The sequence below is a fragment of the Plecotus auritus genome (assembly GCF_963455305.1).
Source record: "Plecotus auritus genome assembly, chromosome: 12".
Taxonomy (NCBI): domain Eukaryota; kingdom Metazoa; phylum Chordata; class Mammalia; order Chiroptera; family Vespertilionidae; genus Plecotus; species Plecotus auritus.
In genome coordinates this window covers 36,549,185-36,693,363 of record NC_137778.1, presented here as the reverse complement: position 1 = coordinate 36,693,363, position 144,179 = coordinate 36,549,185, and the positions used below count along the sequence as shown (strand labels likewise).

The window sequence follows — 144,179 nt, the reverse complement described above, 5'->3', positions numbered from 1 at the left end:
CAGAAGAAAACAAGACAATTTGCAGGAGAGTAGGGGACAGGGAGGTACAGGCCAGTATAGAAGCCTTGGGACCAACAGAACATTAGTCTTTCCACTTATTTGTCCCCAACTGTCCCAAGGCACATGGGCAGGATTTCTCTTCCGTGGGCTGGGAAACAGGACAGCACTCAACCTCTTCTGGATCCTGGAGTGATGCTTCAAGTTTCATGCACCAGACTTTCCCCTTTAAGATGTCCTCGTCAGAAATCCCTCCTTCCACCTGACACCGCAGACACCGATCTTGGCTCTTCCGGCTGCTTGCCTCACGTCCCCACGGCTCAGCGCAGACAGATGAAACGCTGGATGGTGCACGGGGCAGGGACCTCGCCTGTGTGTGTCAGAAAATGCCGTGTACACCTGCAGCACTTTGTAAATAATAAATGGCCGCAATAAAGAAGCTGCCTCTTTGGGGTCAGGGGCACATGTTTGTAGAAAGACAGCCCCCACCCCCAGCCGGCCTGGCTCCACCCGGTGTACCTGTCACCAGGGTCTGAAGATGGAGATTTCCAAAGGGACCCGTGCCCTGAAGATTTATAGCTCCGGATAGAATAAAAATCCAGCATTTCTTGGCCAAGGGAGGTTAGAGAGCAGCATGCTGACACACTGTGTACTTGAAAAACAAATGCACCGTGGAAACATAAGATGTCATTCTATTGCTTCCAGCTTTATTGTTCTGCTCCATCTGGCATTTACAAATTACAACAGCATGGGCCTTTTTAGCCAAGTACATAGTAATAATTTACTCTGGAGAGACAGATTGACTGGGTATAGCAGGTATTTTTACCACAATAATGACTTGCCAATTTAGTATAAAGGAGAAGGAAGACCTCTTTCCAAATGGGTGAGCAAGCTGAAACAGACAAGGAGGGTCTCATTAGGGGGAACTCTGAGAAGGGCGGGGACCCGATCACCACGTTGACGCTCACTGTGATGATCTCATGCTGGGCACAGGTGGAGTTAAATATAGTACGTCCTGCTGGTCTGTCACAACAACTGACAAATGACACCTCACCTTTTTAAAACAAATGTTTTTATTGGTTTGTTTGATTTTTTTTTAGAGAAACATTGATTGGCTGCCTCCTGCACGCCCCTCCTGGGGATTGAGCCCACAACCTGGGCATGTGCCCTGACTGGGAATCAAACTGTGACCTTTTGGTGCACCGGAGGTTGCTCAACCAACTGGACAGGCTGCCCTCCTTATTTCCTGTTGCAGAGCGTTATCAGCCCAAGAAAAGCTCCATCACAGTGTGCCCACCTGTCAGATATGGTGGCTGCAGAAACCTGGCACGTTCCTAGCAGCAGCAGCTACCACCCACTGCTGCCTTGCTGTGTGCCCGGCTGTGTGTGTCCTCACCGAACCCCTCCGCCTGTCCTGGAGGTCAACCCTATTGTTATCCATTAGGCGTGGGCTCCAGGAGGCAGACCTCATGCTCAGAGTCTAGGGCCCAGTGGAGTTAGGACTCAAACAGTCGTACATTTGAACCCAGGGCCCAAGATCTCAGCGACTATGGTCTAACCAACACCTCTGCTGCCATTTGGGAAATTCTCGATGGTTGAAGTCATTTGCTCTGCATAAGTGACTCAACCTTGACAGCTCCAGTCAAGAGGGAATAATTTTCCATCATCCAAACCGATGTGCAGGCGGCCGAGGCACAGGTAATCCCGGAGCTCAGAGCGCGGGGCGTCGTCCGGCTGCGCTCAGGACACCTGGCTGGGGGAGCCGGAGCTGGTCTGCTCTCTGAATGATGTTTCTCCCAGGCGGGTGTTAAAAACAGCCCCTGGTCCCCAAGATACTCCGGGAAGGGAGTGCCTGCCGGGCGTGAACCTTTCCCACGGAAAACCATAAGGCTGATCACCAACGCTGATTCAATTTGCTCTTTCTAATTAACAGCTGTGTGGCTGTGACCCCTTCTACCTCTGAGGCTTGATTTCACTCATTTCCCATGTCATTTGGTAGTGTCCAAAACGGTGCTTTTAAAAATAGTGCTACAGCATTCCGTCATGTGGTTGCTCCACATTTATCTTAAAACATCCCTATTTGGGACATGGACATCGATACCAATTTTTCACATGTATCACTAACATTGCAATGGACATCTTTTGCAGAGAAATCTCCCTACTCCGGTGAGTTTTTAGGAGAAGTTCTTAGCAATTGGGTCAAAGGACAGGAATATTTTTAAGGCTCTTGACACCTATTGCCAATGGTCTTCTAGAAAGGGTACACTAATTTGCATTTCTGACAGCAGCCTAGGAGACCGCCCTGGCCCGACCATTTTTAAGACCTTTGTTAAGTCTTCAGGATTGATTATTTTAATCTGCATTCCCTTGATGACTTGGGACGTTAAAGTTCTTTTCATATGTTGACATCACTTGCATTTCTCTGGAATGCCTCTGTGCAGGGGAGTTTGGTTTGAGGAAAAACCTGTCAGTGGAAATCCTTCTTTTTAAAGTAAATCTATTGGGGTAATGTTGGTGAATACTATTATGTAACTGTCAGGTGTACAGCTTTCTAATACAACAGCTGCGTACTCCACTGTGTGCTCGGGAAATTAGTAAAACACAAGGTGAAGTGAAAAAAGCTGCAGGCAAAAATGTATCTATAATAATAAAAGTGTTATATGCTAATTAGACCGGATGTCCTTCCGGGCATCCTTCCGGACGACCTTCGGGACGAAGCCGGGGCTGAGAGGGAAGCCTGGGTGCCGGAGGGAAGCTGGTGGTGCTGGTAACCAGGGAAAGGAAGGCCTACACTTGCACGAATTTCGTGCATCAGGCCTCTAGTATAGACTATATAGTCCTAGAAAAGGTGGCTGGGAAGATGCTCACCCAACTATCATAGCTGTTTTCTTTGAGGAGAGATTAAAGGGATTTTTTTTCTTTATACTTTTCTGCGTTTTCTGTAATTTTTAATATTGAACATGAAGTATAATGATAATAATACGTACAATTTAAAAATCAAATTGTTATTGACAGCAATCACAAAGACAGTAGAGGAATTCCTTCCAGTTCCAGGGAAAAGCACTGACATTTTTAACCATCTCCTCCTTGCCAGGCCCCGTGGTCGAGGCTTCTCAGTTAATCCTCAGAGAGACCTAGGAGGGATGTCTCCTCTCACACCTCCAGCCCCTCGCCCTCCCCCACCATAGCCTGTGACCTCGCTTCCTATTTCACTGAGAAGGTGGGAGCGGGAATCACCCCCCAGCGCATCACCTCCTGCCCGCAGCCCAGCCCAAGATCCGCTCTCCTATTGACACAGGACTCACCTGTGCTCCCATCCGAGGCCCGCTCGCCTCTACACCTGCGCTCTGCACCCAGACTCCTTTCTCCCGCTCGAGGACTTCCCCAGCAATTCTTCCCCATCTCGAATCATCCATTTTCCCTCCGTGTTGGACCATCCTATAAGGATATAAATATGCTGCAGCAGCCCTCTCCACGACACTCTCTCTTCCCTTCCACACCCCTTTTCAATCCAACTCCCTCAGAGTTGTCTGGAGTCACCAAATACATTTCCTCCTGTTTCTCCTAAACCTCCAGCGTCAAGCTGTCAGTCACCCCATCCCATTCCTTTGGAACCGTTTGCATCAAGCTCACCGTTGCCACCCGTTAGGTCAATTCTCAGTCCTCGTCTTGCTCAGTGTCCCACGGCCTTTGGTGCAGTTGAAATCGCTGAGGCTTCTTGAAACGGGAAACGTGACTCCCAGTTGTCTGCGCTCTGCTGGTCTCCACCCACTCCCCAGGCCGCTCACTCCCAGCCGCTCACTCCGCTCTCTCCACAGTGGTTTTCCGCTGCTTCTAGCACACACCTGCCTGACGTGCTTCCTCCTGTCCTCATCCTCAGGCTTTGGCTCAGCCACCACCTTCTCCGGAGGCTTTCCTTCCTGATCATCCTGTTTAACATGGCAAGTTCCCTCCCTGTTCCCTTTTCCTGCCTCGTGGTCTCCGTAGCACGCCCTGCCATCTGGTAGACCACATCGTTTATTTTTAATGTCTTTGTTGTCTACAAGGCAAGCTGCATGAGGGCAGAGTCTTTTGTCCGTTTTGTTCACTGTTATATCCCCAACACCTAGATCAGTGCCTGGCATATAAGACACAGTGAGCATTTGTTGAATGAACGAACGAATGAATGATCAAACTCCTAGTGATCGAAAAGGACTTAACACCCGACGGGGTGCTTTAAAAATGTGTTACTCATTACAGAAAGGAAATTGGCCTCATTTCTTTTCTGTCCCTATTAGAACCTCTGATGAGACTGCATGGCTGTGCTATTCCAAAAACAACAGCTTTGCAGTGTTTACCAACGTGCTAAATGCTCTCGCTGTTTGTTTCCATTTCTTTTTCCCTAATAAGTGGGGGATGTGCTTGCCGATTCCCCACCCTAAACACCATCAGGGGGCTGGTTTTACCCTTAGCAATGGACTGCTCCTCTTCTCCGATTCGGCCAGGCACTCGGTCAGGTGACACAATTTCCTGAGCACCTACTATGCGCAGGGTTCTCTAATTCTCTATCTGGATTATAAATCCGTTGTGCACCACAAAACATACACCAAGCATTTGTGCCACAACCCTAGTCGTCTCCACTCCTGGGAACGGTTGTGCCCAGGGTCTCTGGTGCAAGGATGTCACTTCCCTGCCAGATGGTAGTGATACAGCTGGGTGACAAGGTGGTTCCCAGACTCTACATCAGTGTCCAAAACTCCAGGCCCTCGTCACAGGATGGTGGTTATAATCTACTGGTTGAGGCGACAGATGGCACATACTGTGCATTAGATTCACAAACCCCTTACAATAACTGAAATCGCCAGGGTCCACAGCCTGAAACGCTGATGTCGCTGGAAAGAGCATTGTTCTTGGAGCCAAAAGGCCAGGTCTCGCTCTGGGGTCTGCGCCTACCGGCTGTGCCGTCCTGAGCAAGTAACTCCATCTTCCAAAGGCAGTGTCCTCGCCTGGGCTAGGGAAACGGGAGACCCGCCTGGCTGGTGTGCGGAGGTGCCTCGAGGATCAGTGACAGACTGTGTGTGAAGGGATGCAGGATGAAATGTCAGGAAGTCCACAGCTCTCCTCTCCTCTCAACACTCCCCTACACTTGTGGCTGTCACCTAATCTCCCCGGGGACCCGTCTCTTTGGAAATATTAGCTGAGGTTATAGAGCGGTGGGTTTGTGTTTGCTCTTCATTTTCCAATTTCATTCAACATAGGCTGAAAATAATTTTACTATTAAGCTGAGAATTTCTTTAGGGCAGTGACAGGGTCTCCTCAGGCCCCGGCCCCAGACAGGCCCTGCAATAAGCACAGGTCCCAGAGCAGACCTGCTTCAAAGGGGCCCTGGGGTCAGAAGACCCCCCATCTGACCGAGTGCAGCCTTCCAGACAGGGCCGGGGCCGATTTCCTCTCCGATCACAGCCTGAGAGGAACTTTTCCTTGGCTGCTCCCAGCAGGCTCACTTCCTCGCTGAACATTTTTGCCAGCTGCTTTCCATCCTAATATTTTGGCAGCCAAACCGCATGCTATTCTGCAAAAGAGTTGAGAAACTGCTAACGATCTGATATGAACAGCCTCTCAGCTCTCTCATGATCCTGCTCAGAACCCAGGGCTGGCAACGGGACGTGCCTCTCTTTGCCCCTGTGCTGGGCTTCATGCAAACACCCCCCAATCTACCCTTCACGAAGGAAAATCCGGCCGCCTCTGTCACTTAGGATCTGCTGCTCGGCTCGGGTACAGCCTGACCCGTAACCTTACACACCCTCTTGGAGGTCACCATTCAGGCCCCAAGACAACGCTTCCCTATGTCTTATCTTCCAGCCTTGAAACCAAAGGTGGCTGTGTGTGAACGCCCACCGTGGGTGGTGCTGCTTCTGATGTTGGAAGCTGGACGTCATTTCAGAACATGTGTTAACTGGGGAAGGGGCGATTGATTGGCAGAAGCGCTCAGGTAAAAGAAAAGACAAATGATTAACATGTCCAACCTTCCTCTCACAGAGCAAGGACGTGGTAGATTCTTGCATAATGCATTATGTGTTGCATGTCCGATTTCTTGCTTCTCTTCAAGTTCCGATTGGTGATCCTGGAGTTACCTGTAATTAGGGTAGAATTCACAACAATTGCACATAGCAAGTAAGGAACACTCTGCAATATTAAACAGCTCCTATTCCTCCTGAGTGGGTGTGGATGCGTGTGGATGCGTGCATCACCAGGGTTTCTCAACCGTGGCACTGTTGACATCGTAGGCTGGTTCATTCTTGATTGTCAGGACTCTTCTCCACATTGTAGGATAGTCAGCTGCATCGCTGGCCTCTACCCACTGGACACCAGTAGCAAGTTGTATCAACCAAGGGGTCTCCAGACACTGTCGGGTGGAGAACCATCCATCTAGACATCATGTGTGTGAAGAGGGATACTGGTTTTGTTTACGCTGGCAACCATGTAGATATTGCAGAGTAGAATTGTGGGAATAGTTTTATTTCACTTGATTTAAATAATTTTGATTAAACATGTTTATATTCATTAATGATAATTTGTGTTTTGCCCTTAATTTAATATATTACAAGAAATACTTCTTTTTTGGGGGGGAAATACATGCTCAAAAAGCCTCCCTTTAGTTTGATCTGTGCTCTGTGATGGAAAATATGCTGAGATTTTTGGACACTTTGAATACAATCACATCTTGTTTTTTCAATCCAGATCATTATCACCAATGGAACACACACGATGTGGATATCTCGGTTGTATAACAACATAATTAGTGATTTGCTGAAATGAAAACATAAAAGATAAAATGAACGGAATAATAATTCCTTAATTAAGTATGCTTTTATTTCATTGCTTACCCCAATATCACTGGCCCATCAACTAAGACATACATAATAACTTGTCAGTCATCTTTGATATTAGGCTAAATTCAGTCATATAAGGAAAAAAGTCAATAAGGATGAGAGAATATATTTTATTGAATACTTGGTTAAACTATTTAGACATGTGGCCCTTGGCTTAAGTTGCAAGAAGGAGGGGAGGAAGGAAGGAGAGAGGGATAGGAGCAGGGGCTCATGAGGCCAACTTCTTCCCAACTTGTTCATTTTGCTGCGTTTCCTGTGATCTGAAAATTGATTAAATGACCTTAAAAGCCTCCTACCTCCAACCCTGAAAGTCTTTTACGAACCAGTCACCCGGAAAGCCAGCCTCCCACTGGTGCTTAATTCACTCACGGAAAGATTAGAAGAACCTGGTTACCAAGCCTTGAAAAGCTGCTCATAAAATTCAGCAGGAGCCCGAAATCCTCAGAGACTTCTATTTTTACCAAAAACGCACACAGGGAAGTGGAGAATTTTCAAATGAATTAGACATGAGATTGATCTTTTTATACAAAAAAAGAGAGAAAAGCAACGGTGATACTGAGTTTGAACTCCCCCCGCCCGCACTGCCCAATTTCCCTGAGCTGCCTCATCCAATGGCTTAGGTCGGGCCTGAGCCCTGGCCCTGGTCCTGGCCCTGGCCCTGGCCCTGGCCCTGACTTAGGCACAGACCACGGCAAGGGCTGGTGGCCAGAAACACCCTGTGGTTTCACCAAGCCATTGAGCATAGCACACACCTACCCAGACAGGCCCTACTTCCACCACGGAAGAGCTGGCTAAAATGATTCCTTCCTGCCCACATGTGGCTCTTTGGCCCCTTGAGTGTGGCTCTTCCACAGAATACCAGTGCAGGCGCACACGTACAGTGCGATTGACACTTCGTGGCCCATGCGCAGAAGTCGAGTTGGTGAAGCAGAACCCCGAAGTCAGTGATGATTTCCAGCCTTTGTTCCATATTCATCAAACCGTGGTCTTCCTCAACTGCGTGTTGTCCGCTCCCCAACACCCTTAGGCGTGGCTGGGCTTCCCCGAGGACTCCTGCATTTCCTCTTAGGAGCTTTGCCATCGCTGTGCGTCATCTGTGCTTGTCCAGTGGAACCTCAAGGGTTGTGTGAGGGGAGCCCAAGAGCCCCTGAGCAGGCAGTAGTCGGCCGGACTTAAGACAAAATCCTTTAATAAAATTTTATCAGGTGAGCTTATCTCTGTCTTCGTGGCCGTAGCTGGTTATTAAAAAACTAATTTGTTTATGGTTGCCAGGTAGGAGAAGATTAAACCTCCAAGCCTTTGTTCTTCAAAAAGCTGGGCAGAGATGACAAACTCGAATCTTAATGAAGTCAGGCAGATGAGTGGATGAGCAAAGAAGGCGAGGGACTGGGAGGGTCTTGGACAAAATCTTACCTTCAGCCAATTGCCACCGCGGGAAAATGCAGGCCTGAGGCTGCCAGACCCTCTGATGCTTCGAGAGAAGACAGATGTCACAATTGTTTGTGCATGTCTTGACTTTTAAATATTGACAACTAGTTCGAATTTTAAAGACGTGAAAGCATCTGCAGGCAAACTCATGCACAGTCCGGGGGCCATGGCCTTCTGGCTTCGGCCATTCAGTGCATCAGGCTGTTGGGGAAGAGGAGAGTTCTGAAGGCGTCAGGGGTGAAAGGGGAGACATGAGCCGTGCGGGTGGTTGGAAACACGGGAACTGGGGGGAAGGGAGAAGTTATAGGAACCGAGCCACACAAAACGCAGCACCTTGAGGAGGCAGGAGCTTGGGACAAGGGTCTCTGAGGACAGGGCACTGGGCACAGCGCGGGGAAGACTTCACCCCCACCCCCACCCCCCACCCCCGGCCTCAGGGGCAGGAGCTGCCAGCAGGGCCACCTGCCTCTGCACGGGCCTGGAGGGCCTGGGGCAGGAGCAGTAATCAACCCGCGTGAGCAAGGCCCTGGCCTGTTTTCTGTGCCTGAGTTGTTATCAAGCCCAAGAGAGAATTCCAGAAAATGAAGTGCGTTTCACTTAGAAAATAAAGAAATGTGCCGTTTCTATCCACCCCAAGCCCTAGGACAGTGCTTCTTCAAGTGTGGGTCACGGACCGCTGGAGGTCCCTGAGACCCTCTCGGGAAGCCCGTGAGGACAAAGCTCTCTTCCTGACAGTACCAAGTCCTTTGCCCGTGTCACTGTGCTGACCAGCTCCCTAATGGTGCAAAGCAGCAGACAGCGAAACTGGCCCCTGGACAGACTCAGGCCCCCGCTGCTGGCAGCCTGCAGCCCCCCGCTACGCACGTGGTGAACAGCGGCCCGTCTCCCTCGAGGATGTTCTCGTGGCAGCAGTAAAAATTCTTAGCTTGACTCATCTTGGCGCGCAAGCGCATGTATTTTAGTGTTCCATGTGACAATCTGGAAAGTATGCAGAAAGTCCTGCTGTGTGCTAAGGTGTGACTGCAGAGAGGCGCCGTGTGACGGGTTGGAGTCGTGAGCTGAACTAAACTTTAAAATAAAAACCACCGCGGAACACCATCTTCACTTAAAAGGATCACTCATACACAAACGTGGTTATTCAGACGGAGGTAGTTGGCAGCCGTTTTCCAAAATGAACAAAGTGCGCCTGTCACGTCAAAGAAATCAGCTGACAGTATTTGTTGCCAAGGATAGAATTTGAGATTTTTTTTGGTAAACTTATTTTTGGAAAACTGCACCCACCACTGTTAGCTTGACAGCTTCCCCATATCCCAAGGCTTTTCTGATGAAACTGGCAGTAAAATTAATGAATGGATTGTTTATATTATACACTGAGTGGCCAGATTATTATGATCTCTGGACACATAATAATCTGGCCACTCAGTGTATATCCTATATAATAAAAGGCTAACATGCAAATTGTCTCCTCAACCAGGAGTTCAACCAGCAGGCAGCCGGGCCAACTGCCCATGTCCCCTCCCCCTGGCCAGGCTGGCCGGACCCCACCCATGCATGAATTCATGCACCAGGCCTCTAATATATATATATATATATATACACACTGAGTGGCCAGATTATTATGCCTTCAGAGATCATAATAATCTGGTCACTCAGTGTATAAGGACACATTTAAAAGATCTGCAGAGCTCATCGAACCGGTATTTTCCAAGTGACCAATGCATGATGTTACAAAACCATGCCTGGGTGAAAGACCCACTCGAAGTGCAACGCGGAACCATGGCTTTTGCTATAACAGAGATTGACACATTGCATCGCTCTTGTGAGGGCGTGTCCTGGAGCTGAAGGCTCCCACAGGGGTTGAGGTGGCTACTTTTGGGCCACATGAGAGGTAACTCCACAGAGGAAACGGGGGGTCACGGGAAACGGAGGGTCACAGGGGAAACGGAGGGTGGGTGGAAAGAGAGAAAGACAAGAGGAAGAGGCCCCTGGGAGACAGAGGAGGCGGCTTAGGGCCCTGACCTTCCAATCCCCATGAGAAGCGACCACCTCCTTTCTGTCTTCCAACCTCCCTGAGGTGGCCTGCAGCTAGGCCTTCCCTCCCACCCACCCATCTTCTCGTGAATGTTTGTATTTTATTTCATTTTAATGAACTGAAATAGTCACAAGTGGTTAGTGGCTGCTGCATTGGACCGAGAGGTGGCAGACAGTGTGTTGCTAACTGTCAGTGTGGGAGCAATCGTAACAGTAGGTTCCCAGGCTGCCCTGTGGGGATCTGATTCGGGGGCTGGGGTGGGGCCGAGGAAGTCTCCAGTGAGCCAGCACCCCCCGGGCTTCTCATGCAGGTTGGCATCCGGACCGCAGGCAGAGACGTACTATCACATGGCATCAGGATGTCCTGGGGTTGTTGAACTTAGGCCCCTTTGGACTATGTATATGTTCGTGCCTCGGCTAGAACTCGCCATGGTAACGCTCACACTGTTGAAATTCTGGAGTAAGAGAAGGCCTTCCAGAGGCAGGCTTTCTGTCGTTGCTGAGTTCTCCTTGGAAGCTCTGCTCATGTCCGTCTGCTCTGCTGTTAAGAACATAAAAATCTGTCGGTGGCAACAGTTGTTCCTTTAAGTAACCACCAGAGACCATTCTTCTTCCGTCTTCCTTTCCTTCTGCCCAGACTGATCTCACCCCGGTGCCAACCTCTCTGCTCCTCCTCCTCCCCCCACCTCCCACCCCGGTTAAGAAATCCTCTTTTTAATGATTTGCGAAAATGCCTCCCGCTCTTCCAGAGCAGGTCCTGGACAGGCATAGCCGGGCAGCTGGAGCCAGAGAGGTGGCAGGAAAGGGTGGTGCTAACTGGGCCCACATTAATTCTCCCAAGTGACCCAGGGCCTCCTGGTTTGGGAATATAAGACAGGGTCACATGTATGCTTATGCCCCAGTGCAGTGATCTGAGCAAGCCCTTCACTTGGCCGGGCAGAACCTAGCCCCTCTCATGGGGCCCTTGGTAAATTCCAGACACTGCCATAGGAGCGCCGTATGGTGGGCCTCAGGCCTGGCTTCCAGTCACCCCTTCAGCTGCTTGAAGAAGCCTTCCGGGGCTGTGGGTCCTCAGCACGCACCGAGTGCTATGCAGCGGGACAAGAATGGCCCCATCCCACCCCCGAGCCACACCGTGTCACCTGGGTCCTAGGCATCCCAGCTGGTACCCAGAATCTCACCAACAATTCCATCAGTTTGGTCTAAACCAGTGGTCGGCAAACTCATTAGTCAACAGAGCCAAATATCAACAGTACAACGATTGAAATTTCTTTTGAGAGCCAAATTTTTAAAACTTAAACTATATAGGTAGGTACATTGTTATTAACTTAATTAGGGTACTCCTAAGCTGGCCTTTGCTAAAAACTCAAGGCGCCAAAGAGCTGCATGTGGCTCGCGAGCCGCAGTTTGCCGACCACTGGTCTAAACCCAGGCCAAGGGGGCAGGTGGAAGAAGCTCCATAAACCCCTGCCTCCTTCCTCCTCGACTACAAAACCTAAGCCCCGTGCACACGGATGGATACAACCTGATGGAAGGGGACAGTTCCACTTGCAATAACCGGGTTCCAGCTCAGCCGCAGCTGCCGGTGATACAGGCACTGGCCCATGATCCCGCCAAGAACAGTCGGCCAAGCTGCAGCCGGACTGGGGGTGGCGGGGAGGGCAGAGTGTTGAGGGGGGCCTGAGTCAGAGGCCTCTTTATAAATACAAACACTTTGCCCTTCCTAGTGGCATCGCCCGCGTGTTCCTTTCCGTCCTTTTCCTGCCTTGAAAGCACAGTCCATGGGTCCCGGCTTTGCTTTCGATAGACTCCGAGGAGGAGGAGGAGGAGGTAGGTGCTGCTGCGAGGCCTCGGCAGCTGGGCAGGGGAGCGTCTCAGGAGGCTGCTCCGGCCCCGGAACAGTCTACCTTCAGCTCACGGTCCTCTCCAGCCAGGACCTCGGGCTCCACCATTCCCTGGAGCCGGGGCTTAGCGGCCAGTGCGGCCCCGTGACGTTCCATCAGATGGAAAGTCCCTTTCAGTGATGAGCGACCTGGGCCAGCCAGGGAGCTGATGCTCCCGTCCTCCCATAATCTGGTCCTGCTGACCCGGGAGTCGCCCGCCAGCCGGCTGCCGTCCCCAAGCACAGGGCCCGGCGCCCTGCACCCTGGCTCCGGGCCCTGTCCAGCCACACTGCCGGCAGCGCTGCCACCCACGACTTGGTGAGCGATCCCTGGCTGCGGTTCAGGGGGACGGACGGCCCAGCGATGGTTTTTGGGAGTTTCCTGACCGGATTTCTCTCCTGCGTGTCATGAAGCAAAGCGTGGCTTTCGGATTCATCCCTGGAGGGGCAGGCAGCCACCGCCTCTGACTCAAATTCTGCTTGGGTGGGCACGCCTGGACACTACGGGACTGAGGTCAGGGCTTGTGTCTGAAGCAGCCCGTTTTCATTTTCTGGGACACAGGGAGGGCGGGCAGCTGGGTTTTCCCAGCTGGTATGAAATCAAAGAGAGAGGCCGCGAAGGGGAGAGGGGTAAGTCTGAGCAGGACGAGGCCGACCCTGGCACCACAGGGAGGTGAAGAGAAGGGCCTGCCATCGCCTGCCCCTGGGCATTTTGCCCATGGGAGCTGGCTTGTTTCTTGCATCCCTGACCTTGGCCATTTCATCGATACGGGCATTTCTGTCTTCACTGATGGAGTCTCTTCCTGGCGATCGCCTCTGCTCATGTGGCTCCGATGACCCTCAATGTGCTGGAGACTCACAGTCAAGCTTCACCTGCTCTGAGTCCCCAACGCCTGTGCAGTCACCCATGGGAGCTCTTCACAAACTCAGCACAGACTCGCCCTCCTCTCCTGCGCCGGCCGCTGTGACCAGCCTTTCTCTATGGATGGCAGCACCAGTCCACTGTCCACTGGAGGCCCAGGCAGGAGCCACGGAGTCACATCCCACAATCACCAAATCCGGTCGCGTTTACCTGTGAAATAGCTCTTGGTGGCCCCCACAGTGCGCCATCCCCGCCACAGCACAGTGGTTCAGGCACCTGGCCACCACCCTGCCTCCTAACCATTGCCCCTCCAGCCCATCTGCACTGCAGCCACAGCTCATCCTGCCCTCCACCACCCTGACCTCCTGCCTCGGACACTCTGCAAGTTTCCTAAATTGTCCTGAATCTGCCCCGGATGCCCCTCCAGCCCTGGCACACCTGCTACCCTCCACGACGTTCATCCTCAGAGTGTGCTTCTGAATTCTTTCCCCAACCCTGTGGATGCTATCCCCTCTCACTCACAAACCCGACCCTCACGCTGGCTGGCTGGCTCTCACTGGTTCTCCGAGTCCAGCTGAGATGCCACTTTCTCCAGGAAGACCTCTGGCCTCTTTCCTTTCCACTCCCTTGCCACCCTGCTCTTACCTTTATCACAGCATGGCCCTCCCCCCCCCCCCGGTGCCCTCCCCCCTCCACTGCAAACTCCATCAGAACAGAAACAATGCCTTGGTCACACCATGCACATCGGACACACAGCAAGGGCTCCAAACGTGTTTTGTCCAGTGAGTGCATGAATGAAGCAAATGAATGAGTAATTGGCCCAACGTTGCTCAGCCATCAGACGGCGGAACTGGGGTTCAGACCCAGTCCGGTTTGCCTCAGAGCCCGTGGCCTTCCCTGCACTCCGTCGGCACAGGTGTCGGCATGCAGAGCGTTTAAAGCAAGGAAGGCTACACGGCCTCTGGAGCTGAAACGCATCCTGGGAAGAAGTGCGGGGAGCGCCTGAGGGTGCTTTGCATCTGACATTTGGAAATCAGCTTGGAGTATTCGCGGCCGTCCACTTCCTATTCTGGTCTAGAAGACGGGTCTCATCTTGCTCTTTACCTGCAAGTTGGCTGACTTGCATCTCCAAGTCCCCTCTCCCTCCCCATCACGGCAAGGCCCCAGCAAGAGTGCAGTTTGCTTCCTGGTCCATATGCGCTATGCCCGGGAGCTGGGAAGAGAATGGGCCATGACGGTACTTTCTTATTAAAGGAAATTGCTTGTCTTCCTGCCCCAAGATTGCGCCGATCTGGTGTTGATGCCAGGTGACTGACTAGTATTACAAAATTCAATCAGCCTGGAAAATTTCAGCGGAGGCCAAAGAGGAGCCGCCTCCTCAGCAGCAATCGCTGTAAATACAAATCACGGTGCTTGCACTTCCCGCCAGCCCATGAATTCCATTATCTACCTCGGCTTCATTCAAATGAAGAGTGACTCGTGAGGCTGGGAGATGCAGAGACTCACTCAGAAGTGGGCTGGACGGGGCCTTTCCTGCAGGCACTGGCTCCACCGGGGCACAGTGAACGCGGAAATAGCACAGTGCACGCGGGCTTTCTCGGGCTGTGATCCCTGGAGAGTCCCACCAGGATACCCTCTGAAAAGGGAGACTTTGACTTGGCTTCTGAATCCTCAACTGCTCACGTCAAAGCACACCCTGACAATGCCCCCTTTGGATCTGATTCAAACACAGTCTCGCCAACCTGGGGAGCTGGAGAGGAAACAGGTTGGCCATAAAGGGATCGCTATGGAATCGGAGTGCTCAGTCTATGGGCGAAGCCATTGTGATAGTCTCTGTCCTTTTGTGTGTATTTGAAATTTTCCATAATAAAGTATTTTTGTAAAGGCCGCATCGGAGAATAATCTGGTGAAGTTATTTTTTGTGTGTGTGGAATAATTTGGTTTTCTATATTCAAAATCCTTTAAGATGTGTAAATCCTGTGACTCAGAAATTCTGCTTCCAGGAATGTGTCTTTAGGAAGTAACCATGAATGTGTGGAAAGAGTGATCTATTGGAATGTTCCCCACCGTCTTGTTTATAACAGGGAGCAAAAGGAAATAAGCGGAGTGTTCAGCAGTAAAGACTGGTGAGATAAATTATGCTCGACTAGTGCGCAGTCGTGAAAATAATATCAGGTCTGGTGGTGGCGAGGAGGAACAGTCACTCATTCACTGTTGGTGGAAACAAATTAACTAACTTTAGAAGGCAAATATGTATTACCCCCCCACCACCCCATCATTTAAAACAGGCATATCCTTTGACTCAGCAATTAAAATTTTAAGAATTCTCTTTTTCTAATAGCCAAAAATGTGTATATGAGGATGACTGTAGCATTCTTTATAGTAGAAAACAAAGTGATATAGATGTTCAACAAACGAGGACTTGAGGAAATAATGGGATAGCACACTAAGGAATCCTTGACAGGCATTCTTTGTATGTGGTCCTAATTACAGCTTACATTTTTTTAAACTCAGTGTGGACCAGGCACTGTTTTAAGTACTTTGTGCATGTTCATTTATTTCATCCATGGGCATGAAAACCTCTCTGTATCTGTTCGCTATTGCTGTGTAACAAACTGCTCCAAAACCCAGTGGCCTAAAGCAACAACATTTTTTGGGGGGCCTCTTTATTTTTTTAATTTAAATTCTTTATTGTTTAAAGTATTACACAAGTCTCCTTTTTCCCCCATTGACCTCTCCCCAGCCGCCCCCACCCTCCAGCACATGCCCTCACTGCCCCCTGCCCCACAACTGTCTGGGTTCGTTGGTTATGCTCATATGCATGCATACAAGTCCTTTGGTTGATCTCTTACCCCCTGACCCCCCGCCTTCCCTCATAGGTTGGGCGGTCTTTTCAATGCTTCTATGACTCTGGTTCAATTTTTGTTCATCATTTTGTGTTGTTCATTATAAGCAACAACATTTTTTAGTTGGATTGACCTTTGGTTGACTCAGTGGCCAGGCCTCCCAGGCAACACAGACCCCTTGATGTCTGCAGTGACCTCATGGCTAAGGACAGGCCGAGTCATGAGAGAAGCTATTGTTCTGCAGAGTAGACCCCAAAAGGACAAAGTCTGAGAATCGTGGCTGATGAGAGAAATGCACAAACTCTTTCCACGTTAAATTCCTCCTTTGATTGGCTTTCCTTCCATGGTATGATGTGGAAGGATCAGAAACATTCTGTCCTCAGCAGCCTGACACCCTGGTCAGGTTTTATAATAAGAGTATTTATTATCATGGCCCAGGCTACTGAGGTTCTTAAGACCCATTTATCCCGATTAAGATACATGTCTGCTTGGGAGTCTTGTCGTCAGAGGACCAATCTCTCTAGATGAGATGCTGAGTCCCGTCATGTTCTCGACGTCTGGTACTGATGTTGGCAGGAGATACCCACCTGTTAAGCTGTGTCTTCCTCTCACAATAACCCTTGTGCCGTGTGGGGTCCATCCTCCAGCTTCTCAGGATGGACCAGCCTCAACTTTGAGCAATTTCTAGGAGAACATACCATCTGATCCTCCTCAAATTAACCAATGAGCCCTAGCCGGTTTGGCCCAGTGGATAGAGCGTCAGCCTGCGGACTGAAGGGTCCCAGGTTCGATTCCAGTCAAGGGCACAAGCGTGGATTGTGGGCTGGGTCCCCAGTAGGGGACGTGCAGGAGGCAGCCGATCAATGATTCTCTCTCATCATTGATGTTTCTATCTCTCTCCCCACCTCCCTTCCTCTCTGAAATCAATAAAAATATTTTTTTTAAAAAAAAGAAATTAACCAGTGACTGCAAACAATGCATTTTTGAAGGGTGCACATTGTCTTATGTTCCTTCCCGTTTTCAACTAACAGAAAGGAAAAATGACAACTTCCAGAGGAAGAGTTGCCAAATTCCACACAACTCGTTCAATCGTTTGGGCAACAGAAGGAGAAAAATCTCATCCTCTAGCTGGGACGGTATGGGCTGGTTTCAGGGATTAAACCATTCTCTGCGAAACAGCTTTCCTCCCTGGAGAAGGAATAAACTCAATTGGGTGTGAGGTTTTTAAAGCTCCGCTGGAAATTTTAAAGGAAGTTATTTTTGCTGCACATATCCGATTTAAATTCCCTAAAATGAAACTTAGAATTTTTGAAAATTCCAGCCATCAAACCTTGCCCTCTTTCTTACTCGCCATGGCAGAACTCTCTTTGAAGTGCTCTATATTTTTCAAAACAGAGATTTGGAGTAAATGTTCCGAAGGCCACTCCTGAGTTAATAAGCAGATTAACTAAATTGAGCCCTTATTCAAACCCTTTCTTCCCAGGGAGCTCAGCTTTTCTGGACCCTGGCCATGTCTATATTTTCCCATTCTGATGTCATTTGCTAGCAAATGTCCTTCCCGCCCACCTGGGCACAAGGAAGTGGGTGTAATGAGTAAGAGTAAATGGTGGCGAAATAACCTTGTCTCTGAGCTCCACCAACCAATCCCAGGAGCTCCCCGCCCCGGCTCCCTCACCCCTCCACACAAGGTCCCACCACGTGCTGCCAGTTTCAGGGCTCAGCTCCTGCCTCGGTAGCAGCTCTTGCCATCCTGGTGCAGGCAGCCTGGGCACGCTGGCGGGCATCAACGTGCACATCCATCTTCTGTGCCCTGGCCACGCCTCTGGGCTCGCAGTCAGCACCCTGAGGTGACAGAGGCCTCCGTTTACCCAGGGGCACGATTCTTCTTATTTTTTTTTTAACCCCCATATTGGGAAAGTTCACATTCTGCTTTCCTCACTGCTGCCTAGTGTGATTTTCACTTCCAGGGTAATATTATGGGAAATGTTGATGAGAATCATCACCGCGTTGTCAGCCCCTTTTAGATGCCCAGACAACAGTGTGAAGACTCTCTTGTGGATCATCTCCATTGAGCATAGACAACGGGGTGGGGCATTCTTGCTTGATACGGTTGTGGCTAGGAGCAGGCGCTTTGGATTCCACCTGTCTGGGTTCTAATTTCAGCCCCGAGATCGTAGGTAAGTTACAACGCTTCTCTAAGCCTTTCTTTCCTTCACCTCCAAATGAGGATGATGACAGCCTCTACCTCGAAGGGCTATTAGTGAGTGAAATGGTTTGTGGGAAGCACCCTGCAGAGTGCCTGGCACACAGTAGGTGTTCAGTAATGGGAAGTGACCCACGTCTCTCCCGGGGGTGTCCCCAGATTCGGCAGTCTCCTGGTGCAGGGACCTCGACAGCCCTCAGCCTTTCCCGCACCCCAGCCCTCTCCCAGTTCCCAGGACTGAGCTGTAACACTCGGAGACTCTCCCACTTCAGTGTGAATTTCCTTCCTACCCTCTCTTCCGCTCTAGTCAAAATGCACTCGCTGCTGGAGCCCCTGGCAAGTTCAAAGCCCGGGCCGACATCTGAAATTACCCACGGTCCTTAGGAAATGCTTTTTAAATGAAGGCACTCAATTTCACCTGATACCATCTTTGTTCTTAAGAGAATGGAATTCTTTCTTTGTATTCTTGGTCTGGACCTGTTCCCACCCTGGGAGCTGTCCGCCCAGGAGGCCTCAGGATTAGGGTCCACTCGAGGCCCAGGCTGCCCAGAGACCACAGCCATAGATACACTACCCATTTTCCAACATATGCGGATGCCAGTGTAATTACTACTGTTCAAGATAACGTGTAAGCTTCCCTGAATCCGAGGTACCTTTTGTCAATACTGCATATCAACATTGTAATCAGTGGATACTAAAAGCACAGCTTTGATCATACGAGATGTTCAGCATGTTTGACATTAAAAAGGAGATCATTTTACTTGAAAAAGCTGGAAGTTGGGTAGGTTGTTGGGGAGTGGATCCTGCATAAACCGCGTCCCCTCCCTGCACCTCAGGCCCCTCCTCTATAAAACGATGGAGGTTGGAGGAGATGGCCTCAGAGCCCCACACTAACATCTTATGAGTCTAAAAGCACTCCCTCCCAGCGACGGGAAGATGAATCTGTATAGGCCTGGCTGACATTTTTAAAGGAAACTGCATAGATGTGCTCTGTAACCGCATAAAACAAATAGGTTCGTATCTGTTAGCTTTGCTGGCATACTTTACTTCTGCTGCTCCCACCGCTGCTCTAACATCTTCAGCTTTTCCCATCGTCACTGGCCGTCCCCTCCTCCGCCCGCAGCATCTTGTGTCTGTCTGTCAAGATGTCAATAATGTCAGCATTTTCCCAGCGACGACACGGCGGCTGTTACTGCTCTCTCCAACATTTACCCACGTCACTTGCTTGGTTTTATTTTTGTTTTCTACGCCCTCCAAGACCAAGACCTCGCCTTGGCCATACTGCTTTCCATCACCGCCGTCTCAGCACCGTGTTCTGAGCCACTGTCCCCTGTCACCCTCTCGCCACCTCAGATTCATCCGTGAGAGTTGTCATTGCAGACACTCGAGCTGTTGCTTAAATACTCACCCCTTTTCTACAACCGCTCACTTCAAACGCATGCCGTGCTCACTCCTGAGTCACGTGTCGATGGGCTCGCCATCCGTGAGCCTTTGTGTTCTGCTCTGAGCCGAGGGGGCTTTCTGGGCCTTTGCATCCCTTTTCCATTGCCCCCTCTCACCTCTGCACCAACCAATCAGAATGTCTCTTTATGTCTGAACAGCCAATCAGAAAGCGTCCTCGTTCCAAGCGGTTATTAAGCATCTGTGAGGGGGGAAAGCTTCTCTCATAAAACACAGAAGTTTCCAGGTTTCAGCTGAGGAAAGAGACTGTAGGTGCGGAGGACGGTGTATTGTAACATAGTCCTGGTGAAGGCATCCAGGGAAATCCAGCCCTCCAACGTGGCAAAGCGCTTAAAGCTCTCCTCTATTTGGAAAAGATTCCAGCTTCCCTCGCCAGGAGGGTCGTGGCTACCCTTTTAATACTCTATCTCTGTCGTGGACCCAAATTGATCCTCTTGGATTATTTAAAAACAGCTAACGCGGGCTGGAATTTTCCATGAGACCCTGTGTAATACTAAGGGATAATCTGCCAAAACCGGTTTGGCTCAGTGGATAGAGCGTCGGCCTGCGGACTGGGAGGTCCCGGGTTCGATTCCGGTCAAGGGCATGTAACTTGGTTGCGGGCACATCCCCAGTAGGAGGTGTGCAGGAGGCTGCTGATCGATGTTTCTCTCTCATCGATGTTTCTGACTATCTATCCCTCTTCCTTCCTCTCTGTAAAAAATCAATAAAATATATTTAAAAAAAAAAGAAAAAAAAAAAAAAAAAGAGCACAGTAAACCGTGACAACCACATATTAAAAAAAAAAAAAAAATACTAAGGGATAATCAAAAGGAAATGCGCAAAGAAACTATCAGAAACCTTCTTCAAACCGAGGGCAAAGTGGGCGCTTCTGTTGGTGCTGTTTATAGAGCCCGGCCTGTTAGAGAGTGGGAATTTGTGAGCACTCCGGAGAGGCTGGGGACCATGCCCCAGATAGGGTGGTCAGTGCTGACACCAGGCCAGGCCTTGAGATGAGGTCTCATGGCCCCTTCCCAGCTGCACCTCACAAAATAGCCTCGCAAGATAGAACACTGTCAGCTTTCTGAAGAACAGGATAACCCTGTAAATAACACGGTCGTCAATAGCATGGCCCTGACATTATTTGGGGGAAAAACTGTTTTGACTTGGGTTACTTACTCTGCAAAGACAGGATGTGGTTAATGTGCTTAAAAGTGGTCCTGCACAAAGGGTCGGGGCTGCTCTCTGACCTCCCTGCGTGGAGAGAGGGCAGTCGCCGGCCGGCAATAAAGGCTCCCTACATTTTAATTTGGTCTGGACTCCAGTGGTCTTTACTCGCATTCGCTCCGCAACAGGCCCATTCCCTGTCCTCTCTGAGTGGCTACTCTCTCACCCCCAGAAGTCTGCCTCTGAGTGTCCCTGTCCCGGTGTCCTGGCCCCGGCTCCCAGCCTGCCTCTCTCCCGGACAGAGCAGCCTCGGACCCCAGCAGAGCCCTCGCCTTCCTTAGGAACATCACGAATCCGCCAGACACTCGTGGCGCCCTCACTCCTGTGCTAAGCAGGGAGGGGTAAGTACAGTGCGGCTCCCTCCAGGTTTGTGTGCCCCCGTGGGGTCGGCAGACCAGCTCACAGCCAGTTCCGCCGCAGGACTGTGATGCTATGGTGGGTCAACACAGAAAAGTGCTCCCTGAATCGGACGGACCGGCCCAGGGAGATGTTCCGGAGTCCACCCTGTTTGAGATGAGACGTTGAAGATGAGTGTGATCTGCTAAAACCAGAGAGAGGAAGGGAGGGTCATCGCAGGCAGCAGGGGGCCGGGGGGTTGGGGAGAAGCTGACTCTTTGGGGACCAAGTGGCTCTGTTTGGTTGGAACAAAGAGTGTGAGGAAGACTCTCAGGAGCGGAGGCCAGAGAGGGGGTCAGAGGGCCGGATCAGGAGAGGATTTGCACTGAGCCGAGTGTCAGCTTGACCCTGAGAGTCCTGGGGAGCCACTGAAGAATTCTAAGCAGGGGATTGACACGATCAGATGGGTGATTTCAAAATTCCAGCAGCATCCTATAGAAAAAAAGGAGAATAGAAGGAGGGGGAGGGTAGAATTCAGTCTGGAGCCTGTAAGAATAATCCAGGGGGGAATGATGAGGGGTTGACTCCGGAGGAGCACGCTGGCTCTCTTGTGACAAGTTAATTTTGAGCCCTTACTAGGCATCCCAGTAGGGATGTAAAGAGAGCGATTGACTATATGATTCTGGAGTTCAGGAGAGAGGTCTGAACTGAAGCTGTAAATCTGAGTCATCAGCTTAGAGATGGCACTTAAAGCCATGAACTTGGATGAGCTCATCGGTGACTGCAGAGGGGACAGGGAAGGGGTCTCCGGGAGGGGGTGAGTCCTGGCGGAAATCAGCAGTCTCTTGCAAGTCACCCTTGTAGGAGAGATGGCTACGGGGTCCGAGACAAGGACAGACGAAGCTCAGAAAGGGGAGGAAGGGCTGCTTCTGACAAGGGAGACTTGGCAGACGTGAGAGTTGACGTCTTCAGTTCATTGGACACTGCCCGCATGACCCCATTCCTCTTCTTCCCAGTCAATGCCTTGACTTTCATATAAACCCTACATTTCTCTTTGGTAATAGCTTTTTAAAGATATAATTTACATACCGTACAATGCATCCACTTGAAGTGTGCGATTCAATGGTGTTTAATACATGCGCAGATGTGAATTATTTTTGCATCGTAACCCAGCCATCTTCCAGACTAGACCTCGGGTCTGGATTTCAGAGATCCTGGCCCTGCATCTACAGAAGACGAGGGTTTCTTTCAGGACATTTTCTTCTGATCTTATCACTTTGCCCTTGGTCTGGGCATGCAGGGCATCGAGCTCGTCCTTTTCTTTATCCAAGCTTTCCAGTGTCCTTAGAAGAAACCAAGTTCTTCATCTTTTTTTTTCTCACTAAAATCTTATGGGGCCACTTGGTAATCAATGCTTTCCCTAAGAACTTGATTGCAGGTGACCACGGGTGGTCATTGAAGTAAAGTTTGCCACTTAAGCGCCATGAACTACCAGTGTCCAATTTACTGTTAGCGACAGAGGCTTTTTTCCTTGGTGAACAAATTTTTATTCTAAAAATAGATCTTAGTAAAGCAACAGAATCTTTAACGCATTCAAACCCATCAGATCCGTGAACGAATCCCATATTCCCATCCTGGCAGCTCTGCTCCTGTAGAACCACCCTGTGTACCAACTGCTGGATCAGTCAGGGCTCAGTCAGGGAGGCAGAGTTATGGTGGCTGCTGCGGATGAAGGCCTTTCACGAGTGTGGGTGGAGCTGGGAAGCGAAGGTCTGAAAATGGCATTGGATGGTCAGGGGAGGAGCCACTCAATCAGTCTTAGAAGCCAGACATGTCCAACTACCTGTGAAAGTGACTCGTGGATTGGTCTGTGGGAAGCTTTGAACTTGATGTAGCTAATGCTTCTATGAATCTAGTCAACTGTCCGTTGGTGAGCCTGGGGCTGGGGTCACTATTGGTCAGTTGGGTCAGCAGTTGGAGAAAAGAGCTGGACATGGGAAGGAGGAGAGCGAGGGCATGCTAGAAACTCCTGATGACCTGCGCACCTGTCCTAACTGACTACGAACTACAGCGGCCCCTAGAGTGATCGCTGGCCATTCATTTCTGCCTTGATCAACAATTGGTTGTTTCCGTGTTTTGAATAATGCCGCTGTGAGCAATCACATATATATCTTTGTGTGGATATATGTTTGTTTCTCTTGGGTAGAATCCTGGGTTCTATAAGTTTATGTTTAACTTTTTAAGAACCTGTCAAACTATTTGCTGAAGTGATTATACCATTTTATATTCCCAACAGTATCCAACTTGGTATTGTCTATTGTTTTGATTATAGCTATTGTAGAGGGTGTGTAGCGGTATCTTATTGTGGTTTTAATTTGCATTTCCCGATGACCAGTGATGCTGAGCATATTTTTATGCACTTATTAGCCATTTACATATTTTCCTTAATGAAATGTATATTCAAATTGTTTGCCCATGTTGAAATTGGATTGTTTATCTTAATGAGTTTGGAGAGTTCTTTATATATTCTGGATACAAGTCCTTTATCAGATACATTATTTGCAAATATTTCCCCCCAGTCTGTGGCTTGTCTTTTCATTTCCTTAATCATGTCTTTGAAGTGTAAAAGTTTGTTTTTATATATATATTTTATTGATTTTTTACAGAGAGGAAGGGAGAGGGACAGAGAGTTAGAAACATTGATGAGAGAGAAACATCGATCAGCTGCCTCTTGCACACCCCCCACTGGGGATGTGCCCGCAACCAAGGTACATGCCCTTGACCGGAATCAAACCTGGGACCCTTTAGTCCACAGGCCGACGCGCTATCCACTGAGCCAAACCTGGTACGGCAGAAGTGTAAAAGTTTTTAATATCAATCAAGTCTAATTTATCTTTTTTTTAATTTGTGGATCATGCTCTGTGTTCTGTGTGTGTGTGTGTGTAGTGTGTATGTGTGTGTAGTCGGTGTGTGTAGTGTGTGTGTGTGTGTGTGTGTGTGTGTGTGTGTGTGTAGTGTGAGTGTGTGGTACCTAAGAAGCCTTCCCCAACCCAAGTCATACGATTTTCTCCTATAGTCTTAGGTTTTCCCATGTATGCCTATGACTCGTTTTGAGTTCATTTTTGTATGCTTCTCAAACATTAACGTACAGATCACCTAGGGATCTTGCTTAATTCATATCCTGAGAAAATACATTGTGGAGAGCGGCTACAGTGTTTGGACAGGTTCGCGCCTTGGCAGAACCCTCCCAGCACAATTATAGCCAACAGCTAGAGTTGTCAGCTTGAACCTATGGTCCGAACACGTGGCCCCACGTGCCTGAGTGACGTGGGCTTGATAGAGTTCAGGTGCATGTAACTGAGTAGGATTGAAACCCACGAGAATGTTGTAAACAGCTTGACCATGCCTTTACTTTGCCTCGTCAAATCTGGCTATAAAATAAAGACACGGCTTGTAGTCCGCGGCGCTGTCGCTAGCTCTCCATCAGAGAGGACAGCGTCCCACCCAGACCCAGCTTTCATTCTCTTGTCTGTCTTTTCTCAATCCTTCACCACCCCCACTCAGGCTCACCGAACCTGGCTGAGCTGGCGTGGCTGAATATGCCATGGCCGTGCCGGCTCGCCTCAATACATATTCTGGTTCAGTAAATCCTCTGTGTTACCTGAGAGTCTACATTTCCTAAAACCACACGCACACGCACACACCCCCACTACCCCTAAAAGACTTAGGGAAGTCCAGCTCAGCAAACTCACTCCTTCCTTCTCAGCTTTGAGGAGGCACCGCTCTTCAGTATGCAGATCCACTTGGCCACTGGGACCTCTACCTCCTCAGCCTCGTTACCCAGATCCCACACAGCATGGGAGACAAGGAAAGCCCTTTCCCTCTCAGAGGGAGGAGCAAAGGCTACGATGAGGAGGACAGAATTCTCACTAGAGGCTGGATTAGGGAAGAGCCTGTGGCTATTCCCTTGAGGCCATGTTTGCTCCTGTGCCATAAAACACCAACTGGAAATAAGGACAGGTCGTGGGATGAAAGGAATTTTTTGAGGAGAACAATTTGAACCTCTGTACCCACTGAGGAGCAGGGCCATCTAGAACAATGTGAAATTTAATAAAGAAATCTGCGATGATTGATGGAGATCATGGAGGCGATGGGGGCGGGGAGGGAGGCGTGAAGTCCATGGCAGAAATCTACCACAGTCCTGTGTCCCCTCTCCGCTCCCAACTTCTTGAAAAACATTTTCTCCTAAAGTCCTCCCGGGCAGGCCCTTGCGGGTTTTCCTGTGCCCTGGGAGAAACTTGGGCCACACCGCCTGCTAAACGGGCAGGGAAGGGAGAGTTGGAAGCACACGTGATGCCTTGTCACGAGGAGTGTGATCCCCGTTTTCTAGACAAGGAAACCGAGGCATGAAGCGGTTAACCTGCCGCTGGTCTAGGGAGGTCATCACTGAGCTCCACCTTGAACGTCCGGAGCAGAACCTTGACCTTCTGAAACCGACACCATGTGATTTCCTGTTGCGTTTAGCCTGCCCTGTGTTGTTCTTGTTTGGTCCTCGGCTGTTTTGCGTTCAAAGGGCGGAAGCTTTCCTTAGCCTTGGGTTGCGAGGGTAATTATTCCATCCCTGTCTCCCTGATTGCGTGGCCGTGGTCCTTCAACCCCATTGCCGTGTGTGTGCATCCTTGATTCCGAGCTTCCTCCAATCTCTCTGGGGGGAACGTGGAATCTGAAAGTCCAAGTAAATATCATGTGTGTTCAGGTCACATGCCCAGCTGCGTGGTGAGCACCGTGAAGGCAGGAATTGTCTGACTTCATTCGAAGTACCTGGCAGGCGCTCCACGAAGCCTGTTTTACGACACTTTGCGTTCATTAAGGGAGGGGGGAGCTGGCATTGACTGAATATTGACTCCCTGTCACATACGCTACAAACCGTCTTACATTTCATCCATGAAAAAAAAAATGAGCTGTTACTATTCCTGTTTTAGTGAGATGATCCACTCACCCTGGTTTGCCTGGGATGTGGGAGCCCTGCCCCCCCAGGCAAACCCAGGACAGTTGGTCACCCCACATTTTCGAGATGAGGATGCTGAATCTCAAAGAGATGAGTCACCTTCTCCAACTTGTCTTATAAATTCAAATCCAAGTGTGTCTGGAGTATGAAACTTAGTGTATTAACAGGACGGATTCGAGCTTTGGAGAAAAAGAAAGTGGGCTTGTCCAGGACACTCTGGTAATGGCCATGGCACCCTCCCCTCCCCGTCCCCCACCAGTGGCCCCTGGGGACAGTTGCCGGTGGGATGAGAAGTAGCTGTGAAGTCCTGCGACGAGGATGGGGTGGCTTACAGAGCTGCACGGAGCAGGAGCTGGTGTGAGGCTTAACCACAGGGGGCAGGGGATTGATTCTTCTCTTCCCACACAGGCCGCCTCGGACCTGCCGTTGGGGTCACTGAGGGTCTGTGCCCCGCTGACTGTATGAGACTTGATTTTAGCTGGCTGCATCAGCTGACACTAAATTTTCCACTTACGGAGTAACAAATGAGTAATTCGGACCCGATCATTATTCCCTGCTTACTACTCATGCGCCAAGTATTTATAGCAGCAAATACAGCGTTTCTTTTACAGCCCATAATAGGGAGCCCATTAGCTCCCCCTAGTCATCCTTCTTCCCTCAGGCGGGCGGAGAATCGCTCAGCCTTGAAGAGCAACTGAAGACTTGCGGCGGGAGGCAAGCACCCCATTTCTTCTCTGCAGTGAAGGCTCTCTAGGAACCTTCCCTCTGTTGCACCCCTTTGCCTGCATTCCGTTTCCCTCCTGCCAGATCTCCACCTCACCTCAAGTCACAAACCATCAGGCCCTTGTGCTCCTAAGGACCTGAACCCTGCAGATGCCACACTGTCCCCAGCACCGCGTCCGGTATTTCCCAGACAAGGGCATAGCCCCATCGGGTGCTTTCCTCGGGCTCCGGGGGGGCTAAGGGCCGAATGTGTGGGGTCCCATCATTCATGTGAACTGGTGTTTATGGAGCCCCCTGGGCCGCACACTGAGCCCGGAGCTGGGGACAGAGCAGAAGGGCACGGTCCCTCCGCAAGGAGCTCGCTGGCTGGGAAGGTACTCACAGTCTTAGGCGTTGGAGAAGGAAAAAAAAAAATGTCATTATGGTTTATGTTACTGATGTGATTAAAAAGCAGTTTAGGTCCTTTGGAAGGCCCAGGACGCTAATAAAATGGAGCGACACAGGACATGGTAACAAGCCACCCGTTGGGGAAAATATTTTCAGACCATCACAATGAAAGAACAGGTTTATTACGGCCTTGTGTGGATGATGCCGGGAAATTCAGCTCCTCGCTCTTGCTGGAGAACCAGTATTTTTCCACGTTCCTTTTCTTATTTATATATCACTGTGTCCAAACACAACAAATTTTAAATTATATGGCTCCCACACTCTGGGGCTTATTAGCTCAACGAGCCTGTGATTCTCTGTCTCCAGCTGGATCTGCGGCTGATTTGCAGAGACTGGGATTTCTTTGACAGATGTTCTTGGATCAGATGCATGCAGTTCAGAGTGCATCCGAACTCGCACTGTACGGGAGACTGAGCAAGCCCACGCTTCCCATTTTTAAAGCACTGGGCCCCCCGACTCAGGAAAAATGAACTCTCGCCTCAGATTGCTCTGATTTGCAATTCTTTCAGCGATCAGAACACTCAAAATCAATTGATGGGTCTGGAAGTGAGAGTTTGCTCCTTTTAATTAGGTGTGTAAATCCCCCTACCTCATTTCCCATTACAGTTATGTGTGTGCCGGCCTTGATCTATTGACGAGCAGCATACATCATGGATTTGACTAGTACCCTCCCCTGGAGACGTATCTAATGGCCGTGATCTAGCAGGCTGGTCAGAAGATCGATATTTCAAATACTCTTTAATGTGGATCAAAGAAACTTGGCTAATAATTTCTCCATGTTGGGTTAGCTTAACTTTGGGATACATGGTGTTATAATGAGCTTCCAGAAAGATTTAAAAAAATTTTAAAATGCCCTGGAGAGAGGGGAAAATATATCTAAGAAACGATACTATGGGTAGAGTAGGAGGAAAGAAGAGGAAGAAAATATTATTCCTTACCTAGAACCCAGCTGTGCGTTCCACCCAGCCTCTCTAAAGTGATGTGTTTGGTTCACGTCTGCAAGGCCAGGAAATTGTTTTTCAAAGTTTCAGTCTCTGAGGACAGTATCTTCAAGAAGTTCTGGGTCACCAGGACCACCTAGACCTTTCACAGACTAAGCCATTGGTCTGCTCTCTGAGCTTCTGTGGGAGCACCTGGATCTGCGGCAGACCCCTGCGGGAAGATAATGTTCATAAGAGGCAAGATTCCTTACGGAAAACGGATGGCTTTTATGCTCACCGAAAAGAAAACAGAATTTCCACAGTAAGAACGTCACTCTCCCAAAAAATCTCCTATTTGTCCCCTGGGCTTCTGTGGGGAGGGGCGAGGTGGCCTGTCCCAGGAGGAGAGCTTGACCTTCACATCTCCTCCCACGCGGCCAAGTCTCCCTCGAGGTCACGAGAAGGGGCTCCCAAACCAAGAAGTGATTCTTGCGGACTGAGCACCAGCAACTCTGAGGTTTAGAGGGACCGTTAATTGTGATGTAAAATGCAAAGGTGCCATTCATTGAATGACCCCAAATGTCCACGAAAGCTTCAAAGAGAACATTGCATGTAAGCCTCCCACCCAGCTTCTCAGGGTCATATGGAGGCCCCAAGTCTAAATGATTGACCCTTCAAAGTGTGTCCTATTGGTTTTAGTTTAGAGGGAGTCTGGTGTTAATGAGGCCAAGATTCTGGGTTCATGAAGAAGAACTCTGGCCAATGGCTGTCACATGCAATCTGGTGAGTTGAGTGGCTCTGCACACCCATCAGCATGGATGAGAACTTCATTTTGAGGAGATAGGAAGGGGAGGGCAATTGCCGTCATTAAAGACCAACTATATGGCAGGCGCTGTGCCAGGCACTGAACACAGGTGACCCCTTTGAATCTTAGCATAAATATGATCTCCAAGCAAGACTGAGAAGGGAAAAACGCTCTGTGCAGGCCGCTGGAGGCTTTAGAAGTGTTACATACAAACCTGAGTACTGATTCTCAGCCTGTCTTGTTTGTGGCTGGAGCCCCAAGGCCTAGCACAGAGGCTCACAGGTAGTAGGTGCTCAATAAATACTTCTTAATGAATACACGTTTCAGGTCCACTCCCCCTTCAGAAAAACAAAGCCCTTCATTTTGTTATATAATTTCAAAACAATGGAATATCTGTAAAAAAAAAAAAGTCAGAAGATGGAAAGCTTGAATAAGGCTTTTTGAATTACAGGCTCTTTGACATCCCCTCTGAGGGGTCATGCCCTGATGGTTAAAAATTACTGCCTTAGAAGTAGCCATGTCTGGCATTTGAAAAGGAGAGGAAGACTATAAGAAATAATGATAGATGTGCACAGTGACTATGTACAGAGCTATCTACTATGGGGTATGATGTTTATGTAGTCAAAAGTAGAAATAATGACTGAAGATGTCCATAATCACTTGTATGACATTCATACAAGAGAATATTCTACACCCACTAAAATCAAGATTGTAAGGATATTTAATGACATGGGGAAATGCTATATAATTTTAAGTGAAAAGGGCAGGATACAAAACTGTATTTTCACTGTTGTAATACCTCTGCCTTAGATATGAATGGGAAAATGCCAGAAGGAAATACACCAAAATGTTAGTTCTTTCTGGGTGATGGAATCTTTAGGGATATTTAATTCTTCTTCATATTTTTCCTCATTTTCTATTATGTTAGAATGCACATTTATTATTTACATCATTTTAAGTGTTGTGGGTTTTTTTAAGAAAGAGGATCTGAGCCCTGGCTGGTGTTTAGTTGATTCCAGGGGTCCTCAAACTTTTTAAACAGGGGGCCAGTTCACTGTCCCTCAGACCGTTGGAGGGCCAGACTATAGTTTAAAAAAAAAAAACTATGAACAAATTCCTATGCGCACTGCGGGCCCGGGACGGGTCAGCTGCTAAGCAGGACAGGCAGCGGCACCCGGCGGGCCGGATAAATGTCCTCGGCGGGCCGCATGTGGCCCTCGGCCCGTAGTTTGAGGACGCCTGGATTAGACCATCAGCCCGGGCACCAAAAGGTTGCCGGTTCAGTTCCCGAGGACCCAGGTTACGCCCTTGATCCTGGGACTGGGGCATGCAGAAGGCGGCTGATCTATGTTCCACTCCCACATCAATGTCTCTCTCTCACTCACTCTCACTCTCTCTCTCCCCCTCCCTCTCCTTTCCTCTCTAAAAATCAATAAAAATGTTTTTTAAAGAAAGCCGAATTTGATAATAAAACCATCATGATAAAGAATATGGAGTTCGCTTCTCCCTGGGGGCCACACTCTGCTCGAAGGAAGTGGCGCAAGTTTTTATACTAAAAAGAATAACTCTTTTTGCTAATTTTATTTTTTTTTAGGGATTGTCCCCTTAGTTAGGCCTATGGTCAGCACAGTCAGCCGCTTTGCAGATTTGAGTCCATAATCTTGTCTTTCGTTTTGCACAATAGCCCAGCCCATAGCTGCTCTGAAGCCCATCTCTGCATCCTGTGGGAAAGGCTGCCACCGTCAGAAAAGCACTTTGGTAAAGAGCGTCTGTTCCTCACTCAGAATCATTGTTCACCTGCTGGGCCCCAGGTGCTGTGGGCACTCGGAGAAGGTCCGTTTCATTTGGAGGTCTTTGTACCACCTGCAGGGGCGAGAAAGGCTGGCTATTTGTTTCTTTCTTCCCAGGTGCTCCCTCCCCCGCCCTTCCCGTCTGGGTAGTGCCCGAGGAACTGCAGTCTGAAAGGCAGGCTCAACAAAAAAGGGGGAAATCCTGCCATTTGCACAACATGGATGGCCCTGGAGAGCATTCTGCTGAGTGAAATGAGTCAGACACAGAAGACAAATACTGTGTGATCTCATTTCTGTTGAAATTTTTAAAAGACAAACTCATACAAACAGAGTAAATGGTAGTTGCCAGGGGTGGGAGGGTAGGAGAAATGGGAGAGGTTACAAGCTTCCAGTTATAATGTGAGTATGTTCTATAATGCAGAGCATAATGATTAGTCAACAGCACTGTGATATGTCCTTGAAAGTTGCTACGGGAGTAGATCTTAAATGTTCTTACCACACACACACACACACACACACACACACACACACACACGGAATGATGTAAAATGTGGGGGTGTTAACTAACTTTATTGTAGTAATCATTTCAAAATATATACATGCATCAAATCATCACGTTGCCTGCCTTAAATTTCCACAGTATATCAATTATATCACAACTAGAGGCCCAGTGCACGGAATGGTGCACCGGTGGGGTCCCTTGGTCTGGCTTGCGCCGTCTCACAATCTGGGACACCTCTGGGTATGTTGGAGGCCTGGTGCACAGTTTCAGCCTGATCCCCACAGGCCAGGCCAAGGGACCCCACCAGTGCATGAATCCGTGCACCAGGCCTCTAGTACGCATATAAGATCTTTGGTTAATCTCTTCCCACCCTCCCTCCACCCCATTCCCTCTGAGATTCATCAGTCTGTTCCTTGTTTCCATGCCTGTGAATTGAGTTTCTGCCCCCTGGTGGTCAGTGTGCATCATAGCTACCAGTCAAACAGTCAACTGGTGGATGGGTCTATCAGTCGCTTAGGCTTTTATATCCTATCCAGTAAAAGAGTAATATGCAAACTGACCATACCTCTACTACACCCACCAGCCACTCCCACCAGCCACACCCACCAGCCAATCAGGAGCGAATATGCAAATAAACCCAACCAAGATGGCTGCAGCCACAGAGAGCAGGAGGGAGGCTTGGGTTTCCCTGGCAATGGAGGAAGCCAAGCTTTCCGCCTGCCCTTGCTGGCCCAGGCCTCCACTCCAGGCTACAAAGTTTCAATTATAGAAGATAAATAAAGCCCAACAGAAATGGTGGCAGCCACGGAGCTGGAGAGAGCAGGAGGCTAGGGTTGCCTGCGGCGATGGAGGAAGCCAAGCTTCTGCAGCCCTGGCCAGCCCAGGCCTCTGCTTAAGGCTACAAAGTTTCAATTATAGAAGATACATAAATCCCAACAGAAATGGCTGCCTCCATGGAGCAAGTAGAAGGCTTGCCTCTGCTCCAAGCTACAAAGTTTCAATTGTAGAAGATAAATAAATCCCAGATCCCAGGGCCTCTGCTTGGGTCGCCGGGGGGTGTGGCCGGCCTGCAAACCACCACAGGCCCCTCGCCCAGGCTGCCCCACACCCCAAGGGAACCCCCACCCTGATCCGGGACACCCTTCAGGGCAAACCAACTGGCCCCCACCCATGCACCAGGCCTCTATCCTATCTAATAAAAGATTAATATGCAGATTGACCATCACTCCAACACACAAGATGGCTGCCCCCATGTGGTCAAAGATCCTGCCCCCATGTGGACACAAGATGGCCACAACAAGATGGCCAGCAGGGGAGGGCAGTTGGGAGGAACCAGGCCTGCAAGGGAGGGCAGTTGTGGGCGATCAGGCCTGCAGGGGAGGGCAGTTGGGAGGGACCAGGCCTGCAAGGGAGGGCAGTTGGGGGTGATCAAGCCTGCTGGGGAGGGCAGTTAGGGGTGACCCGGCCGTCAGAGGAGGGAAGTTGGGGGTGACTGGGTCTGCAGGGAAGGGCAGTTGTGGGGGAGAGCAGTTGGGGGGTACCAGGCCTGCAGGGGAGGGCAGTTAAGGGTGACCAGGCCTGCAGGGGAAGGCAGTTAGGGGCAAACAGGCTGGCAGGGGAGCAGTTAGGCATCAATCAGGCTGGCAGGGGAATGGTTAGGGGGTGATCAGGCTGGCAGGCAGAAGCAGTTAGGGGCAATCAGGAAGGCAAGCAGGCGAGCAGTTGGGAGCCAGCAGTCCTGGATTGTGAGAGGGATGTCCAACTGTGCAGCCAGACATCCCTCGAGGGGTCCCAGATTGGAAAGGGTGCAGGCTGGGCTGAGGGACACCACCCCCCCCATGCACGAATTTCATGCACTGGGCCTCTAGTATATAGACAAAGCTGGAAAAAAATGTAAAGAAAGAAAGCTAAGCTCAGATGAGGATCAGTTGAGTCAAAGCTGGTCTGGTCCTGCTGTACCGAGCTGCTGGGGTCTGCTGGCGGGAGCTTTACTAAATTGTGCCAGGTATTGCTCAGCTCCAAGGCCCTGGGCCAGAAAATGCCAGAAATGGCCCCCCAGTCCTCACTAAAACCTTCTAAGCCTGATGCTGGGGTTTTGTTGACAGAAGCCATGGAGAACAGGAGGGGTTAGTGGGAGAACTGAGTGTTACGTTGGAAGAGAAATATTTTAAAATTGTATTACTTCTGGTAGAATGACATCAACCATGACAATACTATGGTAATACTAATACTAAGTGAAGAGGCAGATAAATAGAGGCAGCTACAGAGAACAGTGTGCAAAATGGGGTTAATACTATCCGTCTTGCAAGGTTGTTTTGAGAATTAGTAATATTATATGCAGCATGCAGGATACAATCCCTGGTGAATATGAGTCATTCAATCACGATAGATGTAAAGCCGCTTCATTCTTCTAGAGTTACGTTTATGTGTATAGCTAGGATTTTTTTAATGGGAAAAGAAACAGCAAGCTGATAGCTAAGGTGGGAAGGTATACAAAACCAGGGTCTGTGGAAGGATTGAGGACCTTGAACCAGGATGAGTGTTAGAGCTCCCTCTTCAGGTATAGTTTGGTGTGTGTTAATAAAATGTGGGGGCAGCTTAGCTAAGCCACACAGAGGCAGATGAAAACCCAGTGTGCTTCTCTCCTTGGTCTTTTTTCTCTACAAAGAATAGTATTACTTATCCAGTGAACTTTGCACAACAATGCTAAAATTATACATGAATGTTAATACATCTATTTAATTACTAGAGGCCCAGTGCACGAAATTTGTGCATGGGTAGGGTCCCTAGGCAGGGCCAGCGATCAGGGCCGATCGGGGCCTTCCAGCTGCCACCCTGGGCTTCCCTTCCCCAGCTGCCGGCTGCCGGCCAGGGCCTTCCTTCATTCTGCACCGCCCCCTGGTGGTCAGCACACATCATAGCAAGCGATCAAACTCCTGGTCTCCCAGTCGAACTCCCAAAGGGATAATTTGCATATTAGGCTTTTATATACATAGATATTTCACTGGATGACACATGATTTAGAGCAAGTATTTTTTATTGTTGCAGTATTACAGATGTCGCTATTCCCCCCCTTCCTCCCTCCACCCAGCCCCTGCCCCACCCCAGTCCTTCATCACACTACTGTCTGTGTCCATGGGCTGTGCATACATGCATATATGTTCTTTGGTTGGTCTCTTCCCCTCCCTCCAACCCCACTCCCCTCAGAGAACTGTCACTCTGTTCCATGCTTCCATGCCTCTGGACCTATATTGTTCGTCAGTTTATTTTGTTCATTAGGTTCCAAATACAATGAGACCATGTGCTATCTGTCTTTCTCTGACAGAGCTAATTGTTTTTAAATGCCAACATCATGAACTAAGTAAGTCGCTTTCTCATTAACCTTAGATATTAATCAGTCTTTCTTTCACCCAGAGCTTAGGCCGAACTGGCTCCCCAGGAATGTTGGTTGGGTATCAAAACCCAGCTTGTTGCTCTAGCTGGTTTGGCTCAGTGGATAGAGCGTCGGCCTGCGAACTGAAGGGTCCCAGGTTCGATTCCAGTCAAGGGCATGTACCTTGGTTGCAGGCACATCCCCAGTAGGGGGTGTGCAGGAGGCAGCTGATCGATGTTTCTCTCTCATCGATGTTTCTAACTTTCTATCCCTCTCCCTTCCTGTCTGTAAAAATCAATAAAAAAATATATTTAAAACAAAACAAAACAAAAAAAAAAACAGCTTGTTGTCACCTCTCAACGTCACCCACGCCATTGCTCTGTCACAAGTTCACAGCAAGCACTGACTGACCATGAACTCTAAAACAAACCACCACATTACACCAGAGCTCAGGAGGACACAGAGGTAGGAAGCATGGACTCCTGCCCTCAAAGATTTTCTCATCTAGTTGACGACAAAGCACACGTTCATGAAACAGTTAAGTCACAAGCAAGAAAGCAGGTGTGAGATGATCTACACTAGAGCTCACACCTCATCCAGCCCCACAGCCCACTCCAATACCCGGTTTATGGCACAACCAGGGGCCCAGCAGATGGTTAGTAAATTACGCTGGTTGCCTTGATGAGAGAGAGAGTAAATGCTGAATGACTATAGAAGAACCCCCCCCCCCCGCCCCGCCCCGTCTTATTTTTCTCTTTAGCCCTCGCCACCTTCTAACACACTATTATTTATTTTGTTCATCCGTGTCCCCCCTAGCTAAAGGTGAGCTTTTCATGGGCAGGGGTTTCGTCTGTTTTATTCTCTGCATACCCACAGAGAACAGGCGTGTGTCTGCACCATCACCATCGCCCAGTAAGTCTTTGATGAACGAATAAATGAATGAATGTTTTAGCCGTCCTTTCTCCAGGGGTGCACATAGGTGAGCCTGTGTTTCCCGGGGTCTTGTGGACTTTCAGGTTCAGGGTTAACGACCGCAGGATGAGAATACTTAACAAAAAAGGGCCAGGTGTTTGCTGCGGCTTTGTTGATAATCATGGCAAATGGGAAACCATTTGGAAGAGAGGACGAGCAAAGCAAATTATGGTGCCTCTCTGTCATGGAGATCATAACTCCATTAAACGAGCAGCATAGATCTATATTCTTCTGGAAAGATGTTTATGCTGTATTAGAAGTGATCAAATAAAATCACAAAATGTGGTCTTGTTTTTCAAACAATTCGGTGGGGGGTGGGGGTGGGGTAGAGACATAGGAACAGAAAAATGCCTGAATGGTACCCAGTGCAGCGTTAATGGTGGGGTTTTCATTTCTTCTTGAAACCTTTTCATATGGTCTGATTCTAAAACCATAATAATAATAATAATAATCAGGCATTATGTTTAAATGGGAAGAAAAACGGTATTTTTGTTTTTAAAAGGAAACCTCCTGGGAATTCCATCCTACAGCATCCCAGGAGAATAGACATGATCCAGCTGGGTCCTGACGTGGCCCTGAGCCCACCACCTCCCCCACCCCGCTTCTCCACACCCCCCGCCCCGTGGCCCCTGGGTGACGTGAATTATAGTTGACTGTAACTGATCCAGGCAGCCTGGAATTAACTTTCGGGGGTATTGATTTCAGATGGTGGTCAAATTTAATAGCCAGCAGTCATTACAGAGGCTTCCCTCTCCATCCTTTCTCTCGACGAAGACTGCCTTGGACTGCCAGCTGAACTCTCATCAATGAAACCCTCAAGAACTGCTGCCTCGGGTCCTGAGGGCGAGATCCTGTGCCCGAGTGGGAGAGGTGGCCCCTCATTCCACCCCTAAGGATGAACCTGACAGGGCCGCGACTGGGCTGGTCATGTAGGAGCTACATAGAAGCGCTGGGTGGGTGACGGTGACCTGGGAAGTCACAGTGATTGGGGGCTGAGGGAACCGAAAACACAGTCCTTTTAGCCAAGGCCCCCAGGGCTCTGCTGTGACACCAAGTGTCCCCTAGGCGTGGTGTAAGAGCTCCAAACTCCACTTCGTCATGCTAGTTCTGCTTTAATTACCAACACCTGTAATCAGAGGAGAACTCGGGTACTTTCCTTTAGAGCAGTGGTCGGCAAATTCATTCGTCAACAGAGCCAAATATCAACAGTACAACGATTGAAATTTCTTTGGAGAGCCACATTTTTTAAACTTAAACTTCTTCTAACGCCACTTCTTCAAAATAGACTCGCCCAGACCGTGGTATTTTGTGGAAGAGCCACACTCAAGGGGCCAAAGAGCCGCATGTGGCTCGCGAGCCGCAGTTTGCCAACCACGGCTTTAGAGATATGGTAGCTACTGGTCGGGAGATCGGGGGTGGTGCCAGGAAGCAGGAGGTAGCAACAGCGTGGACTTTTGCAGTCAGACTGACCTGGGACAAGTTCTTAAATTCTCAACTTCAGTTCCATCAACCATAAAGTTGTGTTATTAAAAGAGAGGAATCATTAAGCCAAATACATACTTCACACAGTTTTCAAGCATCCATGAAATTACAAAATGCCTAGCCAGTGTGTGGCACACAGTAGGGGTTCAATAAATGTTTATTCTTCTATCACTGACCACAGGTGACTGAGGATTTCCATGCAGGTGAATGAAAACTTTCTCCACTCACAACAGTAGGACCCCGAACGTGGGTTTTCCACACCAAGCAATGCCCCAGTTCTCAGCAGATATCAACTGGGGGAACTTAACTCAGTTCTGACGCTAACTACCCAGAGTTAGTGCAGACCCCACAGGGTACGGGCTCAGTCCCACCAGACCGTCCCCACTTCCGATGCCAATTGCAAGCAGTGGGTGCCCAGGTGCCCCACCCTTCTGCTCAAGGTGGCTACAAATCAGGAGCCCCCAAACCTCTTTTTCAGTTGGATAATTAGCTCGCTATAAGGGCTCACAGAACTCAGGGAAGCACTTTACCGGGGACGAAAACCAAATGTATTTTTTTTATTATATCACAATATCACAATGGGCTTCAGACCGTGCACAAAAAGTTACCCTAATTTCTCATAGCCTACGCCGTCGTTGCTGATTTATGTGGTGGCTGTGGAGAGAGGAGAGAGACATCGTATTGGGATCCGCTGAGTGCCAGGCACTCGATGCCAGGCTCACGTCCTGTCCTCCCAACGCAGTGTTGCTATGGGAAACCCCGCTGCGCCGATGAGGCCCACAGAGGCCGTGACTCACCCAAGTCCGTGTAAGTGATAGAGCTGGGGTCTGAGTCCTAGTCCACGGCTCTCAAAGATCCTTACTATAAACTGTACTCAGGTTGTTTTCAGTGGGAGAAATAGTATGAGATGCTGTTAGCCTGTTATTTTGGGGGGTGGGGATGGTCATCCCCCTAAATAGGTTTATTTATAGTCAAATTTTATTTCAATCATGAAGCTCCCCAACTACTCAGCGGGGGACTGAGTCTTAAATTCTCAACTCCAGCTCAATCAACCATAAAGTTGTGTTACTTGTTTTTCAAAAATATATTTTATTGATTTTCTACAGAGAGGAAGGGAGAGGGATAGAAAGTTAGAAACATCGATGAGAGAGAAACATCGATCAGCTGCCTCCTGCACACCCCCCACTGGGGATGCGCCCACAACCAAGGTACATGCCCTTGACCAGAATCGAACCTGGGACCCTTGAGTCCACAGGCTGACACTCTACCCACTGAGCCAAACCAGTCAGGGCAAGTTGTGTTATTAAAAGAGAGGAATCGCTAAGCCAATTGTATACTTCACACAGTTTTCAAGCATCCATGAAATTACAAAATGCCTAGCCAGTGCATGGCACACAGTAGGGGTTCAATAAAAGTTTATTCTTCTATCACTGACCACAGGTGACTGAGGATTCCCATGCAGGTGAATGAAAACTTTCTCCACTGGATATTCACTGAGTGGCCAGATTATTATGATCTCTGAACCCATAACAATTGGGCCACTCAGTGTGTGTGTGTGTGTATTAGAGGCCCGGTGCATGAATTCGTGCATGGGTGGGGTCCAGCCAGCCTGGCCAGGGGGAGGGGACATGGACAGTTGACCGGCCTGCCTATTGGTTGAACTCCTGGTCGAGGGGACAATTTTCATATTAGCCTTTTATTATATAGGATATACACTGAGTGGCCAGATTATTATGCGTTCAGAGATCATAATAATCTGGCCACTCAGTGTATAATGCATAACAGGGGCTCACGTTTTTTTGACAACTTACTGTGTATAGAGCTAAGTGCATTATATAGAATAAATGGACTCTCATTTCATCTTTCACAACAAGGGCATGCAGTAGGCATTCTTATGCCCATTTTACAGATGAGAAAACTGACACACAATGAGGCTGGGAACGAGGCAGTACCTCTTCACAAGGCCCAGGGAAGGCTCAGAGGTCTGTTCTCAGGGTGAGGCCTCTCAGTCCTGAGGAGGTACCCAGGCCCTTGGCCTTGGCCGTAGAAGGGCAGGGGCCAGGCCAGGGGGAGCCTCTGAGCTTGGGGGGTCAAAGAAGGTCGCAGCAAAAAGAATGTGGCTGAAGCAGAGCTTTGGTCACATGCTCTAAAGCAGTGGTCGGCAAACTGCGGCTCACAAGCCACACGCGGCTCTTTGGCCCCTTGAGTGTGGCTCTTCCACAAAATACCACGTGCGGGCGCGCACGTACAGTGCGATTGAAACTTTGTGACCCAGGCGCAGATGTCGGTTTTCGGCTCTCAAAAGGAATTCCAGTCGTTGTACTGTTGATATTTGGCTCTGTTGACTAATGAGTTTGCCGACCACTGCTCTAAAGGAAGCTTTTGTGACTGTGACTTACCGAGCGACAGTCTCACATGTGGCGTGGTTATGCAAATCTTCTTCCCCAGAAAGAAAAATCTTTATCAGAGTAAGAAAAGACACAAACAAAAACAATACATGGAGGAGACGGGAGGCTTTAAAATATAAATTAAATTTCACAGGGTGGAGGAAAGATGATATAAAACTACACTCCAGTATTTCTTATTACAGTACAGTCTAAAATGGTTATCGGTTATGAAAGACGGAATTGGTTTCCGCAGGCTCGCAGCACACAGGCGTATTCTTCAGGGCCCCGCATGCAGATGGGATTGTTTAAGAAATGAGCCTTGGAAGTAAATAAGCAACAAATCCTTGATCCCAGGACTGCCCAGACCTGCCATTAGGTTCTGCCCGAATGACGGAGAACATTATCTTAAAGGGCCAGGACTTGTGAAAAGCGGGTCTAGTTCCCTAATACAATGGCCATCAAGTGTCATCAGTCACACAACCCTCACAGTAAACATTTCTAGACATGTGCCCAATATAAATACATTTCTTCATTTATAAATTATAGGTGAATGTCCCTCTATCATAAATTAATATCTCAAGGCTTGATCTACACGGCATGAGGTCTGTCCTAAATGCCAGTGGAGATAAAGGCGCTGAGTTCTTGACAATTTCTGGCTTTGCTTTTGCCCACTGCTGGTCTGATCTGATTAGATGGCCGTTGTTCCTAACCTCATAGGACTGTGTTTCTGCTAATGAGCATATTTCAGGTAGGGACAGTGCCATTCTCTTGCTGTTCTCTTGGATTTGTGTTAGTGTTATCTTCAACACACGCCTCTCGGCAGGGTTCTTCGTAAGCCATTCCTCCAGCTTCCAAGGGTTTAGATAAAATGAAATAATACTGCCGTGGCCTGTGTGGCTTGTTGGTAGGAGTGTCGTCCCGGAACCAAAAGGTTGCGGGTTCAATTCCTGGTCAGGGCACATACCTAGGTTGCAGGTTTAATACCCAGTCAGGGCGTGTGTGGGAGGCAGCTGATCAATGTTTCTCTCTCTCTCTCTCCCTTCCTCTCTCTAAAGTCAATAAAAATACATATCCTCAGGTGAGGATTTAAACGTTTACAAAAACCCACAGGAAATAATACCATCTGTACATCCTCCCAAGTAGCTCAACGAGCTATAATACTCTGCAAGCAGATGAGTGAGGAAAGGTACAACCATCAGGCTGTGTGTGTGTGAGTGTGACTCAGCACACCCCTTGGAGTCTGTATGTGATAAGGAACCAGCAGACATACAGACCAAACAAGCATGCATCAATCAATCTGTATATTACATGTAAGTAAAGCTTGACTTCTTTTTTATTTTTAGCAGATATTTCAGTATTTCCTTCCTGCATCCCCAATGTATCTTTTGCATGTCCTGAGCTTCCCACTCTCCACCCTGGAGTATCAGGGGGTGTCCTCATAGACTCGGGTGCTCTTGGGGTTCACATCTGTGGGCAGATTGGTGGGGTTTGGGTCCCCCTCTGAGTCAGACCACTTACAAAGAGACCTCAAACCTTGCATCGTGGTAGCTAAGCCCCCTGTGGAAAGACTCCAGGAGGCAAAGGGGGTGGTGTACAAGGCTCTCCACCAGCCCCAGGACAACCCCATTTCTTGTCATTGTAAATAAAAATCACGGTAGTAGACTAAAATGCAGAAGTCCATTCATCAGGCAAAGGAGGAAATGAACAAAGGGCCGTGCTTGAGGGAGGACGGGGACAATGGGTTTTCTGACAAGGCTGTTGATCCCCCCCCACCCCCGCCCCGTCTTGTGTGTCTTGCCTCATGCTGCTCCATGACACAGTCCCCGTGGCCGCACCACGGATGTTTGCGTGTTTGTCTCCTTGGCCAGAGTGTCGGTCCCTCGGGCAGGGCCCATACGCTTTGCGGCCTCGGTGCCTAGCATGGCGCCTGGCAGAGCAGGTGCTCAGTAGACGCTGAATGAACGCCCTCTTGGGGATCATCCTCATAACCTCTGAGGACCCACCGAGATGCTGTGAGTAAAGCACTTGTCAGGGTAATTGCTCAACCAATACACATTTTACTGCAGAAGATCATGGCTCAGTCAGCGAGAGCAATTTTATTATATTTTTCAACAGTACATTGTAAACTGCAAAACGCTACATTAATTTGTGGTTTTGAACTCCCAGTTTCCATTGCAGAAACGAATCTCCGGGGAAAATCAGAAGTCCGGAGTGTGCACAGGCCCCGGGGCCACTCTGCGGGGGTGGGGAAGCCTTTGGGCAGGGCTTGGCTCTGTAGCCGGAAAGCCATTTTTAATGAGAACGCATGCTGCCGGGTCAGGGGTGCGATGTGTAAGTCTATTCCCTCCACCCTTGCACCCCCGTTTCTGAGGTCAACTTTACAGCACCCTTCCCAGTTCACCTGGAGCTACTACATCCGTTCCATTCCGTAGAAATAGGCTAACCAGTGGCCCTTTACTCACGGAGGCTCCTCCCCGCTTCTCCACAGTCTCCAGCAGTCCGTGGTCAGCAAACTGCGGCTCGCGAGCCACATGCGGCTCTTTGGCCCCTTGAGTGTGGCTCCTCCACAAAATACCACGGCCTGGGCGAGTCCATTTTGAAGAAGTGGCGTCAGAAAAAGTTTAAGTTGAAAAAATGTGGCTCTCAAAAGAAATTTCAATCGTTGTCCTGTTGATATTTGGCTCTGTTGACTAATGAGTTTGCCGACCACTGTTCTAGAACATCCACTAAAGTTTGGCTCCTCTCAGAACCCGTCGCTCACAGAGCAGAGATAAAAACCCCTTTCCGTCCATCCGTCCATCCATCCCAAAAATGATGTAATAGGTGCCTGCCGTTATTGTAGGTGCTGGGTATCCAGCAATAAGAAAACAGGCAGAAAGCCCTGACCTCACGGAGCTTACATTCTACATAAAATCAGTAAAGCAGGTGGTGTCCGAGGGTGATACATGCTCAGTTAAAAAGTGCCGCAGCCAAGGGGGGCAGCGTTTGGCGGGATGGGGTGGGTTGCACATGTTAAAAGGGTGGGCAGGCAAGGTTCCCCGAGAAGGCGACACGTGCATACACACCTGAAGGAGAGGATGCGGCCAGGAGGGGAGGACCGGCTTGTGGACCGACCGAGGGAACAGGTGCAGAGAGCGGAGGTGGGAGGGGCTTGTGACCGGAGGAGTGAGCAGGGGTCAATGGCAGGAGGCCCCCTCAGAGCTGGGTCCGGCAAGGGCTGTAGGCTCTGTACTTAAGTCTGAGTGAGACAGGAAGCCAGTGGAGTGGAGGGACGTGAACTCATACATGTTCTAACCCGATCCTGCTGCTGCCCTGTCAATCACAGCCCCCTGGGGAGGAGGAACGATGGAAAGCGAGGAGGTCAGGAAGGGGGCAGGTCAGGGACCCAGGCGAGAGCTAGTGGAGTTTGGACCGTGTGGTGAAGTGGAGATGGTGAGAAGGAACCAGATCCTAAAGATCTTCTGAAGCAGGCTTCCTCAAATTATGGCCCGCGGGCCACATGCGGCCCGCCGAGGACATGTATCCGGCCCGCCGGGTGCCGCTGCCTGTCCTGCTTAGCAGCCGATTCGTCCCGGGCCCGCAGTGCGCATAGGAATTTGTTCATAGTTTTTTTTTAAACTATAGTCCGGCCCTCCAACGGTCTGAGGGACAGTGAACTGGCCCCCTGTTTAAAAAGTTTGAGGACCCCTGTCTGAAGGTAGAAAATTCGGGACTTGCTGATGGCTTAAATGTGAGGGTGGGAGAAAGAAGCCCTGGACCAGAGGCCTCGGATGAGACCCTCCCCTTTTATCCTCCTGGAGAGACTGTGAAATGTGTGTTCTCGCAGCTTTTGCCCTAAGCCAGTGGTCGGCAAACTCATTAGTCAACGGAGCCAAATATCAACAGTACAACGATTGAAATTTCTTTTGAGAGCCACATTTTTTAAACTTAAACTTCTTCTAACGCCACTTCTTCAAAATAGACTCGCCCAGGCCGTGGTATTTTGTGGAAGAGCCGCACTCAAAGGTGCCAAAGAGCCGCATGTGGCTCGAGAGCCACGGTTTGCCGACCATGGCCCTAAAGCAACACAGGTTTCTAAATTTAGCCTTTCTTTTTTAACCGTTGCTCGGGGCGTGCACTTCTTAAAAAGTAAATGTATTTGAAGCTTCCGTAAGAATCTAACCGCACATGAAATATACGATGTGCGCCGATGCTCTGCAATGAATATCAATCTTGAAAACGCCTTGCTTCCAGAAGTCCTATCAGCAAAATTAGAATTGCAATTTTATTTTGCCTCGGTTGTCTGATTTAGGTCTCATTTAAGCCTGGGGCTCATTTTTGAAAGCCCAATAAACATTTTACACACCTACTCACATATTACCAAAGTCCTTCTGAATTCAGCCTACAGTAAAATTAATTACCATGTCATGAGGCTGTCACATTTCAAGAGAAATCATAAATATTTACTCAGACCTGATTCGCTGTCACTGTGTAACGAGACAAATAGGCAGCCCATTTCTTTGTATTACAGCACATTCTTCAGTTGGAAGGGTTCCATGTAAATATATCATGAAGTTTTCAGAAGACTATTTCCAGCACCCAGAGAAGGCAATCAATCAACGTATACCTTCAAAGACCCCTGAGCCCATAAAACCACACTTTCCAGTTCCTCCTGGGACAGCGATGAGGTCGGCAGCGGGGAGGCGGGAGCCAGCAGGTGAGGGAACGCCTAGGGCCTGGTGGCTGGGAGACGGTGTGGGGAGAGATGCCCGAAGAGCCGGAGGGAAGTTCTTGCCCATAAAGGCTGGGCAGGCACGGCAGGCTGGACCCTGAGCGCAAATCCCAAACTCACCCTGTGGCCGGCCTGGAGGCAGGCAGCGTGGGTTCCAGGCCCAGCTCTGCACCTGGGCGCTGTGTGACCTCAGGAAGGGAGTCTCTGGGCCTCGCTTTCCTCGTCTGTTAGAAGCACCAGCTTCCCAGGTTGTGGTGAGGACATAAAGTAAGGGGTTCAAGACAAGGCCTGATGCACAATAGGCACTTCGTAGTGAATATATACCTATAGCCGGGGATGGATGGATGGATGGATGGATGGATGGATGGATGGATAGATAGATAGATAGATAGATAGATAGATAGATAGATACAGGGTGGGGCAAAAGTAGTTCTACAGTTGTTCATATGGAAAATAATGCAATAATTAATTAATAACAATACAAAAGAACTGTGTTTTGTGTACTCACAATTGTAAACCTACTTTTGCCCAACCCAGTACAGATATCCATCTATACATATACACATGCACACATACATGTAAATACACAAATAGACATAAATATATATACATATATAGCATATATTCTACATAAATACATGATATACTACATACATACGTATATAGTATATATACTACATAGTATAACACATAGCATATATGCCATATTTATAGTATAATATACACTATAGAGTATAGGATAGGATAGGATACATAATTAACTGAAGTCAAGAGGACTGACTCTGGCCCTGGCCGGTTTGGCTCGGCAGATAGAGCGTCGGCCTGCGGACTGAGGGGTCCCAGGCTCGATTCTGGCCAAGGGCACATGCCCGGGTTGCGGGCTCGATCCCCAGTAGGGGGTGTGCAGGAGGCAGCCGATCAATGATTCTCTCTCATCATTGATTTTTCTCTCTCTCTCTCCCTCTCCCTTCCTCTCTGAAATTAATAAAGAAATACATAAAAAAAATAAATAAAAGGACTGACTGTGGGTTCCCCGCTCTGTCACGGATGATCTCACCTCTTCCCCTCAGCTTCCCGGGGATTTTACCAGCAATCCGGCCGGGAGCCCGTGAGGGTGAAGTGGGAAAACGTGAAAACTTTCTGTGACGTGTAACCAAGTGCAGACAGGTGTGCGCTCCTCCTGCGGCTGTTTCCCGTCCCGCTCTCCCTTCATTTCCGCCCTCCTCTCCGTCCTGGTGGGTGCGGCTTGCTCCGCGGTGGGGATTTCATGGACCTGGGCCTGGACCCGCTGGCCGGCCTGTCACGGCAGCGACTGGTCACAGGGCCACTCACCAGGCCGACCGCCCCCGCCAGGGCCTCGTGTCCTAAGCTGCCCCTTCAGGGCCGTCGAGCAAGGAACAAGGTCATCCGAGGCGGGAGCCGAAATGTGTAAGTTGAACTGCTCACGCTGATCAATCTCTCTTTGTGCTCTGCGCCTGGATGACTAAAGTAACGGCTTAAAAAAAAAAAGGAGCTGAGCCCTGGCCGGTTTGGCTCGGCAGATAGAGCGTCGGCCTGCGGACTGAAGGGTCCCGGGTTGATTCCGGTCAAGGGCACATGCCCGGGTTGTGGGCTCCATTCCCAGTGCGGGGCGTGCAGGAGGCAGCCAATCAATCATTCTGTCTCTTCATTGATGTTTCTCTCTCTCCCCCTCTCCCTTCCTCTCTGAAATAATATATATATGTGTGTGTATATATATATATATATTTTAAAAAAAAAAAGGAGCTGACGCGGCTGCTGGGCGCGGGGAGCTGGAGGTGTGGCACGTGGGGGAGGCAGCCGGGAGCTTCTGTGCTGGCTTCGCTGTGCTGGTGTCCCTGTCCTCAGCAGGAGGACGCTGGGCCCTCCCTCCCCTCCGAGGGCAGGGAGGCGGGTGCTTAAAGGAAAAGGATGTGCAGTCTGATGCTCACTCTACAGAGAGCTGTGGGCCCAGCCGTTCTTCCCAGCCATTTCCCAAGCTGGAAGAGGAGTTTTCTGTCACTGTCTGGTCTGCCTCCTCCCCGCACCCTCAGCAGCTCCGGGAGCTGTCACTGCAGCCCAGGCAGTTCCCAGGGTCAGCGTACAGTTTGACATTCTGAGTGCATCTCTATAGTTGCACAGCCACCACCACCATCCAGTCTAAACAAATCGAAATGCCACGCCAGGTGCGGTCCATGCCCACGCCCACCCGGCCCCAGGTGTGTCTTTTGTAGAAATTTCATCTGAATAGATGCGTGCACTGTGGTCTGTTCCTGGCTCCTTCCACCACGCCTGAGGTTCTGAGAGTCATCCACGTTGCAGGGGTGAGGGTACTTCTCTCTTGCTGACTGGTGCTCTGTGGCTCGGGTAGAGCACACGGTGTTTCTCCAGTTACCAGTGAGGGCCAGTGCGATGGTGCCGTCTGCTCTTCATAATGTTCCCGGTAAACGAGGTGCCTCCACTTCTTTGAAGACGTTCTTTGTTCATCTTTCCCAGGAATATTCCTTTCCCATAGACCTGGGCACATGCTGCAGGCCCCCGTGACACACGTGCTGCAGGCCCCCGTGACACACGTGCTGCAGGCCCCCGTGACACACGTGCTGCAGGCCCCCATGACACACGTGCTGCAGGGCCCCCGTGACACACGTGCTGCAGGGCCCCGTGACACACGTGCTGCAGGGCCCCCGTGACACACGTGCTGCAGGGCCCCCGTGACACACGTGCTGCAGGGCCCCGTGACACGTGTGCTGCAGGCCCCCGTGACACGCGTGCTGCAGGGCCCCGTGACACACGTGCTGCAGGCCCCCGTGACACACGTGCTGCAGGGCCCCGTGACACACGTGCTGCAGGGCCCTGTGAAAATTCAGCCTCTTCCAACATCGCAGCCGAGAGTTCATTCTGATCTGTACACAGGCATCGCTCACTAGGGGGCGCCCCAAAGGCTAAAGCGGGGAAACCATCCTTTTTCCGTGCCGGGTGCCCGCAATGAAGGACTGTCCAGCTGGAGTCGATTACAGGGCTGATGACCCCCTTTGGGCATAGGATGCTTGCGGGTCACCGTCTATCACGGCTGGTCGCCAGCAGGGCCACACAGGGAGAGCCACGAGGTCCTAGAGAGCCGGCTGCTGGCCATTCACAGCGGACCAGCCACCTCATCTGCTTAATCACGTGTTTGGTCAGCCAAGCCAGCTGGCAACGGAATATGGGGCAAGGGATTTAATTTACAGCCCACTTGGCCCAGTGACCCCTATTCTGCTAAGGATGTTCTACCTGGCGCTTAGAATCTGACTTCCAGAACCTTTCCAGGGCGAGAGCCACAAAGAACATGGCTGGAAGCGCAGTTAATACAGCACCTGAATGTCCTGACACAAAGCAGGTTGGCGGGCCTGGGATCGGGTGTGCAGGCTCAACACCAGCGGGTCTCCCCACAGCCTCCGCAAGCCCAGGAGTCAAGAGGGGCTGCTTTGGGGAACCTCTAAACAGAACAACTAGAACCCGTGCTTTCGACGCTGCTTCCTACCCAAGTCCACTAAGCTGGTCGCATTTAAAAAGGGTTTTCTACACCCACAAGAACCAAGAGACTAGGGAAGGGAATTCGGCCGATAATAAACGTCTACAGCATTTGAGACGCTGAAAAGCAGATGGGCCAGAAGCAACTGGAGCAGAGCAGAGAGGAGGAGGTGGGGGGCGGGGGGAGTAGGCCTGTCTGGACCGCAGGCCCGAGAAAGACTCTGGAAGTGGAGGCAGCCGGTGTCAGGGCCAGACAAGGACAGGTGAAAAGGATGGCTAGGGCCCTGACCGGTTTGGCTCAGTGGATAGAGCGTCGGCCTGCGGACTCAAGGGTCCCAGGTTTGATTCCGGTCCGGAGCACGTACCTTGGTTGCGGGCACATCCCCAGTGGGGAGTGTGCAGGAGGCAGCTGATCGGTGTTTCTCTCTCATCAGTGTTTCCGACTCTCTACCCCTCTCCCTTCCTCTCTGTAAAAAAATCAATAAATTTAAAAAGAAGCAATGAGACCCACCCCTTCTCCTCCCGTGCCATCCACACAGTTACCTCTCACCCCCAGCAGGTGGGGGATTTACTCTCTCTGGGAGGTGAGCCAATCAGGTTCCCACGTGGAGATGCGGGATTTACTCTCTCCGGGAGGTGAGCCAATCAGGTTCCCACGTGGAGATGCTGGGTCAACCGCCTGAGGGCTCTCAGCCTCTGCTGAACACGGGGGTTGGGTGAAAGCCAGCGAATCGAGAGCCCAGCCCCCCCCCGCCCCTCCCCCTGCGGCTCCAGGCCAGGCCCGTGTCCTCAGCAAGGCCTCCTCTCCGGGGAAACTGGCCGGTGCGGCCTGTCACCGGGCGTGGGATGACGATGTCTGGGTTTCTGTTAAGAGCCTGGTTGACATTTTTGATCTTTTAGACTAAGCATATTTGTCACCTTGGCGGGGGGGTGGGGGGGAAAGGATTAAATTTAAAAAGAGTTAAAAAGGAAAAGCTATGCTTTATAATCCCGTGGCCCTGGTTTCATCGCCATCTCCTGGGCTCACTGGCTGCGTGGCCTTGGACAAACCTCTCTGAGCCTGTCTGGCAGGGGTGAGGCGGCCGTAAGGTCATAGGAGGGTTAAAGACACCGGGGAGGTGGAACACGGGGCGCCTGATCAGTGCTGAGCCGAGGGGTTTGTTGTTGGGACAGAGATGCCTCTTCTTTCATCACTTCCCCCCACCCCACCCCCTGCCCCGCCTGGGCGCGCGCGCGGGCGCGACTCTGACTGTGTCAGGGTTATTGCTCCAATAAAACACTGGCGGAGACTCATTCTCTTGGAAAAGAGTATTTGCCCTTTTAATATTTTATCCCTGATGTGCTCTGTAAGGCCAGCACACCTCGGTGTTTTAATTAAAACCTCTTCCCAGTGCAGTGTCTCGGTCCACGGAGGGAGGTCGGTTCCATCGGCTCCTCGGATCGACCGCGCGGGCGCCTGTGCGGGGCTGGCTCAGGCTCTCCCGCCGCCGCCGCCGCCGCCGCCGCCGCCACCACGCTCCTGTGACCTCCCCGGCGCTCCGGCCGCTCCCAGAGCTGAGCGAGGAGGCGCAGCAGCAGCCTGGCCTGCGGGGCCCAGGAGAGCCAGCGCTCTCCCGGCTGCATTTCTCGGGGGACCGATCCAGGAAAATAGGAGATTGGGGGGTGCGGGGGGAGGCGGGGGGACTCGCCTGCATTTCCCGTGGACAGTCTTCGCCTGCTTGGGAGCTATCAGGGGATGCCTCCAGCGGTGGCCTTATTCTGGGGGCCACAATGGGCTTTGGAGGGGCCTGCACCCCCCCCCCCTTGTCTGCGAGCTTCAGTGTGCGCGTGAGGTTAGTTGCCTGGGCGTGGGTGTGGCCTCCTTAGGCTGACGGGAGAGGACGGCCTCTGTCACGGGCACTGCCTGGGGGCCCGCAGCTCCTGGTTACCCTGAGTGACCAGCCCTGCGGCCTCCGCGCTTGGAGTGGGCCGTGGTCCGCCTCCTAGGAGCCCGGGTGGCAGGGGGCACCGCAGCCTCCTGTGTGCGTCCCCGGACGCCCCACACCTGGGCGCGTGGGCCCATCCCGGGACCCTTCCTGACCCCGGGGAAAGCCTGCCACCAGCCCCGCCTTCACCAGGGGCAGCCTGGACCCCCCTCCAACCAGGACTGTCCCCACTCACCAGACGGGGTGGGCACAGTGCCAGTCACTGTACAGCATCCATTTATATCCTGCAACACCGTGATGGGGACATTAATGTCCTGTTTGCTGAAGGATGAAACTAAGGCTCAGAGGAATTCACTTGCCCGGCGTCTCACAGCGACTCAGCCGCGGGATCCAGTGTGAACCCGCCCTGGGCCCGAGCCCTGGCTTTTCCTGCCCCATGACACGCGGGTCTCCTGCGGGCTCCCCCACGGCAGGTTGCCTCGGCCCTTCCACTGTCTGGCGTTCCCTCCCCGCCACTGCTGACTCGAGACCGACTGGGCCCTCAACACCCAGGCCCAGGCCCCTGTGGTGGGAGCCCCCGCCCCATTTAACACGGCCTCCGTCCTGCCCGGCTCCCTCAGCACCGCACACAAGCTTTCATTACAGAGCGCAGCACATCGGGGCTCTGTTCTCTGTCCTTTTCGTTAAAATGGGAACTCCACGAGGAAAATGTGTTTGTCTTTTTCATCTGAAACGGTGGGAAAATCGCACGCAGCCTCTGTTCTAGCTTCTCAGCACGACTTCTCGTTCCCAGACGCACTAAGCTCTCCACTTCCCTGCTCCTCTCTGGGGTGTGGCCCCAATACAAAACCCGGTGCCAAAAAATGTGCTCCATGGACGTGGCTGCAGTGTTGGGCGTTCAAAGGACAGGTCCTTTCCCGAAATAAACAAAACGCTTCCTCGTCACCTTTCAGTGTCGTGCTTCTCAAAGATGCTCGGAATGAGGCGAACATCTTTTTTTATTTTTTTTATTTTTATTGATTTTAGACAGGAAGGGAGAGAAAGAGAAACATTAAGTTGTTGTTCCACTCATTTAGGCATTCATTGGTTGAGGCTCATATGCTGACCAGGGATCGAACCCACAACCAGGACGACACTCTAACCAACTGAGCTACACGGCCAGGGCCAGAGGTGGACTTTTCAGGAGACAGGGAATTAGCCCTGAAGCAGTCATTGCGGCCACCGGCGGGGGAGGCGAGGCGAGGAGAGGGGAGTGGGTCACAGAGCCGCCCTCTCCATCCTCCATGGCAGCTGCAAGAAGCAGGAATGAGGACAGGACAGTGAGCCTCTGCGGGGAGACGTCCTGGAAGAGAAATGACAACCAAATGGGACGAGACGGAGTCCTGGGCGTTATTTCCTGACGCACTGGACCAACAGCAGGCTCCCGTCGCCGCCCCCTCCCGCCCGGGCCTTGCTGACGGCCTGCTTCAGGCTCCTCATCTCTCCTCCGAAGAGATGTGCTGGCGGCCGGCTCCTTTCCCCGAAGGTCACCACAGCGCTGCTGAGCGGGGAAGAGTCGCTTCAGCAAAACGTCAGGGGAGATGGCGTGGAAGTGACCTCTGTGCCGGGCCCGGCGTGAGGCACAGCGCCAGCCGAAACCGCAGAAGGTTGCCGGTTAGATACTGGTTAGATTACTGGTCGGGGCACATGGCTGGGTTTGGGGCTGGAGCCCCGGTAGGGGTCATGAAGGAGATGTTTCACTCTCACATCCATGTTTCTCTCTCTCTCTCTCTCTCTCTCTCTCTCTCTCTCTCTCTCTCTATCTCTCTCTCCTTTCCTCTCTCTAAAAATCAGTAAAAATATTTTTTAAAAGAATTGGGGTTCCTCAATTATGTATCTCATGTTTAGAAAGTCTCAGGCGACTCTAGAGACTCTTAAATGCCAGTGTTACTCAGTCGCAGCTCCATGGTATAAGTGGTAAAGTGTTTGCCAGGAGATAGATCCCCACCACACCCTCAGGCTTTCTCATTTCTGTTACTTGGTTTCGTCACTGGGTTGGTAAGCTTTAACCGCAAGTGTCCCCCATTCCCTAGATAAGGGGTTCGTGGGCGCGGTCACGTCGCTGCTCTAATTGCTCTGCTCTCCGCAGCCTCTGGTGTGTACTGACGGTGACTGCACCGGCCGTGCTGTCGGCTTGTCCCAGTTGGTACTGGAGATAGAATTGACTTACATCGATCACATGATGGGAAAGTTATTTCCTTCCCCCCCTTTCAATTCCAGGAGAAAGCCTCCCTTCCGTGCCCGTATAGCTTCGCCTTCTCTCCAAATGCATCCAACCTCCCTTCCTACAAAGACAGAGCCGCCCTTAAGTCTGGTACCCTGAGCAGGTGACGATCTTAGCCGGCTCCCGGGACGGGCTGACTGCCACGCGCTCCGGCGACAGTGCTGGCCGGTGGGACGGAGCCTCCGGGGGCTGCACCCGCGCGTCCGTCCCTATCTGACCGCCGCCTCCGACCTCGGTGCCTGCGTGTGCCACCTGGGGTGTTTCCTCGGCCTCCGCGAGCGGTTATTACCGTTTCTGCTGGTTTTCGCTCTTCGTGTTTGCAGAGGGGAGTCTTTTGTCTTGCTTTTTTTAACTTTTCTTTTTGAAGATCCTTATGATTATTTGTGCTACATTTCATCTACCCAAAGTGTCGGCCAAGGTTCTAGGACATCTTCAATATAGAAGCCCCCGAGTCTCCCCAAGGCATGGGGCTGAGGGGGTGGGAAGGCTGTGGACTGGATTTGAATCCCGCCCCAGCACCGCCCGGCTGTGACGTCGGACGAGGTACTTAACCTCATCCAGCCTCAGTGTCCTCACCTGCGAGTGACTGTCACTCAGGCTGTTCACGCCCCTTCCTCCCTCCTTCTTTCCTCCGTGTTGGGACCGGCCAGAGTCAGGGCTGGTGAAACCCGCCTTGTCGGCGTTTATTCGGGGACGAAGGATGCAGGGGTGAGCGGAAGGCTGATCTGAACCCAGGCTGATCGAGGAGCACGGAGCCAGCCCCTGGTTTCCGTCTCTTAAAGAGCCCAGCGGGTCATACACGCCCAGGAGCCCGCTGGTCATCCCCTCCCGAGAACATGGGGGGGGGAAAACGGAGCCAAAGGCGAGAGAGAAGAGAAGGCCTTTGGCCAGCGGAGGCCCACCGGCTCTTGCACTTACTCTCATTCTCTCACACTCACAGACACAGACATGCATGTACTTTACATATACACACACGTTCTACACATACTTTCAATCACACAAGCACTCGCACACAGACACACAGACATTCACACGCACTTCCACCTGTGCAAATACACACACACACACACACACACTGCACGCACACACGCACACACACTCACTCATGCATACATTTCCCTGAAACTCTCCTATTAAAAGGGGGAAAGCACTCCTGCTCTTCCCCATCCAGCAAGTTTCTCCTCCGTCACAGAAAGGCTCTGAAATGCTACCCACCTGTGGTCACAGAGGCCTGGGACGTGGCCAGCTGGATTAAAAGGCGGGAAGGCCGACTCCGGGGGTCAGAGGAAACCAGCGGGGCAAGAGGAACGTAACTGAGTACATTCCCCTTTCCCTACCCCAGTGGTCGGCAAACTCATTAGTCAACAGAGTGCCGACCACTGCCCTACCCCATCGCTCTATTGACCGCCCACTAAAATATGTGAACCATCACAAAACCGAATCCCCCATTGTCTCAGCTGATCTTTATCCCAGGTGGAAGCTGAGCTCCTTAGAAATCTTGTTAACCTCATTAGGCTGAGCGAAGAGCCCGTTCTAACTGGGAGGACAGGTGAGTGAGCGGCAGATGGGGTGGGGGCTGCATGTCCTGAGATCCCCGCTGGTGGCAAGTCATTGTAAAGGGCGCATCTTTAAGCGTGGGGCGTGGCTGGTTTATCACGTGCGCCGAATAGACAGGAACCGAACGAAGCACCACTGTGCTCCAGAGCCCTAAGTTCCCCCCAAACCAGCCCCAATCCCTTCTCACCCTGCGACGGACGGCCCCCGCTTCACTCAGATGCTTTCTAGGCAGCGGCATCCTTTGTGCGTGTGCTGGGGAACCTCAGGATGCGGCTACGTCCAACACGTCTATAAATCTAAAGCTTTCGCAAGTCTGCTTTATAGGTAGCGTCCTGGTGTCGCTGACGGTGCGGGGTCGGAGGGGGCCGGAGGTTCTGGTGTGGCGGAGGAGAGGAAAGGGGAGGGCAGTGCCCGTCCGGCCACAATCCCTCCCCTGGTGGCTCCTGCAGACTGTGAGGCCAACAGACGAGAGCTGGTCCCCCAGGAGATGGGGTTAGCACCGAAGGCCAAGGAGCAGCAGCTTAATGCAAGTCCAGGCGAGATGCTGGACACGCCTGGGACCAAGGCACCCAAACACGGCCCAGCTGGGACAGGGTCATTGCCCTCAGCACAGCAGCAGAGAGCAGCTACATGGCCCCTCCAGCAGGGGACCTGCCCCTCCAGGGCCACCAGTGGAGGCAGCGGAGGCAGCGGAGGCCAGGGCTCCGTGCGAGGAGACTCCCGGAGTGCCTAAGCGTTGTGCCTGGAGACTCACAGCTAGGCCTGGAGGAGACGCGTCAGGAATGATCTCCCCACGAAGATCAGAGTGCGTTTAGGTGGCAAGGCATGAAACGGACCATCAGCCCGATGGGTGGACCATCTCCAAAAAGACGGAGAAACCCTATTTTTCAGGCCATATTCCTTCATATTTTTTAAAAGCTACCAAATTCTTCACCTTCTTCTCTCCTGTCAAACCCCAAGTTCAATAAGCTTCTTTCAATCACTCAACACATTTGGGATCACGTGAGAAATGGAGCTGAGGCAGAAGACAGCTCTCTCTCTCCCTACAGGCTCTGGGGATGGCGTGCACATAAGAAAGGCCTCCTTGTAGGACCAGCTCCCCAAAACATTAAACAGGAGAAAGTAAGCACCGTGCACTGAGGTGAAACTTGCATCTTAAATCCATTTCCCCTATAAAATGCATTTGCTGTTTTCTCTCCACGACATGAGGGGCCCGTGGTTACTATAAAACCCCCGTTTTGCTTCTTTTGGTGACTGAGGTCCCTGGAATGCTGAACTTATTCTCTCTGAAATTTGTTCCCTTTGGTAGAGCGGAACTTTTTCTCACAGAAAGAATGGGTGGGTTAAAGATGCCTTTTTTGGGTAAAATATTCATCAAATCTCCCAACATCTAGTTATGAATACTTGCCATCAAAAGTCTTATGGTGACAAAAAAAAAGTTCCCAGGGGATGGCAGAAATAACTGGCTTACATGGTGATTTTTATATTCCCGGTCGTGTTTCAGCATTCCACAAATCTTCATGTTTGTCTAGAAAATAATATCTGGAGTTTTCTTCCTTCTCAATGACTGGTTATGCCGGGAACACACAATGTTCGAGAACTGTTGAGTCTTGGACTAGAATCCACTGTAGAAACTGGTTTGGGATGTAGCTTAGAAGATATTCGGTCGAGTCCCAAAAACTCTCCATCTGATGACATTACTTACAACTGGAGGAAGGGCCGGCTCTTTGTTTTGTGTGTGTGTTTTTTTACAGAGAAGGAGGGAGAGGGATAGAGAGTTAGAAACATTGATGAGAGAGAAACATGGATCAGCTGCCTCCTGCACAACCCCCACTGGTACATGCCCTTGACCGGAATCGAACCTGGAACCTTTCAGTCTGCAGGCTGATGCTCTATCCACTGAGCCAAACCGGTCAGGGCATGGGCCGGCTCTTTGGAAGAAGATGTGGTCTATAAAGCTGGTTGAACCAATGTCTTCAAAATAAGAGAGCTGGTGGGCACCTCGCTACTAACAGACAATAGTTATCCCCTCAGATCCTGTGGTTCCTCTGCTGGTGAATAATGAAAACCATTCGGTTTTTCTGTCCAAGTAATAACAAGTCTTGTCCAGACAAACTGGTTTTATTTAAAGCTTTGAGACGGTTGGGAATTTTTCCCTTGGTTGAAAGAAAGAAAGCCAGCATTGAGAGATGCTTACTTGTTTCTTTACTATAAAAAGGAGAGCTTATCTTCTCAGATTCCCCTGGGGAACCCGGATTCGCTGGAGACCAGGTAAGGAATAGTCACCACTTCACCAGTGTCTAACTTGCTTTGACATTACTTATTTCACGTATTAAACCAACACTGATATTTAATGTCCACTTTGTGCTAAGCATCGTTCTGTGTGTTTTACATGCTGTATTAACTCCATTCATCTTCATGGCACTCAGTAAGATTTTCCTGATGATTTCTTCTTGTCTCCCAAAGATCGCAATGAGCAGGACTCACATTTCCATTTAAGTCTTTTTCTCCTTAAGGATTGTTCCCAGCAGCTAGAAACGAAGAAAAATAGTGAGTTCACCTTTAAGATATGATTTGGGGATCAACATCAGTAGAGAAATTACCAAAAAAAAAGTGTTGCAAAAAGTAAATATTTAACTCTGATAGAGCTTGTAGCTTGAGAAATTGGTATAAAAACAGGCTAATAACCTCCAGCCATTTAAGCTAACCAGCTTGTATTTATTGTGTTAAAAAAATTAGAAACTTTTGTCACTAATGTACCATGAAATGCGATTCCGTAGAGCATATACTAGAGTTAATAGAGTATAGTTAATGGCAGTTATCACCATGCTTATTAAGCATTTAGAGAGAATATCGCCACGGAATAGAATGCTATCCTACATTATAGAAGACCAGGGTCTTAGTTTGCATCTCCCAGCATGCTGTGCAGTGTTGTTTGTTGGGTGGATGACGAAGATGGAATCGTAGTGCCAACTGCTCTGTGCGTGTAACTCAACCTTTCCCGTCTTTTAAATTAAGCATGAAGCCTTCAAAGCTAGTCTGGAACCAACATTTTCCGCATTTTCCAAAAGAGAGATGAGCCTCAACCCAGGCTCACAGGAGATGCAGACGCACAGATATAAACGTAGTTTATATAGCAGAAAGACGAAGGGGCCTTATTTTACTTTGGCAAAAGGAATATTCACTGCAGAATTCCTTCAAATGGCATTAAAGAGTGCTATTGATTTTGTACTAAAAGTTAAATTGAAAATAACAAAAATTCAACTTACGTGCCATGTCCGAGGAATGCATCCATGTGTAACACTTGACAATGGTGTATGTATAATGCATGTGTGTGTGTGTGTGTGTGCGTGTGTGTGTATTTCTAGGAACGGCCTGCTCAGGGGGCCACCTGAGCCCCCGTTTCCTTTCCAATGCTCTGATGAGTCCATACATTTGCTGATCAGCATCGGGCCTTGGATCCAAATGCACATTAGGTTGGTGGCAGTTGTAGGGGAGAACGGAGCACAGCAGATTGGAAATGCACGAACCTTCTGGAAAAGCTGTTTCCTGAGCTCGTGTCAAATTTGCCCGAGTTGGTGGTGGCAGCTGCAAAATCGAGGCTCCCGGGGTGCAGATGGCACCCTGTCACGTGGCCAGGGCTGGCTGGCTCCCTCATATGGCAGAGCCCTCGGCCAGCGGAGGTAGGCCCTTCCCGTAGGGCACCTGCTCCCACTCCGGCCACCACACCTGCCAGGCAGGGCTGCAGCACAAGCGGGGGCTGGTGGCAGAGAAGGGACACTTGCTCTGCCGCCACATGTGCCACAGCCCCAATGGCGTGTGTGGAGAGCGGCTACAGTGTTTGAACGGGTTCGAGCCCCGGACTGATGAGAGGGCACAGTCCTCTCATGGCCACGTGCAAGTCCCAGCTTGGAGGGCAGAGCCTTCCCAGCACAATTATAGCCAGAGGCTATAGCTGTCAGCTTGAACCCATGGTCCGAACATGTGGCCCCACGTGTCTGAGTGACGTGGGCTTGATAGAGTTCAGGTGCATGTAATTGAGTAGGATTGAAACCCAGGAGAACTTTCTAACCACGCCCTTCCTTTGCCTCGTGGAATCTGGCCATAAAATAAAGACACGGCTTACAGGCTGTGGCGCTGTCTCTCTCCATCAGAGAGGACAGCGTCCCACCCAGACCCAGCTTTCATTCTCTTGTCTGTCTTTTCTCAGTCCTTCACCGCCCCTCTCAGGGTCACCCTTGGCCGTGCTGGCGCCGCACAGGCGTGGACTTGGGAGGAACATGCGCTGCCAGCGGCACCCGGACCACCTCGAAAACTCCAAGTTACTCCCCCAAATAGCTGCCTCCAGCAACGCAGATCCTTCGCCATCCCGCTGCTTCTTCACGTTTCTCTCTCTCTCTCTGGTTCTCCAGCCTCAGTGCTAAGCTGAAACAAATTGGGAAAGTGGTATAAACCACCAAGGTTATTTCTGCTAATGCGGAAAGGAGGGGGGGCCGAGAGGCTGGGCCATCCCTCCCCTGCATCCCTGCTGCAGTCACTCGCCACAGAGATGAGCTGTGGCCGCTCCCTGCTCCCCACACTTTGCCCTGAAAGGTTCTCTCTTAACGCACGAAGGGCAGCGTTCCCCATTTCTCACATTTTTAAGCCTTTGACTTTATTAGACTTGGAGCGTTCAATTATGTATGAAAAGAAAATCATTTCATGTCTAATAAAGCAGGGTTGGCAGACAAACTTTTTTTTTTTGGCTAGGGAATCTGTGAGCACCACTGTTAAAACTTTAACCAGCTATCCTGCGTCGTATCGATTCGGGGGCGAGTTTCATGGCACTCCGAGGGAATCAAGTTCAGGGTCAGCTGTGATTTCCCTTTGTCTGAACTTTCCGAGCATCTCCATTCCTGTCGTGGGAAACAGCTGGCAATATAGATCTTCACACTGCAACACAGTGGGTTCGCAGGGGTCCCCCTAAACATTCACGTTAATAAAGATTGGGGGGTATTTATTTCAGGAAACTGGTGTCTAGTAGACAGTCAATGAGAGCTTTTTTGTATGAATAGTGTAGCTTAGTGCGGATCTCGATCTGGTTGAGTGTGGCCATCAGCTGCCTTGTTTTATTTCTTTTCCTGAACGCCTCAGGACTCAGTCCACTCCAGCGGCTAGAGGGCATGACCCAGCCCTTCCTTGGTCTGAGAAAAAGAGGACCCATTTTTGGATGCCATGGATGTGAGCTCTGGTTTTCTGGGCATCGAAGTCTCTTGTGAAGAAAAGGGGAACCGAGCTCTCTGTGAGGTTCGGGTGGAGGACGAGGGAGGTGAGGAAGGGTCAGCAGGGCATGAGTTACTGGTTGAGGCCCTTGTACGGGATTGGGTTCCTGCGCCTGACCCCCAGAGAGTTCTCTAAGAAAATCACTCCCTTTCTGGCCGCGGGAGCCCAGGGAGCAGAGAAAGCTCTGTGAGCGCCAGCATCCTCCCTGGTTCAGAGATGGGCCAGGCCTACCAAATGAGGGGCCTCCCCTCCCCCCAAGTAACTGACCCTCCCCCTGGCTGCACCCAGTGGGTTCAGCCTGCAGTAAGTACTTCCACTCTGCCTGCCCCTCAGCCATCACCTGTCGTGCAGGAGGGACGTGCAGCCAGATCCTCCCACGCACCCACCTCCTCTAGGTGCCCAGAGCCCACCCTGGACATCCAGTGAGCAGCGTAGGGAGGGGAGGGGCATGGGAAGGGAGGGTCAGCGGCGGGCATGGGACATCCTGGCCTTCTGTGCCCTTCCTAATTCCCTCTCAAGGCATTCGGGGACTTTAAGAACCCTAGACACCTGAGTGTGAAGGAATAATCAGTTTAATTTTAGGAAATGCTTTTGCTACTCCCAGAACAAAGAGAAGCTTGTGCCTTGATCATTAGGGATCGATGTCTTAAATTATCAGGACAGAACCAGGATGACTCGCCTGTATTTATGAAACCTCTGGGCCCCATTCTAAGCACACAGCAGGCAGAGGGAAACCTGTCTCATGTCTCTCTCTCCACCAGCCCGGCCGGTCTGCAGCGCCCCTAGCGGCCTCCCAGTCATCGCGCCTCTGCAGCGCCGGTGTCCTGCTCGGCAGTGTCCACCAGAGGGCGCCAGTGCCTACTCAGTGCGGAGTTGCAATGAGGGTACAGAAGACCGCGACCCTAGCCACCTGGCTTCTGGATCATGCGTACGTGCCCGAACATGCGGCCCAGGATGCTATTTTACACTGAAAGCATTTACATACCCTTGTGGCAGCCCCTCTCCGAAAACAACAATAGTAATAACAGTAGTAGTAATAATAATAATGCATTTGTAATCGCCCTTGATGGAGGGTTTTCTGCCCCAGGACAATCTTGTCTTGGCTGCTCCTGATAGGCATTACCTCTGGGGAGTCTAACTATTATCTCTGCCTCAAGTATTTGCAAATTTTTAATTAATAATATCTTGTATTTGCATACTCATCTGGCTTTTAAACTTCTCATTTAGACCTCACAAAAATTGTTCCTTTCCCTTTAAAGATGAACCAACAGACGCGAGAGGGCATTCTGACTGTTGGAGAGAAAGGCTGGGTGAGGAAGCAGCACCTGGACTTGGGCTCCATCGCCATCCCTGGCTCTTTCCTCCCCGATTCTCTGCTTACCTGTCTGCTGCCCGCACTTCCTTCCTCGGCCTCCGTTGCCTGTACAGGTGAACCAGAGTGACACAGGTGGGGGAGGGCAGGGGAGAAAGCAGGCCGTGCTGGCACCTGGAGGGCCTGACCTGTCACCACTACCCTGGCTCCGGAGCTGTGAGCGGAGGGGTGCCTGCCTGTGGGGTCTCTGAGGCGGTCGCACGCAGCCCTAAGGTTCCTGGATGGTGATTGTCTGAAAAGCAAGTGCGACGTGAAGCCGAGCCTCTCACCAAAGCCAGCTCTCAGCTCTGCCCCGCCCTGTCCCCCATCAGGGCCAACAAACTCCCAACTCCAGGGTGTGGTCCGGCCTGCCTTAAGGGGACCTGTCACCCCCATCTCTGCCATTTGCATGGTATCACCTGGACCTTCGTCTCACAGGTTGGGGGGACTCAGACCTCAATTACAGGGAGCAGCTGCCAGCCCCGTTTTATTTCTCCCCAGCTGCCACACCTCTGAAATCCAATACACGAGTCTTGTGAGGAGGCGTGATTTTACCAAAGGAAGGAGAAGACACGGCTTCCGGGCAACCTTCCCGAGCAACCGCCGGGCAAGAAAGGGAACAGCTTATCCCACGAACCGCCACTGCATCTCCCAGACGGAAACGGGGCGCCTTTCAAACACTTGTGCTCCCCCTTTCTGACAAGTCTGATGCAGTTCACCGGCTCCGGGGCTCCCCTCGCAGCCCCCCAGCGCGGTCCCGGCGCTTTGGTTCTCTTCCTCCTCAGGAGCGGCTCCCCAGGCCTGTCCCTGACACGTGTCTCGAACCTCCCCTCCCTCGGGAGGAAGGGACTTGCAGGGGGCGGCGGCCTGGAGCCTCAGGGGCCTGGGGCTGGGCCAGGTGGGAGGACGGGCGGTCCTCAGGCAGACAGGCCCTGGGCCAGGTGCCCCGGGGGCCATGGCCCCCCTCCCTGAGGGGGTGACCCACCTCATGGGCACAGAGTGTCCCTGGCAGGCTGAACCAGGACAGGCTGCACCGACGGGGAGCCTGGCCAAACGGGCTCGGCGTGGCTGCCATCGCTCTCAGCCCTGCTGCCCAGCTCCCCCGCAGCCACCAGGTGCTGACTTGCTGTAAAGCGCCCAGCCTCACCCCCCCACCTTGGCGAGGGTTCCTCTCAGGCCCGGCCCTCCCGCAGGGCTGTGGGCACCCCTGCCGGCATCCTGTCTGCGTGCCTGTTCCAGGCGCGTGAATACCACGCAGCACATGAGAAGGGGGCTCCGGCTGGAGCTGAGGAGCGTCCCCTGGCAAGGCACCGAGGAAGCGGAGGGGACCCTAGGAGATGGCAAACTCCAGCCGGCTCAGGTCCGAGGCATCGGACGGGCTCTCCCACCTGCCCCTGCTTTTCTCCGCCTCTTCACGTGCAAGGCCCGTCTCGGGGTCGATTAACTGCTGGAACCAGGGCTTGGACAAGACAGAGGTTTCTGGTCTCTCAGGTAACAGCACAAATACACAGGTGGCCCAGGTGGGGGACCTGCCCTCCTTGGCACGTGGTTTCCCAAAGGAGGCCCTGCCCCGGGCCGGGAGCACTGAGCTGTCCTGGTTTCCCAAAGGAGGCCCTGCCCCGGGCCGGGAGCACTGAGCTGTCCTGGTTTCCCAAAGGAGGCCCTGCCCCGGGCGGAGCACTGAGCTGTCCTGCGGGCCTGGCTGCCTCCTCCAAACAGCTGTTCTCCTCCTCCCGTGGCCCGGGTGGGGGCCAGGTGGGGGCAGAGGGCGCCACGGTCACGCTGGCTTTGGGCCCAGCCACTCACGGCGCACCCTCTGAAGCTCTCCTGGCTCAGTGACTGGCCGCCCTGGGGCAGCCTTCCTGTGTCCAGCGAAGGCGACAGAAGACACAGTCCCAGCAGCTGCGAGCACAAGCTCTCCTGTCCCATCCCGGTCCCCCCAGCCAGCACCCGCCCCAGCAGCCCCAGAGGACCCTCAGGCACTGGTTCCCAAGCCCGGGCAGGTGCCTCATCCCTGAGGTGGACACTGTTCTGACTCATGTTGGGCCCAGAGGAAGTGGGAGCTGGTGGGCACCATGGACCACTCCCCACCCCAACACACACAATTCGTTATTATAAATGGACCCCTTCTTCCCCAACACTCACTCTTAAGTGAGGGTGGAAGAGTGCCCCAGAGAAGCCAATTCACTAAAGGTAATAGTGACTTCAGACGCTGAGTGGCAGCGTGTTGTCGTGGTTACACGCACAGACCCGAAGCCAAGCTAACGTTTAAATCTAAGGTCTGCCCCTTACTAGGGCCAGGGTGTGAGCAAGTGATGTAACCCCTCTGAGCCTCAGTTCCTTCATTTTAAAAGAGGACTAACAATGGGTAACCTACTTCACAGCCTTTACAAAGAACTGCTACGTAAAAGTGCTTCAAACAGAGCCCTCTACAAGGCATTCAGCTAATGCTGGCTATTGTCACCCTTGCAGAGGCCTCTGGCTTTCCATGAAGGGGAATGACAAGTGACCTGCGGAAATACACACAGACGGCGGACTCCCACACGTGGCGTTACGTAAGTGACGGAACCTTGGCAATGTCTTGCTCCCCGCTCCCACTGCCCACGACTGTCCATGCCACCAGAGGAGCCACCGGATCTCTCCTCTGCCCTCTCTAGCCCACCCTCCAATGTTCGCAGTGCGATGTTACTGTTCCCTCCTTTTCTCCACCTTGAACCATCACTGACTCAGTTTACCCTATTATCCGACCACAACCTTCTACACTCCAGTTTGTCTGTTCAGCTATCCAGACCTTCAACATCAAAATCTCCCGTCCATCCAAGAAATATTCTCCTTACCCACCACCTCTTCCTCTCACGTCCCTCTTGAGCTACGGTTCACCGTGGTCTATGGTTCATCACACCATTGCTTTCAGCCAACATTCTAATCTCCTCTGACTTCGTTTTATGCACCAGCCTGGCAAAATCCCGGCCCTGATCATTCTGCCACCCCACTGCCTGCCCTCGCCAGCTGAGCACCGTCACAGAAAATAAAGAGCAACCACCGCCACCTGTTAACGCCCGACTGTACTAGTGTATCAGGCACTTTCCCAATGCTTCACACGGAACAACTTAAGGTACTTCCTCCAGCAATTCTGAGAAAAAGACGATTCTTCTCACTGTGCAGGGAGGCTCAGCGACACCAAGCAACACGTATCAAGTCACACAGTGAGTCCCGTTTCTTGGGCAGCCCCATGGCCTCAGTTATTGATCTACTTTCTAAATCTCTCGAAAACCTATTTTCTCCACTGCCAGGTAGCTAGTTTAGGGCTCACCTGGATTCAAGAGCCTATACCTGCCTCTCCACTTCCAATCTTCTCTGTAGCCCATCTTCACAGTTAAAAGGATCTTTTGAAAAGGAAATTCCGATTATGTCAACTCTCCAAGCCCCGCTGTGCTCAATGTTCCTCAGGGGCTCCTTGCTGGCCCCAGTGTAAGCCCCAACCCCTCCCACGGAAGGGAGTTGAAAAGTACTTCCTCGGGTCAACTGCTTATTGTCTTCCTACTTCCGTGTCACCTCCATCCCAGCCGACTGGACTTCTCAGGTCCTGAAATACACACACATTCTCTCATTGTCAGGCTTCTGTTTTCGTCTCTCCACTCTCTTTGCCTGCTCCAGGTTTACCTTTTATTAGTGAAAGAGACCACCTCCCTGACGGACGAAGGTGGGGTTCGACCCTTTCCTGTGTGTTCCTACTGTGTTCTGAGTTTCTGTCACAGCACTCACCGTTCTCACAAGGAGCCTACAACACCTGTGAGGGCAGGGACTGTCATTTACCTTGTTCACTGCTGTATCTCCAGCGCCTACACGCGGTGTAAGTATTTTTAATGAATTTAAATGACTGAAGTCTCAACTCAATGAGGAAGAAAAAAAGAAATTCATTTGAAAACGTTTTCAATTTTCTAATTTAATAGAAATAACCAAAACAATGTGGCTTTCAAACAAGGCTTTAAACTAATCTAATACAACTTCTACAACACATTCCAGAGCATTATAACAAGAAATATTTACAGGCAGCTAATGTATTAAATAACCATGAAAAGAAAATCTTGCTTTTATTACACACCAGCAAAAAACACAAGAACAGAACAACTAGAAACTGCAACCTTGTTTTAAAAAATTAAATATGATTATTTAGAGAATACAATACCACAGAAACAGCACTTTTTAAGAATCATATTGAAGGGTAGTTAACTATGTGCAAAAAGAATAGTAGTTGTGGGGGTAGTAGTAGTAATAAAATGAGGGGAGGACACCAGTTGAAATACTGGAAGCAAGGAACCAGGAAGGCTGTGAATTTAACCCTTTCGTGTGTCAGCATTTCTACAAGAAAATTAACAGGCTTTCAGATTGCACAAATCTTTTTTCATAGGTTTATATACATCTTTCACTGTGTTTAAAACATAGTAAATGCCTACATTTTTCAGACCAGGAGCAGACATGCATTTCGTTAAGATTGAAATTTAGGCCACACTTGAAAGGGAATATTGCAGTGGCACTTAGAAAATTATTTCTGTGCCTTCCCCCATACAAATTTGGTGAATTTAAAAGAACAGCACTTTTCATTTTAAAGATCACTTGCTAGAAAAGGGCTAAACTTAATTTGTACATTTCGTAGTTTGATTATGACAAATATATCCAAATGGACTTATTTTTGAGGATAATTTTGTTTCTTCGATACAATAAAAAATATATATAAAAGACCACAAAGGCAAACACAAGGAACTAAGACTGAAGAAATGCTACACATGCATTTTGACCAAGTAAAAGAAACCGTTATATCCCAGAGTAACATGTTGAAATCTGAAATGTCTATGTAAACTGAGGCATATAAATTTTTTTCTTAAAAAAGTACCTTCAATTTTTTTACTCAAACACCTACTTTTAAAAAAATATGCAACTTTCCCCAATTTTTAAAATAAAATGCCACAATATATTGTCATTAGCTCCAGCATACATTTACTTTTCTTAATTTTTAAAAGATAGACTGGGTGATATGCATACAAACTTTCCTATAAAGTCACCATCCAGGAGAGGGTTATGGCGTGCTGAGGCAACAGACGTAAAGCAGTGTTATTGCTTTATCAGGGAGGAGATGACTGTGAGGAGGAGAACATCTAGGTCCAATACATGATCAAACTGGGATGCACCTTGAGAACCGTGGCTCACCTTCAGCAGATTAGTAACACAGATGGTAGGAGTGAAGAACCTGATTGTTTCAATTAGGAGAGATGGGGTAGGTAGATTTTATAAAGCTACTCACTGATCTAATGCTGATTATGCAAATAAGCAGTGCTAATAAGAATGAGATCTTCATACTTCATTTGTTGTGAGTGGAAGTAGGTAAAGGGTGCCTGGCCAGTGTGGCTCAGTGGATTGAGCATCGTCTCGTGCACCAAGAGGTCACCGATTCCTGCCCAGGTTGCAGGCTCGATCCCCAGTAGGGGGCGTGCGAGAGGCAGCCAATAGATTATTCTCTCTCATCATTGGTTATTTCTCTCTCCTTCCCTCTCCCTTCTTTCCTTTCTTTCTACAAAATCAATAAAAACATTTTTTTTAAAGGTAAAGGGAGAGGGAGCCACAGCATCTACTCCCATTTTGGATACTAAGAGACTATTTAATAACATATGGTAGGCTATAATCCAAGGGCATATTCAGAATACCTAAATCTTTTAACTTATTAACACTAATCACTAATAATTACATGGCAGGATACCTGCTGAGGTAATTGATAAATCTACAAATTGCACACTATAAACCTTTTGCTTCTATTTAAAAACATTGTTTCTTTGGATTAATGAAAAATTTTAAAAACTGTTACAACAAAAAGTGAGAATTAACTGACTTTAAGTTTTATTTAAAATTCCCTTATATAAGAAACAGTCAGAAAGTACCTTGTTGATTCCAAAATGGATAATTTCAACAATGGCTCCAATGCCTAGTCACTTCTCTGCGGCCGTGGTTTGATATTTCTATAGAGAGCATGACCTACAATCTAAGGATTTGGAACACACACATGCTTCACCTTATAAAGCAATTCCTTCAGTGAATCAGCTCAGCTCAGTGTTAAAATATACAAATGTAGACCAGCGAAATAGACTAAGGAACACTTTATTCTTGGTGTTCTCATAGCAGATAGGAACTGAAATGTGGCGAAAACTTTGCAAGCTTTTAAGGAAACATTAACATCTCCAAATCTAAAATACTGCCTTTCAAGGAAGAATACAAATGCGAGAGTATAAAAACAAACAGGAACTGATATACAATGTTTGTCTTTTTAAAACATAATAGGAAATCATGTAAGATTTCTGAATATCAAGTTAATACTTTTGAAGTTATATTAGTGCAGTGGTTGGCAAACTCATTAGTCAACAGAGCCAAATATCAACAGTACAATGATTGAAATTTCTTTTGAGAGCCAAATTTTTTAAACTTAAACTTCTTCTAATGCCACTTCTTCAAAATAGACTCTCCCAGGCCGTGGTATTTTGTGGAAGAGCCACACTCAAGGGGCCAAAGAGCCGCATGTGGCTCACGAGCCGCAGTTTGCCGACCACGGTATTGGTGCACAGATCAGCTTAGAAACAGTGATCAGTGTGCAAAAAAAGAAAAGCTTCAAATGAAATCTAAAGTGAACAACTTCATTTAATGGTGGTTTATTGACAGCTATTAGTTAATGGTACTTCCTCAGCAGTATGAATTATCTTAACAGAAATGGAGCCTATTAAATGTTGACAATAAAGTGGCTTTTTAAGAACCAATCTTAAAGGGGATAAACCCCACTAACACGGTAATATCTTTAAGGGAACACATTATCTTTTAAGGCCCCAAGTATTGAGAAATATTTACTTAAAATGTTGTTTCTTCTGCCATTGGTAGAAAGTATTTATGACTTACTATCTAGTAACAGTGAAGGAGAGCAAACAGAAAACATCAGACAAAATGAAGCTATTCGGCTAACCCTTCACCTTCCAAAAATGTGCCCTTAGGTGTGTCTCTGATAATGAAGTCACAAATAATATAGGACAGAGGGAAATAAGCACAGATAAAAGCATTTTTAAACAATATTCTCCCTCTTATCAGAAAACTCTTCTTTAAAATTTGAGCAAGGTAAGTTTGCAATATGTTTTTTAAGTTTACAACAAAACTGAAAGAGAAGCCGAAAGGAAGCTAGAGAGTGGACTCAGTCAATAGCAATGACAAAATCAGTACCATCAGAAGGCTTGAACCATAGTTTACCCCACCGCTTGTCAAGAAAAGAACCACAACCCAAAGGAGTTTGCATAATAATTTCTTTAAAGCACTTTATTTTATTCAATATGCACTAAAAAATATTTACCTCTTAGACAATTATGTCAAATAATTCTTTCTGAGTAACCTGTCTGAACTGCTTAAGCTGGATTTTTTAAAAGGCAAACGATTTGCCACAAATCTGCTGATGTCTGAAAATATCTAATGGAGAGTCTTCTATTTTGGTCACTGTATTCTAATGTGTCCATACAACAAAAGTAGGACTAAAATTTTTAATCCAACAAAAGAGAAGCCTGTATACGGTCTATAGACACACATCTTGGATATGAGCATCACAAATGAAGAGAAGAAAAATGAACAGAGCCAGGTGGTGGTTTATCTGCCTCGGGTGCTGAAATCAGGATGTAAAGGTGGGTTACTCCAGGAACCATTCAAGTGGGGGTTGGCTCATTTTCAGGATTTACTTACAAGTCTCTTCTCTGTCCTTTAGGCCCAGTCCATGCAATGTCCCACTTGGTGGACAGATGAGTAATCTAACCCCACCGGGTTTATTTCAATATTTTGATATTTTAATAATAAGCTGCTTCTGAAGATTTTCTGAGAAGTCTGTTCTCTATTAAAATAAGATAGAACCTCAAAATATGAATGTGAACATTAGAAATAGACAGCATATATTACAAATCCATTCTTGATAGGAACATTAGTAAAGAATACACATTAGCTTAAAAAACAGGCTCGGCAAATGTTGCCGATCTGCCAGAAGTTTTAGTTCACTATTTACAAATAAGACAAAGTGAAATACAGAAAATTTTACACATTTGGTAGTTGACAGATTACCGTTTGCCAATAGTGGTCTATCAGAAAATTGACATGAAGGAAGACTGGATAAGAGCCAGTTACCCCTTCTCAATCAAATCTAATACACAAAAAACTAGGTCAGTATTCAACATTCTGCCTTTCATGGGAATAACTAGGATCCGATGATTTGGTTGAGAGGTGCAATTTGTGGACGTGTTTTCTGGGAATGATTACTATAATTATATGATCTCCTACTGAAAAGTTACCATATTTATTTCAATAGACCATTAAAGTTGATTAAGTAATGATCAATGGTCATGTTTCCTAGACTCCAAGTATGAACAAAAAAATAAAACTACTGTTGAGTTCTTTAAACCAATATAAAAACCAAGGCCCAACAGCATCAAAATGAGAAAAAATGTAAGTGTATGATTCAATGCACATCTGTATTGACATCAAAAATGTCAACTTTAACTAGAAAACAAGCCAGTGTGTATGTGTGTGGAGGGGGAGGCATCAGTTGTTTAATAGCTGTACGCTGTGGCCCACAGAGACGATTTATCAAGTGACATGACCCTCCAGTATTTATTTACTTGTACATCCAGCATCCTGCACCAATCAATCAATACCACATAATCAACATCTGCCAATTCTAACAGTCAGAACTCTTCTCTTTAGTAACAGAAATCTTCAAAGTATTTCACTTTTGCTGTTTATTTTTACTTTTAATGGTGCAGAGTTCTCTCCCCTTCTTGACAAGAATGTGGTTTCTGTCCATTGTTTCAATCTAATACTGTGTAAAAGCTATCAGTTTCTTCAAGGAGGTGCCCCCACTGTAGGCAGAATTTTCCGGCAACACTTAAAAGTGTACTTTGCTCTTTTTAAACAATTGGTTTAAGTTCGTGTCTTTTTACTTTATATGTATTGGTCTGTCATCTGACTTTAGGCGTTTTCTGCGGGGTTGTATAAAGTCTTCATCAGAGTCCTCAGTTACCTCACCATCATCCTCTTCCTGCTCAAACTCTGGCAAAGGTGCGAAGGTCCTGTCTGAGTAGATCTCTGTGAGTTTATCTTCAAAGTACAACGCAACTGCTTTCCCTGCCTGAGCTACTTCTGAATCAGCCTGCAAGCAAAAGATAGGATATTCACCTATTGGTAATGCATATTCCTTCACCAAGTGTGCATGGTCTGAAAAGCTTACCTTCAAATTAATCTCTTGTGTTTCTGCATAAACTTGAACAACTCTCATCATCTAAAAAGGATACCAGAGTCAAAAAAAAAAAAGGGAAATTATAAATCCTTTCTAAAATTATAAAACTGCACAGGATTGGCGACAAGAGTCAGCCATACTAGGGGTGTCAGATTATAAGTGCGATGACCAGATTATAAGTGCTTTCTAAAGTTTTACAGAACATGGAACCACTTTCTTTACAAAGTTCTATGACTAAAGCTACTGTGAAACCTCAATAATTGTCCCAAATTCTGAATTTCTTCAAGGAGGTGCCACTCTAAATAGAAATTGGTCAGAATATATCAATCTATTTAAGAGAAATATATCTGTGAAATGAATAATGTGAGAAATGTTGCTTTTAAAAATCTGCCAAACTTTCAACAAACCACTTAATCAGAATGCCATCTATCTGGCAATTTGTTAACCATAAATGATTTAACTATTACTAAAGCAGAAAAAAATGGGCCTTCTTCCTGGCAAATGCTAGCTATAGCTCATGAAAGCATATTTATTTAAAATAACCTAAGTGCATTAGAAAACAAGACAAAAACTTGGGACTGTATTAATTTTACTTTGAGTGAAGTTTTACTGTTCTCTGTGGCATACTGCTATTGAGGTGACTAGACTTTTCACCTAGTAAGAAGGTTTAAAAATTTTTTACACAGTCACCTAGATGCTTCCAGAAGCAGCTATGAGTACATTTTAAATGATTCAACGTGATTTATTTTAGTGATAGTCACATGGCACCCAATTTTTACCAGTAATAAAGATGACTTTAGTAATAAAGTAATCCTTTTTAAAGATTTTATGAATTCTCATCCAATTCCATTTTCTCCTCCTGTAATAATGAAAAATTTCCTTAACAATAGGAGACTTGACTTTTCCCAAAGAAAACCAAAATTATTTCCTTAAGGGAGGTATACATAAATATATATATGCATATCACATTTCTTTTCAAGATATGGATAACAAATCCTTATCCTCATAAAAATACAAAGCCAAAGTTAATGAAAGTCACATTGCTGAGATCCAAAACTCTGGGCTACTATTCAAAATGAGCCACCAGAGAGTTGTTGGTGATTTTAAGGTTCTACATTTATATGGTCAATAATAAAATCAAAGGACACTGTTACAAATGTCTTTCCTCAATGTACCCAAAATTTAGGCTTTTATAAGTTTCCCACAAAACATACTTAACTAGAGACTACTTTCTATACTTATCTTAATCCTCAACTTGTTCAGGAAGGGATATTTAATAACATTCCTGATTTATTATATTTAAGTATATACTTAAAATCATACACAGTAAACTTTCTTCTTTAGAGCTATAGATGACAATTTTACTCTTGACAAGAATTGAAGCAGAAAAAAATTTTAATTCCAATTAGAAAAAATCACTTGGCAGGAAAAGCAAAATCCAAACAATAAAACAAACCAACAAAAACTAATAATCCAAGACTACAGTTTGGAAGCTAACATACTTCATTAAACCTTTCACAGTTCTTGAAGATCAAACGGACGTCGGCCACAAAGTCATCTGGCACTTGGTAGTGTTGGGAATGTTTTTTCTGAAGCTTCTTTTTCACAGTAGATAAATCCATTGGTTTCTTTATAATTTTATAGTAGTTTGGTATCTAAAAGAGCAAATAAATACAGCTAGATAAGGATTCTCCCAAACGCCAAACTTTTTAATTTGAAAATCCACAGCATAATTAATTTTAGGGGGAAAACGTATTAACTAATGAGCCTGCTACTTGAAAATTTTGGGTATAGTGAATGTACTTTTTATCTATGGCCCCAATTTTATCATGAAAATCAAATCATGTTCAGAATATGTGGAGTAACCATGTTATGACGGCCCCAAGTTCTATCTTTAAGAAGAAAATTTGGAAAGAAAGCAAATGGCAATGATAGCCAGTCACTAGTGTTAGATACATCTAGCTCATCAGAATTTTATGGTTCCTGAAGAGGTTATTTTTAAATAGGAAAGGGAAAAAATGGTTACAAAAGGTATGATTATTAGAATATGATATCTTTTAGAGGACATAACTTTCTATCACAAAGTACTCTGGACATAGCAACAGAGGAAGAAAGATTGGAATAACCCCCATCCCCTGCCAAAAAAAAATTTTGTTAACCCCTTGGTGATCATGCTGGGAAGTTCTGGCCCCGACTCTTGGCCAAAAATTTGTATCCTTGGGAAATAACTGAACATAGAGAAGCTTTTTCAATAGTTCATGAAAAATAATTTTAAAGTCACTTTCCACTATAAAGTCCCTGAACTTAAAGACAAGACAGACTTCCTAATATCAGATGATTACTATTTGCACAAAACATATTATGTCTAGACCTTCTGTGCTGTAAAATTCATTTCTGAACCTGTTCAGTAAACAAGTCTACTATTCAGTATTATATAGCACATCGGGTATTCAGTAACATCTTAATTCAGCAAATGTTGGCCAACAAATAAAAGATGTGCACACAGTCTCAGACCACTTATGACGCACTAAGCACCTCCTGTGTTCCTTTTGCTGTGGGACTTCGGAGGCTTGATTCCTTACTGAAGTCCCCTCTAAGTTAAACAAAGAATACTGACTTGCAAAATTTTCCCAATCTTTTCTTAATCTTGACTTTTCATTAAAAAGGGCTTATAAAGGCAGAGCCAGTATAAAAGATTCAATTTTACACGTTTATTCAAATACTTACATAGATTGTTTTCTCCCCAACATAGAGAACCTAGAAGCATAGAACTAGAATCTTAGAAATAATTTAGTCCAATACTCCCACTGCACAGTTTAAAAAGTAAAGGCAAGAATATATGTAATTTTCCCAGTTTTAAGGATGGCTAATGGCAGAACTAAGAGAAGTTGCCTTCTGACTCCTAGGTTCAAGATTATTTCCATTACACCTATTACCCCTTACCTTAAAGGTAATAGAGGACATGGAAATTAAATTCACCATGTCTCCATCAGAGCAACAAAATCTTTAAAAACCAACTCCAATTTTAGTAAGTGGACCTCATATCTACTTGGCCCTACTAAAATTTCTGTTTAATAAGAAATATTTAAAATGCTATTAGGTCTGATGCTAAAACATTTTACACAGGTTACCACAGACCAGTGGTCGGCAAACTCCTTAGTCAACAGAGCCAAATATCAACAGTACAACGACTGAAATTTCTTTTGAGAGCCACATCTTCTCAACTTAAACTTCTTCTAACGCCACTTCTTCAAAATAGACTCGCCCAGGTATTTTGTGGAAGAGCCACACTCAAGGGGCCAAAGAGCTGCATGTGGCTCGCGAGCCGCAGTTTGCCGACCACGGCCATAGACTGTATATCCCTTGGAAGAACCCAATGAGGGAAGAAATAGCATTAGGAAGGAAAACTTGAGCCTCGGAGAGGTTGAGGAGGTTCTTCAGGAAGCTGGAGTTTTAACAGGAGTCCTCACCAGGGTGTACTAAGGAAAACAACTCACCGAAGCAGGAACTGGCTCCTGGAATTCAATACTTAGCTCATGACAATAGAGGTAAAGCAGAAGACGTTCACATTTCTGGCCAAAAAAAAGAGAAAACCCTTAATAAGTTTTTTTTTGCCTAATAAGATCTTCTTGAGAATAAGGACTTTATCATTACAAAGTAATAGAGGCCCGGTGCACAAGATCTGTGCACTCGGGGAGGTCCCTCAGCCCAGCCTGCACCCGCTGGCCGCGAGCCCTCGCGGGGAGCGGGCCCCTAAGCCGTCAGTCGGACATCCTTCGTGTGCAGTGGAGGCGGGAGAGGCTCGCCAGTGGTGAGCCCGGCTTCTGGCTGAGCAGCACCCCCTGTGGAAGCGCACTGACCACCAGGGGGCAGCTCCTGTGTTAAGTGTCTGCCCCCTGGTGGTCAGTGTGAGTCATAGCGACCGGTCATTCAGCTGTTCAATCCATTTGCATATTACCCTTTTATTTTTTAGGATTATTACTACTAGCTCTCCAACTAAACATACACCCAAAGAAAACCGCTTCGTTTCCCGTTTAGTTTTGAAACTATCTTCTGTTCTACTTTAAATGCACTTATCAAAGACAGAGTGCTTTTGTTCTTATCTGATAACAAAGGTAATTTATCTACTATTAATGCAACTATTTATACACATGGAAGGAGTCAGAAAAGCAATATATAGCATTTTGTACAATAATTTATAGATTACTTAGTAATCTGTGAATTACTGCTGTTGCTACTCATGTTGTAATCCCCTGTGGCAGGCCAGACATGTTTTTATTTCCTTTCTTGAAATTATTCCACTCAGGTTCAAAATTAAATAAAAACTATCTGTGTCTTCTCAACCCAACTCTAGAATATTTTTACAAAATCAGAAATAAATTGAAATGCATTTTACATTTAGTTTTCATTTGCTTAAATTTCTCTTAAGTTTGTACATTCTAAACACATACCTTCTCTTCATATATAGTGGAGGAGGGATTTTGTGAAGTAATATACATTAGATTAGAGCCAAACATAATTAACCACAGAACTATGTGAAAGGTATTTTTCTTTTAAATATATTTTGTTAATTTTTTACAGAGAGGAAGTGAGAGGGATAGAGAGTTAGAAACATCAATGAGAGAGAAAAATCGATCAGCTGCCTCCTGCACACTCCCTACTGGGGATGTGCCCACAACCAAGACACATGCCCTTGACCGGAATCGAACCTGGGACCCTTCAGTCCGCAGGCCAACGCTCTATCCACTGAGCCAAACCGGTTAGGGCAAAAGATATTTTTCTATGAAGATCAGACTATGGACTACATGAGCAGAAATCCGACTGAAGCGAGGAAGAGGATTTTAATTCCATTTTTAATATAATGAGAAGCTATTAAAGGATGTTAAGCAAGGGAGTGACAGCCTTGTTTACTTTTTTAAAAAGAATGCTATGAACAGTACAGAGAATGGACTGTGAGGGGGCGGGAGTAGAATCAGGGAGTCCAGTGAAGAGATTGTTATAGTAGTACAGATGACAGACTATGATGGCTATCTCATAGATTAATGATTAGGGGAAGTAAGAACATAATATTATAAAAGTCACTCCTGATTCTTTTATTTCTCACAGATTTCTGGCTTGAGCAGCCAGAGATAATGGTAATATCATACTGGGGGAGACGTACAGTTTTTTATGTTGTTATTTGCTTATTTGTTGCTTTTGCTTTTTGAAGAAGAGAATTAAAAATGAAGATTTTGGTTGAGGCATGTTAAGTGTGAGAAAACTGGGTATAAAAGTCTAAAGCTGAGGGCTAGAGATAAAGATTTCAGAAGTCATCAATGTATCATCAGATGGAAGGTTAAAAATGAAAATGTATCGGGTTACATGTGTATCACACTTAAAAAAACGTATAGCCAGACACCTAGAGAATCCCTAACAAGACATCAGCGTAGTTCACACTCACCCTTTGGTCCACAGGGCTTAATCCCTGTGCAGTTTTCCCCTTCTTACTATGTTGCAAATTGTCGCAATCATATTCAACTTCTGGTTTCCCAATATCTCTGCAAAATGTGCAGATCCAGTCGCCACTGAAGAGGAAAACAGGCAATTAGTCCATATAATGACAACAAAACCCACTCTCAGGAAGCTAATTCCCTAGAGGTTAAGACTCTAATTTGTTTGTTCTCTTTTCTATGTTTTTTTCATAAAGTGGAACTGTATGATAAAACCTTCCCCAAATTTTCCCAGTCACTCTTCAATTGATTACCTTCTGGGAAGCAATATAAAACCAGTATCTTGACATTCGATAGGTCTTCTCACAGTACAAAGTTGATGAGCAGTACTCTGCAGCGTAAGACCAATTCTTAGACACCAGTAATCGCAATGATCCCGTATTAACAAGAGTACAGGATACGGAATTCCTCAGGTGTCCTGTGCTGTTCTGGCATATATTAAACATGCTAAAAATAAAACAACTATTTGTTCATACCCAGTCAAAAACCTAGACACACATGCATACACATACACACACATACACACACATACACATACACACACCTACCTTACCAATACAAGCACATGCACATATATACCTTAGCTTTCAAATCTGCTCATTCTATCAAACCATAAACTCCAAAGAATCATGCATATTCACTTTCCTCATCCCTTACATACATACGTAAATTCTACATCTAGAGACTATACTACTGTGTGCCAACAGCATCAATTCCTTCCAAAGCCTCTGCCTTTGGAGAAGGCATTCAGTGGCAAAATTCTAATGTTCCAGCAGATGTTACTATTCAAAGACAAGAAAAATATGAAAAGCCTTAATTTAAAGACCAAAACGCCAATACTTTCCTCTTCTAAAAGAGTAAAGAAAAAGAAGGCCCTTATTGCATCTCTGGCAAATGACTATGCCTCCTAAGATTTAGATAAGAATACAATTCTTCAGAAAAATATTCTGGCACTATTTTTATATCCACCAGTTTTCTAAGCCAAAAGGTTGAATTTTTCATATTCAACTAAAATCACTGTTTCTCAGAAATCTAAGAGGAAATGTAAACTTTTTTTTTTTTTTTTTTAAATATATTTTATTGATATTTTACAGAGAGGAAGGGAGAAGGATAGAGAGCTAGAAACATCGATGAGAGAGAAACATCGATCAGCTGCCTCCTGCACACCTCCCACCAGGGATGTGCCCGCAACCAATGTACATGCCCTTGACCGGAATCGAACCCGGACCCTTGAGTCCGCAGGCCGATGCTCTATCCACTGAGCCAAACCGGTTTCGGCGTAAACTTTTTATCTGTAGACAGAAAAGGTGAGTTTTCCCAAGAATACCAGTTTATTTTCATTTAAAAAGAAACCCCAGGGGTAAGGACTGGGGAAGGTGAAAGGCAGAAAGAAGTCTGACTCAACCATTTTATGATCTCTGAAATCAACTGAAGTTGAAAATGTGTCAACATAAAATGTTAAAGAAAAAGAGCTCTTCTAAAACAAACTCTACCACCTGTAGATGTAGACAATCCCTAAAAATCTGTGAGCAGCCCAAAGTAATCAAGTTAATGAGTTCCTGACAAAGGTACAGCTGGACTACGTGGTAACCCAGCCCAGCACATCTATTCCATTCATTAACTGGTCTCTCAGCTTGCCTTGGATGCTCAGTGACAGATGTTTTATTGCTTGAAACTAGATTTAGCTGACAGGGGGTCCAAGGACAATGCTCTTGATTTTATCCCCAAATTATTTACTTTTAAATAAGTAATTCAGTAATTGTCTATTCAAAGTTAATGACTAAAAGACATTTCAACTAGATCCAAAGAAAAGCCTGAGAAATCTGCACACAGTGCTTCAGGCAGGAAGAACCAATTAACTACTTGCAGTGGTCAAGAGAAAGCTATTTCTAAAAAAATTCAAAATACTGAAGGTGTTTTTACAAGGAGTTTTTTTTTTTTAAATGTCTTCTGAGAGCTTTCAGACATTAAAAAAGTTTGGGTAAAATTTAATATAGTTGTCATAAAACTAAACAGTATTCATAAACAAAATAATAATTGTAGACCCTATTCAAATTTATGGCAGTAGCCCAGCTGGTTTGGCTCAGTGAATTGAGCATCGTCCCATGCACCAAGAGGTCACTGGTTCGATCCCCAGTCAGGGCACATGCCTGGGATGCAGGCTCGATCCCCAGTAGGAGGTGTGCAGGAGGCAGCTGATTGATGTTTCTCTCTCTCCCCCTCTAAAATTAATAAAAACTTATTTTTTAAAAAATGATGGCAATATATTTAAAAAATTAACTTCAAGAGGAAATCTGCCCTTGCCCCTCATAATTAAGAGTTTTGTCTAATTTGTTTACATTAAATGTAAACTGAAGGCCAGGAAATAATCTACACTCTATCATTAATGCTGCCACACTTAGATCTTGGACATTTTATTGTTCAGCTATTAGTTCCTCTAGAAGGTAACACCAAAGGAACAACAGACCCGTTCTACTATGTGTGCACTGGTTAAGAAGGCCACCTGCCCTAACTTTCTGGTGGCTTTTTGTTTTGTTTTGCTTATAAAAGTAAACAACAAAAAATGAATTCTTTCACTGGTACCTGGGGAAGCTAAGAAGTGTTGGAACGTGACAAGTTAGATGAAAGACCTTTGGACACTTTTCACAGCACAGGAGGTCCCCTCCGTTTTGGCAGACAGCACACCAGTCTTCATTCGGGTCATCCTCTTTGCTGTTGCCATCTCCTCCCATCCTTGCCGACCTGTGCATGAGGCTTCGAATTGAAGACTTTCCATTAACAAGGCTGCTGAGCCCTGACTGTTTGCAGCTTTCATTCGTATCTGTAGGCTCAGTTTTCACATGGTTTTCCACTCCTGGTAATGCATCCAACTCACTCTCTAGATGCAGGTTGGTTGAGAGAGGTGGTGTCAAACTACTCTCAGGACTGCTCAACTAAAACAAAACAAGGACAACCTCTTGAAGAATCATTTAATCCATTATTGTCAGCTGTGTGTGTGTGTGTGTGTGTGTGTGTGTGTGTGTGTGTGTGTGTGTGTAAACCTTATGTCAACATGTATACAGATATACTGACCTAACTTAAAATTACTTTGGAAATCATATTAGTGACATAAAGGAATGAAATTAACCCCAAACTCATTCAGGCGTGTTAATTTGTGATTTTAGGGAGCCGTCTCTGAAATACTGTTCACTCAGATGGTAAGGAAATTAATTTAACAGCGAAGCACACTGACTGGGAAGTGAGCTTAGGGTCACACTTTTCCTAAAGAGAGGTGACACTGGTGTGTGGTTTTTCATTTCACTCAAGAATCTGCTGCGTAGCTTTTGAGGCGCATTCTTCTGCCCACTTATCATTCTACAAATGTAGGAAAATTGTGACAACATAGAAAAGAATCTTTTAAGCTGTTTTGGAGGCACTTTCCAGATTAAGTTCTGGATGAAGAGGTGACACTGCTCCTGCTCCAAACCCAAGGCTGTATGTGCTGCTCTCTAACCCACATACGCTGCGTTCAATATACAGCAGCTCGAGCTAAAATGTCTATGTGCCAACCACACAGAAGCCCGGGCAGGAAGAAGAAAACCAAGAGAGAAATTTCTAAACAGAGAGACTTGTGCCTTCTTTCACCCTGTATTATAAATTCTATACAGTGTTCCATCTGGAAACTCTAAAATGACTAATAATGCATAAGCTAAAGGCAATCTTCCCCCATCACAAAATATGTGATTGTTAAACTTCTTTCATTTAATTCTGAATGTACAAGTCCAGGCAAATAGCCAAGGGTCATCTGTGGCCTGAGATGATTAAAAAATTCAGAATAAGATAGAACCTGACTTAGAATCATGGCAAAAACTATGACCAATTAAAAACAAAAAGATAATGAATCCTTAGTATGATTCCTTTCTGATTAATTACAGCTAACATTTGGAGACGCTGAGTTAGAAAAAGAGATAACTGGCTAGTACCAGGCACAGAAATGCAAGCGTAAGTACATGTTCACGGAGCACTACTCCGTCTACCACACTCGGAGGGAAGGCAGACCCCAGGGGGCTTTACCATGCAGGCACTCCTCCTGCCATCCTCTGTCTTCTCTTGCTTCACGGCTCCTGAAAAGCTACATATTTCATCTTCAGTCCCAGGTTCTTGCTTGACCTTCACTTGATCAGACTTGAAACTAAGACTTGTCTTCTCAGCAGTTCTTCCTGATGACCCACAGCTAATAAAAAAACAAGAAAGGCCACATATGTTTGACTGTGTGGTGTGTATAACAGTAATGTTCATTAATGTGAAAACAACACACAATTTATTAATTTTAGGATGATAAGACACTTCATAATGTTGTTAAGAGGAGTGTGGTATAAATTTAGCTTCTAATTCTTAAACATGTAAATCCAACTTTCAGAAGACCTTAAAAACACGTTATGTTCTGAGGCACTTACACTAAACCAGGTAAGAAGTCTAGTAAACAATCATTTTTCCCTTCTCCCTATAAAAGTAGTTTCAATTCTTCTCTACCCCCAAACATCTGAAGAAAGTAACATCAACAGTAGTTCATGAAGCCTTCTCAAAGGAATTGCTAGTTTAGGTTTTACGGGCGGGGGATTGGGAAAAGAGGATAACAAATAGTAAACAACCTAGAATGTCCTCATTTGAAATCAATGTAATGATACAAGACTAATTAGTTCTATCTAGAACACAAAGCAAAACCACTGGCAAGAGAAGTGAATAACTGGTAAGACTGTATTACTTCTAAGAACGAACACCTTTTTTTTCACTCACTTTGTACTTTTCTTCTAAAAGTACTCATTATTAAAGTATAATTAAAAAGTCAAGCAAGTGTTTGAAAGGACCAATCTTCAAAATGCATGTGCACACATGCATACAAAAGAATCCTATAACATAAATCTTTCTTGCATTATACTAAATCATTTAAACTAAAGAGTAAAAATCAGTCAACATTATTGTATTCTATCTTAAAACACACTCTCTCCCACCACCCCCATTTTCTTAGTTCTGTCCACCAAAAAGGCATAAAAACAATGAATAATTCAGTAGTAATGAGTACCCCTAGTACCTAGAAGACTGTCTCCAAGCACCATTTCTCACTAACATGACCAGATTTCTTAGAGAAATGGCTGATTCCAGGTCTAAAGCAGGAAATGTACAAGGTGAACCTGGACAATCATTTCATAACAACAAACAAGGAAGCTTTCAGAGGATGCTGGGGTTATATCCCCCCCCCCCAAAAAGGGGGGGGACTTTAAAAAGCTCTGACAGGCCAAAGATAGAAAACTTTAAGCATCAATAAAATAACATCTACAATGGTTTGGATCATATAAAATATATTTAAATATATGAGTTCATAAAGTTAAAAATAAAAAAACCACTGGTCACTGTGGAAGGGTGCTGGGAAATCAACTCAATAGGTAAATAAAGAGAGAAAGAATCTATTCACTCAGCTTTTCCCATAACTAAATAGTTGATGACAGAAAGTGTCTCTTTACAGAATTACTTAAAATAATAAACCAAGAAGGAATAATACAATAATTTAAATACATCATTTTTCAACTAGTAAAAAAAAAAAAGTTAGGCAATGATCATTAATGCTCGCTAACACAAAACAAACAAATAAAACCTGACCAGACATTATGTGCCTTCATAGGAATACACAGCACCACTACCCTTTCCCCCAAATCAAACCTGAATCCAATCAAACCTCCTGATCTAAATACAATATAGAGAAAAAAGAGTAGGCAGTGTATTTAAATGACAAAATGGATGGAATGCTATAGGAAAAACAATACACCTCACATACATTGATTCTGATTCAACATATATATTGATGGCAATGTAAAGGTATTTATGGGAAATTTTAAAAGGTATTTATGGGGAAAATTGGGAAATCTGAACATTAACTGTATCTCTAGTAATATTAAGGAATTATCCACTAAATTTTTTCTAGGTGCGATAATAGTTCTGTGGTTGTAAAATTTTTAAATCCTTTTAAGTGATATATTCTGAAATAGTCACAAGTAAATAAGATATCTGAGATTTGTTTCAAAATAATCCAGACCAAGAGGGAATGAACAGAAGAATAAAGATTGGCCATAACTTGGTGATTACTGAAGCTAGGTGGTAAGTATATAAGAGTTCACTGTAATATTCTACGTTTTAAAGTACATATTTGAAATAATTCTTAATAAAAAAATTGTATCTATTAATAATGTAATACTCACCTGCCTCTGCTGCCAGTACTAGACGTACTAGGGGGTCTCACAGGGGTGTGAGAATTGGATAAACCTGCAAATAAGTCAAAATGAATATTAATGCAGGTAAGAATATTCAGAATTCTACCTACTAGTCACAGATTTCAAGATGATCATGATTCACTTTAGCTGCCCTGGCCAGATAGCTCAGTTGGTTAGAGCGTTGACTGATAAACCAAGGTTGTGGGTTCAATAAGTAGGACAACAAATCAATCTCTCCCTCTGTTCCTCCCTCCCTTCCTCTACATAAAATCAATAAATAATTTTTTTTTAATTTCTTGAAAATCAGACCCAGGCTTAGCCCTGAAGTCAGGTATGGCATTTGTAATCATCGGCAGACCTCAACCAGTTCCCTCAGCTGAGCACCACTCCCAGAGCCTCAACAACACGATCCACCAATGAAAACTGAGCAAGAGGAAGCTACTTGCCGTCTCTCCCTGTTATCTGGTACATATACTACTCAGATTCCTATTATTTATTCTCCCTTTTTTTTTCCAGAGTTCTAGAATAATTGTATTAAACTGCAAAAATTATATGACTCAAAAAATGTATTAATGATGCATCTCATGCAAAACCCACATTTAAATTTGAACTATTCTTTCTCTGGAAATAATGAGGTAGTCTGTTTTAGTAAGAAAAAAATAACATCTAATTTATACTAGAAAACTATATCCCATAACCACTCTGCACCACAAATCTGTGGGGAGCTGCTTCAATCATTCACTCATGGGTAAGGTCAATAAAACACCTGGGTTTTGGAAGAGAGCTACAGCTCATGGACTTGATTCGTCACATTTTAACAGTTTCCAATAAATTTAAGTTTTTGTTTTAAAATTGCCATTTGAAAATTCACTTGCCTTTCCTCAACTCTTTTTTTAAAACAATTTTTCCACTTTTCATTATTTTACAAAGTGTTTTGAACTTGGGTTGAAACCAAAGAATTCTTCAACTGATGATCTATATCATGAAATATAAGACATGGAAAGTAAATGTAACTACAAATCCAGCAATGAACATGAATAAAGCTGGGGAGAGGGGTACAATGGAGTGCTGAACAGTGTGCACTACAATATAAACTAGTATTACTTGTTAGCTGAAGAATGCCTAAAGTATTTGAAGAAATTAGAGCAATCAGAAAAAATATACGTTATGAGATTGTTACTTTTGTGCGTCAACTTGGCTAGAATATAGTACCAGTTGTTTGTCCAAATACCAGTCTAAATGTTATTATGAAGGTATTTTAAGATATGATTAACACCTAAATCAGTTGATTTAGAGTAAAAAAGATCAACTTCCATAATGTGCTTCTCTCTGAAAACCTTGAGAGAGAAGACTGAGATGACCAGAGGAAGAATGAATTTGCCTCTACACTGAAGGCTGCAACATCACCTCTTCTCTGGGTCTCTAGCCTGGCAATATGCCCTGCAGATTTCAGACTTGCCAGCCCTAACAATCACATGAGCTATTCCTTAACATCTCTCTCTCTTCCCCTTCCACCCGCGCACACATCTCCTATTGATTCTATTTTTCTGAAACACCCTAATGCATATTCTGGGAGATAATTTTGTACGGTGTTGAAGAAATGAGGCAATACCTCAGCTGGTTTTACCTGATGATCCTGGAGACAGGGCAGAGGGACCTGGAGAGGGATTCATGGTACTTGTAGGCTGTGGGGGTAGGTGACTGCCTGAGATGTATCTACTTAGTAGATTATCTAAACTACTTGAACCAGCATCTTCCAACTAAAGAGAAAAACAAAAAAGATAAATTTGCTTTGATTAAACAGAGACGTTATTCATCTCATTAATATAACCACTTATGCTCAGTTTCCACATAAAGAGACTAGCCTACATCTAAGTCGGCTTAACTACTGCTTCCTTAGGCTCCCTGAGGCTCCACACAGTATAAAGTTGATGTGAATAAAGCTATAATAATAATATTCAACAAACATCTGGCAGATCAGGACGGAGCCAGCAATCCACTAAGTTCTTTATGTTCTGCTATGAAAACAGTGCTGACACACTCTGCCATGTCTACCTTTTCTCAAAACTGATGCAGGACCCTGTTTTTCAACATCCTTGTCCCGTCTTCCTCCATTTATTTCAACAAACATAGCTCCCCCAAACCATTCACCTAAATAGAAATTTAATGTCAATAACTCACTTTAAAGCTCTCAATTGTCTTTATACTCAACAGAAAGCCTGAGACATAAGGTCCCTCATTACACACACACAGAGGGGCAGTCGACAGGCTGTGGATTAAAGAGACGCCTTGGCAATGACTTTGGCCTGATTTCCAATTGAACATCAATTTCCTATCTTTAAAATATTTATCTACACTGAGAACTGTGATGATGAAATGAGAAAATATATATGTAAGAAATAGTAAACATAAACTATTTAATTATGAAAATTACCATAGGTAAAAGTTTATACTATTCCATATAAGAGATGATCAAATTATTCTTAAATAACTGCTACCCTTCTTGCTTACTGGTCTACTTGTATCCACACTTGTCCCTTTTAATCTTCTCTCCTGCTAGAGCAGCCGTGGGCAAACTACGGCCCGTGTTCGGCTGTTCTATCCGGCCCGTTCGGCTGTTCTATCCGGCCTGCGGAGCCGAAAGAGTGGAGGGTTCTCTTGCTCTCCCCTCCGCTCCTTTACTTTGAATTTATATTAGTTCACACAAACACTCCATCCATGCTTTTGTTCCGGCCCTCTGGTCCAGTTTAAGAACCCATTGTGGCACTCGAGTCAAAAAGTTTGCCCACCCCTGTGCTAGAGGCAAGATCACTTTTTGAAAACTGAACACATATATTTATTACTTGCTCTTCTTCCCTCTCAAAAACCCCACTGATTTTCATGACTATAAAACAGGAAAACATGGCATCAAAGCAGAAACTGTGAAACTATACATACAAAAACCAAGGTAGAATTGGATTGACAGAAAACTGATAAGAATAAAGCAGCTCAAAACCTATCAGAGGCAAGGGAGGACTCTTCTAAAAAGTAAATAGATTCAACATCCATTTATAAAAAAACCTATCAACGAAGTGGGTATAGAGGGAACATACCTCAACATAGTAAAGGCATTAATTATAAGTCCAGAGCTACATCATACTTAACAGTGAAAAGCTGAAAGCTTTTCCTTTAAGATCAGGAAAAAGACAAGGATGACCACTCTTGCCACTTTTATTCAACATAGTATTGGAAGTCCTAGCATGAGCAATCCTATATAATAGAGGAAATACGCTAATTGACCCTCATGCCGTCACAAAGATGGCGGTGCCCAAAGCCAATGAGAAAATATGCTAATTGACTGCCCCGCCCTCAAAGATGGCGGCACCCACAGCCACAAGATGGTGGCACTCAGCCCCGCCGGGGTGGCAGGTGCTCCGCACACCTGCCTCAAGAGTCCCCCAGTCCCCTGAGCCCCACAGCCACGCAGGGCCAGCTCGAGGCGCAGGCAAGCCTCGGATGGCGGCTGCCCAGCCGCCCAGGGCTGCCCCAGGCTCAGGTAACCAGGGCCGGCCGAGGCTTGCGCTGCCGGCAGTGGCAGCAGCAGAGGTGCGATGGGGGCGTCGCCTTCCCCTGATCACTGGGTCACCTCCCACCCCTGAGGGCTCCCGGACTGTGAGAGGGGGCAGGCTGGGCTGAGGGAACCCCCCCTCCAGTGCATGAATTTTCATGCACCGGGACTGTAGTTAAGAAAGAAAAAGAAATAAAAGGCATCTAATTTGGATAGAAAGAAGTAAAATTGTCACTATTTGCAGATGACATGATATTATATAGAAAACCTAAAGATTCTACCCAAATATCCAAAATTGCCCTTGCATTTATTTTCTGCTGTTACATAGTTAATGCTACCCCATCTGCTTCCTGTATAGCTTTCCAGGTTTCCTTTTACTATACCATGGAAACTACAGGATAGAAGAAAAAGTGGTTCTTCTGGAGATAACACATTGTTTCCCCTTCTATTTCCTGGTTCATAGAGTTAACTATTTCTTACTGTGGCTGGGCCTTTGTGTAACACCTCTAATTCCTTTTAAACACAAGTGACAATAACAAGTATTGGCGAGAACGTGGAGAAACTGAAATCCTCATACACTGCTGCTGAGGATGTAAAATGGTGCATCTCCATGAAAAACAATGTGGCAGTTCCTCAAAAACATACACATTACTCACAATAGGATCCTGAATTTCCACTGCCAGAAATACAGCAGAGAACTGGCAGCCTGTGTTCACATAAAAACTTGTACAAAAATGTTCACAGCAGCATTATTCCTAACAGCCAAAAAGTGGAAACCCAAATGTCTATCAACTGATAAATGGATGAACAAATGTGGTACATCCATACAATTTGCCATAAAAAGGAATTAAGTGCTGATATATGCTGGACGGACTTATGCTAAGTGGAAGATGCCAGTCACAAAAGGCCACATATTGTATAAAGCCAGTCATACAAAAAGTCCAGAAGAGGCAACTCCATAGAGACACAAAGTGAGTTAGCAGTTTCCAGGAGTTGAGAGGGAAGTGGACAGTGGCTGCCAATGGGTACAGGTTCTTTGGGGTAATGAAATGTTCCGAAATTAAGTGGTGATGGTAGCACACTCTTGTAAATACACTAACAACCAATGAACTGTACCTTCTTAAAAGTTGGGTTTTGCCAAAGCCGGTTTGGCTCAGTGGATAGAGCGTCAACCTGCGGACTGAAGGGTCCCAGGTTCAATTCCGGTCAAGGGCATGTAACTTGGTTGCGGGCACATCCCCAGTGGGAGGTGTGCAGGAGGCAGCTGATCGATGTTTCTCTCTCATCGATGTTTCTGACTATCTATCCCTCTTCCTTCCTCTCTGTAAAAAATCAATAAAATATATTTAAAAAAAAAAAAAAAAAAAAGTTGGGTTTTATGGTATGTGAATTATATCTCAATTTTTAAAAGTAAATGATACTTTTGCCCTAGCTGGTTTGGCTCAGTGGATGGAGCGTCGGCCTGCGGACTGTAAGGTCCCAGGTTCGATTCCGGTCAAGGGCATGCACCTTGGTTGTGGGCACATCCCCAACAGGGGGTGTGCAGGAGGCAGCTGATCGATGTTTCTCTCTCATCGATGTTTCTAACTCTCTGTCCCTCTCCCTTCTTCTCTGTAAAAAATCAATAAAATATATTAAAAAAAAAAGGAAATGATACTTTAATAAGAGAAGGTATATCAGAGAAAACATGGATTCTATCCTCTGCCCACTTTAAAAAATTAAACACTGGAGGGCACACATTCCAGAGCTTCTTGTCTTGATCTCATAGCTCTTCTGGGCAAGGTGACAAGGAAAGTATATGCACCTTCTTCCCTTATGATGCCCAACTTTTCAAAGATGCGGAACATCTACACTTCCACCACTTGGTCTGTGTGAGAAAGAACTAGACCAAGGTCAGAATGACCCTAGCAAATTATTGTAAGTGTGACATTAGCAACCTTCCTTCTCCCTTTGAAAGTTTCTTTAAGAATTGGAATCAAGTCCTGTTTATCCTTTTACTGGAGGCCCGGTGCACAAAATTCGTGCATGGGTAGGGTCCCTAAGCCTGGCCAGCGATCAGGGCTGATCAGGTTACCCGCATCCCCACCTCCTCATTCCCTCGCTCCCTCAGCACCCTGCCACTGGTCCCCCGCCATGTTCTGCACCACCCCCTGGTGGTTAGCACACGTCATAGCAAGCGATCAAACTCCCAGTCTCCTGGTCGAACTCCCGAGGAGACGCTTTGCACATTAGCCTTTTATATATATGGAAGATCACTAATGCCCAGGACTTCAGCATACATAGTGCTTAGTAAAATGTCAATGACTCCTTGAACATGTACACACCCCTCTCTGATTGCCCAAAGCCTCTGAAAACTAATTGCTTTCCAGGCCTCCAATCCCAAACTATCTCCCTGCAATTTCTACAAATATTAGGGAGAGAACTGGACTTGTAATCAGGAGTCTAGGTTGTGAATTACAACTTTTCCAACACATTTACTGGGTGACTTTGAGAAAGTCACTAACCTCTTACTCTCATCCATAAAGTAGATATATTAATTACATCTACTTTATATATATAAAACCCTAAGCTACCGGTAGACCAGTCGACCACTGGACCAGTCACTATGACGCATACTGACCACCAGGGGGCAGACGCTCAATGCAGGAGCTGCCCCCTGGTGGTCAGTGCACTTCCATAGCAGGAGGGTCACTCAGCTGACCGACGGAAGCCAGACATCCCCCGAGGAGTCCCAGATTGTGAGAGGATGCAGGCCAGGCTGAGGGGCCCCACTAGTGCACAAATCCGTGCACACAGGCCTCTAGTATTGTATAAAATGATTTCAAGCATTAAACTGATATAATGTCTGTTAAAGTTCTTTGTAAATTATAAGTTTATAACTTAGCAATTTTATTTTTTACAGACATATTCCAAAAATTTCCATATCGTCCAGTACTCTTAGTACCAACACAACTATAATTTGCTTAGCCAAAAAAGATCTCTCTTAACATCAGAAAAGCAATCAAGTTAAAGTTTACAATGAATTTATGATTTTGAAACAATATTGGAGTTATATTGAGGATTGCTAGTTTTAATGCATGTAACTTTTAAAAATTCAAATATATTCTAAATTTAAAATGCCTCAATTTAAAAACAACAACCAGGGAGAAACCAAGATTGCGGCATAGGTAAGCACCTAAACTGCTGCCTCACACAACAATTTCAAAACTACAACGAAAAGACAGAACGGACACCATCCAGAACCACAGGAAAGCTGGCTGAGTGGAAATTCTACAACTAGAAGGAAAGAGAAAAGCTCACAGAGAATTGGAGGAACAGCAAAAGGTTGAGGTACGGCAAAGGGTCTTTGTGCACGGAGAGGAAGGGCGGCTGAGAGCCTGGCTGACTTTCTCTGGTGGGAGGGGGAAGGAAGCCCCCGACTGCACTGAACCCCAGTTCAGACTGCACTGAACCCCAGTTCCGGGCGAAACCCCGTGGACCCAGGCTCATACAGGGGGAGTCTGGACTGTCAGGTAGAGAGAAAGGCACCCAGAGACTCGGAGACCTAGGGGAGACCCAGGGGAGCCCCGGCAGGCAGGGGTCTGGAGGCGCGCGCGCCAGTGCGCACAAAGACTGCGGAGGTTGCCACACGCTTTACCTAGCAGAAGGGAGTCGGAAGCTCCTGACTGCACTGAGCCCCAGTTCTGACTGCACTGAACCCCAGTTCCAGGCGAGCCCCTGGGGACCCACATTCTTGCGGGGGGGAATCTGGACTCTCGGGCGGAGACTTAGGAGCCGGGAAAGGCAGAAGTCTGCAGGCGCACACGCGCGCAAGGGCAGGGCTGACGGGAAGCCAAGACTGTCTGCTCCGCCCTGAGACTCCACCCCATCCAAGCTGAGCACAGAGGCTTTTGCAATTTGGCAAGTCTGATCCTATAAGGCTGTCTCCAGCACCGAACTTCTCCCAGCGTAGACACAGCTGATCCTCACAGCCAACTGGCCAGGAGGTCAATTCCTCCCGGTGATACCAACAACAATCAAGACTTAACTACAACAAGGCTGTACACACAGTCCACAAAGGGGTGCACCAAGAGTGTCCACCTCAGATTAACTGGGGAGGTCAACCCACTGGGCCATATAGGAAACCTAGCACACAAATCTACCTTACCAACTCAGGGAAGCAGTGAAAATGCGGCGACAAAGAAACAGATCACAAACGAATGAAATGGAGGAAAACAAACGACTGGGTATAGAATTCAAAACCACGGTTATAAGGCTTTTCAAGAATATCCTAGAAAAGGCCGATAAATATAACGAGACCCTCGAAGATATGAAAAAGGACCAACTAGAAATTAAACATACACTGACTGAAATAAAAAATATTATACAGAGACCCAGAAACAGAATAGAGGAACACAAGAATCAAGTCAAAGAATTGAAATACAAAGAAGCAAAAAACACTCAACCAGAAAAGCAAAAAGAAAAAAAAAATCCAAAAAGTTGAAGATAGTGTAAGAAGACTCTGGGACAACTTCAAGTGTACCAACATCAGAATTATGGGGATGCCAGAAGAAGAGAGAGAGCAAGATACTGAAAACCTATTGGAAGAAATAATGACCGAAAACTTCCCCCACCTGGTGAAAGAAATAGACTTACAAGTCCAGGAAGCCCACAGAACCCCAAACAAAAGGAATCCAAAGAGGATCACACCAAGACACATCATAATTAAAATGCCAAGAGCAAAGGACAAAGAGAGAATATTAAAAGCAGCAAGAGAAAAACAGTTAATTACCTACAAGGGAGCACCCATACAATTGTCAGCTGATTTCTCAACAGAAACTATGCAGGCCAGACGGGAGTGGCAAGAAATTTTCAAAGTGATGAATAGCAAGAACCTACAACCAAGATTACTGTACCCAGCAAAGCTATCATTCAGAATTGAAGGGCAGATAAAGAGCTTCACAGATAAGCAAAAGCTAAAGGAGTTCATCACCACCAAACCAGTATTATATGAAATGCTGAAAGGTATTCTTTAAGAAGAGGAAGAAGAAAAAAGTAAAGATAAAAATTGTGAACAACAAATACATATCTATCAACAAGTGAACCTAAAACTCAAGTGAATTAAAAACCTGAGGAACAGAATAATCTGGTGAATATAATAGAATCAGGGGCATAGAAAGGAAGTGGACTGATAATTCTCAGGGGAAAAGAGGTATGGAGGGGTGCAGGAAGAGACTGGACAAAAATCGTACACCTATGGATGAGGACAGTGCGGGGGAGGTAAGGGTACAAGGTGGGGTGGGAACCGGGTGGAAGGGAGCTATGGGGGGGGGGGAAGGAGAAACAATTGTAATAATCTGAATAAAGATTTATTTAAAAAATAAAAATAAATAAAAATAACAACCAGAAAAATATACTCAAAATCCCTAATTAAGACAAGGTTTTAAATCTTTCGTTCAACTTAAATACAAACCTGTATGGGTGGAATATCTGGAAGCGATGGAAGGTTTTCTGGATTGGTAACTGAGGGGATTAATTCTATTGCTGTAACAGATGGGCTGGTGGGACCTCGATTTGCACTTGCCATAGTAGCTGTAGTAGGGCTGGTTGGATTGATTGTGGTGTTGTGCACTGACACAACGGGAAAGGGTCCAGCATGCCCTGGGTTTGAGTGCTGTTAGGAAAGAAGATGCTATCATTATTGAATCAGCAAAGATATCCTAATATGAATATATCTTGACAACAATTTTTAATTTAAGGAAGGTTGTACAAGTGTCTGATAACTATGGTGGAGAAACAAAAAAGTAAGCCCTCTCAAACATATACAGGAAATAAATAATAATCCAACTTAGCCTTTTCATTTTTCTATTCATTTTTGTGTAGTATTTAGGAAAAGCCAAACTTGACAATAATTTTCAACCCATCAGTCCGGTGACATCTTATTCAGAACAAAGATGCATGTAAATAGATCATCTGGAAGCCCCCGCGTTTTTAAACAGCATTTCCTGAAAGCCACTGTTTTGTCTACATTCCTCTCTGACTTTTTTTTTTTTAATAAAAGTAATTAATTGTGTATTGTATAATTTATATGTAAATAATGACTCTACAAACAGAAATATTACATCAATTCCTGACTCTAACCCATGTAACATAATCTCAGTAATTTAGAAATGTGGATAATGATGAACAAAAAAGAACATATCTGTCTCATTGTGAGGGCTGTTATGAGGATCGTTTAAGATCATATAGATGAAAAGCTTTGGAAAATAAATTTCTATACACATATACACTGAGTGGTCAGATTATTATGATCTCTGAACGCATAATAATCTGGCCACTCAGTATATATATTAGAGGCCTGGTGCATGGATTTGTGCATGGGTGGGGTCCAGCCAGCCTGGCCAGGGGGAGGGGACATGGGCGGTTGGCCAGCCTGCCTGCTGGTTGAACTCCTGGTCGAGGGGACAATTTGCATATTAGCCTTTTATTATATAGGATATACACTGAGTGGCCAGATTATTATGCGTTCAGAGATCATAATAATCTGGCCACTCAGTGTAAATCATTTAAAATATTAAAAAATTTTAAATTCTAAAATTCAGGGATTCTGTAGGGACCCTAAAGTATAAGGGCACTGTTCTTAGATGGCTGGTTCGTGTGATTCTGTAGCTTCTGCACTCTTCCAAAGGGTGTACCTGGCCCCCCAGTAACACTTGAAGGCTTTCCATGTACTAAGGGTTATATGATTATGTGAACACTTCTAAGGCAATTAATGACCAGATCCTCAATCATATGTACTTTTTTCTAAAGAAAACCCTATTTACCTAAGAATGTGCTGTGGTCTGCAGGTTCTTTTTTCACTACTTTCGCAACTACCCTTCTCCACAAAAAAACAGCAAACCTCTGATCCATTCCTAATCTTATCTAGCACATTGCCCCAAGGTAAAAAACAAACAAGAGACAAGTAAAGGTACAATAAAGATGTCACATTGTTGATCAAGTGCTTGACACCAAAACCTGTGTAACAAATTTTTAAGTGGGTTCTGATATTTGATGAGCAACAAAAATTAAGGAAGACCTGAAAAGCCATCAATTGATGATATTTTAAAGACAGCTCATTGTGAGATTCAGCTTTGATAACCTAGAAAATGTTCCAAGAATTGAGGGAAATTCTTATAATTACCAGACACAAATTTCTGTGAACATGTTTCCTGAGTATCACATGAAAACAAAAAAACAAGCTAGTAATAAAAACTGGTGTTGAGCCGAAACCGGTTTGGATCAGTGGATAGAGCGTCGGCCTGTGGACTGAAGGGTCCCGGGTTCGATTCCGGTCAAGGGCATGTACCTTGGTTGCGGGCACATCCCCAGTGTGGGGTGTGCAGGAGGCAGCTGATCGATGTTTCTCTCTCATCGATGTTTCTAGCTCTCTATCCCTTTCCCTTCCTCTCTGTAAAAAATCAATAAAATATATATATTAAAAAAAAAAAAAAAAACTGGTGTTGAATTCTGACTTACTCTACCAGTAACAAACACATATAACTGTAAAGACTCTTTTGGATCTACATCTCAAAAAGAAAGGTAGATCTGACTGATTTATAACTTTATTTAACATAAATATATTTTATAATAAAATGCTAGAGAGAGTAGAAGAGATTTTCAGTCCCAGCGTAAAATTTTGACTTTCAAAAGGAGCTTGCTGTACTATTTGAGACACCAGTGGATTCTTTTACTAGAGTAAAATGTTAGGGTTTTACTTCATAATGTCATTATCTACAATATGCAGAAATTATATCTTTTGCAACTATTTAAACTGAAACTTACAATGGAACTTTTAAATGTCAATCTTTAAATGTGAGGGAGCACTTATTCTTCAAAAGCCTTTCCAGAAATAGTTGAAGGACAGTATTTGTCAACTTTAGTTTGCAGATTGATGTGAGTCAGTAAGAGTGCACACATTTATGAATAACCCCCTCCTAGAAATTCTGATTCAGTGGGTATGGCTCAGAATCTATTCTGATGAGGCCTCCCAGTCATTCTGATGGTCTTTTAAAAACCTTTAAAATAACACTAGCTGGTTTAGCTCAGTGGACAGAGCGTCGGCCTTTGGACTGAAGGGTTCCGTGTTCAATTCCGGTCAAGGTTACATGCCTGGGTTACAGGCTCGAACCCCGGTAGGGGGTGTTGATCAATGATTCTCTCTCATCATTGATGTTTCTCTCTCCCTTTAACTTCCTCTCTGAAATCAATAAAAATGTTTTTTTTAAATGTTTTTTAAAAAAACCTTTAAAAGAAACACCACTCCAACTGTTATAAAATGAACTGCATTCTTTCATAACTAGAAATTCTATGTCCAAGTAGCTTCATTTTAAAATCATGCCTCCTATACAAAGATAACCTACTATTCAGACAAAGAGCAGAAAACATGTCCCTAAATACATTTATTTTTAAGGGTGGGTATATCTACATCCCAAAAAGAATAATACTAAGTAGAGAGAAGCAAAAAGTTAAAAATAAAATTTTAAAAATATGTTGTTTTGTTCTCAAAGTCCTTTTTTACGTATTGGGTTCAAAACATCACATTAAAAGTGCAGAGGAACAATTTCTGGAAACTATGGTTCTAATCTTGGTTTTACCGTTATCTCTTGTGACTGGGGGTAAATAACAAGCTCCTTTGTTATTTAGATCTATAAAATGAATTGGCTGGACTAGATCAGGGGTCCTCATCCAATAGTATATAGAGGGCTTAATGGCATCAAAGAAGTTGTTAAAATTGAATACAAAATTTTATGTCTTCATTCTCAAAAGTATTAGTGACTCTCCCCCCACCAACTGATCAAGAAAAATGATGTCTTTTAGTTTTAAAATTGTATGATTCTTACAAATGTAACTCTAGGCATACTTGTCTTTGGAGGTGTGGCTGCATCATGGAATATTGAGGGCCGCTGTGCCTGGGTATCCCTGGTATTCGGGCAGCATTCTGAGCCAATCTCATCTGATGGGCTTGGAAAGCTCCACAGTTCATGTTGTTTCTTTGCATTGTTTGCACACTGATCAATCTTGGAGGCTACAAAGGGTAGAAAGTGCATTTATATAATTATATTTTTATAGATTTATTTTCAATCATTAAATGTTATATAAAAAGACTTCAGTCAGGATACAGAAGGACATAAAGTAAAAAGTGTAAGTCATTCTCCTCATCTCTAGCTCCAAGCCCCTTCTCTCAGTATATGTGTGTGTTTAAAGCATTAACTTAACCAACCCTGGATTAACAGCTCTGATTTGGATGGGGGAGGGGAGAGCAAGAGAGGTACAGGGATGGGAATGATCTGAACAAATGCCTAAAGAATGTATCAGGCCCAGTTAGCGTGGCTCAGTGGTTGAGCGTGGAACTATGAATCAGGAAGTCACAGTTCGATTACCGGGCAGGGCACATGCCCAGGTTGTGGGCTCAATCACCAGTGTGGGGCGTGCAGGAGGCAGCCAATCAATGATTCTCTCTCATCACTGATGTTTCTAACTCTCTCTCCCTCTCCCTTCTTCTCTGAAATCAATAAAAATATATTTTTTTAAAAAAGAATATATCAGTATTGGGCAAAAGTAATCTGGCTCTTTGGCCCAAAATCACATGTGTAAAACAAAATGATCTGGTTTGGAGGAATAAAAACTTGTGTACTAGTGAGTTAATTCTGCTTCCCATGGTAAGTATTTATTTACTGCCCTTCCTCATACTTCCCAACATCCCTGCGATCCCCAGAACAAATATTTAAACTCTGACCTTCCAGTTTTCTCCATGCTAGTCATGTTGAAATGTGTAACTCATTTATAGAGGACAGAGTGTAGCCCTGAGGTCTTCACAATCTGTACCAATAATGTAGTGATACAATGCTCACCTGTTGTTGTAACATCTGAGGGGCTGCTTGTCGTGGGTGCTGTTGTGTTGTTGTTGTTGTTGTTGATACAGGAGCAGGTGGTTGCTGTATCCTCATCTGTTGCAACTGCTGATGCTTCTGTGCATACACTTGTTGTTGCATGTGTTGGAGGCGAAGTTGTGCTAAGTTAATCTGTCCAGGAGTTTTACTAATGTGGTTTGTCCCTGGAGGAACTTGCCCAACTACAACATTAGGAGTATACCCAGGAGCTGGTTTACTCTCTATTACTAGATTACCTGAAGAATTTAAAAAATGAGAATAATTTGCATATAATCAAATAAATCATCTACTTTGTGGATTAATCAATACTTTTCCTTTCCTCAGACAACCCTCAGCACTCAAAGCTCCCAAGAGTATAGCAGGGATGGGAGCTAGGTTTAAAGATGATAAAGATCAGAAACCCAATATAGTCCAAAGCCAAATAATAGGCTTTTGATTGCTCAGATATATTACCTGCCCTTATGCTTTATTTACGTAGATTTACAGAAAATTTAAGAGTTGAAAGAGATGTTATTAGAGGAAGCCCATCTAGTCAGTCTAAATCAGCGGTCGCCAACCGGTGGTCCACAGACCACTAGTGGTCCGTGAGGTCCGAAAGGTTGGCAACCACTGGTTTAAGGAAACCTTTGGAGCAGTGGTCACCAATTGGTGGTCTGCAGACCACTGGTGGTCGGTGAGGTCCGAAAGGTTAGTGACCGCTGGTCTAAATCAATTCTCCTCTGACAAGATTCAAGGATACTCAAGATTACTATTGCTGATCCACCTGCTTTTGAATTGCCAAAATATGCAGGGCAGAGTATTGCATTACTATAAAACTGTCTTCTGTGGAAATTCTGAATGTTTCAAACCACTTATGTCCTTAGAAATGACAATTTTCCTGATTTCTCATATCAATATCCCTGTACCTCTCTTGTTCTCTCCCTTCCCCCATTCAAATCAGAGCCCATTGCTTTCTAAAAACAGCAGGCAAATTTTAGGAAGGTTTGATCTAAGGTAGAGTTGGCAAACCTTTCCTATAACGAGCCAGATATTTTAGGCTTCATAAGAACTGTCATATGTCCTTTGTTTTTTTTGTGTGTGTTTTTTTTTTTAGTATATATTTTTATTAATTTCAGAGAGAAAGGGAGAGGGAGAGAGAGATAGAAACATCAATGATGCGAGAGAATCATTGATTGGCTGCCTCCTGCATGCTCCCCACTGGGGGTCGAGCCCGCAACCTGGGCATGTGCCCTTGACCGGAATCAAACCTGGGACCATTTAGTCCGCAGGCTGACGCCCTAGCCACTGAGCCAAACCAACTAGGGCATGTCCTTTGTTTTTTATTTGCTTTTACAACCCTTTAAAATGTAAAAAACAAATTTAGCTACCATGCCACACAAAAACAGTTTGCTGATGCCTGATCTAAGGCTTTAGCCAAATCTGAATATACACAAACACTACTTTTTCATAGAAGGCTGGCTGTCCACTTCTGCTGTGACAGCTTCTATACACAGTTCTGATTGTGGGAAAGTTTTGGGGGTTTTGCCTTGTTTTAAACTGAGCTACTGGTCTGTCGCTCTGTAACTTCCACCTATGGTCCTTAGGTCCACACTGTGAAGTAACAAAAGCAAAGTCCATTTCTCTTCCATGTGAAAAGAGCTACTCTTATCTTTCAAACATTCCTCAGGATACAACTTTCAGACACATCAGCATCCTGGACATCCTCCTCTAGAGGACAATTTAGTTCAATTAATATACAAACAACTAAGCATCTAAGAAATTCTTCCAGAGAATAAAGACCCGTTTGCTAAGCTTCAATGAAAGAGTCAAATGTCAATTTAACAGATGTGAGGAAATGTTAAAAACGGTACACATTTTTAAAAACTATACAGGAGACTCTCAACATTCTTAAAGACATAATGAACATATAGTTTGAGTTTCCAATGAAAAACGTATTTTCCAAGAGTGAAGTTAAAAAATTTTCAGTATATAAAATTTGCTTTAGATACTTTCTCCTAATTCAGTGTTCCAAGTTATATTCATAAAACTAATTATTTCTTACCTAAATTGACTACATTCTTTGCCCAGAAGGTGGGATCACAATGAAAACGTATTGCTCCATTAGCAGCAGGGACGGGATCACAACGAGCTTTCAAAATATGGCGCAACTGAAAAGTAATCTTAAAGGGGAAAAATTCACATTAGTCTTAAAACTAAACATCTCTTAGAAAAACATGAGATAAAGACATAAAAGCTCACGTAGCCCCACAGTGTCAGTCTCAGATGGAACAACATCCGTGTGTCAGAGACTACCCATATTACCAATCAAATGCACATGCTTGCATTTCTGCCATTTCTGATGATAAACTGCATACAATACTAGGTATCTTCAAAACAGAATACTGTCTGATTCCACTTACATGGAATTCTAGAAAAGACAAAAATCAGACTAACAGCTGCCTAGGGCCTGGGGTAGAGGGGAACACGGACACTTGAGTGGGTGATGTTGATTTTCTGTATCTTACTGTGGTGGTGAATACATGTGCCAAAATTCAAAATCTACACTTAAACAGGTGCAGTTCCTGAATGCACAATAAAGTCAACCTAAAGAAAAATAAAGACAGTATGTCTCACCAGTCGCTTGCTGTACAGTAGGGCTGTGCTGCTGCCACTCGCAATTGCCCAGTTTGTAAAGTTCATAACATGCTTCACCTGCCGCGAGAGGCCTGTGATGTCATTCTGTTGCTGTATTAACTTCATCTGTCTTTCTTTTGTAACAGTCTGAAACAGAACAAGAGGTTCACCCAAGAATTCTATATGAAAAAAATCAGGTCATTATTTCTATTGAAAATGAACACAGTACTGCCTGGCCGGCGTGGCTCAGTGGTTGAGTGTCGACCTATGAACCAGGAGGTCATGGTTAGATTCCTGGTCAGGGCACATGCCCAGTTGCGGGCTCGATCCCCAGTAGGGGACGTGCAGGAGGTAGCTGATCAATGATTCTCTCACATCACTGCCGTTTCTCTCTCTCTCCCTCTTCCTTCCTCTCTGAAATCAATAAAAATTAAAAATAAAAAAAATAAAAGAAATTGAGCAAAATACCTACTAGTGTATATATATATTTTAACATGGAAAAGTTAACAAACTCCTCGTTATTTAATGAGCCTAAGATCAAAAGAAAAGTTATTTACAAAAGTGGGACTAAAACTTAGTTCTCTAGAGAAATTGTTACTTTTATCTCTTTTTTCCTTCAAAAAATGAAATGTCTTTGTTATACTGTCTTTCTATCAGGCTAACCCAGGGATTTTTCAGCCGTGTGCCACAGCAAGCACACTGGTATGCCACAGGAATTTTTAGAACATGCAATACCTGACCTCTTTTCCCTTAGAATGTCAAGTAAAAAACGACAACAGCCAACACAACAACAGCCATCCAATGTGAATGAATCAAAATTATACTTTTGTGGGGGGGGGGGGGAGATCAGCAAAAAATATATTTTTTTATGTGCCGAAGAATTTAGTTATTAGTTTATGTGTGCCATAAGATGAAAAAGGTTGAAAATCACTGTGCTAATACATTATATGGAGTCTATAGCATCATGAGTTGACTTTTAGAAATAATGTTATATAATCTTAACTCACTACACTTTTCAGGCCGAAAAAAACTTTCTGTTACCAGTGCCACCTACTGGTGTGGCATGAAGCTGATGTTCAAATCTCTTCTCTTAAATACTCAGACAAAATGAGAAAGATGAATTCCACAGCTCTAAGAGTAGAGATTAGTTCATAAAGAACAAGTGAGTGAGGGTTGAAGAAAAGACTAATTTGGAAAAAATGCTGCAAAGGAAAAAAATTAACTGCTTTTTGGGAAGTAAAAGTTCCAGAAAGGATAGGTAATGTCCTATGTCCTTTGACATTCAGCACACCAAACAACCTATCTACTTGTTCTTTTTTTTTTACAAAAATGACTCAACTTGATTTATTAGACCATTTTTTCTCTAAGGAAACAAGCTGCCCATTTTATAATGTAAAATCAATGAATAACAGTATTTGACTGACAGAAGTTTGACAACTTCCCTGGAAATCTTCCCTCTAATAAAACTTAGGAAAAAGTCCATTTTATAAGTTTAAAAACATACTACACTAGAAAACATCTATTGTTTAAATTATCAGCACATTAGGAGTATGTATCAGATTTAATATTAGGTATCTATGTATATTCTAGCATTAAGAGGCATCTTTTAATTCTAAAGTTCTTGAAATGGTTTAAAGACATTATTTTAGACCTTTCATTAAAATGTATTTACAGTAAATTAAAAAATATGAAAAAATCATTACATGCCCACTGCTCGCTCTGTTCCCATGGTCCTTTTGAAAACAAAAATCTATCAGGGTTAAATGCAACTGGCTGGATGTGTAATAGGAAAGAGACCATCAACTCTAACAATATATGTTAGAGAACTTTTAATCTCACAATGTGCCTCAATGGAAAAATGAAATTCAGAAATAACACTACACTGACAATTTCTTTCATTTATATGTAATTATATGTCTAATATTTCTAAGTGCTCTATGAGGAAATAGAACAGAAAAAAATCTACTATGGAAAATTTGAGGTTAATAGTAATGAAGTTAATAGTAATGAGGTTACTAGTAATAAAGTAATCAAAAAATACTCATGTAGGCACTGGCTGGTGTGGGTCAGCGGTTAGAGCATCGGCCCACAGACCAAAGGATTGCAGGTTCGATTCCTAATCAAGGCACATACCTAGGTTGCAGGTTCAATCTCTGCCCCCCAGTAGGGGCATGTGCTGGAGACAACCAATCAATGTGTCTCTCACATCAATGTTCGCTCTCTCTCTCCCCCCCTCCCTTCCACTCTCTCTGAAAATCATTAGAAAAAAAATATCTGTTCAACAGTGCAGAAAATATAACCCCATTATCATGTAAGCCTACTTAAGAGCACAAAATTTTGAGAACCAATCAACTATAGTCAGTAGAGATGATGAATCTTTGATTAAAGCTTAGTTTGGGTTTCACAAATTGATTGGATTCGCATGTAGAAATTTACATCTACATATTAATCTCAAATATGTAAAACAAAGACCTAATATAACAAAACTATCAGTAAGTTTAAAGTTCACAAATTTCGCCCAGCCAGTGTGGCTCAGTGGTTGATCATCCACCCATAAACCAAGAGGTCACTGGCTGGATTCCCAGTCAGGGAACATGCCTGGTTGTGTGCTCAGTCCCCAGTGGGGGTGTGCAGGAGGCGGCCATTGATGTTTCTCTCTCTCTATCCCTCTCCCACACTTTCTCTCTTTAAAAAAAAAAAAAAAATCAGTAAAAATCTATTTTATAAAGTTTACAAATTTCAAAATGAGCAGCACTTTTTGCAAAACTATGGAAAATTTTTTAAATTAAGTGAAACATGCAAATGACTCAAGCAAACTCCCAATATACATTCATATGTATGTAAAAGTTAAATTGAGAATCTGGGAGGAGGGGGAGGGAGGGAAGGTCACACAATGTGATAGGTTAGCTTTGTCTTCAGTTACATCACATTTTAGTAATAATTCTTTCATTCCTAAGAGGACAATACTAATTTATACAGCTAAAATCAGTGGTATTAAATTGTGGTGCAAAGTAACTACCTCAAAAAAACGTCTATTTTCCAATAGAACATTTAAAAAAAATTTTTTTTAGTTTACTTCCGTATCCCCCGAACCAATCTAAAAGACTTTTCGATAAACATTAAAAAACAGCTAAAGATCAACAGAAGCAGTTTTTGTTTGATTTTGGCTTTGAACCGTACCTCTAGCTGCTGTAAGAGAGATTTTCCTTTCTTATTAATTTCATTGATAAGGGTGAAAATGGCCACTTTTATTTCCTGTTCTACTCGTTTGTTAGTCTCATTTACTTCTTTTATCCTGAATAAGAGAAATGCATCATTAGGTTATCAATTTATCTCTAAATCATCAACTTACAGAAATTCAACTGGGCACTTAACCAAGCAATTAAAATTAAACCTTTGTCAAAATGAAACTTATGTTTCAGCAGACCTGATCACTCATTTTGGTCCAAGCAAGTTATGTATATAAAGAAAAAATGGATTAAATATTCAGTCATTTTAAATTAAATTCATAAAGGCCAGTTTATTGATCTAGTTGGTAATCTCCTTTAGATCCCATGACATGAACATTATATACAAATATATGACATCAATGATTGCTGGTATCAAATCTGGCACACTGGTTCTATTTAATCTTAATGCTTTTGAAGAACAATGTGCAAAAAAACAATGTTGCAACCAATAATTATCTTTTCAAATAATAGAAATTAAGTTTAGAAGCATTAATTTTCATTTATAACTTAACCATTTCAAATATGGGTTCTAATATGCCCTTTCATAAATCTTCTCAAAATGGTTTATTGTATACAGTTAAAGGCATCAAACATTTTCAATCCATTCTTTTAAAATAGCTGTTAGATGTTCTAGAAATAGGTATAAGCTCCCACTGTTAGAAAAGTTTTGGTTAGAAAACTTTTGAAAAAAGTTTTGATTGCATATTTTATTAGAAAAGTTTTGGTTGCATATTTTATTTATAAAATAAATAGGGGAAAATCCCACCAATATGAATAAATAAAATGTTAACAATCATAAGAAGGAAGCCTTCACCTTTTATTCACTCTACTTCTGTACAAACTATAACCCACACTTTCAACCCATAAATTGACCTTTATTTGCCAAATTCAAATCTGAGGACTTCAATACACTTAATCATAACAACATAGTTTTCTCTCCTCTGTCTGTGAATCAGTGCTTGTTTGGGCACTTACTTAAAAATTTTATTCAATTCTGTCCTTAAAGTCATTTTTTTAAATGAGAGCACTGATTACTAATGATAAGACATATGGGACTCAAACTTAAAATGATTTTGGCCAAAGATTGAAATCATTAAGCATGCTGAAAGCAGAGAGCATTTACCCAGAGTCAGAATCACATTGGATTTAAGCATGTCTACTATATGTTCAATTGTGAAGGAAGAAAAATATGAATGTACATTGAAAAATGGAGAAAGTTCACCAAAAAATATGTCTAAGAGGAGAAGCATCATTAATAACTTTTTTTAAAGTTTTCTGAAGATAAAATCATCAATCTCCCCAACCCTTTGCAATCTTACAAAACATAAACTTATTGCTCTACTTCTCTACATAAATTTAGAAACATATATACAAAATATGTATAAAACATATAGACAAAAATATGAGACTGCTATGTGAATCAACTCATCCTTTCTCTGAAAAGAACGCCCATCTGTAATTTATAAGACAGTTATCATCTCCAATATCACCCACAATATATCAACATACCCAAAACACCCTGACATATCCGTAAGAACTAACCATCCATGATTAGTGTGTCTATTTACATATATGTGCAACTTCTTAAGATGAAAATTCTACCACCTTACTGTCCAGTAAATAATTTAGTATTTTCTAACATATAATGTACCATTCATTCATTCATTCATTCATGTATTTAATATTTTTTAGTATCTACTAGGTGCCATCTTAAATAATCATAAATGAATTTTAATATTCCAAGAGTACCTAAAAGTCCTAGTATTTGTGAATCTGAATAATCAGCACCTATCAACTCTATTCATAAATCCAGGAATATACAAGTTTTAATTATGCCAGCTCCAAGTGTTAGTCTTCCTACATGAAGGGCCCTCATTTTATTAATCTATTCACTTATGAAACTTACTCATATTTGCCTTATCAATAAAGTTGGTTTATTTAGAAATGAACCAAAATCAAATTTTTAAAATACTAACGGTGTAATTGATAAAAATAATGGCAACAATAGAAATTTGAGAGTTTACTATGTGCTATATATTCATCTTGTAATACTTTGAGAAGTACTGTTTTTAATGCTTGTTTTACAGATGAGAAAATAAATTTGTCCACCCTCTTCATATTCTCTCTCCTGTGTCTTCCAGAGTCTCTAGTTAAATTTTATAATTCAGCCCTGGCCAGGTGGTTCAGTTGTTTGGAGCGCTGTCCCATACACCACAAGGTTGCAGGTTTGATTCCCAGTCAGAGCACATACCTAGGTATGGGTTCTATACCCAGTCGGGGAGCGTACAGAAGGCAACCAATTAATGGTTCTCTCTCACATCGATGTTTCTCTCTCTCTCTCTCAAGATCAATAAAAACATATCCTCAAGTGAGGATTATTTTTTTTTAATTTATATTAATTGCATTTTTCACATTTAACTAAGGTTTACAAAGACTAGATTCTTATTAATTACAAAACAGTCAAAGATGTATCCTAAAAGACTATTCAAAAATTTGGTCAATTAAATTTTACTGAATTAACAAATATTACACTCCAAACTCAAACTTATACCATTTACCCCTCCCAAAAACTAGTATTTTTAATATGCTTACTATTAATATATATTTTTAAAAATTTAAACTGAACCCACTGTATTTAATAATCCTTTAAGTGAAATTATAGTTTTAAGGCAACACACTTACCTATTCTGCACCTGAGTAGCTGCAAAATGAACGTAATTCTTCTTCTCAAGAAGCTTAGCTAGTAGATTCTCAATTGCACCTTTCTGGTTTTGAAAAGCTTCTTCCAAAAACTGGTACCTTAAAGCCAAAACAAAAACTACATTTAAAACAGGAAATGATTAAGATTTTGGAAACGAGGAACTGCTGCACAGGTACATCTTGAATGCTTACTTAAATGATCAGCATTATATGCTGGCCACACATACATTACGTCAATAGCAACTTTTAATTACCAATACCTCCCCATCTGACCCAACCCTGAAAAGCCATTGGAAGATTAAAAAAATAACTTAAAAACTGTTCAAGTGCTCTTACATTAGAGTTCTGATTCAGGATGACTTTTTTTTTAAATCCAAATATTAGCAAAAGTTTAATAAACAAGCTGTTTTCTCTCTGATGACAAACGTACCTTATGAAAACAACATGCGTAGACAGAAAACCTTGATTTGTCGTCATAGCTCTAAACCTAGCTCCCTGAGAGGACTAAGAGCAGATATGAATTTATGTCATTTCTACCAGCTATTTGGACCTCATCTGAAAAGCTTTTTTAACTTTAGAAGAATTTACAGAAAAAACAAAAATCAGTTTGGCAAAGGTTCTTCTTAAGGCAGTTGTTCTCCACTTTCACTGAGAAACTAAAACCATCTAGGATGGTTTACCAGTATTCTTAAAATACTTTTAAAGATTCGGATGTCCAAAATGTAATATAAGATTCTTATTAACCAGTCTGGAGTAGCACTAAGGCATCAGTATTATTTTAAAGCTCTCGAGGTACTTATATATCTAAGATTGCAAATACCTACTTTATTTTTTTTTAAATGTATTTTATTGACTTTTTTTAAAGAGAGGAAGGGAGAGGGATAGAGTTAGAAAAATCAATGAGAGAGAAACATCGACCAGCTGCCTCCTGCACACCCCCTACTGGGGATATGCCCGCAACCAAGGTACATGCCCTTGACCGGAATCGAACCCGGGACCTCTCAGTCCGCAGGCTGACGCTCTATCCACTGAGCAAAACCAGTCAGGGCACAAATACCTACTTTAAAGCTTATTTACAGATATTCATCAATCCATCCAATTTTTAATTTAAAGGCCAAATTCCAAGAAGCTATTTCTTTAGGAAAATATTTTCAACACCATTATAAACCATCTTACTCTTTAATAAAAATGCCTGACATCAGGTTTTAAGCAACCACTCTCTCTTAAACCATATTAATGCTCAAAAATAATCCACAAATACCCTTCTCTAACTATATACACAAAACTGCAATGGGGGTAAAAAAATATTAAGGTGGAGCAAAGGAAACTTTCACTCGCAGCCATGACAGATTAATGGGTACCACACTAGCCCTGCTACCAAAAACTATAAAACAAGACAAAAATATATAAGGCAACTGTATTCCGTCATTAGAAAACCTTTGCCAAACTCATTTTTCAGAGAAATTCTACAGTCCTTTGGAGAGAATCACAATCACCCTGCCTCTCTGTCTGTAGACAATTTCATGATAACTGGCACAGAGAGCTAGAGGCCAAGCAGAGTACAAAAGTTTCTTTGAGCTGAGGAGGCAGAAATCAGGGCTGGAACGACTAAGCACCTGGAATCCATGGAATAGGGTCCTGGAATAGAAGGAGCTGTGCAGAGAGAGGGTGAGGAGTAAGTGAATCCCTCACAAACCCATGTGCAATGTCTGTGCTTCACGTGCACAGAAAAAGGTCTTGCGGCTGCTATAAAGTTGACTATGGAAGAAAAAAACTAGAGGTCAAGCAGTTCTGGCAGACAGAATTCCAGCTGAGCCAGTGGGGGAAGGGACTTTGTTCACCTCCCAGGCATCTACCTAAGAAACCAGAAAGGCCACACCTTAAAGGAAAATAACTATAGTTGGAAAAACTTCTACCCTAGGCCTATCTTGTCCTAACAAAGCCTAAAACCAAACCTTCATTTGATCTTTCAAGAAACACAGTTTAGAAGTTAAGTCCAACCACGTTACAGGCTTGGGAAATACCTTGGGCTTTCCACAGACCATCCCTAAGTAAGTGTAAAAACAAGCTTACAAAAAACAAAGGTAATCAATCAACCAGTAATTTAACTGCCCCCTAGAACAATAATTAAAGAGTCTGCAGAGAAAGAGAACCCAAAGTTTCAATAATATATTACCCACAATATCCAAATCTCAATAAAAACTCACTAGGCATTCAAAGAAATAGGAAATTATGACTCAAAGGAAAATATACTCAAAAAAAAAAAAAATGACACAAGATAGTCCAGATGTTCTATTAAGCTAAGATTTTAAATGGGCTATCATACATTTTTTTCAAAATTTAAATGAAAACAGGTTCTTAACAAGTAAACTGATGGGAAAGCTCAGCAGAAAAAAAATGGAAACTATTAAAAAAAAAGAAATGGAAATTCCAAAAAAGTACAATAATTGAAATAATTCACTGGATGGGTGTGGCAGCAAATGGGTGTTGGCTGAAGAAAGGTTTAGTGAAAATGAACACAAATAAAAAGTTTTAAAGTCTGAAGAAGAGAGAACAGATTGAAGGAAAATGAACAAAGCCTCAGAGAACTGTGTGACAAAATCAAATAGTTTAACATATGTGTGCTTGCAGTCCCACAAGACAGTAAGAATGTGGGGCGAAATTTTTTGAATAATGGTCAACTTCCCTAATTTGATAAAAGCCATAAACTTACAGATACAAGAAGCTCTGAGAACCACACACACAATCTACAGAATGGAATGCATACCTAAAAACATCATAGTCAAATGGTAAAGACCAAAGAAAAAGAGAAAATCTTAAAAGCAGCCAGAGATATCATTAAAAACAAAAAGAGGCCAGAATAAAAAGTAATGACAGCTTTTAAATGTTGAAAGAAAAAAAGGTCAACCCAGAACTCTATAACTAGTGCAAACATCCTCCTAAACTGAGGATATTCCAGGGAACAGAAACAGAAAGTATTCATTCCCAGCAGACCTGCAAAACAAGAAATGCTGAAGGATATACTTCAGTACAAAGGAGCATAATAAGAGATGGTAACTCATATACAGGGAGGAATAAATGGGTAAATATAAAAGCCTGGGCTTTTGTTTTCCCTTCTCATAATTTCCTTCAAAGATAGCTTTTTTTTTTTTTAAAGTACTATATGGTTAAGGTTTATAACGCATGTATGACTAACTGATATGGCATTAGTACAAAGGACAAGGATTTGATAACCTATATTGTTTCATAAGGTTACTATATTTGTGAAGTAGTACAACATTTTAAGTAGACTGTAAGTTAAAGCTGCATATCATTAGCCCTAACACAATCACAAAAAATAATTAAGAGGTATAACTTAAAAAGCCAAAAGTGGATATAAAATGAAATACCAAAAAAAGTTTTAACTTAAAAGATAGCAGGTGTGGCTGTGGGCGCTGCCATCTTTGAGGGCGGGGCAGTAAAAAAAAAAAAAGATAGCAGGAAAGAAACAACATAGCCCTGACAGCGTGGCTCAGTGGTTGAGCATCAACCTATGAACCAGGAGGTCAAGGGCACATGCCCGGGTTGCAGGCTCAGTCCCAAGTGGGGGGCATGCAGGAGGCAGCTGATTTATGATTCTTTCTCATCACTGATGTTTCTACCTCTCTCTTCCTTCCTCTCTGAAATCAATAAAAACATCTTTTTTTAAAAAAAAAACACAACGAAGTGCAAGAGAGAAAAAATACAAAAAGTAAATGGCAAACTTAAACCTAACCATATTGATTATTACTCTGTGAATAAAAGGTGGGACCAGTCTGGCCCACATGGCTAGGTGGTTGAACACAGGTCTATGAACCAGGAGGTCACAGTTCGATTCCCAGTCAGGACACATGCCCAGGTTGCAGGCTTGAGCCCCAGATCAAGTATTTTCAAAGTTTGGATTTGGGTATGAAAACACAGTGGAGTCAAGGATAGTGCCAAGATATCTGACCTATACAACAGGAGAGAGAGAAAAATGCACTGGCCACAAATGGAGATGGGGCAAGTCTGCCAGTGAAATAAGTTTTGGAGAAGATGACCAGTTCAATTTTAAATATATTTGATAAAGCAGACACTCAAGTCGAGTTGTTACAGTCTGTAGAATAAATCTGAAAGTACAGAATACTGAGAAATATATAAACGTGGACATCATCAGCATATGAATGTTATTTAAGACTACATGATGTAGCTGTAAATAATGGAGTAAGACCTGGCATATCTAACATTAGGAGATCCAGGAAGGTAAGCAAATGAGACTGAGAAGAAGTAATCAGTGTAGTACAAGGAAAACTACAAAAATGTGGTCTCCTAGTAGCCAAGTAAGTAAAATGTTTTAAGGGAATTATCATCCATGTCAAATGTTGCTGATATATATGATATTAAGATGATTACCAAGAAATGACCTCCAAATTTAGTAAAGCAATGGTATTGGTGACCTTGAAAAAAAAAATGTTGGTAGAATACTGACAGTCAAGTGTGTATACATTTAAGAGGAAAATGGGACAGTAGAAATGGCTCTCCAAATATAAGCACACTTTCAAAGTTTTGCTACAGCCCTGGCTGGTTTGGCTCAGTGGGTAGAGCATCAGCTTGAAGGCTGAAGAGTCCCAGGTTTGATTCTGGTCAAGGGCACATGCCCAGGTTGCAGGCTCGATCCCCTGTATGGCCGTGCAGGAGGCAGCCAATCAATGATTCTCACGTTATTGATGCTTCTATCTCTCTCTCCCTCTCTGAAATAAATAAAAATATATTTCAAAAAAAAGTTTTGCTGCAAAGAGGCATGGGAACAGCTGTTGGCAGGAAAAGTGGGTTAAAGAAAAGGTTTTGTATTTTGTTTTTAAAGACAGAAAAAGTAGAATATTGAAATACTGATAGGAATAACTACTAAAGACTAAAAAACTGACATCAGCAGAAAAGGACAAACTGCTGAAGCAATGTCCTTGGCTAGATAACATGAGATGGAATCTAAGTGTGTTAGTGGAGAAATTGGCTTTATAGAGAGACAAGCATATAATGGTGTCCCAGTTCCAGGCATCACAACCAAATTCAAGAAGGGAAAGGCTAAAAAAGGCTGATACCTGCAACATTTATCCCTTTCATCAGGAAGGCAAAAGCTTTCTGAAAATCACCCACAAAGCAGAATTCCACTTATGTTTTATGGCCATAAACTGTGGATCAGAGCTACCCTAATGCCAGGAATGCTGAGAAAGAGAATACTTAGCTTTTCCAGTCTCTATATTTGATGCTAGACAAGACAGGAGTTGAGAATTCTCAACGTATCTCAAAATGTATGGCATAAGACATTAGCTCTCTTCAAATGAGAGATGATCCTTCCATCCATTATTTAAATATACTTAAAAACTGCTTAGAGCCCTGGCCTTGTGTTCAGTGATTAGACGCTGGCCTGCGCACCAGGGGGCCTCAGGTTCAATTCCTGGTCAAGGGCATGGACATGGGTTGCAGGTTCAACCTCTACCCCCGTTTGGGGAGTGTGTGGGAGGCAACCAGTAGGTGTGTCTCTCTCACATCTATGTTTCTCTCTCTCCTTTCCATCACCCTCTTCTCTCCCCCCGCCCCTCTCTCCCCTCCCTTCCACTCTCTCTAAAAATCAATAGGAAAAATATCCTCACTCCTTGGGAGAGGATTTAATTTTCAAAATAATCCTATCTAATAAAAGAGTAATATGCAAATTAACCACCACTCCACTACACCCACAAGCCACGACCACCAGCCAATCAGGAGGGGATATGCAAATGAACCCAACCAAGATGGCTGCAGCCACAGAGAGCAGGAGGGAGGCTTGGGTTTCCCTGGCAATGGAGGAAGCCAAGCTTTCCGCCTGCCCTTGCCGGCCCAGGCCTCCACTCCAGGCTACAAAGTTTCAATTATAGAAGATAAATAAAGCCCAACAGAAATGGCGGCAGCCACGAAGCTGGAGAGAGCAGGAGGCTAGGGTTGTCTGTGGCAATGGAGGAAGCCAAGCTTCTGCAGCCCGGCGTGCTTTGGCCTCCGCTTAAGGCTACCAAGTTTCAATTATAGAAGATACATAAATCCCAATAGAAATGGCTGGCTCCACTCCAGGCTACAAAGTTTCAATTGTAGAAGATAAATAAATCCCAGATCCCAGGGCCTCTGCTTGGGTTGCCGGGGGCGTGGCCGGCCTGCAAACCACCACAGGCCCCTCGCCCACGTCGCCTCACACCCCAAGGGAACCCCACCCTGATCCGGGACACCCTTCAGGGCAAACCAGCTGGCCCCCACCCATGCACCAGGCCTCTATCCTATCTAATAAAAGAGTAATATGCAGATTGACCATCACTCCAACACACAAGATGGCTGCCCATGTGGTCAAAGATCCTGCCCCCATGTGGACACAAGATGGCCACCACAAGATGGCCAGCAGGGGAGGGCAGTTGGGAGAAATCAGGCCTGCAAGGGAGGGCAGTTGTGGGCAATCAGGCCAGCAGGGGAGGGCAGTTGGGAGGGACCAGGCCTGCAAGGGAGGGCAGTTGGGGGCGATCAAGCCTGCTGGGGAGGGCAGTTAGGGGTGACCCGGCCAGCAGAGGGAAGTTGGGGGTGACTAGGTCTGCAGGGAAGAGCACTTGGGGGGGACCCAGGCCTGCAGGGGAAAGCAGTTGGGGGGTACCAGGCCTACATGGGAGGGCAGTTAGGGGTGACCAGGCCTGCAGGGGAGGGCCGTTAGGGGTGACCAGGCCTGCTGGGGAAGGCAGTTAGGGGCAAACAGGCTGGCAGGGGAGCAGTTAGGCATCAATCAGGCTGGCAGGGGAGTTGTTAGGGGCTGATCAGGCTGGCAGGCAGAAGCGGTTAGGGGCAATCAGGAAGACAGGCAGGCGAGCAGTTGGGAGCCAGCAGTCCAGTGGGATCGGGCCTAAACTGGCAGTCGGACATCCCTCGAGGGGTCCCAGATTGGAGAGGGTGCAGACTGGGCTGAGGGACAGCCCCCCCCCCCCCGCCGTGCACAAATTTCGTGCACCGAGCCTCCAGTTAAAAATAATAAAAAACTGTTTAGAATCATGCGTGAGAGATAGCAGAACTTATGAACTCGTGAACTTCACTGTAAGGCAATCTTTTTAATTAGAAATGAACCCCAAATGTCAACATTTAGAGGCTTCTTTTGATCATTCACTTTCTCCAGAGAGTTAAAAGGCCTCTATTTCCAGAAAGGGGAATAGAGAGAAATAGTGAAATAGAAAAGTGTCACTACTGGTCATCTGGAAGCAAGTTGGGGGAAGTGAAAGTCCCAGTTTAGTGTGCAGATTTAATCTTAATCTTTACAATTTGGCCAAATTCCTCATCCCCACCCTCCATTTAGACCTAATATCCCCAAGTTGAGAGCCTTTGATTTTATTTATTCAAAGAATAAGCCCAACTTTTGTGATACCTATTACCTCTAGAGTGGCTTCCTTTCTATCTCCTTTACCCTTGGGTTGTAGTTCATTCAACTCAACTAGGTCAAATATCAGAATCACTAGATATTCAATATTCTTGTTTTTTAAAAACTAACTGAAATCTCCATTGGTGATTTCTTGATATTTATAAGTCTATACTTTTCTTTATTCATTTACTGGGAGGAGAATTATTAGAGTAAGGAGGGATAACCCCATGGTTTAACTAGAAACCATGTAACATTTTAAGGTACAAAATGTCATAGAATTCTAAAGCTGCTTTCCTTTTTAAGAACTTACAAGACCATAAAGAAATGTCTGAGCCAACAGAAGTTGTTAACTTGAGACAATATAGGATACACCTGGTGGACAAAAAGAGATTACCACTTTAATAACAAATTAAAAGCTAAAGTGCCGGCACCAATGAATTCTCTGTTACAATAACCTTGTGCAGCCTGTGAAGAAGTGGATGGCTCATCAAGACTAACAGACTATTAAAGCTTTAATAAAGTAGTGCCACCATAGCATCAGCAGTCCCTGATATGGTTTCAACAGCACAAAAATACATCAGCAGGCTAAAGGAACACGGTACTCAGTGATTGGTCCCGAAAATGTTTTCTTCTCTGCCTCAATCTCAAAAATATGCCAACAGCAATTTTCCTTCCTGCACGAGGATCCCAATTTACATTCACTATACTGCCACAGGGTTATTGCAATTCACCAGTTTACTGGTATAATTTGGTTAGAAGGGATTTAGACTTTTTGCAGGATCTGAGCATAATACTGTACTGATATCATGATAATATCAGAAACTAAGGATGAAGGTAGGACTGACTTAAATGCAATGGAGACACACACGACCAACAAAGACTGTTATAAATCCAGCAAAGGTCCAAGTACCCGCCCAAACTGGTGAAATTCTTAGGAATAACCTAGGCAGAATAACCTTGACATTCCACAGGTAAAGAAATATAGTTTTTGCCAACCACCTTTAGAACTAAACAAGAAGCCCAACATATATTTGGTTGGCATATTTGAATTTTGAACATTACCACACCTGGTAATATTACTAGTACTAATCGATACAACCACCTCAAAGGTCATTCATATTTGAATGGGGGCAGGCCATGTCTGAATTGCAAAAAGTGGTCTATCTCCAGATGTGTTTGGGGCCCTATGATCCACACTCGGAACGATTTTGGAAGTATCAGCAGCAGAGATTGTGCGGACTGGAGTTTATGGGGATGGGGGTGGGCTAGAGGGGTCAATGGCGGAAAAGGGGGGACATGTAATACTTTGAACAATAAAAATTTAATTTTAAAAAATAAATAAAAATAAGAGAGATACCTGCAAGGAGGAGGAGGAGGAGGAGGAGAGGGAGAGGGGGAGGGGGAGGGCTTAAATTCTCCTGTTAAGGAAGCAAAGTCCAACTCTTCATTCAGGCTCTGGAGGACATGGAAAGAGGAGAAGAAGGGTGTGTGGAAGAAGCCATGCCACATGTTTCTGCTTCCCCTTCTTGGTTTGGAATTGGAGAGTCCTGGCATGGTGGATCCATCTAGATGGGTCTGCAGGAGTTTATGGACATAGTCTAGGGCAGGGGTGGGCAAACTTTTTGACTCGAGGGCCACAATGGGTTCTTAAACTGGACCGGAGGGCCGGAACAAAAGCATGGATGGAGTGTTTGTGTGAACTAATATAAATTCAAAGTAAAGGAGCGGAGGGGAGAGCAAGAGAACCGGATAGAAAAGCCAGATCCGGCCCGCGGGCCATAGTTTGCCCAAGGCTGGTCTAGGGAATGCTTCAAATCAGAAGCCCCTTAGGTAGCTGTACCCAAAAGGAATTTGGGCAAGAGCATGACAGAGGCAGATGGAGGAGGGGAAGGAGAAGAGCCTCACAATATGTTTGATGCAGGGGACCCAGCACTCCCAGCTTGACACAGTGAGATGGGTACTGATCTGCTGGAAGGCCCCTCATCCAGATGAGGCTTCAGAGGTTGAAGAGAGGAGACATTGATGGCCATGGCATGGAGGGTCAGCAGGCAGTAGTAGATGCCATTAAAAATAAATAAATAAATAAATAAAGCCTATGAGTGAGTGCTACGCAGCAGCAACCAATGGGATTTTGGTCAAGAAAATTCCTGGATGCTGTGGTAAAATAGACGCCATGTAAGAGAAAATTATGGCTGACCATTAGGCATTACTTGAGACTGACTCTATGACTTAAGAACATAAAATAACCCTGAAACCTGAAATTCCCATAATGTCTTGGATGATGAAGGAGCACTTAATAAGGAAGGTAGTGCCTAAAAGAGTTCTGCATACACAGAAATTGTTTGTGCAGAAACATGCAACAAGGAGGATGCAAAGACGTATTTATGGCTTTTATGAGCAGGTGCCTGGCCTCTTTTCCCTTAAGTATGATTTTGGAACCATCTGAGGAGCTGCTGAATCCTATGATCCCACAGGTGGTGCTCAATAAACAGCTATTAACCAACAGAGAACTGCTTCATTTAGGGATGACAGTTCCAAGGTGAAGGCACATTCTGTTTGGAAGGCCACCACTCTAACTGAAGAAGGTAACAGCAAATCATATCAATGAGCTGAACTGCATGTTGTTGTCTCCTATACTGGGGTTTTTTTGAACTCTGCAGTTGGCGTCAGAAGTGAGGGTGATCTTGTGGACTGTTTCCTAACTTCATACAGATGATGACGAGAAAGACTCTGCTAGCGGTTCTCAACCTGTAGGTCGTGAAAATAATTTTATGGTTGGGGGTCACCACAACATGAGGAACTGTATTAAAGGGTTGCGGCATTAGAAAGGTTGAGAACCACTGACTTAGATGCTTACAAATATTAATATCCAAGATGAAATCAGTTTATTTATGCTTTAATGTTAAAATGGGTACCATTTATCCATACCCAGGGGAATATTACCTTTTTAGATGACAGCTTATAGCCTAAATAACACAGTATTTGAAAAAAAGTATATCTCAACCAAGGCAGAGCAAACAAACAAATACAATTCCATTCTTACAAACCCAAACCCTATAATGCATTTTTAACAAATCATAAAACTATTAGGTATGAATGTGAAAACTATTAACTTATCAAAAATAATGATTTAAGAAATATATAAAATTGAGAATTAAAATGCTAACAAACAAAATTATGGAATACATATTTGCTTTAGGAAAAGTAAATAAGAATTTTTAAAGAACTTTTTATAATATTTCTTGATAAGCAATTATGACTTCTGTACCTATGTTCTTTGTGTTCCAATAGCTGACAGTCTCTACATGTCAGTCTATCACATGTTTCACAGAAAAGTTTCAACTGCTCTTGTTTGTGTACAGGGCAGAAAACAGGGCGCTGACCAGATGCTCCAACAGACTCTGTAGCAAAATAAAACATATATTTTTAAACTAAACAAAATTTTTGTCTAACTTTCTAAATTCTTATCGATACTGGTATCCAAAGCTTATAAAGAATATGCAGAAATGCTATAGGGGCAAAAAGAGGGAGATTAATAGTAATCAATAAAATTGCTTCTCTCTTACCTGAGACATCTTCTTTCTTCCTGATCAAGTGATCTTTAGTGAATTTTACTCTTTGATGTGCTTCAATACATGTCTTACATAGCCACTCTCCACATTCTACACAAAAGCCAACTGCACTTGCATTGTCTTCACAACTAGTACATACCTAAAAGAGGAAATAAATACTAAGCTACATTAGATTTACAAAATATAGATCCACAAAATAAAAAGGTGAAAACTGTCTAACTTGCTTCCAAATATACTAATTTATGTACCCAGAATAAAATTATTTTATTATCCGTTTATCTTTAATGAGATCCTCGCCTTCCAGATCAAACAGTCAGTGGATAAATATCTGAAAAGTCTCAGAACACAAAATCTATAAAAGATTTCAATTTTTCAGTAATGATCTTTTGTCTCATTGAGCCAGATCTGAGAGGGTGTAGAATAAAGATATCCTTTATTTTCAATTTGAAAGATGTAACTATAGCAGAACTTGCCTAATTTATGTAACAACCCAAACATGCTTTTCTAGTAATTTACGTTTTGATATCGAGATAGAAATATAAAGAAAAATTGAGAAGCATACCTGTTCTGATTTCTCATCAGAACTGCTAGGAGCTTCAGATGTATCTTTCACAAAATAATTATCCACAAGGTCTATCTGTCTGCATTCTTGGCGGCATACTGGGCACCGTATCACACCAACTACAATACAAAACGACAACATTAAGAAATACTTTTCAGAAAAAAATAAGGAAAACTGTGCATGTTGCCATATGAAAACTACTCATTCAATATGTCACTGACAAGACCAAAGAATGAGCATTAAGAGCTGAGTAAAATAATCCACTGAATTATTCCACTGGAAAAAAATGATATCCTATTTAGGAAGAGAAAAACAATAATTAATATGCAAAAAAGTTTAAAGGTGCATCTTTATTACAATATGTGTTTTTCAAAAGATATCCAGGTCCTACTCCTTGGAAAACCTGTCAGTGTCACTTATACAGCAAAGGGACTTTGCAGCTGTGATTAAATAAAGGCTCTTGAGATGGAAATGCTGTCCTGGATTATTTGACTGGCCCTAAATGCCATCATAAGTGATCTTATAAGAGGGAGGCAGAGGAAGATTAGATTACAAAAAAGGAAAACGCAACTGATAATGGAAGCTTTCGAGATGGAGCCACAAGTCACGAAATACAGGTAACTTCAACAGTGGCCTAAAAACACAAAGAAAAAGACTCTTTCCTCAGAGCCACCAGAAAGAGCCAGAGCTGCTGACACAGACTCTGCAAGACACTCAGTAAAACTGAATTCAAACTTTTAGCCTCCAGACCAGAAAGAAAATAAAATGTGTTGTATTAAGGCACCAAGTTTATGGCAATTTTGTTACAGCAGCAACTGAAATATACAATCTACCATCTTATAAATTCTGACTTAGTTCAGAACTACTTGAATTCATGTTAGTGTGGGAAGAAAGATCACCTGTCCCTTAACCTGCTATCACTCTAGCATCTATAAAAATAGATAAACCTGCTGAGGTAACATACAGATGTTAAAGTTAACAACTAAAATATAGCACCACAGTCAACACAACAAACTGATTACTACATATCAGCCATAAATTTGAGGATATAGCATAAATGACACAATCCTTACTTTCAAGAGAGGGTTCCAAGACTAGTATATAAATTTTACTCTTTACACCATGCAGAGAAAGTCCAGCACGTGTCAATCAGAAGTTCTAGAAGTTCATGAAGGAAAGGAGGCAGAGATGCTTTATAAAGAGATAATGACCAAGAATTTAAAAACTGAATAAATGAGTTCTCAAATTGCAACCCAATTCCTGAGCAGGATAATTAAAAATAAATCCACACCTAACAAACCAAAGATGGAGCAAAAACTCTTCATAACTGCTAATACTAAAAGACAACCAAGACTAACAACAGAACTACTTCATCAGTAAAAAAGCAATGCCAAAAGATAGCAGGGAATCTCTTCAAAGCTTTTAGCAAAAATAACAGCCAACCTAGCAATCTATATCCTGAAAAAACTATTACTCAAGTGTAAAAGGAAATTAACTTTTCAGACATATAACAGAACTATTCATTGTTGTAATAACTAATGAAGCATTAAGTTGAACCACATAGCCGAAACCGGTTTGGCTCAGTGGATAGAGCATCAGCCTGTGGACTGAAGGGTCCCAGGTTCGATTCCGGTCAGGGGCATGTACGTTGGTTGCGGGCACATCCCTAGTAGGAGGTGTGCAGGAGGCGGCTGATCGATGTTTCCCTCTCATCGATGTTTCTAACTCTCTATCCCTTTCTCTTCCTCTCTGTAAAAAATCAATAAAATATATTAAAAAAAAAAAAAAAAGTTGAACCACATAAATCTGCCAATAAGTAGACCAGTTCTGACCTGCAAATACAGCAGTTTTATACAGTTCAACCTAATCTATCTATACTAATAACAGAGGAATATGCAAACTGTCCAGGACTCCATCACAGTAATGACTGAACAGCAGGCTGCGTGGGGCGACAAGGCCAGCAGGGGTTTAGTGAGGGACAACCAAACAAATGAACAGCAGGCTGCGTGGGGCGACCAGGCCGGCAAGGGGGGCAGTTGGGGGTGACCAGGCCGGCAGGGGGGCAGTTGGGGGCAACCAGGACAGCAGAGGTGGCAGTTTGGGGCAACCAGGCCAGCAGGGGGGGGACGTTGGTGGCAACCAGGCCGGCAGGGGGGGGCAGTGAGGGGTGACCAGGCCAGCAGGGGGGCAGTAGGGGGCAACCAGGCCGGTGGCGAGGGGGCAGTTAGGAGCAACCAGGCCGGCAGGCAGGTGAGCAGTTAGGAGCCAGCAGTCCCGGATTGTGAGAGGGATCCCAGATTGGAGAGGGTGCAAGCTGGGCTGAGGGGACCCCCCGCTGCCCCATGCACAAATTTCGTGCACCAGGCCTCTAGTATATATATAAAAGGTTAAGTGACCAATGGTACATCCGTCCGACCAGTACATATGACACGCACTGTCGATTTAAAAGTAAACATTGACTTGTACATGTACGATATATATAAAGCTCTTGCTGGAGCGTGTAAAAGGCTAAGTGACCGACCTGATACTTCTGTTATAGAGAAAGGGTAAACAGCGATATTAAAATACTTCTAATTAATTTCCTTTCAATGTGCACAAATTCGTGCACCAGGCCACTAGTATTTAAGAATGTGAAAAAATATTTAGAAGCAAAATTTCAAAAATAATTAACAAAGGCATCAATAATATGCATGAGCTAAAAGTAAATATATATATTAATTTGGGAAGTGGAAAATACATAAAATTAAAATATCAAACTACAATAATCTATTCTAATTCAACTTCAGCTTGAAAAAAAAAAAAAACATTCTAACTACAATATGAAGAGGAAATTGAGATAAAAGGTTAATTAAAAATAAGGTAGCCTGACCCAGCTGGTGTTGCTCAGTGGTTGAGCAACAACTATACACTGGAAGTTTGCCAGTTTGATTCCCGGTCAGGGTACAACCTGGGTTGTGGGTTCAATCCCCGGTTGGGACACATGGAAGGCAACCAATCACACTGATGTTTTTCTCTCTCACTTCCTCTCTCTAAGCATGTCCTTGGGTGAGGATTAAAAATAATCAATTAATTAATATAAAAAATAAGGTAAAACTCTGCCTTAACAAAATAAGTGAGGCTCCAAAATTCAACTGCATAAAATAGAGTCCAGTTGTTGGAAAGTAAAATGATTGTATATGCTTTCTTAGCCAGCCAAACTAAGACTAACACAAACTAAGACTGTAGTTTGATACCAGGCTGAAGCTGTTGTTCTAAGGAATTCCAGGAATCTCTTATTGGTTGGTGCCATTTTTCCCACTCGATTCATAAAAATTGGCTCAGAAGACCATTGGGACCTCTGCCACCCACATCTCTTCTCTGATGTTTCCCAACCCAAGCTTGCTCTACCGAGCACTTCTGCCCTCACTCCAGTAAGAATTTTAACCTGCCTATTTGAGAATGAGGAGATAATCATGATCAAATTATATTTAAATCTGCATTAATACAAAGTTTTACTGTAAGACCCATCAGTACTTATTGAGAAATTTATATGTATTAGTTCATTGAGTCCTCAAACAGCTCTTAAAGTAAGTTCAATTACTATCACCATTTCAAAGGTGAGGAAATTAAGGTTCAGAGCTCAATAACAGTCTCAAGATCATATGGCAATGTAAACAGGAGTTGAGAAAAGGGCCAAGATCTGAAACCATGATGTCTGAATATACCCTTCCTCTTAAATCCTATGCTAAACTATCTTTCTAGTTAAAAGGCTGGTTCATTAGTCACAAAATAAGAGACTAAACTAAGGCAGTCATTGATAGATATAAAGAGGATAAATCAGAGGCAAAACCAAAAGACTTCATGACTGTATGATGATGGTGTTGGTAATTCATGGACAATTACACAATTACTCAAAATAAGGGAAAAGTAATCTTAGCCAGAATGTAATAAGTTTTAGATAGTGTTTAGCATAGTTCCAGAGAGAACCACAGCATTATAAGTAGTTCAATCTGAAGCACAGTTATAGTTAACTAGAGGCCCAGTGGGGTCCCTTGGCCTGGCCAGTGATCGCGGCCAATCAGGGCCATCTCGCCCAGTCCCGATCGGGGCCAATCTGGGCCAGCCAGCCTGTGGGAGCACACTGACCACCATGGGGCAGCTCCTGTGTTGAGTGTCTGCCCCCTGGTGGTCAGTGCACATTGTAGCGACTGGCCGAACAGTCGTTTCGTCATTCCATTGTTCAGTCGCTTAGGCTTTTATATATGTAGGTGAGGGGGAACAGAATCAAGGACAGTACCCTACAGTACCAATATTTATGACTTGAGCAGAAAAAGAGTTCTCAGATTTAAGAAACAGATTTCAAACATTTTTCAAATGCAAATCACAAGTACACTTTACATCAAAAGCCAATACACAAAAACATAGGCAGTAAAATCTCAGACATATTTCATAGCAATATTTTTGCTAATACATCTGCTCGGGCAAGGGAAACACAGGAAAAAAATAAACAAGTGGGACTACATCAAACTAAAAAGCTTCTTCACAGCAAAAGAAACCAGCATCAAAATAAAAAGGGAACCCACTGTATGGAAGAACATATATGCCAATGATACATCTAATAAGGGGTTCATATCCAATATGGGTAGACCTGAATAGACATTTCTCCAAAGAGGACATACAAATAGCCAAGAGACCTATTAAAAAATACTCAAAAGTCACTAATCATCAGAGAAATGCAAATTAAAATCACAATAAGATATTACCTCACATCTGTCAGAATGGCTATCATCAAAAAATCAGCAAACAAGTGCTGGCGAGGATGTGGAGAAAAGGGAATACTAGTTCACTGCTGGTGGGAATGCATATTAGTGCAGCCACTATGGAAAACAGTATGGAGTTTCCTCAAAAAATTAAAAATGGAATTTCCATTTGACCCAGCAATCCCACTTCTGAGAACATATCCTAAAAACCCCTAAACACCAATCAGAAATAATATATGCACCCCTATGTTCATACGGAGCATTATTTTCAACAGCTAAGATTTGGAAACAGCCTAAGAGCCCATCAATGAATGAATGGATAAAAAAAGCTGTAGGATACCATGGAATACTATGCAGCTGTAAAAAAGAGGGATCTCTTACCCTTTGGCACATGGATGGACCTGAAGACTATCATGATAACTGAAACAAGTCAATCTGGGAAAGACAAATATCACATGATCTCATTCATTTGTGGAATCTAATGAACAAAATGAATCGACCAACAAAATAAGTCCTGAAGCATGGAGGCATGGAACAGACTGACATACCTTGATGTGGGGGTGGGGGATGAAGAGAACCCAAGTAACTTATATGCATAGCCCATCAACACACACAATAAGGTGGTGAAGACAATGGGGGGACTATCAACAATAAAAATATTTTTCCAATAATTTTAAAAAATAGATTTCAAAGGGAACAGATATCTAGAAACAAAAACAACAGCTAAATAATTAAAATTTTAAGTATTAAAATGAAAGGAGACATGACAAAAATAAAAGTATAATGAAACTTTTTAGTACACTTTTTAAATGGGATAAAAAAATGGGTAATACAATTTAATAATATTTATATATTTCAAGAATAAAAAAACAGCCGAAACCAGTTTGGCTCAGTGGATAGTGTCGGCCTGCGGACTGAAGGGTCCCAGGTTCGATTCCGGTCAAGGGCATGTACCTTGGTTGCAGGCACATCCCCAGTGGGAGATGTGCAGGAGGCAGCTGATCGATGTTTCTCTCTCATCGATGTTTCTAGCTCTCTATCCCTCTCCCTTCCTCTCTATAAAATATCAATAAAATAAAATAAAATAATAAAAAAACATACACTTATGGCATGTCTGTAGAATACTAAGAAAATGTAATGTTGTATTATGTTGCCAAAAACAGCATCCACCTGAGGCTCTGATACTCTCTCCATATGAAAAAAGCCACATTTAGGTAAAATTTTACCTCTCTGCCTTAATAGCCTCGATTGTTTAAAAATAATAATAATAATAATAATAATAATAATAATAGTAATAATAATAATAATATAGATAGCCCTAGCCTGTATTGCTCAGTGGTTAGAGCATTAGCCTGACAAAAGGGTAGTGAGTTCAAATCTCCATCAAGGGCATGTGCCTGGGTTGCAGGTTTGTTCCCTGGTCCCAGGTGGGGCATGCGCATGAGGCAACCAGTCGATGTATCTCTCACATCAATGTCTGTCTGTCTGTCTGTCTGTCTCTCTCTCTCTCTAGCTTTTTCTCTCCGTCCCTCTGTCCCTCCCTCTACCACTTCCATCCTCTAAAAAAAAAAAAAAAAATCAATGAAAAAATATCCTCTGGTGAGGATTAACAAAAAAAAAAAGGATAATATTACCTGAGATATTTTTTATAAGCAATAACATGAAAAATTTTTAACTTGGAGCTGATGTTATTTTACAGATAAGGAACATAAAGTCATAAGATCATAAGATTCAAGTAAATTTGTCCATATACTTTTCTCTTCATCTGTTATTCAGATAACCGACCTTGAAGCCATAAAATATAAACTGGGTATGGAAAACAGGGAAAGAATAAAACTATGTGAATGTAAAAACAGCCTAAATTACAGCCAAAACCTTAAAAGAAAAATCAATCATAATACGCACGTGAGAAAGGGGGATCATCACCTTCAAACCAACATAAGAGCAAAAGCAGATTTCAACCATGACTAATTTCTCTTCTAAACCATATTTCCATGAACATTTTGATTATTAATTTTTTTAAAGATTTTTCATTGATTTTGAGAGAGGAAGATAGAGGGAGAGAGGGAACTATCAATATGAGAGTGAAACATTGATCAGACAAAGCCATATAGTGGCAGGGCTGAGGCAGAGGCAGTTAGAGGCAATCAGGCCAGGAGGGGAGGGCAGTTGGGGGTGATCAGGACGGCGGTGGGGGAAGTTGGGAGCGAGCAGGCTGGCAGGGGGGGCCAGCTGGAGGCAAGCAGGCCAGCGGGGGGGAGGGGGGGCAGTTGGGGGTGAGCAGGCCAGCAGGGGGGTGTCAGTTGGGGCCAAGCAGGCTGGCGGAAGGGGAAGCAGTAGGGGGCGAGCAGGCCAGCGTGGGGGGGGGGGCAGTTGAGAGCAAGCAGGCCAGCAGAGGGCACAGTTGGGGGCGAGCAGGCTGGCAGTGGGGTGCAGTTGGGGGCGATCAGGCCAGCAAGGGGGGCAGTTGGGGGTGAGAAGGCCCGTGGGGGGGGGGCAGTTGGGGGCGAGCAGGCTGGCAGGCAGAGTGGTTAGAAGCCAGGGTCCCAGATTGGAGAGGGTACAGGCCAGGCTGAGGGACACCCCCACCCCATGCACGAATTTCGTGCACCAGGCCACTAGTCTATATATATATATATATATATATATATATATATATATATATATATATATATATATATATATATATATAAAAGCCTAATACGCAAAGTGTTCCCTCAGGAATTCGATGGGGAGACCGATCACTCGCTATGATGTGTGCTGACCACCAGGGGGCGGCGCGGAACGAAGGAAGGCCTGGCCGGCAGTCAGCAGCTAGGGAAGGGAGGCCCCAGCCGGCCCTGATCGCCGGCCAGGCCTAGGGACCCACCTGTGCACAAATTTTGTGCACCAGGCCTCTAGTATAATAATAATCTAAAGACTTTTGTAATACAAATTTATAATAAGAATTGCAAAATTCTTTGTGGGAGACATTTTACTTAACTGGGAGGATTTAATTAACTCACCATCAGTGAAGAGCTTTTTCTTGCCTGGCTAACAAATAATCCACTCAGAAACTTACCTTGATTTCATTTTTTCACCTTTAAGAAATTCTGCTGTGATGAGATATTCCATTTTAAAATTTCTAACTTCTCTGTCCACTACTTCCCTTGAGTTGGGAGTATTATGACCAGTACTTACTCTAGTGTTATCTACATGTTGTACTCTTTTAGCAGAGCTATAGTAAAAGTGTATAATAAACACTTTGCCAACTAATTCAAAAAGAAAGTAACTCCATTCCTCTGTGCCTTAAAAGTGCGACATGTGAAATCCATTTTTCTCTTCTCGTCTTGTTTCAAATGATAGGTATGCATTGATAATTAAAGTATTTTTGTAAGTGTCATGCTATCGCCATACATATATGCTTATTAAGTTATTACTACAACAGTGCGGTTTGTAGTGCACCAAAAGCAGTGCAAAGCCATGAGTGCCACACGGTCTTTGTCACAGCTAATCATTTTGCCATTGCAGCATGAGAGCAGTCATAGATAATACATAAAGAAATGGGCATAACTGTGTTCCAAAATGTTATTTATGAATGGAAATTTTAATTTCATGTAATTTTCACATCACAAAATATTTTTTTGATGTTTTTCAACCATTTAAAAATATAAAAATCATTCTTAGCACATGAGCCACATAAATCGAGACAGCAAGCTAGATTTGGCCCATGGGCTCCTGTTTGCCAACCCCTGATCTAAAGTGAAGTCCAACAGCTCTGGCAAGTGTGACTCTTGTTGGTTAAACATCATCTAATGCACCAAAAGGTCATTGGTTTGATCCGGGTCAGGCACATACCCAGGCTGCGGGTTCAATCCCCGTTCTGGTGCGTGTGGGAGGCAACCAATTAATGTTTCTCTCTAGTTCTCCCTCTCCCTCCCCGTCTCTCTAAAAGATCAATAAAACCATTGAAAAAATAAAGGGAAGTTCAACAATTAACAAACATAAAACATCCAATCAGAGTTTTCTTGTCTCACTCAAGTAGGACGAGTACAAGGGTTATCCACCCCTTGAGGAAGCCTCAAACCAAAAGGGACAAAGAGATCAACATAAAAAGAAAAAAGATTAGAAAATAAAGTCAATGGAGAGCATTATGCTAAGCAAAATAAGCCAGTTGGAGAAAGTTAAATATCACATGATCTCACTCATATGTGGGATATAATGAACATAAACTGATGAACAGAAATATATCCAGAGACAAATGGCAGGGGGCAGGGGGTAGAGATCAACCAAAGGACTTGTATGCATGCGTACTAGCAGTACTAGCATAACCGATGGACACAGACAATGGGGCGGTGAGGGCTTGCCCTGGCGGGGGGGGGGGGGGGGGGGGAGAGAAGGGGGGAAAATCGGGAAAAAGGAGACATATGTAAAACTTTAGAAAATAAATCTTAAAAAATAATAAAATAAATTTAAAAAGAAAATAAAGTCAAGAGCTTTCAGAATGTCAGTTGAATAAGAAAGCAAACAGAAGGAAAACATAAAAGGTAGGAGAGAGTATAAACCCAAGAGTGCCAACATCTAAAGTGCACCGGTTCCAGGGGGGAGGGGTGTGTGTGTGTGTGTGTGTGTGTGTGTGTGTGTACTAATAGAAAACAGTGAACTATTAAAAACTATTGAAAGGTAAAACAATAAATAGAGGCACATCACCAAATAGTAATCCTTCAGAATAAGGATAAAGAGATAATTAAAAGGTTCCAGGAAGAGGTAAATAAAAACAAACCTCAACTGGGATGGTACAAAGGAGCCAAATCAGACTAGCACTGGCAACACTGATTTCTTAAGAAACTGGAAGGTATACCCTCAAAGTTCTGAGGAAAAAATATTTTCAACCTAGAATTTCATATTCAGTAACGCTTTTTATATTTTTAAATATCTCTTTAATGTCTGGTCTAAAAGAAGATGACAACATATGCTTTTGCACTGAATCTGTTGTGATGAGTTACTTTATTCAAAAAATACGAAGAACACCTGGCCACCCTAGTGGGTCTGGTTCAGTGGACACAGTGTCAGCCTGCGGACTGAAGGGTCCAGGGTTCAATTCCAGTCAAGGGCACATGCCCAGGTGGCGGGCTCAATCCCCAATAGGGGGTGTGCAGGAGGCAGCCAATCAATGATTCCCTCTCATCATTGATGTTTCTCATTAATGTTTTTCTCTCTCTCCCTTCCTCTCTGAAGTCAATAAAAATATTTTTTAAATAAAATGAAATAAAATAAAGAACAGCTGGCCTCTTACAGCTACGTATTTTTAAAAAAGGGAGAGAGGCCTGGTCTCTGTGGCTCAGTGGATGAAAGGGTCGACCTATGAACCAGGAGGTCACAGTTCGATTCCCACTCAGGGCACATGGCCAGTTGCAGGCTCAATCTCCGGTGGCATTGTGCAGGAGGCAGCCAATCAATGATTCTCTCATCGTGATGTTTCTATCTCTCTCTCCCTCTCTGAAATCAATAAAAATGTATTTTAAAGAAATAAATTTTAAAAAAGGAAGAGCGCCCTGGCCTTTTCAAATATGTGGCTACTTACTCTTCTTTTATATAATACAAAAAATATAAAAAGTGTACAGCATTTATTTCTTAAATGTCTGCCTCAAGGTGGAACTTCAAACCACACTGATGCACTTTTACTACACTCTTATATTAAAACCTATTGGTCTATTTTAAACTCTGAATCTTTTTCTATGTGTGATTTTGTAACATCATGCATTGGTCAATTGTGGAAAATATTAGTTCACTATGTAGATTTTGAGGTATGGTAGCAACCATACTTGGGTAAAAATTGCTGTTTAATATTTTAACCTTGCTGTTTTGGGTTCTGTACTCATTTAAAAGTTATGATGGTTTGAATATCCCATTGATTGTGATCTCACTGGTCATCGAAGCACATTCTTCTGGGACCCAGGCTACAGATAACTGAGTTTCGGTTGACTCAGTGGTCCCAGAATCAGAACAGACCCTAAATTGCCTCAGTAGCTACAGATAGTGCATTCCTGTTGACTCATTGATCCCGGAATCTGGACAGCACAATTATTCTAAATTGCCCAGGTGGTCCCAGATAATGTGTTTCTGTTGATTCAGTGATTCGTAAATACTTTAGATAACTAACTTGCTCAATTTTTGCTTCTGTAAAGAATGCTTTTCCCAAAACAGGTTCCTCATTCCAGGCCCAAAGATGTAATCGATACCTTTGTGATATTCTGCCAATATAAGCCAGCTGTGGCAAGCTGTTCAGGGCTGCGAGGTCTGGAGCGCTTATGCTCCCTCGTGTGCCGCCGTCTTTCAATAAATGACTCCATAATTCGACTTTTTGAGGCATCCTTTGTAAGATGGGGGTTACACTACAACAATTTTACAAATGTTGACATTTCATTGCACAATATCCCAGAAAAAAAGAATGCTAATATCACTACCAATTTCATCAAAAATGCCTTTTTATAATATTCACACTCTTTATTATTTTTGTTGGTAATCCTCACCTGAAGCTATTTTTCCACTGATATTTTTAGAGAGAGTGGAAGGGAGGGGGGAGAGACAGAGTGAGAGAAACATCAATGTGAGACAGACAAATTAACTGGTTGCCTCATGCACCCATCTCGACCAGGGCTGGGGATCTAGCCTGCAATCGCGGTACATGCCCTCAACTGGAATCAAACCCAGGACCCTTCAGTACCAGGGCTAACCTCTACCCACTGAGCCAAACCAGCGAGGGCAAAAATCCCTTTAAATATTGAGAATCTGTCAAGCTCATGGCAGCAGATTAAGTTTCCCAAAATTCTAATTTTTATTTAAAAGCTCTATATCTTCCTCTTACTTATTAAAAAAAGGCCTTGTCCGGGTAGCTCAGTTGGTTAGAGCATTGTCACAAAGTGCCAAGGTTTCCAGTTCGATCCCCAGTCAGGGCACATATAAGAAGCAACCAATGAATGGATATAAATAAGTAGAACAACAAACTGATGTTTCTCTCCTTCTCTCTCTCAAATCAATAAAATAAAAAATGTTAAGGAAAATAAAAAAGTAGTAGTCAGAAAAAGCCTTTCTTAGGAAGCAACATTTGAAGTGAGGAGCCCTTCACTCAAGAACACTGGTTCTCAAACTTGGTGTGCATCGAAATCACCTGGAGGAGTTGTTAAAACAGACTGCTGACCCGGTCTGCAGTGGGCACAAAATCTGCATTCCTAACAAGTTCACAGATAATGCTGATGATGCTGGTCCCAAAGCTATACGTGGAGAGGCAGAGATCTATAGGGAACAGCTAAAGGGTGTGAATAACTTCCGTATGTTAGAGGAACAGAAAAAAAGGTCAGTTAGGAGGGAGGGTAATGTATTTGTCATCGTTTCAGAAACACTTAAAATGGTGAATTAAACTACCAGCTATGGCTTCCCAGGCTAGAGATGGAATCATAGGTTGTTCAACAATACCTTGCATCTGCAAAGCATTTCACAGTTTATAAAAACATTTTCATATTTATTATTTGACTCAGTGAGACATAAGTGAAGGACTATTAGCTACATTGTAGAGATAAACTGAAGGACAAAAACATTATGAACCTGAGGGAACCAGAAAACAAGTAGCAGAACTGTTGCCTGACTCCAAATCCAGTGTTCCTTCCAGAACAGCATGCTGGCTTTTTAAAAAGCAAAGATACAGGAGTTAATACTAACAAATTATTTTCTAAATTCCATACCTAAAAACATGGTGGCTTCCAGACTTCATTTGTTTTAGATACTGGTTAGAAAGCAACATTTCCTTAAGATTAACAGTATTTAGTCCCATCTACTTATTTCTACCAGTTCAAAAACAAAGCATGTAGAAATAAAGAGGGAATTTAGAGACTATTATTCTCTTGCCTGCATATATATCAGAGAGCCAAACGCATTACTTCAGTCCCTTAGCCACAGCAGTCAAACACAATTTCACCCTGTGCTCCTTCTAAATCTCCCACACAATCCAGGTTCCCACAAGAACACTGAATCCCACTTCTTACTACACTCAGGAGGCCATGAGCAGTTACTTAAACAACCGTTACCCACCTTCTATACACCCATTACCACTTAATATCTTCTCCATCAATCAAAGTCTTATCTTTGGTTTTGTTAATCCTCACCTGAGGGTATTTTTCCCACTGATTTTTAGAAGAGTGACAGGGCCCTGCGGGCACGGTCAGGGCATTTGCCCAGGTTTCAGGCTCCATCCCCAGTGTGGGGCGTGCAGGAGGCAGCCAATCAATGATTCCCTCTCATCACTGATGGTTTTATCCCTCCCTTCCTCTCTGAAATCAATAAAAATGTTTTAAAAAAATAAAATAAAATAAAAGGCCGAAACCAGTTTGGCTCAGTGGATAGAGCGTCGGCCTGCGGACTGAAGGGTCCCGGGTTCGATTCCGGTCAAGGGCACGTACATTGGTTGCGGGCACATCCCCAGTGGGAGGTGTGCAGGAGGCAGCTGATCGATGTTTCTAGTTCTCTATCCCTCTCCCTTCCTCTCTGTAAAATATCAATAAAATATATTTTTAAAAAAAAAAGTCGATAAAAACATATTTAAAAAAATAAATAAATAAATAAATAAATAAAAGGTGGGAGGGAGGAACATTGATGTGAAAGAGACACATCGATAGGTTGCTTCCTGCACACACCTCTACCAGGGCTAGGATTAGGCCTGCAACCCAGGTGGAGGCCCTTGACCAGGAATCAAACCCAGACCCTTAGGTCCCTGGGCCAACGCTCTAACGGTTAGGAGTCTAACCCTTATTTTTTTTTTTTTATAAATATATTTTATTGATTTCTTACAGAGAGGAAGGGAGAGGGATAGAGAGCCAGAAACATCGATGAGAGAGAAACATCGATCAGCTGCCTCCTGCACACCCCCCACTGGGGATGTGCCCGCAACCAAGGTACACGCCCTTGACCGGAATCGAACCCGGGACCCTTCAGTCCGCAGGCCGACGCTCTATCCACTGAGCCAAACCGGTTTCGGCACCCTTATTCTTAACATTCTTACCTGAATGCCTCAATACTTCAAACCCAAAACATCCAAAACTAAAATCATATCCTCCCTACACCACACAAACACACCCTGCTCTGTGCCTGAATTATTTTCTTTTAAATATGTTTCCATAGATTTGAGAGAAGAAACATTGTGAGAAACATACATTGGCTGCCAGGGATTGAGCCCAAAACCTGGGCATGTGCCCCCAGGAATCGAACCAGCGACCTCTTGGTGCATGTGGCAACACTAAATCAACTGAGCAACACAGGCCAGGGTCTGAATTCTTTTATTTGCTATTAGCACTGTTCCCATCTCCATTCCCATGGCTATTCACAGTTAGCTACTAGTAAAAATAAACTAGCTGCCATTTCATTAATAACTACCAAGTAGTACTAGTTACTGTACACACTTCATTCTATCAGTAGCCCTATGAGGTAGGTAATTCTGTCCTTATTTCACAAATGAGAAAACTTAGGCTAAGAAAAATTAATCTGTCCATGTCACAAGTAGGAAGTGACAAAGTAAACATCCAAACTCAAATATATCTCCCAAAGTCCATATCTTTGCCCCATAGCAAAATGCTTATTTCTTTGATACCTGTTATCTACCTCTACTACCCATTCCAAATTTGTCACCTAGATTACTTCAAGATTCTCCTAACTGGTCCTGCCCTCCAGCCTTGCCTTCCCTTACCCTTCCATGTACCAAGTGATCTTCCTGGATCACAAATGTGATCCTTTTATCCTCGACATAAAAGTCCTTCAGGAACCCCCTTTAGTCTACACTGTACAGGTACACCTTACAGGATGAATCCCAAACCCAGAGCAGGTCCACAATCCCTTACCTGCAGTTCCAAAACTCAAAAACTTTGTAAAATTTTAAATATTTTTCATAAATTTGCAACAAAACCCACCCTGAATAGTGGAAGGCTACTTACTGTCTATCCCATGAGTGTGATATTTATGTGTTTCACTACATAAATATTAATGTGTTTGATAATGTGTTAACCACCCAACGCCCCCCTGGAGTATTAAAGACCTTACCAGGAAGAAGAAAATTTCCAAACTATTCTGAAGTCTAAAACACACCTGGCCCCAAGGGTTTCAGAGAAGACAGGGGTGGGGAACACCCAGCCCTCCTGCTGTATGCCCCTGAAATCACTTGGTCTGGGCCTGCCAACGCATTAGGGGTGCGTTAATTAAATGTTTGATCAGATATAGCAAGCTAATGGTTAAGTCGATAATTTTGTATGGCCCTCCAATGATGTTATAAATATCCAAAAGGCCCTCAGCAGAAAAAAGGTTCCCCACCCCTGAGATAAGGGATTATAGACCCCTCACCTAATCAGTCCATGAATCCAAATTTCCACCAATCACGTTACACATCAGTGCAGCAAAGGGATGTGTAAGGTGCCCTGTGAGCTACTCACCTTTCAAGAAAGCTGCTCAGGGTCCTCTTTTCCGTGAAGTTCCCCTGACAGCCTAGCCTAGATTGTGCCACAACCCTGCAGCAAGTACCCCCCTCTATGCTATAGGTTTTCTGTTTCCCGTGTGAATGAGCTCCACACTGAGTATTTTATTCAATCCTACAGTGTAGGCAACACTAGGGGCTCATTAATGTACAATGAGCTGAAATTCATGCCCAGCTCTCCCTAATTCCCCAATTCCCTTCAAAGCTCATTTCTCCTTCACCCCTAAACCTTAGCATTTTTCCCTAACCATGCAGGCCCCTCAGAGCTATTCTCGTTGTCAGTTTCTCCTTCCCAATGTCATCTTAAAATTACTTTCTACCAGGCGCCTTCTCTTAACCCCAAACTCTCCAATGCCCTTTATCTTCTATTAAATCCCTAGTCCTTTCCCCTAGTCTTGAACAGATCAAGTCCTCTCCCACTGAGACAATTCATCCTCAGCCCTCATCTCTTACCTACTCCCTCAACACCTCTCCCGGCTCCCGGCCTTCCCTCCCCAAACGCTTCGCACCGGCCCTTTCCCAGACCCCCCGCCCCTTCTCTCCCAGTCCGGGTCCACCAGCTCCCGAACCTGCGCCCAGCCCGCATCCGCACATCGCAAACCTCCCCAGGAGTGGGGTCCCCTCCCCCAGTCCCCCGCGGCTGGCACCCCCTCCCTTCACCCTCCCCATATCTCTGGGGTCCAGCTCCCCTGGAAACTGTTCCAAAGGCCGTGCCTTTCACCTTAGAACCCTCGGGACCGCGCAGCTCCAGCCCGGCCCCGCAAAGCCCCTGCAGCCCAGACCCCGGGGCAGCCCAGACCCCGGGCAAGGAGGGCCTCCGCTCACCCTGCTGAATGTCGCCGTTGCTGCCTCCCGGGATGGGCACGTTGAGCTGGCGCTCGGGCTCCGGCAGGCAGCGCAGGCAGAAGGAGTGGAGACAGGGCAGCAGCTTGGGCTCCGCCTCACGCCGGCTCTGCAGGCTCTGCTGACACACGGCGCAGGTGTCCAGGAGCGAGGCTGGCGGTCCTAGAGGCGGCCCCGAAGAAGGACCCGGAGCGGGAGCCGCGGCAGGAGCTGGGGCCGGCGTCGATGCCGCGCCCCCGGGAACTCCAGGGCCCACGGAGGCTGCAGGGGCTGAGGCAGCCGGGGTCGAGCCGGAGGCCGCGGCCACCCCCCCGTCGTCGGGCCCCGCCGCGGCGCTCTCCGCGTCGGCCCTGCCGCCTTCCTCCTCCTCCTCCTCCACCAGCACCGCGGCGAGAGGCGGCTCCGCCTCCTGCGCCGCGGGCCCGACGGCCCCGGCAGTTACCGGCGCGCTGCCGCTGCCCCCGCCGCCGCTCTCAGCTTCGCCGCCGCCTTTGTTTTCCGCCATGTTTTCCTCTTTGAACCCGCCGGACCGCCCCGCGCCGCCCGTCGCCCGCGCCGCCGCCGCCCCCAGCCCCAGCCGCAGCCGCAGCGAGAGCGGCCGCCGAGAGCGAGCAGGCGAACGAACGGACGGGAGCGCGCGCGCACGCGGCGCCCCCGCCCTCGCGTCGCGCGGCTGAGGAGGGGCGGGGAGCGCGCGCACGCACGCAGGACGTCCTCGAGGGGGCGGGAACTCGGGATGCGGGCGCGGGCTTGGGTCTGGCCTCGCCGCCCCTCCCGACATGCGGCCCGCGCCTGGCGTCCGCGCTGCCGCGGTGCAGCTCGGTTCTAGAGCCAGAAGCCAGGGCTCCGCACTGCCTCTGGCGGGGTGGTTGTGCGCTCGGGCGCGGAGGCGGAGGCGGAGGCGGAGGCGGAGGCGGAGCGGGGAAAGAGGGGGAAAGGCTGGAGGGCAGGAGGCAGGGCTGGTTCCTGCCGAGCGAGCGTCTCCCGGGCGGCGCGGTCCCCACCAGTGGGCGCGTCTCCGCTGAGCCCTCATTGGCGCGGTCGGACGCCCGGGCCTCCGGGCTGCGGGCTGCGGGCTGCGGACCCCCTGGGTCTCTGTAGGGCCGCGTTCCTTTGGGTGGTTGTGCCTCAGGGGCGCAGTAAAAGGGCTTTATTTCTTTTTTTTTTTAACTGGGGGGCCTACCAGAAATAGACTGAAAAGACCCGGTGAGGAGAAAACTCTTTAACAGCTGTGTTTAGCTTCTTAAGGTGTTGGATTCTCAGACGTGGCTTCGTATCAGAAAACCAATCAACTGAGGGCTCTTTCAAAGCCGAGATAGCAAGACCACACCCAGGCCTGCCTCCGGAAGTGGGAGAGAGGCTGAAGGATGTTGAAAAGTCGCTCGGGCCTATGGCGAGGTGTGTCGGTTGGGGGAAGTCGCCTCTCTAACCAATATTCTCCCCCTGGAGCCCCACTTAGCATCCTGCGTGCGCGGGGTTGGGAATGCCCTAACAGTGTTGGCAATAGAAGCTTTGCGAAAGGGTTGTCTTTATTCGAGAACACATGTACTCGGGGGTTTTATGTACTACAACGGTCGTTTTAATGTTAGGATCCTGAAGGACTTTTATTCTTTGAGCTGATATAAATCCTTAAAGGAAGCCACCTGAAAACGTGTAATTGATTTGTTCAGAAAACATTGACCTCCTCCATGTATCAGGGAGTGTTTTAGAGACTCTGAGCATTACAGCAAAGCGCAAAGGAGGTCCTTGCCTTCAAGGAGTTTGCAATCCGCCGAAACCGGTTTGGCTCAGTGGATAGAGCGTCGGCCTGTGGACTGAAGGGTCCCGGGTTCGATTCCGGTCAGGGGCATGTGCAGTGGGAGGTGTGCAGGAGGCAGCTGATCGATGTTTCTAGCTCTCTATCCCTCTCCCTTCCTCTCTGTAAAATATCAATAAAATATATTTTTTAAAAAAGTTTGCAATTGAATGAAGAAATAAAATGGGGTCACTATAGTCAAGCTGCTAAATTACTAAAATCAAGTAGGTTGAGGTAAGAGGAAACAATTCTATTCTTGTTTTAACTAGCCTAGGAACTTAAACTTTTAAACTTCCCAGGCCCCCCCCCCATAAATAAGTAAGTAAATAAATAAACTTTCCAGTCTTGCAGCAATGCCTAGACATACATCAGACCTCCAGATAACCCTCTTATTACCCCTTAAGGACTCACCAATTTGAACCACCTGACATCGGACTGCTAACTATCTTGGACCAATCTTAGGGCTAAGAATGCAGGACTAATTATGCTCAAGAATGCTTCTTACCATAAGAACTCTTTTCTTTCTTCTTATGGGTTTTTACTGTTGTAGTGTAACCACGAATCGCACAAAGGACGCCTCAATCAAGAAGTCGAATTATGGAGTCATTTATTCAAAAGCCGGGGGCTGCGAGGGGGCAATAACGCTCCAAATCTTGCAGCCCCGAAATGCTGGCATCATCAGGCTTATATAGGCAGACGATCACAAAGGTATTGATTACATCTTTGGGTTTGGAATGAGGAACCTGGTTTACACCAAAGCAGTTACAGAAGCGAAATTGAGCAAGTTATCTACAAGGATTAATTATAGTTTTGAGTCTTTGGATCACTGAATCAACGGAAACACATTATCTGGAGCCACTGAGGCAATTTAGAGTAATTGTGCTGTCCTGGTCTCCAGGTACAGAAGAATGTGTTTTGATGACAAGATCACAATCAAGGGGATAGTCAAACCACCAACAATGGAGTATTCAATCGATTGGGATAGCATACATAAGTCCAGAAAATCAAAAGTAACTTTTCTATTGTTTTAGCAAGCAAGTAAGTACAGAAGCCAAAACAGCAGGGTCAAAAAACTGCAGTTTCTACCCAAGATGACTGCTACCATGCTTTATTACCTAGTTGTGTTTCCAGCTTGCAAACCTTAAGATCCTTAAATAAATCATTTATTTCTAACCAAAGCCTCCAAACTCTTTTTGAGTTCATTCAACACTAATAAAGGAAGATTGGAAATAAATTTCTGATAATAACTCTAATTATGGGCAAGGCCTTCCATTTAGATTCTTTAACAGGGAGGTCAAGTTTCTCTTGAACCTGCAGGGACTTGATTGCTTTTAGCTCAAAATAATCCTCATGCCAAAGTGGCACATCTTAGGGAGACCTGTTCTGAACCCCATTATTCACAGTATCTAGAAGGTGGAAACAACACAAGTGTCCCATTGATTGATGAATAGATAAACAAAATGTGGTATGTTATCCAGCCTTACAAAAGGATATTCTGACCGATGCAACAAAATGGATGAAACTTCTAGACATTATGCTGAATGAAATAAGCCAGGCACAAAAGGACAAGTACTAGTAGTATGTTTCTACTCACATGAAATACTTAAAGGAGTCAAGTTCATAGAGACAAAAAATAGAATGGTGTTTGCCAGGAGCTGGGGGAAGGAGAAAAAGGAGAGTTATTGCCCTAACCGGTTTGGCTCGGTGGATAGAGCGTCGGCCTGCGGACTGAAGGGTCCCAGGTTCACTTCTGGTCAAGGGCATGTACCTTGGTTGCAGGCACATCCCCAGTAGGGAGTGTGCAGGAGGCAGCTGATCCATGTTTCTCATCGATGTTTCTAACTCTCTCTATCCCTCTCCCTTCCTCTCTGTAAAACATCAATAAAATATATATTTTTTTAAAAGGAGAGTTATTGTTTAATGGGTATGGAGTTTCATTTAGGAAAGATGAAAGTTTTGGAGATACATGGTGGTAATGGTTGCACAACAATGGGAATGTATATTAATGCTACTGAACTGTACATTTAAAAATGGTTTAAAATGCCGAAACCGGTTTGGCTCAGTGGATAGAGCGTCGGCCTGCGGACTGAAGGGTCCCAGGTTCGATTCCGGTCAAGGGCACGTACCTTGGTTGCAGGCACATCCCCAGTAGGAGGTGTGCAGGAGGCAGCTGATTGATGTTTCTCTCATCAATGTTTCTAGCTCTCTATCCCTCTCCTCTCTCTTCCTCTCTGTAAAAAAATTAATAAAATATATTTTTTTAAAAATGGTTTTAAAAATAGCTTAAATGGCCCTGCTGGTGTGGTTCCATGGTTGGGAATCAATCTATAAACCAGGAGGTCACGGTTCGATTCCTGGTTAGGGCACATGTCCAGGTTGTGGGCTCGGTTCCCAGTGTGGGGTGTGCAGGAGAAAGCCAATCAATGATTCTCTCTCATCATTGATGTTTCTTACTCTCTCACCCTCTCCATCTCTCTTTTTAAAAAAAATCAATGAAAACGTATTAAAAAAATAAAAGTTTACCTAGATCCATATTTTTATAATGTCTAGGTGTTGAGAGAACCAGCTTGTAAAATCCACAGCATTTATGGATTACATTTTAGTTACAGTTTTACGTTCACATTATATATAGGTATTTTAGAATATATTTATATGTAAGTCTTGGATATTTTTGGCAAATTACTAGAGGATTTTATCCTCTTATAAAACAAATACTTTATAATGAAGACTCCTGGAAGACACCACGTGTTCAAGGTTAATATCACCAGTAAGATATAAAAACATCGTGTTGTACCCCATGCTATGATGCAATTAGAAGGATGTATCACCTTGTAATATTCTTTGCAATAATGCAGCCTCAATCTAATCATGAGACAACATCAGACAGTTGTGAATGACTGTACCAGCTGCTGGGGAGTCTATAAAATAACTGACCAGTATCCTTCAAAAGTGTCTAAGTCTACTTTGTAGTTACTAAACATCTTCTGTGTTCATTATTTTTAAATCATTTTTTACTTTTCAATTACAGTTGACATACATCATTTTTTGAGTAATCTATCTTTCCCCACTGACTTTAAAAAGATTTTTTAATACATTCTAAATTTTATGTACATCTAAGTCTATTTTTCTGCTTTCAATTTTTTCCTTTGATCTGATTTAGGTCTTGCGCTACTGACAATATGTGTGAAATATTATAGCTTTATATGATTATCTGGTTATTTGGTATAGCTAACCACCTGTTCTCATCTTTATCAAATGTTATCTGGCTCTCCTTACACCCTTATTCTTCTATAAACTACAAAATCAATTCAGTAATTCTAACCAAATAAACAAACACAAAGCAATTGGTATTTGGGTTTGGAGCTATATTGAAATTACAGGTTGATTTTGTTAAAAATTGGTATGTTTATGATAGATTTTAGTCTTCCTAGCCAAAAATTTTAAAATTGTATTCAATTATTTCTTAAAAATACATTTCATTTTATTTTTAAATATATTTTTATTGATTTAAGAGAAAAATACATTTCATTTTAATAGACATGTTCTTGAATGCCCAGTGTGTATTCAATGCTGTACTAGACATCAGAGGCACAAAAATTAAGATATGGCCTTTAGGAACTCATACCCTGTCTGACAACTAAACAGTAGCTCTAATATCATGTGTGATAAGTAAATATGAAGGTGCATCTACTACTTAAAGAACATAGATACAGAAGAGCGTAACTGCCTAGTGCAGGAGGGCGGCAGGGAAGGCTGCAAGGAGGCACCAACCCTCACCTGTTCTTTGAAGGATGAGCGTAAATTCATCAGCAGTGAAATGGGGAAGGTATTCTAAGGAGAGGAAATAAACATATGAAAAGAGACAAAATAATAAAAGTGTATGTCAAGGTGGGTTTGGAGAATTAGGAAAATTTCACTACTTCTTGAATTGGTGGATAAGACTTAAAAGGTAACTGGTCTTAGATTTTAGAAATGATAGCAGAACTTACTATGCAGTTTATGTGTTTTAATTAGCACATTCCTTACAACAACCCTGATAGATAGGTACAAATTTTGTGCACATTTTTCACATGGGGAACAGACACAGAGGACAAATAAAAGGCCTTGAGGTCACCGGGCTGTACGTGACCATCAAAGTTTCCTCCTAGAAGTCTGACAACCAGTAGGCTCACTGCCTGCTTCTCTGGAAAGCTTTGTATGCCATGGCACAAAGTGTAGTTTTTTTGTTTTCTTTTATTGATTTTTTACAGAGAGGAAGGGAGATGGAGAGAGAGTTAGAAACATCAATGAGAGAGAAACATCAATCAGCTGCCTCCTGCACACTCCCTACTGGGAATGTGCCCACAACCAAGGTACATGCCCTTGACCGGAATCGAACCCTGGACCCCTGAGTCCGCAGGCCGACACTCTATCCACCGAGCCAAACCGGGGCCAAAGTGTAGTTTTTAACTGCAGGTAACAAAGAGCCAATAAAAAAAATATTTTTTAAAGTGACTTCCTAGGTTAATTTTGGGGGGAATGTTAGTTTGGTAGGAGCTTTGGGGGAGAGGTAGTAGGGAAAGAATGTTTACAAGGAGAACAGGGAAGAAGCTATTCCTAACATTTAGAGATGAGGAGGACCTGAAGTCCTGACCAGTGGCAATGAATACAGGAAGCTCAGGATTAGTGTAACAATTCCAAAGTAAATAAATAGGATTCATGGCCAGTTGGATATAAGGATTAAGGAGGTGCTAAGGACAAGTTGAGTCTGAGAATCTGGAAAAACATGCAGGGCCCCTGGCTAAAGATAACAGATTAGTGAGTCATCCGGTTTATTGGTGGTAATTGAAGCCTCTGAGAATGGATGGCTCTGGTAACTAACTCAACAGAGCCTTAGGGAACACCAGCATGGTAGCAGGGGGCAGAATCTGGAGAGAAGTAGTCTACAAAAATGCACATGAAGACTGGTAGAACTGGTGGGAAGATAGTAAACATAAAAATAGAAAGCACCAAGTACCATAAAAGAGGTACAAAGGATTGTGGGAGTTCAGAGGCAGATTACAACTTAAGCTTTCTGAGCATCTGTTTAGTCATCTGTAAAATTGGGTTGGACTAAGTGGTCCCTGAAACCTACACACACACACACACACACACACACGCACGCACGCACGCACGCACGCACACAGTGGAGATGGAGACCATTTATAATTAAGGGGTGAATTTGTGGCATAGCCTATAGCTGCAAATCCAGGGAAGGAAGAGATTACAATAATATAGGTATAGAAGCTTATGGAAGAAGAGTGAGCGTGGTGATGGGTTGGATTTAAATAGAGAAGAGGAAAAGCCTGAGTAGAAATAAAGATGTGAGGCCACTTACTTACCTGATGAACTTTGAGGTCTCAGCTAGAAATTCATGGGAAATAGGGTGTGAGGTAGGTAGGGTAAGGCCAGGTGATGGTGGTCCTTACAAACCAGAGGATGGAGTTTAGAAATGGCAGTCAGCAGTTACTGCAGATTCTTGGACAGGGTTGTGATATATTTAAAGTACAGGATATAGGTAATTTGATCTCCGCTTTTACTGCCCAAAATGTCTATTGCTGTGACACTTTTCCCCATTGCCGTTTTCACACTGTAGTGAATGACATGTGTGCCGCCCAGATCGCTCCCTCCCTAGGTCCCAAGCTCTCCAGCTCTGACCCGGTAAACAGCTGGCAACTTTCAGCCAAGTCTCTCTCTGGAGCTTGCCCTAGGTGGAGAGAGCCACTTTGCCCAAAGTCATGCCACTGCCCCAGGAGCAGCCCCCATTCAACCACTGGTGGGCGGTGTTTACAAAGGCCCAGCCAACCCTCCGCAGTTCAGAAAAACTCAGACGTGACATCCCAGCTCCCGAGCTCCCAGCAGGGATCAACCAAGACCTTTGTTACAACTGCATCCCAGTTCATTCAGCTTCTCCCTCGGCTAAATCCTTCTTTCGTCATTCCCCCACAGGTGTTAATCCCAAGAACACTCCATAAGAAACTTCCTGTGTGTTCATTTCCATCTCAGAATTATTTTTTCCTGGAGAACCCAACTGCAACACACGTGAGAATTATATTTTCACTCAAATCTTCTTCTATGCTACTCAACAATTTAATGGTAGAAAATTTTGTGAGCGCAGATTTTGTTTTGAGCAGTTTTTCTCAACCATTTTCACATTCGTAGCTTCCAACACCAAGATATCCTTTTATAAAACCTGCAGTATCTAAGATCACATACCTCTTTCGGCAATATACATCAGGTCACATGTGAAGAGAGTATAGCCACAAACAGCTTAGTCTAACTAATGAACACCATGGGGAAGGAAATAATGGGTTAGTGGTAACCACGTGTTGACAGGATATGCCCATGGCTAACAGAGCACGTAGCTCGGTGCCCTGTATATACACTTGGAGGTCACAGGTGCTCTGCAGAGGGAATCCATAGCTGGAAAGTTTACAGAGTGCTGTTTCAGGTCACAAAGAAATTATGACATCATTGATTTTTTTTTTTTTGCAGTTGTCCAAGTATCTTACATTTATATATTTTGCACACAGCACCGTTTAAAAAAAAAAATCACCATTTCACTACCAGATGGCTTTAGCTAAGCACATTACTGTCCTTCAGTTTAAAAACATCATGAACAAAGTTCAAAAATTTAAAACTTGGAATAAAAATAGGCAACAAACTGTTGTCATTCTAAAATTGGCGGTTAAGTAGTTAGTACTGGTAGAATGGTTGCCTCAGTGTCCACAGCATCAAAGTATATTGCCAAGATGATGATTAGTCTGGCAGCTTTTGAGGGAGGAATGTGGTGTGGAAAAGGGACTGGGGAGATTGGCCATCTGTTGCCGATGGCCTATGTCACTTTTGTCCTTAAGAGGTTTTGTTTCTCAAACAGTAAGAGTAATAGATGTAGTTTAGACACAAGTAATGTCCATGCTCACTGAAGTGACCAAGTTTTTAACCCTGAGGTGGATGGGCTCACATTGCACTCTGTATAATATGTTCAGATTCTGTGAAGGGAAACGTATTGAAAGCTGGCTGTGTAATTGACGTATTGCCAAAGAATAAATTATATCCTGTACTGTGATTATGTATTCAGCATAATGAATACTAGGAGAAAAGAGCAAAGTAGTAATTATACCAATTACAATTGATTAGTTGGTATTAACATAAAAAGATGTGCTTATTTTATTATACTTTTTTAAAAAATATATTTCTTTATTGATTTCAGAGAGGAAGGGAGGAGAGATAGAAACATCAATGATGAGAGAGAATCATCGATCGGCTGCCTCCTGCACGTCCCCCACTGGGGATCGAGCCCGCAACCCAGGCATGTGCCCTTGGTCGGAATTGAACCTGGGACCCTTCAGTCCGCAGACTGACGCTCTATCCACTGAGCCAAGCCGGCTAGGGCTTATTATACTTTCTTACTCCACAAGAAAGCTCTAATGTCTTAAGCTATCTGGTTCCTCTTCAAAATCCCTTTTTATAATTGATTAGATTTAGTGAATTTGGAAGAAGATTGGAAATTTGTATAATTACTAATGATGAAATTTTATCTGGTTGTGCTACCATTTTCATTGTTTTATGTTATTATGGTTTCTAATCAGTTTTTCCTGTGCTATTGGAATGGCAACTGCATTTTTAAAATTTCATTTTTCTTTTTTTTAATATATTTTATTGATTTTTTACAGAGAGGAAAGGAGAGGAACAGAGAGTTAGAAACATCGATGAGAGAGAAACATCGATCAGCTGCCTCCTGCACACTCCCCACTGGGTATGTGCCCGCAACCAAGGTACATGCCCTTGACCGGAATCGAACCTGGGACCCTTCAGTCCACAGGCTGACGCTCCATCCACTGAGCCAAACCAGTCAGGACTAAATTTCATTTTTCAATTACAGTTTACATTCAATATTATTTTATTTTAGTTGCAGGTGTATGCATTTTTAAAATATTTTTTAAGAATATTTTTTTTTTTTTGCTGAAACCGGTTTGGCTCAGTGGATGGAGCGTCAGCCTGTGGACTGAAGGGTCCCAGGTTTGATTCCGGTCAAGGGCGTGTACCTTGGTTTCGGGCACATCCCCAGTGGGGGGTGTGCAGGAGGCAGTTGATCGATGTTTCTCTCTCATCGATGTTTCTAACTCTCTATCCCTTTCCCTTCCTCTCTGTAAAATATCAATAAAATATATTAAAAAATATTTTTATTGACTTCAGAGAGGAAAGGAGAGGAGAGAGATAGAAACATCAATGATGAGAATCATTGATTGGCTGCCTCCTGCATGCCCCCTACTGGGGATTGAGCCCGCAACCCCAGCATGTGCCCTGATTGGGAATCAAACTGTGACCTCCTGGTTCACAGGTTAGCGCTCAACCACTGAGCCAGCTGTGTATACATTTTTTTAAATAGAACAAAATAATGCAAAAGAACTATAATAATTGGAGCACATGAAGATCCACTATTGTTTACTTTTTGTTAGAAATTGAGATGAAAGAATTGAGATTTTATTAAGAAATTTTGGTGGCAAGATAATTGCAATTCTCTATAAAGTAGAACTCTTTTTCTTTGCAGATCGCCAAAGTGTGAATTTGACAGTTTAGCAGAACAACTTGATAATCTTATATACTTCTGGTGAGGTGGGCGCCCTTTACATTTTTAACAATGAAAATGAAGTCTATTAAATTTAAACTCTGAAAAAAAACACACACACACACACAGAAAGATCCTTCAATGTGTGAAACACCAGAGTAAATTAACTCTATTTTCCGAGTCATGGAATGGAGAGCAGACAGGTATGAGTAATTTATTCAGCTTTTAAGTGACAGTGACCTTGTGCCCTCTATGGTCACACAAGCATACTACAAGGAACACGCAGTTCTCTTAAAAGTAGGAGAGCCCTGGTACAGTGGCTCAGATGGGTGGAGTGCTGTCCTGATGTGCCAGGGGTGGGTTCGTTCCCTCGTCAGGGCACATACAGGAATCAACCAGCGGGTGCATGAGTGGATGGAACAGCAGATTTCTGTCTCTCTCTCTCTACCTATCTATCTAAACAATAAAGGAGAAAAAATTATTTAAACAAGTAGGAGGGCATAACAATGTGAATTGAAGGGAAGACCTTCAAACTTAGTGTGAAAAGTAGAAGACATAAGACAAGGCAAAAAATACTTAAGTGTGACTAAGTAGATGTTCTTAGGGTCAATTTATTGAGTGGCTAAGATTTAATTATAATTATAAGCAAAAGCTGAACATAAAAGGTCACTAACAGAATTCAGTTTAAGAAAGTTATTTTCCACAATGTAATATACAGTTGATGTATTATAGAATTGTATACTTGAAACCTATATAATTTTAGTTATTAGTGTTACTATCACCCCTCCTTCTCTTTTGTATTTAAGGCACTTCTTTTCACTTGGTGAAATATAATGGGACATTTGGGGTACCTCCCATTTCATTTCTAGGTTCTGCAGAGTCGGGTTATGTATTCACACGAACAAAATTTAGTTATCACAAAATGTTGATATCCATTTTAGAAGCATTTCTATCTGTAGCAACTTGTATATAAATTAATATTATTTTATTCCATTATCTTCTATTGGTTTGACATTCTCTTGTAATTCATTTTTTATGATGGTGCAGAATCAGTTTTGAGAAAAAAGTTTAACTTAAGGTAACACAAAACGTTGCAGTTGGTATTAATGGTTTTTACTGTATAAAATCTCATTTCATGAATATAAATTGCTGTTTTTAAAAATAAATTGCTCTGTTGTATCCAGATATCATTAAAATGTAAATTTTCTGCTACTGTGAACAGACAAGACTGTTTCATCATTTAAGTAAAATAAATGCTAAGCACGTTGTTCACATCATTATCAGCACAGTATCCTTTTCCTTTGTCTGTGTGCCACCTTATCTTCTAACGTTAGCGTGACAGTAACTTATGGTGTGCTGCTGGATAAATCATCAAAATCCAGGGGTAAGAGTCCTGGTTGGTAAAATGTGGAAATTAAGGGCATGACTTGCAACTTGCATACATCACTTCAGTTCCTATCTCCCTGGACACACCTAGTCACATGGTGTCTGATTGGATGGGAAACGGGGACATTAGTTTCAGCCGAGCCGCCCAGTGCCCAGCTACAACTTCTATCGTTATAGAAGGGGATAACATGTTAGAGGGACACAAAGTAGTCTCTGCTACCATACGTCAGTGAGACAGTACGCTCTGGGTTTATCCCGTTCCCTCTCAAAAGACCTAAGATTCCAACCAAGTGAGATAGTCATTAAAGGGATCATCTTGAATGTGTATAATATATTTAAAAAGACAGTTATTAAAAACTTCAAATCCTGACCTACTGTTAATAACAAATTACTTATCTTTGATCTCTCAACAAAACACTACAACTGTTGAGTTTTATGACTGTTTCCCACCTCAAGTATGTAATATACTAGTAAAAACATCCCAATTCTCCACTAAAGTTACATCAGAATAAAGGTAACATGTCTATTACACTTTATAAAGAAAAACATCATGGAGAGTAGGTGGGTGAACTGCTTATCATACTGGGCCAGCCAAGTCCAAGGGGTTATCTCTTAACCTAGAGCGTATCTGACGTATAATAGATACATTACTTTTATCTGCACAACTCCCCTCCTTCTGTTGGGGACTCACCACTCCCATCTTACTTTGGGGCATTATCACTCAAATCCAGTCACCTGGACAGCATTCTTCTCATTCTGTCCTCACCTGGCAGAAGGGGGTAAGAAACTTGGGGGTCTTTTTAAAATCTTTTTAACGTTTTTTAAAAATTGATCTGAGAGAGAGAGAAAGAGAGAGAGAGAGAGAGACATCGATCGACTGCCTCCTGCACGTGCCCTGACTGGGAACCGAACCCACAACCTTCTGGTGTACAGATGATGCTCCAACCAACCAAGCCACACCAGCCAAGGTGAGGATGTATTTTTTTTTTTTAATATATTTTATTGATTTTTTACAGAGAGGAAGGGAGAGGGATAGAGAGCTAGAAACATCGATGAGAGAGAAACATCGATCAGCTGCCTCCTGCACACCCCCCACTGGGGATGTGCCCGCAACCAAGGTACACGCCCTTGACCAGAATCAAACCTGGGACCCTTCAGTCTGCAGGCCGACGCTCTATCCACCAAGCCAAACCAGTTAGGGCGAGGATGTATTTCTTAAAAAATAAAGATTTGCTTCTTGCACCATCTGCTTTCTCCAGTTTCCCATTTGTTTTGTTCCTTGCCTTTCATGATCAAGATGTCTCAGCTACCTGTCTGGTAATCCTCACTCGATTGCCTGTTCGTGTATTTTTTTAAAACAATATTTTTATTGATTTTAGAGAGGAAGGGAGAGAGATAGAAACATCAATGATGAGAGTCACTGATTGGCTGCCTCCTGCATGCACCCTATTGGGGATCAAGGGTGCAACCCGGACATGTGCCCTTCACTGGAATAGAACCTGGGACCCTTCAGTCCACAGGCTAATGCTCTATCCACAGAACCAAACCAGCCAGAACTTGCCTATTCATATTTAAGAGGAGCTAAAACATAGATTAGAAGCTCTTCGTGTTATGATGGATTGAACCTCACTGCTGAGTGATCTG

The 144,179-nt window shown here is 44.7% G+C and overlaps 1 protein-coding gene across 3 annotated transcripts; it reads right to left on the bottom strand.

The window, feature by feature from the left end:
- Nucleotides 1–67,429: 67,429 nt before the first annotated feature.
- Nucleotides 67,430–131,293, bottom strand: TRIM33 (tripartite motif containing 33). Of its 3 annotated transcripts, none has more exons than XM_080649491.1 (20): nt 130,747–131,293; nt 114,691–114,809; nt 114,123–114,267; nt 113,825–113,957; nt 103,125–103,241; nt 100,393–100,507; nt 97,213–97,359; nt 96,641–96,758; nt 94,561–94,835; nt 93,570–93,734; nt 90,141–90,341; nt 82,769–82,901; nt 81,130–81,193; nt 78,950–79,109; nt 77,480–77,829; nt 74,848–74,971; nt 72,905–72,979; nt 70,910–71,062; nt 69,399–69,449; nt 67,430–69,320 (listed from the first exon to the last, which is right to left on the bottom strand). In XM_080649491.1, exons 1-20 carry the CDS (start codon nt 131,267–131,269, stop codon nt 69,108–69,110), a joined length of 3,381 nt encoding a protein of 1,126 aa, XP_080505617.1. In that variant the 5' UTR covers nt 131,270–131,293; the 3' UTR covers nt 67,430–69,107. The 3 variants fall into 3 exon arrangements, with proteins under 3 accessions (XP_080505617.1, XP_080505619.1, XP_080505618.1); XM_080649493.1 differs by having other exon boundaries at nt 94,561–94,688; XM_080649492.1 differs by lacking the exon at nt 69,399–69,449.
- Nucleotides 131,294–144,179: the final 12,886 nt, after the last annotated feature.

Excerpts from the sequence above, each read along its gene's own strand:
- TRIM33 (XM_080649491.1), bottom strand. The coding sequence starts at position 131,269 with ATGGCGGAAAACAAAGGCGGCGGCGAAGCTGAGAGCGGCGGCGGGGGC. Across the intron at positions 79,110-81,129 it reads AGTACTGGCAGCAGAGGCAG|CTGTGGGTCATCAGGAAGAA; the intron begins GTGAGTATTACA and ends TTTTTTTATTAG. Across the intron at positions 69,450-70,909 it reads ACTGTGAAAGGTTTAATGAA|ATGATGAGAGTTGTTCAAGT; the intron begins GTATGTTAGCTT and ends TATCCTTTTTAG.